Raw genomic sequence first — 144,179 nt, 5'->3', positions numbered from 1 at the left:
CTGTCTCCCGACAAGTGGGGGTGGGGGGGGGCATAAGTATAGCATGTAGCAGAGCTGTGTGTGTACAGGGTGTGTAGTATAGCATGTAGCAGAGCTGTGTGTGTACAGGGTGCATGCAGCAGTAACTAATAAACTCTCAGACAATTATCTGAGTCCCTGCAATAACTATAGCCACTACATCACAGTCTGCTCCACTGCTGTCACGACTGTGACTGATCCAGACAGGTCTGGGAGGAGAAGGTCGCAGCGACTTGCTACTCGCGATAGCTTGTGAGTTTGCTCCGTGGTTCAGGGTATGTCATCTGGGTTTTGCCTTGTGAACCTTTTTGTCCTGACTGGGAGTTTGTAGGCATCCTTCTCAGGTGAGTCCTGTCTGCCACTCCCAGCTACTATATTAGTTTCAGTTTCACTTGCAGTCATTGCCAGATATAGTCCTTACTTCCAGTGCTACTCTGACCTTGGAAGGAGATCGTTTGATGGTGTTGCTGTGGAGCTCTTGTCCGGCGTGGACTGTCGTGTTTGGGATCGCCTTCTCTGCTCGTGACTGGATAAGTCTATCTCTGCTGTTGTTTGTTTGTTGCTGTCTTCCCCTGTTGTTTTCCTAGACGTGAGTGATGGTGACTAGCGCTCCCATCTGCCTTTCCCCAGTCCAGTCTTGTTAGGGCGACTGAGGGTTTAGGCATCTTGCTCGCCGCACGGGTTCACACCCCGTCTAGGGTATCAGGGCAGACAGGTGCCAGCTTAGGGTTAGTCAGGGGTGGCCATTCTATTTCCCATCCGTAGATAAGGGTCCCCCTTCCCCCCCGTCTGGTGCGACATGACTGCTGCTGGGCTAGCGGTCGTGACAACTGCATTCACTGCAGCAGAGCTGTGTTTGCCAGGAGCCAGTCCCTCCTGACCTTCGGTTCACTTGAGAGCCTGTAGTGTACGGGAACTGTAATACCCGTCACTACCAAAGTGTCACTTGGTGTGCTGTCATCCCTCCTCAGTATGGGAAGTTGGTATATGTCAGTTTTATAAAATGTCATGTAATGCAATGCTATGTGTTTCCCTGTTACTATGACACTTGCATGTACAGGCCTGCTAGGGGTGTCATTCCAGCTTCTAGTCATTAGAGGGAGCTAGGGAGCCCTAGTTTATATAAGGCCCAGTCAGGGAAGTAGAAGGCAGACGGAGTCTAGTGTCTGTAATCTACAGTTGGAGATTAGACAATGTCTGAGACAAGTCCAGGCCTGAAGCCTGCTGTCCAGGAGAAGATTCCCTCCTGAATTCCCATATGCAGAAACAGGAATATGTTAGCTCAAGAGCCTGAGGAAGTTTCCAGAAGCTGAGAGAGACAGAGGCAAAGATCAGGAAAGCAAGAGGTACTCAGAAAGACAGAGGAGGTACTTATTAAAGCTATAGCCAAGGATATAAAGCCAGAACTAGGTTAATGGGCCTTGGTGAAGATATGCTATATTCCAGGATCAGACAGAATTAGAGTGCAAGCTCCTGTGCTGCAAGTCCTGTGTTCAACACTCTGTAATCACCTTGCTGTAACTGAATTGCCTGCATCGACCGAATTGCAAAATCGACTGTATGCCAAGGAACTGCGATTCCAATATTGTCTCTGCTTGAAAACTACTAAAGTTGGAGTTCTGTTTTAATACTACGTTTCCTCAATTTATTCCTGCATCCGCAAACGGCGTGCCACCGTTTACTTGGCACTGGCGTCACGAACTATTTCTACCTATACCTGCCCTTGCAGAGAGTCAGCTGTACCAGGTTAGTGTATATTGCACTACATCACCCAGAAACACCTATTGCACACAACTTGAGTACGCTGCACATCTCTTTTGGCATCACGAACAGGATACGCACGCTTTCTAGTGCAAGAAGCGTGAACTTTGTGCCTTATACAGTTGCCCTGTGACCAAAGTGACAAATTGCCTGTTTATTTAAAGTGGACTTTGTGGACTGAAAATCATACCCAAAGTGTACCAAAAAACTCTAAAAAGCGCTGTGCAGTGTTGCGCTACCCAGTGGAAGAAAATCGCCACATTGGAGTGTGGTTTTGTGGACTTTTTGCAATCCTGCTTGCTGTCAGTGAATGGACAGCGTTTTGCTAAAAATGGCCGCTGAGCTTGCTGAATTTACTGCTGCGTCACCTTCATCCCGAAAAGGCGGGAAAAATTGGCGCCTTTCTGAGGAAAAAGCGGGAAGAAGGTCAAGGTCAGGCGCCACTGCTTATCTGGACATTTGCATGTCTGCCAGCATGGACACCGCCTTCCATATACTGGAATACCCGGGGGGCGGCCTCCCAGTGCAGTGGGAGGAGCTGGCTACTCTAATTGACGCGACCCTATCGCTCTCCTCAGAAGGATCGAGCATGTTGGATAGTGAGCAGAGTGTTGCTGCAGCGTCCGCACCTGAAATTGCAAAGATGTCTGATGTTGGTGTAGAGCCAGAGGAGGCTCCACCGGCCTACGCTCCGGGACCGGAGCAACCCGCCTGCCGCCCAAGGGAGAAAGAACCCGAGCCCTACTATGGCTCGTGGAGGGACTTTTTCCAACCATCTTTCAAATGGTCCTCCCTGATGGCGGAGATCCGAGAGGCCGCTATAAAGCGGAATACAAAGACCAAAATCATCTATGAGGAACTAACTAAGACAATACATGAGAAGCATACGCACACCCAACCCCGCCTGGAAAGGAGAAAGGGAGTGGTGCTGTCATTTGACAAATCCCGTGGCTACGGGTTTATCCAGGACTATCTAACTGGCAGAGACCTCTATGTGAATCGAAGGTCTGTCAAAAGAGACTACCTCCCTTCGTACCAGCACAGCCTCCGCGAGGGAGAGGAAGTGGAGTACACCCCTGCCGAGAGCCTGCGAGGCCCTTATGCGACTGCTGTGACCCGTCCCAAGCGAGCACCTGAGGACTGGGAGGCAGAAGAAGGAGAAGACTACTCTGGCTGCGAGCGGGAACCTGAACGCTCTCCAGAGCCGGCCCATCACGCCTTCCAGGAGCGGAGCTCCTTCATTGGGCCCAATGTCTTCTGGCAGCCAACCGTGTTGGAGAAATGGGTGAGCCCCTATCCTTCCCCCGAGCTGCCTCGTCGGGAGAAGACCATATCAGAGCTGGAACAGTTAAAAGGACTTAGTGCTACCTTTGAAAACATCCGGAGGGGTCGGAGACCAGACGCATCGCCAGAACCTGCAGAGGCCGAGTCCGCACCATCGGTGACTGTACCTGCGCCGGCGGCGCCAGCAGATGACAGCGACTCCGACACAGAGAGCATCGGTGAGCAGATCGTCCGGCTGGAGGAGAAGTTGCGGGAGTTGCGCAAGAGATACACCGCCAGGATCCAGACACCGCCGAGGAAGGATGAGGTAAGGGTGCCTGTCACCACCCGTAGACCGCCTTCTGTTGCCACCGCTCAGTCAGTGCCCCAGACCGGACCCGCGATTGCCGTAAACTGCTGCACCCAGAGCACCGGACCGCTTGCTGCGGCGGTGCCAAGCGCATTACACCCTGCAGTGATCATGCAAGGACCGGCATGGTCCACCAGAGGGTTCACCCCTAGGCCTAATGGGCCAATACCTATTAGGGGCCCCTTTACCCTACAGCTGCCCCCTGATACAGTTATGTGGGCACACCCTCCTGTAGAAGACTACTATAGACGATACCTGCCAGCGGAGCCAAGTGGATATGATATGCCACTGTGATCAGCCTGCTAGGCCTTTGATTTGTTTCATTGCAGAAGTTTGATGTTAACCCTTCCAGGACAGGAGTCCTATGTTTCTGGTCCTTTGTTGCGGCTGCCAGTTTGTCCACGGCTCAGTGGTAGGTGTTGACCACTGAAATCACAAAGTCAGCAAGGCCACGTTTGTTTCCAGGATCTCCTGCCTGCTTTTGCTACCCCACGCCAAGTTGTGCCTGTTCCTTTAGTTGCACCTTTTACCCTTCACCCCCTTTTCAGGTTGATCAGGGGTCCTACAGCACTTGTCTTTGCTGTCCTTTTATTGTGCAACTTCATACTAAGGAACCGTGCCCGGAGACAGACTCAAAAGTACCTGAGCCTCTGAGATTCTTACTCTTTTAAAAGTATTGTGCCCAGGGATGGACTCCACCGCATGAGAGCCTCTGTGATTTAATATGAAAATGACCTGGGTACGGACTCATGTTTGTTCTTTGAGCCTCCAAGAACTTTTATACCGTTATTTTGCTGTTCTATCATGGACTTATTCATTGTCATGGACTACCCTGGTTATAATGTTACGCTGTGCCAGGTCAGCGCCCCCGTTCCATTCACTATCCTGAGAGAAGAGAACGAAGCCCCTTGTCACTACCCTTCACTTTTGCCAATTGGACCTGATGTAAATGTAAATGCAGATGAATTACATGTATGTATGCCTGCATGTCTCTATTTTCTATTTCAGGTAGAGATTCCAGTTGGGCGACCCATGATGGAGTACGAGGTCGTACTCAGCTTAAAGCAGTGGGGTATGTAGTGTACGGGAACTGTAATACCCGTCACTACCAAAGTGTCACTTGGTGTGCTGTCGTCCCTCCTCAGTATGGGAAGTTGGTATATGTCAGTTTTATAAAATGTCATGTAATGCAATGCTATGTGTTTCCCTGTTACTATGACACTTGCATGTACAGGCCTGCTAGGGGTGTCATTCCAGCTTCTAGTCATTAGAGGGAGCTAGGGAGCCCTAGTTTATATAAGGCCCAGTCAGGGAAGTAGAAGGCAGACGGAGTCTAGTGTCTGTAATCTACAGTTGGAGATTAGACAATGTCTGAGACAAGTCCAGGCCTGAAGCCTGCTGTCCAGGAGAAGATTCCCTCCTGAATTCCCATATGCAGAAACAGGAATATGTTAGCTCAAGAGCCTGAGGAAGTTTCCAGAAGCTGAGAGAGACAGAGGCAAAGATCAGGAAAGCAAGAGGTACTCAGAAAGACAGAGGAGGTACTTATTAAAGCTATAGCCAAGGATATAAAGCCAGAACTAGGTTAATGGGCCTTGGTGAAGATATGCTATATTCCAGGATCAGACAGAATTAGAGTGCAAGCTCCTGTGCTGCAAGTCCTGTGTTCAACACTCTGTAATCACCTTGCTGTAACTGAATTGCCTGCATCGACCGAATTGCAAAATCGACTGTATGCCAAGGAACTGCGATTCCAATATTGTCTCTGCTTGAAAACTACTAAAGTTGGAGTTCTGTTTTAGGCCTCATGCACACGACCGTATTTTTTTGCGGTCCGCAAAACGAGGTTCCGTTTTCCCGTGATCCGTGACCATTTTTTCGTCCGTGGGTCTTCCTTGATTTTTGGAGGATCCACGGACATGAAAAAAAAGTCGTTTTGGTGTCCGCCTGGCCGTGCGGAGCCAAACGGATCCGTCCTGAATTACAATGCAAGTCAATGGGGACGGATCCGTTTGACGTTGACACAATATGGTGCCATTTCAAACGGATCCGTCCCCATTGACTTTCAATGTAAAGTCTGGAGTCCCTTTTATACCATCAGATCGGAGTTTTCTCCAATCCGATGGTATATTTTAACTTGAAGCGTCCCCATCACCATGGGAACGCCTCTATGTTAGAATATACTGTCGGATATGAGTTAGATCGTGAAACCTCATTTCCGACAGTATATTCTAACACAGAGGCGTTCCCATGGTGATGGGGACGCTTCTAGTTAGAATATACTACAAACTGTGTACATGACTGCCCCCTGCTGCCTAGCAGCATCCGATCTCTTACAGGGGGCCGTGATCAGCACAATTAACCCCTCAGGTGCCGCACCTGAAGGGGTTAATTGTACTATCATATCCCCCTGTAAGAGATCAGGGCTGCCAGGCAGCAGGGGGCAGACCCCCCCCCCCCCCCAGTTTGAATATCATTGGTGGCCAGTGCGGCCCCCCCCCTTCCTCCCTCTATTGTAATAATTCGTTGGTGGCACAGTGTGCGCCCCCCCCCCCCCTTCCTCCCTCTATTGTAATAAATCGTTGGTGGCACAGTGTGCGCCCCCCATTGGCCCCCCCTCCCTCTATAGCATTAACAACATTGGTGGCCAGTGTGCGGCCTCCCATCTCCCCCCCCCCCCCCCCGATCATTGGTGGCAGCGGGTTACTAGCAATAGTACAATAGTAAAAGATTCATACTTACCTGGGAGCTGCGAGGTTCGTGTCCGGCCGGGAGCTCCTCCTACTAGTAAGTGACAGTTCATTTAGCAATGCGCCGCACAGACCTGAGGCTGTCACTTACCAGTAGGTGGAGCTCCCGGCCGGACACGAGCATCGCAGCAGCAGCCAGCAGCAGGTAAGTATGAATCTTCTACTATTGTACTATTGCTAAGTAACCATGGCAACCAGGACTGTAGTAGCGTCCCGGTTGCCATGGTTACCGATCGGAGCCCAGCGATTAAACTGGGACTCCGATCGGAACACCGCTGCCACCAATGATGGGGGGGGGGGGAGATGGGAGGCCGCACACTGGCCACCAATGTTGTTAATGCTATAGAGGTTGGGGGGGGGGGGGCGATGGGGGGCGCACACTGTGCCACCAACGAATTATTACAATAGAGGGAGGGGGGGGGGCCGCACTGGCCACCAATGATATTCAAACTGGGGAGGGGGGGGAGGGTCTGCCCCCTGCTGCCTGGCAGCCCTGATCTCTTACAGGGGGCCGTGATCAGCAAAATTAACCCCTTCAGGTGCCGCACCTGAAGGGGTTAATTGTGCTGATCACGGCCCCCTGTAAGAGATCGGGTGCTGCCAGGCAGCAGGGGGCAGTCTTGTACACAGTTTGTAGTGTATTCTAACTAGAAGCGTCCCCATCACCATGGGAACGCTTCTGTGTTAGAATATACTGTCGGTTCTGAGTTTTCACGAAGTGAAAACTCAGCTTTGAAAAAGCTTTTATGCAGACGGATCTTCGGATCCGTCTGTATAAAAACTAACCTACGGCCACGGATCACGGACACGGATGCCAATCTTGTGTGCATCCGTGTTCTTTCACGGACCCATTGACTTGAATGGGTCCGTGAACCGTTGGCCGTGAAAAAAATAGGACAGGTCATATTTTTTTCACGGCCAGGAAACACGGCTCACGGATGCGGCTGCCAAACGGTGCATTTTCCGTTTTTTCCACGGACCCATTGAAAGTTAATGGGTCCGCGAAAAAAAACGGAAAACGGCACAACGGCCACGGATGCACACAACGGTCGTGTGCATGAGGCCTTAATACTACGTTTCCTCAATTTATTCCTGCATCCGCAAACGGCGTGCCACCGTTTACTTGGCACTAGGGTGACCACGTGTCCCGGTTTGCCCGGGATCGTCCCGTAATTTACGTTTTTGTCCCGTGTCCCGGGAGCCTTCAAACCGGGACAATAGAGAGTCCCGGAATCAACTGCCTGCCAGTCTGCAACATTCACTGCCGCTGCTGCCGCAGTGCTGTTGTAATTAATTCATCCTAAATCACTGGTTGCTACGGCTGCCCCGCTTGGCGTGTAGCAACCAGTGACGTCACCATGTCCCGCTCTCTCTGCGGCTCCGACTCCACCCCCACCTCCCAGTGCAGCCCCTACAGATGCAGGTAGCTGTGCAGATAGGGAGTTGCAGTATAACGGGGGAATTGCCATGTGAGCCGTTCCCTCCTCACCCAGGCCGGAGAGGTATTTCAGCAGTCCACAGACTACATGAGGCGTTTACAGGCTGTCTGCTCCCGGCCCAGCGTCAGGCAGCGGTTACCAGGCCGGGCTGCTCTCACTGGCGGCCCCGGGTGATTACTTTCGAAAAGAACTTTTACTATTCGCCGCCTCTGGAGTTTGAATGGAATGCGCATGCGCAGTGCCGCCACTCTCCACACTGACGTTACAAGCAGCCCGGTTCTGTCACCCGACTCTGTCATCCACACTGCACGGCAGAAAGACGCTGCGGCCCCGAGGTAAGGACCTTGTGTTCTGATACTGAGCCCACCGAGAAGACAGTGCTGCTCCAGTGTCCTAATACTACCGGAGAGAAACTTCTATCTATAGACTCCATGTGCAGTGCCAGCAATGATACATGGACTCCAGCTGTTGTGGAACTACAACCCCCAGCAGGATGCGGGCTGTATTGGGCACACTGGCATTTGATGGCGCACAGTAGCGACAATTTATGGGCACACTGGCATTTGATGGGGCACAATAGCGACAATTCATGGGCACACTGGCAGCATCTGATGGGGGCACAGTAGCGACAATTCATGGGCACACTGGCATTTGATGGACTGTGCCCCATCAAATGCCAGTGTGCCCATGAATTGTCGCTACTGTGCCCCCATCAGATGCTGCCAGTGTGCCCATGAATTGTCGCAAACTGTGCCTCATCAGATGCTGCCAGTGTGCCTATCAATTGCCGCTACTGTGCCCATCAGATCAGATGCTGCCAGTGTGTCAATTAATTGTCACTACTGTGCCCCATCAAATGCTGCCAGTGTGCTAATGAATTGTCGCTACTGTGCCCCCATCAGATGCTGCCAGTGTTCCCATGAATTGTCGCTACTGTGCCCCATCAAATGCCAGTGTGCACGTAAATTGTCACTACTGTGCCCCATCAAATGCCAGTGTGCCCATGAATTGTCGCTACTGTGCCCCCCATCAGATGCTGCCAGTGTGCTAATGAATTGTCGCTACTGTGCCCCCATCAGATGCTGCCAGTGTTCCCATGAATTGTCGCTACTGTGCCCCATCAAATGCCAGTGTGCACGTAAATTGTCACTACTGTGCCTCATCAAATGCCAGTGTGCCCATGAATTGTTGCTACTGTGCCTAGCAACAATTTATGGGCACACTGGCATTTGATGGGGCACAGTAGCGACAATTCATGGGCACACTGGCAGCATCTGATGGGGGCACAGTAGCGACAATTCATTAGCACACTGGCAGCATTTGATGGGGCACAGTAGTGACAATTAATTGACACACTAGCAGCATCTGATCTGATGGGCACAGTAGCGGCAATTGATAGGCACACTGGCAGCATCTGATGAGGCACAGTTTGCGACAATTCATGGGCACACTGGCAGCATCTGATGGGGCACAGTAGCATCAATTGATCGGCACACTGGCAGCATCTGATGGGGCACAGTAGCATCAATTGATCGGCACACTGGCAGCATCTGATGGGGCACAGTAGCATCAATTGATCGGCACACTGGCAGCATCTGATGGGGCACAGTAGCATCAACTGATTGGCACACTGGCAGCATCTGATGGGGCACAGTAGCATCAACTGATCACTAAGTGACTTAATTTTTTTTTTAAAGTATCAAAAATCATATTTTTTGGGGAGTGGACATGGGTGCGAGGGGGCCGGGGCGGGTGTCCCTGAATGGCAGTTTGGAAATGTGGTCACCCTACTTGGCACTGGCGTCACGAACTATTTCTACCTATACCTGCCCTTGCAGAGAGTCAGCTGTACCAGGTTAGTGTATATTGCACTACATCACCCAGAAACACCTATTGCACACAACTTGAGTACGCTGCAAGCCGACTCAGCAAGTGAACCGAAGATCCGATGAGCTGAGCATGCGCATTGATCTTCAGTTCACTTGCTTCTGCCGGCTCAGGAAGTGAACCGAAGATTCGATTCATGAATCGGTTCTTTTGAGTGAACTGATTCAAATGAACTGATTCATGAAAAAGATCCGAACTTCCCATCTCTACTTCTTGCTTTGTTGAATACATAACTTTATTGATACACAAGCCTGGCTGCACTGCACAGTGATGAGTCACAGGCTGGCCACGCCCCCCACTCTGCTCTGCCTCCATCTATAACTCCTGTGTCTATCTTTCTACACCCAGACATGAATCTACTTCTCACTCAGTGTCTAAATCACATCACTGACTGTCCACAGGCTCTGCCCTCACATGTGTATCTAATCCTATCCTGTGTGATACAGCCTGCTGAGCTATGTATCTAATCCCATCACTGACCGTCTGCAGGCTCTGCCCTCACATGTGTATCTAATCCTATCCTGTGTGATACAGCCTGCTGAGCGGTGTATCTAATCCCATCACTGACCGTCTGCAGGCTCTTCCCTCACCATCTCCAGAGTGTAATAAACAGCTGGATGCAGCAAGCGTATCCAATCACATCTGTATCTAATCCTATCCTGTGTGATACAGCCTGCTGAGCGGTGTATCTAAACTCATCACTGACCGTCCGCAGACTCTTCCCTCACTATCTCCAGAGTGTAATAAACAGCTGGAAGCAGCAAACACACAAACACATCTGTATCTAATCCTATCCTGTGTGATACAGCCTGCTGAGCGGTGTATCTAAACTCATCACTGACCGTCTGCAGGCTCTTCCCTCACCATCTCCAGAGTGTAATAAACAGCTGGAAGCAGCAAGCGTATCCAATCACATCTGTATCTAATCCTATCCTGTGTGATACAGCCTGCTGAGCTGTGTATCTAAACTCATCACTGACCGTCTGCAGGCTCTGCCCTCACATGTGTATCTAATCCTATCCTGTGTGATACAGCCTGCTGAGCTGTGTATCTAATCCCATCACTGACCGTCCACAGACTCTTCCCTCACCATCTCCAGAGTGTAATAAACAGCTGGAAGCAGCAAGCGTATCCAATCATATCTGTATCTAATCCTATCCTGTGTGATACAGCCTGCTGAGCGGTGTATCTAATCCCATCACTGACCGTCCGCAGGCTCTTCCCTCACCATCTCCAGAGTGTAATAAACAGCTGGAAGCAGCAAGCACACAAACACATCTGTATCTAATCCTATCCTGTGTGATACAGCCTGCTGAGCAGTGTATCTAATCCCATCACTGACCGTCCGCAGGCTCTTCCCTCACCATCTCCAGAGTGTAATAAACAGCTGGAAGCAGCAAGCGTATCCAATCATATCTGTATCTAATCCTATCCTGTGTGATACAGCCTGCTGAGCTGTGTATCTAATCCCATCACTGACCGTCCGCAGGCTCTTCCCTCACCATCTCCAGAGTGTAATAAACAGCTGGAAGCAGCAAGCACACAAACACATCTGTATCTAATCCTATCCTGTGTGATACAGCCTGCTGAGCGGTGTATCTAATCCCATCACTGACCGTCCGCAGGCTCTTCCCTCACCATCTCCAGAGTGTAATAAACAGCTGGAAGCAGCAAGCGTATCCAATCATATCTGTATCTAATCCTATCCTGTGTGATACAGCCTGCTGAGTGGTGTATCTAATCCCATCACTGACCGTCCGCAGGCTCTTCCCTCACCATCTCCAGAGTGTAATAAACAGCTGGAAGCAGCAAGCGTATCCAATCACATCTGTATCTAATCCTATCCTGTGTGATACAGCCTGCTGAGCGGTGTATCTAATCCCATCACTGACCGTCCGCAGGCTCTTCCCTCACCATCTCCAGAGTGTGATAAACAGCTGGAAGCAGCAAGCACACAAACACATCTGTATCTAATCCTATCCTGTGTGATACAGCCTGCTGAGCGGTGTATCTAATCCCATCACTGACCGTCCGCAGGCTCTTCCCTCACCATCTCCAGAGTGTAATAAACAGCTGGAAGCAGCAAGCGTATCCAATCACATCTGTATATAATCCTATCCTAGGTGATACAGCCTGCTGAGCTGTGTATCTAATCCCATCACTGACCGTCCGCAGGCTCTTCCCTCACCATCTCCAGAGTGTAATAAACAGCTGGAAGCAGCAAGCATATCCAATCATATCTGTATCTAATCCTATCCTGTGTGATACAGCTTGCTGAGCTGTGTATCTAATCCCATCACTGACCGTCCGCAGGCTCTTCCCTCACCATCTCCAGAGTGTAATAAACAGCTGGAAGCAGCAAGCATATCCAATCATATCTGTATCTAATCCTATCCTGTGTGATACAGCTTGCTGAGCTGTGTATCTAATCCCATCACTGACCGTCTGCAGGCTCTTCCCTCACCATCTCCAGAGTGTAATAAACAGCTGGAAGCAGCAAGCGTATCCAATCACATCTGTATCTAATCCTATCCTGTGTGATACAGCCTGCTGAGCTGTGTATCTAAACTCATCACTGACCGTCTGCAGGCTCTGCCCTCACATGTGTATCTAATCCTATCCTGTGTGATACAGCCTGCTGAGCTGTGTATCTAATCCCATCACTGACCGTCCGCAGGCTCTTCCCTCACCATCTCCAGAGTGTAATAAACAGCTGGAAGCAGCAAGCACATCCAATCATATCTGTATCTAATCCTATCCTGTGTGATACAGCCTGCTGAGCGGTGTATCTAATCCCATCACTGACCGTCCGCAGGCTCTTCCCTCACCATCTCCAGAGTGTAATAAACAGCTGGAAGCAGCAAGCGTATCCAATCACATCTGTATCTAATCCTATCCTGTGTGATACAGCCTGCTGAGCGGTGTATCTAATCCCATCACTGACCGTCCGCAGGCTCTTCCCTCACCATCTCCAGAGTGTAATAAACAGCTGGAAGCAGCAAGCACACAAACACATCTGTATCTAATCCTAACATGTATGTGTGCCTGATACAGAGCCTGTTCTGTGTGGTACTGCCTGCTGAAGTGTGTATCTAATCCCATCTTCTATGACACAGCCTGCTGAGCTGCGTATCTAATTCCATTTTGTATCATACAACCTGCTGAGCTGTGTATCTAAACCTTTATGCACACAGCCGTATCCATTTTGCGATCCACATTTTTTGCAGTCCCATTGAGTTCTATGGATTTGAGGTCCTCATTTTGAGGACCAGAATAGGACATGTTCTGTCTTTACTGGAACTGACATACGGATGTAAAAAACACACTGATGACGTCCATGTGCTTTCCACATCCGTATGTCAGTTCTGTGAAAGATAGAACATGTCCTATTCTGGTCCTCATAATGCAGATCTAAAACCTATAGAACTCAATGGGACTGCAAAAAAAAAAAGTGAACTGCACACGGACAGTATTTAGTGGATCCGCAACTTACAGACCGCAAAATGGAAACGGTTCTGTGACAGTGACATCCGCAGTGCCCCCATAACAGTGACGTCTGCAGTGTTCCCATAAGTGTCATCCACACTGCCCCATAACAGTGACATTCACACTGCCCCCATAACAGTGACATCCACACTGCCCCATAACAGTGACATCCACACTGCCCCCATAACAGTGTCATCCACACTGTCCCCATAACAGTGACATCCACACTGCCCCCATAACAGTGACATCCACAGTGCGTCCATAACAGTGACATTCACAGTGCCTCCATAACAGTGCCATTCACACTGCCCCCATAACAGGTACATCCACAGAGCCCCCATAACAGTGACATCCACAGTGCGTCCATAACAGTGACATCCACAGTGCGTCCATAACAGTGACATCCACAGTGCATCCATAACAGTGACATCCACAGTGCCTCCATAACAGTGCCATTCACACTGCCCCCATAACAGGTACATCCACAGAGCCCCCATAACAGTGACATCCACAGTGCATCCATAACAGTGACATCCACAGTACCCCCATTCTGCCATCTAGTGCCCCTTGTGCTATCCAGTGCCCCCTTGTCTGCCATCCAGTGCCCCTGTTTGCCACCCAGTGCCCCTGTTTGCCATTCAGTGCACCCCTTGTGCCATCCAGTGCCCCCTTGTGACATCCACCATGCCCCCATGTGCCATACACAGTGCCACCAAAGTGCCCATGTGCCATCCATAGTGCCCCTGACATCCACAGTGCCCCCAAAGTGCCATCCACATTGCCCACAAGGGCACCCATATGCCATTCAAAGTGACCCCAGGTGCCATCCACAGTGCCCATGTGCCACCAATAGTGCCCCTAATGACATCCACAGTGCCCCATGTGCCATACACAGTGCCCCCAAAGTGCCCATGTGCCATCCATAGTGCCCCTAATGACATCCACAGTGCCCCTAATGACATCCACAGTGCCCCCAAAGTGCCCACACGGGCTCCCATGTGGACCGGAAGACTTGAAAATGCTTCAGGAGCGGTCACGTGAGAATCATAGGAAGGGGCTGCGATGTGGAGGGTAAGTATTGGTGTAATAACCTTCCCTTCACAGGTAATGAAGATGGGCAATTTTCAAGTAGGGGCCGGAGAACCCCTTTAAAGGGAGTCTGTTATCAGCATTTCACTTTTTTAACCCTTCCCACAGCTCCCTAGCATGCTTACAGTTAATAAAAACGTTACCTCTGGCATCAATCCTGGACTTATAAAACCATCAAAAACGATCTTTATAACATATGCAAATGTGGGCTCGCAAGGTGACCTGCAAGGTGCCCTGCTAGCTCAGCCTTTTCATTGCGTCCCCCCGCCCCTTCTTACCCTCCACCCGCCCATCCTTTCCCTCTGACCGCCTATCTACCAACTTGTTATTCCGCCGAGATCCCGCGTCTGCGCACTCATTCCTTTGGCCGGCGCATGCGCACTGCGATGCCCATTCCTTGTATGGCATCACAGTAATTAATGCGCATGCGCTGATGGACCGCCTCCTTTGTTGTGTTTTCGCGTCATCAGCCGGCGCATGCGCAATAGTTACTGTGATGCCATACAAGGTATGTGCATCGCAGTGCACATGCGCCGGACAAAGGAATGAGTGCGCAGACGCGGGATCTCGGCGGAATAGCAAGTTGGTAGATAGGCGGTCAGAGGGAAAGGATGGGCTGGCGGAGGGTAGGAAGGGGCGGGGGGACGCAATGAAAAGGCTGAGCTAGCAGGGCACCTACGAGTGTAACGCCGCCCCTGGGCACTTGCGACCCCTCATTTGCATATGTTATAAAGATAGTTTTTGATGGTTTTATAAGTCCAGGATTGATGCCAGAGGTAACGTTTTTATTAACTGTAAGCATGCTAGGGAGCTATGGGAAGGGTTAAAAAAGTGAAATGCTGATGACAGACCCCCTTTAAATCTTTTCTGAAACGGTGTGGAAACTATTTGGTTGTATATTTCCATTATACATAAATTGTGACCATTGTGGAACTGGAGTTCCTGGGGCCCACCAGAGGAAATTATCCTTGAGGCCCAGCCCCCAATATCATCAATAATGTTTAATGGGGTTCAAATCAAAGAAATAGACGCTAGTGGCAAGTGCTTGGCTCTAAAGGCAGTCAAATAGGTTCTTTTCTTCTGGATCTTTGGGTCCCATTATGGTATCTGAACCTGGGCCCACTAGAAGATCCTCTGGTACTCTGGTGGGCCAGTGACTGTGACATAGTGCTTGTAGGATGGCTGCTTTTTGATTGGTTGACTGCATACTTCAACCAATCAGTGCACTGCTTATAGACCCTGAGCCTAGTATGGATCTATCCAATCAGTGCTCAGAGATCCAGCTGACATGTAGAGCAAGCTTTGAAGACAACTCAGGTCTCTTCGTCAGGCTAAGTTGTCTCAAAAGCTCGCTATGTTACATCATTGCTTCTATTTTTGATGGCCATTAAAAGGTATCATACCTGCTAGACTCTTAAACCTCATTATACATCTGTGTTAGTGCTTAAATCCGTGAGCAGGTGTTCAGCGATGCCTCCGGGAAGATGTCCGCGAAGGATCCGTGTTGGGTCTGTGTGTCCGTTTTTTGCTGTCCGTGTGTCATCCGTGTTTCACTGACACTGAACAGCTGAAAAATAATTTTCAAAGCATCTTTTCCTAATGATCTGTGAAACCCTGAAGCAACACGGATGGCATGCGTGTTGCATCCGTGGTTTTCACGGATCCATAGACTATAATGGGTTTGATAGATCCGTGAACACGGACTAAATAGAGCATGCATCCGTGCTAAAAACACTGACCCACGGACCGTGCTAAAACACTGGTGTCTGAATACACACATTAAGGGCTCATGCACACAAACGTATTTTCTTTCCGTGTCCGTTCTGTTTTTCTTTGTGGACCGTATGCGGAACCATTCATTTCAATGGGTTCGCAAAAAAAAACAGAAGTTACTCTGTGTGCATTCCGTTTCCGTATGTCCGTTCCACAAAAAAATAGAACATGTCCCATTATTTTCCGCATTACAGACAAGGTTAGGACTGTTCTATTAGGGGCCAGTTGTTCTATTCCTCAAAATACAGAATGCACACGGACGTCATTCGTATTTTTTGCGGATACGTTTTTTGCGGACCGCAAAATGCATACAGTCGTGTGCATGAGCCCTAAAGTGAATGGGGACGTGTGCTGTCCGTGGAACACTCATTTTACTTAATGAAAGCAATAAGCCAGTTTTCTATCAGCTAAGAGCTCAAGCACACGAGCGTATTTTCTTTCTGTGTTGGTTCCGTTTTTTTTGTGGACTGTGTGCAGAACCATTCATTTCATTGGGTCCGCAAAAAAAACTGAAGTTACTCTGTGTGCATTCCGTTTCCATATGTCCGTTCCGCAAAAAAATAGAACGTGTCCTATTATTGTCCGCATTACGGACAAGGATAAGACTGTTCTATTAGGGGCCGGCTGTTCCGTTTCTCAAAATACAGAATGCACACGTACGTCATCTGTATTTTTTGTGGATCCGTGTTTTGCGGACCGCAAAATACATATGTTCGTGTGCATAAGCCCTACGGCTGCGTTCACATCTCTGTTTCGGAGCCTGATCTGGTGCAAATGCCGGCTGTCTGCATGCAACAGTTTTTGTCCTGACGAAATCCTGCGTTGATGCTGGAAATCGGCCGGATCACCACCAGACCACATTGCAGTCAATGGGGATCAGGCAGTGCAGTACAGGAACCGGCAACTCCTCCTGTACGAAGCTTTACACGGTACCGGACTTGCTTTCTTTAAACAACATGGCCATGACAATTCATTTTCTTCCAATGATAAATGTTTATTTTTTACTATTAGATGGTATTCCCCTTTAAGAAGAAATCCAACCAGATCACGAGCCACCGCACATGGCACCGATACAGCGAATGTCCTGGATTTCTAGTCCCCGGGTACCCGAGCGCTGTCAATAGAAGAATAGAGGAGAAGGCAGGGGGTAGAATCCGGACAATATGTGATCCTAGAACAGCCAAAAACTGAAGAAAAAGAACCAGGAGAGTGGTGTGAGGGCACAGCGAGCAAGAATGTTACAGAACAGCTTAGGGTACTTTCACACTAGCGTTTTTGTTTTCCGGTATTTGGTTCCGTCACAGGAGCTCAATACCAGAAAAAAACGGATCAGTTTTATCCTAATGCATTCTGAATGCATTCCGTTCAGTATGCATCAGTTCAGTCCCTCTTACGTTTTTTGCGCGGAGAAAATACCGCAGCATGGTGCAGTTTTCTCTCCGGCCAAAGATACTGATCACTTGCCGGAATGCAATTAATTTATATTGAAGTGTATTAGTGCCGGCATTAAGTGTTCCAGCAAAGCAGATCCGGCTTTCCGGTCTGCGAATGCGCAGACCTTTAAAAATGCAAATAAAATGAATTCCGTTTTTTCCGGATGACGCCAAAGAGACGGATCCGGTATTGCAATTCATTTGTCACACGGATCCGCATCCGGATCCGTCTCAAAAATGCATCCGTTTGCGTCCGGATTGCCGGATCCGGCAGGCAGTTCGGGGGCCCTCACACTCCGGGCCCCTGTGCAGCTGAACCGGCTGCACCGGCGATATGTCCGCCCCTGATATATATATAAACTATCTATCTAATGTAATGACTCAGCAAAGCACAGAGCACAGCAATGACACTGCTGTCTCTCTCAGAACTCCATAAAACTACAGACAATGGCTGCTGGGGAGGTTCTTATATAGTAAGGGGTAGGCAACTTTCCTATTGGTTGCTAGGGATGTTGCTAAGCTCAGACAAAGACATTGCAGCCTTCTCATTGGCCCACAACCAAGAAGCAGGGAGGGATCATGGGTTTCAGATGAACAAAAATCGAGACTATTCTCGAATACGAATATATAGCACTATATTCTAAATCTTTGAGAATTCTTGAAGTGCCGATATTCGCGATCAAAATTCGCGATTCAAATATTCGCGCCCAACACTACTCAAAAATAGGGACATTTAACCCCTTAAGGACACGGCCATATTTCACCTTAAAGGATAACTGTCACATTTAGACCCTAATTTCAATTTTCCTATATGTAGTTACTAATAATATGATATTCCAGAATCAGTTACTATTAGACTGACTTACCCCATATTTAATAAGATTCAGCCCTTAGCAACCAGTCTGCATAAAACTGCAATTTCACTATTCAGTTAAGATGGCCGCCACTGCCCTCAACCTGAGGCTAATCCCGCCTGCCCTCACTAGCCAGTAACAATAGCCCCCCAAAAGTGTCAGTAACCAGAGCTCTTCCCCTAAAGGATTAGGCCTCTTTCACACGGGCGAGTATTCTGCGCGGATGCGATGCGTAAGGTGAACGCATTGCACCCGCACTGAATCCTGACCCATTCATTTCTATGGGGCTGTGCACATGAGCGTTGTTTTTCACGCATTACTTGTGCGTTGCGTCAAAATCGCAGCATGCTCCTCTTTGTGCGTTTTCCATGCAATGCAGGCCCCATAGAAATGGGGATTTATCCAAAAAGCCATGCTAAAGACACCACGGCCAATGGATGTCGAGAGGCTGATAGTCCTTGTCCAAGAGAGGCCCTGCATCTGGGATACGCGCAGTAATGACTACCACGATCGGTATAAGAAAGATCAGGCCTGGGTGGAAATAACCAAGGAGCTTTTTGCACCCATCTGGGAAAAATCACATGGCAAAAATCGCCAGAATTTGGGTAAGTAGCCAATGTTTTACCTGTGTGATCCTTGCTGTCCTCCCTAGCATAGCACATGTCGTCTGTTATCCTCCCTAGCATAGCACATTTGATATGTTATCTTCCCTAGCATAGCACATGTCGTATGTTATCCTCCCTAGCATAGCACATGTCGTATGTTATCCTCCCTAGCATAGCACATGTCGTATGTTATCCTCCCTAGCATAGCACATGTCATATGTTATCCTCCCTAGCATAGCACATGTCGTATGTTACCTTCCCTAGCATAGCACATGTTGTATGTTATCCTCCCTAGCATAGCACATGTCGTATGTTATCCTCCCTAGCATAGCACATGTCGTATGTTATCCTCCCTAGCATAGCACATGTCGTATGTTATCCTCCCTAGCATAGCACATGTCGTATGTTATCCTCCCTAGCATAGCACATGTTGTATGTTATCCTCCCTAGCATAGCACATGTCGTATGTTATCCTCCCTAGCATAGCACATGTTGTATGTTATCCTCCCTAGCATAGCACATGTCGTATGTTATCCTCCCTAGCATAGCACACGTCGTATGTTATCCTACCTAGCATAGCACATGTCGTATGTTATCCTCCCTAGCATAGCACATGTCGTATGCTATCCTCCCTAGCATAGGACATGTATGTTATCCTCCCTAGCATAGCACATGTCGTATGTTATCCTCCCTAGCATAGCACATGTCGTATGTTATCCTCCCTAGCATAGCACATGTTGTATGTTATCCTCCCTAGCATAGCACATGTCATATGTTATCCTCCCTAGCATAGCACATGTTGTATGTTATCCTCCCTAGCATAGCACATGTCGTATGTTATCCTCCCTAGCATAGCACATGTCGGTTATCCTCCCTAGCATAGCACATGTCGTATGTTATCCTCCCTAGCATAGCACACGTCGTCTGTTATCCTCCCTAGCATAGCACATGTTGTATGTTATCCTACCTAGCATAGCACATGTTGTATGTTATCCTCCCTAGCATAGCACATGTCGTATGTTATCCTCCCTAGCATAGCACATGTCATATGTTATCCTCCCTAGCATAGCACATGTCGTATGTTATCCTCCCTAGCATAGCACATGTTTGTTATCCTCCCTAGCATAGCACATGTCGTATGTTATCCTCTCTAGCATAGCACATGTCGTATGTTATCCTCCCTAGCATAGCACATGTATGTTATCCTCCCTAGCATAGCACATGTCGTATGTTATCCTCCCTAGCATAGCACACGTCGTCTGTTATCCTCCCTAGCATAGCACATGTTGTATGTTATCCTCCCTAGCATAGCACATGTCGTATGTTATCCTCCCTAGCATAGCACATGTTGTATGTTATCCTCCCTAGCATAGCACGTCATATGTTATCCTCCCTAGCATAGCACATGTAGGTTATCCTCCCTAGCATAGCACATGTCGTATGTTATCCTCCCTAGCATAGCACATGTCGTATGTTATCCTCCCTAGCATAGCACACGTCGTCTGTTATCCTCCCTAGCATAGCACATGTTGTATGTTATCCTACCTAGCATAGCACATGTTGTATGTTATCCTCCCTAGCATAGCACATGTCGTATGTTATCCTCCCTAGCATAGCACATGTCGTATGGTATCCTCCCTAGCATAGCACATGTCGTATGTTATCCTCCCTAGCAGAGACGTGCACAGATATTTTGAAGGGCATGGGCTTAAGTTTAAAAAAAAAAAAGGGCACTTGTCATAATTTTTAAAAATGTTTGTACCACGAAGCTTACTTTTCTAGAAGTCCTACCTTGTTCTCCATGAATTTTTTGATACTGTAATTGTAAACACAATAGAATCCACAAATATTACTTTTTTGGTTTCACCGTACATATTATGGATAAAATGATGTCATTACAAGACTCTACCAACTCTAATATGCAAAGATACAAAGCACTACAACCCCCAGTATGCAAAGGGACAAAGCACAACGACTATTGTTCCTTTGCATACTTGTTTTGTTCCTGGACTTTAAATTATATACAATATATTACCAGGGCGGCCACTGAGGGCAGACAGGCAGTAAAGGAACTTAGGCAGCAGACAGAGTCACACAGGCTGGCGCTTGATCCCCTGCATTAATCCCGCTGGGGGGGGGCAATCACGTGTTGTTGCAGACGTGCGTCACGCACGTCCGCTACCCAGGCAGCCCCTGCGCTAGCCTTAAAGGACCCTTTCACCCTGACCCTGCACTAGTGAGCGGGCAGACTGGTGAATAAATTGTATCGGTGAATAAATAGTGCTGCCGCCGGCGGAATGTAGAGGGGCATTAAAGGTGCAGGGGCAGAAGGGGGCAGGGGCTCAAGCCCCCTTAGAGCCCTATGTGTGCACATCCCTGCTCCCTAGCATAGCACGTCGTCTGTTATCCTCCCTAGCATAGCACATGTTGTATGTTATCTTCCCTAGCATAGCACATGTCGTATGTTATCATTTGTAGGACTGTATATTTTGGTTAATGTTCCTTTTTTTTTTTGCAAGTCGATGATGTAAAGAATCGTTGGCGGAGCTGCAGGGACCAGTTCCGCAAGGAAATGCATCACCATGCGAGGAGTTGTTCCGGGGCCGTATATGTTCCGGAACCAACTGATGTTCCTCCATGAGGTCATAGAGCTGCGTCCGTAAGTTTATTCTACACAATGACCACTACATGTTTATCCATATACACTGTTTGTAGACTATGTTGTTAAAGGGGTATTACTAGGATATGCCACCATTGTCTGATAGCAGCTATATCAAGAACACGCCCATCTACCTGGGACTTTATAGTGTTAGGGACCCATCTTCGGAAGCCACCTTGACGCCTGGTAGATAGGCCCGACACGTATGTGCGCTAACAGCTCCCATTACTCATTTATAGTCTGTATTGTTCCACTTTTATCTAGAATGACCCCCATTTCTTAGCTCTATTGTTTGGATATATAACGGTGTGCAGCCATTTTTTTTGGTTTTTGTTTGATTCATGGATATGCACCTGTGATTCTGAATGTTTTACTCTCAATTTTCTTGCCATATCAAGAACAGAGCGGGGATTGCAGTGACTGGAGGAGGCCAGATTTCCCGGGGTACCTCCACCACCCAGCGCAAATCCCCGACTCTCCCATAGAAATGAATAGAGGGCAGCTGCACATGCGCAGTGCACTCTCCTTCAGTTTTGGCTCTCCGTTCTCGATATAGCTGCTGGTCCCATTGGTGGGACCCCCACCTTTAAGACAATGGGGGCATTTCCGAGCGATATGCCTCCATTGTCTGAGATGATAAAACCCCTTTAAAGTTATATAGTTTAAAAATATGTTCATGTTAACAAGGCATATTTGCAAATCCAAAGCAACTTTAGAAATGTCTCCTTTACATGAGGAACATTTGATTAACAACATGACAAGTGGATTTGAATTGGTGTTTAGGACCAGCGATGACACTTCTAATCTCCAAAATGTAATAAGTTGTGTAGGTCATGTAGTACTATGTGCTATAAATAATTAGAGGATTATATTAATATGTGACGTGAATAGTAATAAACGAAAATAGTGTTCATCTTATAATGTACTATTTTTGTATTCTTTTTTAAGAACGGAGGACAACCTATAGGAGGAAGAGGAGGAGTCTGCACCACAGCTGTCCAGTGCTTGTGAGGAAGACACTCCCTCTGGTCCATCACAGGTGGACACTGCACCAGGAGCAAGCTCCGCACCATCCAGGCCACCACCTGTTTTGGGAGCTGATTCCCCCCCACCACCACCCCTTTGGCTCTACCCAGCAGGGCCAGACGACGGGCAACGACTCCTGCCGAGACTCATGTAAATACACAGGTTCTGGATTATTTATCAAGAGCCCGGCAGGAGGATGAGTTTGACCTTCATGCCCGTAGCCTGGCCTCATATTTGCGCCGGCTGCCTTCAGAACGAGTTTTGCGAACCAAAGCAGCTATCAATATCGTTCTGGATGCAGCCACTCCCCCCAATGACCCAAACGTCATTGACGGGGGCCTTGAAAATTGGCGTCTCCATGGAAACTTGTATGGCCCCCAGCAAATGCCAGTTTTCCAGGCCTCACAGCCTTCACTATCGCCTCCTCCACAAATTCAACCTCCAAGGGGACATTATGGGCCACCTACTCGCCCATATGGGCAACATTATAATGTTGAGTCGGCATATGGGCAGTTTGCACCCATCACTTCTCAGCCAGGCCCATCGCAGTACTCTGGCCCCCCTTCACAACCCGCCTACCCTGGGCCACAGTTTCAGGCCCCACCATCACCATCTGGGCATTATACAAATTTATAAATGTTATATTTTTATTTATTTCATTAACAAAACTGTTTTATTTTCAACAAAGTCGATATGACTCCTAAGTTTATGTTCTAATAAACCGAGTTTTATTTAACCAAGTTATATTGTAACTTCTCTTTATTATATACATTGAATATTTATGTATCAGCAACACATACACAACATTAATAATAGTCGACTCTATAGTGTTGTATTGTTTATTAATAAAATACAATACTATAGTACTGTTAGTATACGGTATTGTAAGATATACTGTATAGTAATATACTATACAGTAATCTTAGCCAAATACAGTTAACTATATATACATAACATGGTCTCCACAATTTAATGTCCTTTTAGACACACTATAGTAAACACAATACAGATGGAGTTATGTGCCAAGACACATGTTAATGAGATTTTGGTGGGACATCAAAATGCAGCCAACTACAACTTTATTATTAATGATGGGAAAGCATGCATACATGTGTTTGGAATTTTTAAAAATGTGTAGGAATGAGGTATTAGTACATATTTCACATACTGTGTTGAAAACAATATATATGTAAGCAAAATATGTAAGCTTGCAATCCACGTCAAGGGTCCTCATTATCTCGTGAGTCCCTAAATACCAAAAACCAAAGATAACTAAAAGATATCCATCCAGGTAAAAAAAAAAAAAAAAGGCAAAAACACACGATCTACATACATAAAATAATCTGAAAATAACTCCCGCACTCTCAGTCCAGCAGATCCAGATCCTCCAAGTCGTAAAGTGTCTCTTCCTGATGGCGGACTGTAGACTTGGGCGTCCTCATCAGGTATTGACTCATAGGTACGTATGTAGTTATGCAGCACTACACACGCCTTGATCACCATATTCACATTTTGTGGGGCCAGCTGGATGGGCGACAGGAAAACAAGCCATTTATGAAAAAAAATGACAAAGGCGCACTCCACAAACCTTCTGGCTCTACTTAAGCGAAAATTTAAATTGCGCCTCTTGGCATCCAAACCTCGTCAAAGAAAGGGACGCATGAGGTGGCTTGAAAGGGCAAAACCCTCGTCCCCTACAACCACATAAGGCACTGGTGGCCCAGTAGAGCCAGGAAGGTTTGCTGGCTGTGGTACGTCCAGTTGGTTGGACTGAAGCCACTGACCCATTCTGGAAGCCCTGAAGATGCGAGCATCTGCAGAACTTCCATAGGACCCAAAATCTACAATTATAAACCTGTAGTTTGTGTCAGCCAAGGCCAACAAAACTACAGAGAAAAACTGCTTATAATTATAGTATTGGGACCCTGAATTTGGTGGCTTCTTAACCCGTATGTGCTTCCCGTCAAGGTCACCAATGCAATGTGGGAATTGAGCCCTCTCCAGGAAGCCCTGGGCTATATCAAGCCACTGCTGCCTAGTTGGAGGTGGCAGCACTGAAGCCTTCAGTGTCAACCAAATGGCGGCACATGTAGCCCGTACCACGCCAGCAATTGTGGAGGTCCCCATTCTAAAAACAAAATGTAAGGACGAATAAAAATTTCCTGTCGCAAGACATCTGAAATGAAAAAATAAATAAATAAATGAATACACTACTTAGCAAAAGTGTTAAAATCTTTTTCTTTCATTTACATGATTTAATGGCAATGTGTCTGGCAAGTTGAAATGTAAATAGCCCATAGAAAACAATACTTTATATTCATACATACTGTAAATAAAGTTCAGAGCATTTAGCAAAAACAACTTCCAGACCATTACCAGATACACACAGGTGAAGTATCCTCATCATTACAGCCAAGATTTTAATCATTAACCCCTGTGGAACTGGAATCTTGTGTGACTAATCAATTACTTGTTAGTACACCAAGTGACTTAATACAAAGCGGCAGCGCCAAAAGCACACACTGTTTAGGGTTTAAAAATCAATATATACAATACTTTGTGACTACTATTAAGTACCTATACATAGAAGAGGTAAAGTTCAGAAGACACAGGCCATAGACCAAACAGCTATGTATTGGCAAACAGTGGGTCATTCATGTATGAGTCTGATAATATATAGGTCTTATCTTAAAGTAATAATAAGACGTTCTTCAGGTGACACACTCCGCCGCATGTTGGTGTCCTGGAAAGTCAAGTCAGGCCTCAACTCCCCCAACAGCCGATCAAAGGTAGCCACCGACATGCGGCAAAAATTAAAGAACTTCGGAGGGTGCGCACGGAGCTCTGAGTACAAGCCAACAAAGAGACCTTTGCTGGCCCGCTGCGAAATTATAGGATGCACCCACATACGCTTTCTCCGCGGTTTCTTCTCAATCATTTCTGGCTGCTCTCCAAAACAGCGGAAGACCAGCCAGTGCAAGAACACATGGTCAGTTGTTGACAGGGTGAAAGTGGACATCCTGCAAAGGAAAATGCAAAACCAGACACAGAGACGCACACAACTACCACACGACAAACACTCCACCAAAAAAATGGAGAGGTTAAAAAAAAAAAGCATTCTGGGGGTACTTATATGTCTTTGCAGTCACAGGTGAATGTAGTGGATGGTTAATTTTTTTCTTCACGCGCGGGAAAAACGCAACAACGCAACTCAATTGCATACAAAACTGAAGCACTCGCAATTAAAATCGCCCGATTTCCCCTGAATGCATCCGGCCCAAAAACATGACGCCCGTGTGAAAGGGGCCTTAATCTCCTGCAGGTCCTCTTACCACATGTTGCTTTCATTTATACACTGAGCAGATGGCAGATCTCCCTTCCCTGGTGTGCGCTGGTTCAACTCTGCATTCTCCAAGTCTGCTGAGTGAGGGAGCGTTTGCCAAGCGCAGGGACAGGGAGAAGTGCACACAGCCCAGGCACTGTTATCAGCTGCTGGGGAGGACCTGGCTTTAATCATTTACTTACAGTCCCTGGCTGTCAGTAATGTGACCTTGCACGCAGCCTGCTTGTGCATGCTCCGTCCTTCAACAGATAGACGGACCATGCCTAGCAACCCTATTTTAAGCATAGGTAAAAATAGGCAGTACAGGGAACAAAAATGTGGAATTAAGGGGTAATTGAATATACAGTGAAAAGTTGAAATAGGGCCACCAAGATGATAATAATCACCACAATCCAATACTCCAAAAAAAAAATAATATACGACAGTTATACTTTAAGGACCAGGCCATTTTTTGCAAATCTGACCAGTGTCACTTTATGTGTGAATAACTTTAAAATGCTTTTACTTATCCAGACCATTCTGAGATTGTTTTTTTGCCACATATTGTACTTCATGACAGTGGTAAAATGGAGTCAAAAACATTCATTTTTATTCATAAAAAAATACCAAATTTACCAAATATTTGAAAAAATTAGCAAATTTGCTAATTTCAATTTCTCTACTTTTATAATAGATAGTAATACCTCAAAAAATAGTTATTATTTTACATTCCCTATATGTCTAATTCATGTTTGGATCATTTTGGGAATGCCATTTTATTTTATGGGGACATTACAAGGCTTAAAAGTTTAGAAGCAAATCTTGAAATTTTTCAGAAAATTTCTAAAACCCACTTTTTCAGGACCAGTTCAGGTCTGAAGTCACTTTGTGAGGCTTACATAATAGAAACCACCCAAAAATGGCCCCATTTTACAAACTACACCCCTCAAGGTATTCAAAACCGATTTTACAAACTTTGTTAACCCTTTAGGTGTTCCACAAGAATTAATAGAAAATAGAGATACAATTTCAAATTTCACTTTTTGACAGATATTTAATTTGAATCCACTTTTTCCAGTTACAAAGCAAGGGTTAACAGCCAAAGCAAACTCAATATTTATGGCCCTGATTCTGTAGTTTACAGAAACACCCCATATGTGGTCGTAAACTGCTGTACGGTCACACGGCAGGGCGCAGAAGGAAAGGAATGCCGAAGGCAGATTTTGCTGGACTGGTTTTTTGACACCATGTCCCATTTGAAGCCCACCTGAGGCACCCCTATAGTAGAAACTCCAAACCCCATTTTGGAAACTACGGGATAGGGTGGCAGTTTTGTTGGTACTATTTTAGGGTACATATGATTTTTGGTTGCTCTATATTACACTTTTTGTGAGGCAAGGTAACAAGAAATAGCTGTTTTGGCATCATTTTTATTTTTTGTTATTTACAACATTCATCTGAGTTATATCATGTGGTATTTTTATACAGCAGGTTGTCACGGACGCGACAATACCAAATATTTGTTTCAGTTTTACATAAAAAAGCATAAAAAAAAATAAAATTATTCTTTAGTGTCTCCACATTCTGAAAGCCATAGTTTATTTATTTTTTGGGCATCTGTCTTGTGTAGGGGCTCATTTTTTTGGGGATAAGATGACGGTTTGATTGGCACTATTTTGGGGTGATACCTAATATGTCTACTTTTTTTTTATTTATGTAAGTTTTACACAATGATTTCATTTTTTAAACAAAAAAAAATCATGTTTTAGTGTCTCCATAGTCTGAGAGCCATAGTTTTTTCAGTTTTAGGGCGATTATCTTGGGTAGGGTATGATTTTTGCAGGATGAGATGATGGTTTGATTGGCACTATTTTGGGGTGCGTATGACTTTTTTATCACTTGCTATTACACTTTTTGTGATGTAAGGTGACAAAAAACAGCTTTTTTTACACCGTTTATTTTTACGGTTTTCACCTGAGGGGTTAGGTCATGTGATATTTTTATAGAGCAGGTTCTTACAGACGCAGCGATACCTAATATGTCTACTTTTTTTAAAAAATGTATGTACGTTTTACACAATGATTTCATTTTTGAAACAAAAAAAATCATGTTTTAGTGTCTCAATAGTCTGAGAGCCAAGGTCAGTCTCCATGTATGTAAACAGAAGACAGAGGGATGTTACTAAGGCTCAAAATGGGCCACTTTATAGCAGTTTTTCTAATAGAAATATATACGATTTAAGTTATTAAAGTGTATTACAAAAATGGTCAGTATCACTGTCCCTATACATGTGTCCCTATAAAAAAAAAGAACGACAGTTACACTTTAAGGAGCAAAGAGGGACAAAATTAGGGACTGTCCCTCCAAAAGAGGGACACTTGGGAGGTCTGTATATATAAATATATATGTAGATAGATAGATAGACAGACAGATTTTGCTCCATAAGGTTAACTTTTTCCCCCCCAAAAGTGGAGAAAAATGGTAGTGCGTCTTATGAAGCGAATTCTAATGAGTCCTTCTATTATGGAAGCGATCATTAGTACAGTACACAGTAGGACGGGGAGCAATGAATATAGCGCTCCTGGTGCTTGCTGTTCCCAACACTCCCTGGTCTTCTGCCGGCGCCTTGCTGTGCTGTGTCTTGACTGTGAACAGTGCATTCACTATGACTGGACGTTGTGCTAGGTCAGGTCACAGTGCAGCCCTGCAGGAAGAGCGTGCTGGATCTCTCAAGTAGCGGCATCGTCCGGAGCAGGAGAGGTAGGTTCTTTTATTTATTTAATGTCTGATCTGAGGTCTGATAATGATTGAGGTCTGATTTGGGGGTCTGATCTGAGGTATGATGAGGATTGGGCGTCTGATGAAGTTTGGGGGTCTGAATTGAGGTCTGATAAAGATTAGGGGTCTGATCTGAGGTCTCATAGGGATTGGGGTTCTGATTTGGGGGTCTGATCTGAGGTATGATGAAGATTGGGGTCTGATTTGGGGGTCTGATCTGAGGTCTGATAATGATTGAGGTCTGATTTGGGGGTCTGATCTGAGGTCTGATGAGGATTGGTGTTCTGATTTAGGGTCTGATTTCAGATATGATGAGGATTGGGGGTCTGAATTGAGGTCTGATAAAGATTAGGGTTCTGATCTGAGGTCTGATGAAGATTGGGGGTCTGATCTGAGGTATGATGGGGATTGGGGGTCTAAATTGAGGTCTGATAAAGATTAGGGGTCTGATCTGAAGTCTGATGAGGATTGCTGGTCTGATGAAGCATGGGGGTATACCATATATATTCTGACCCGTCTGCCTGCTATTTTTACATTGTCAGTGTGACTAGTGCTGACAGTGTATGATCCTTTTTTTATCCCCAGCACGAGATGGGGATAAAAAAGAGATGCAGGAGTGCAGGCAGTCAGCGCTCACTATTGTCGGTGAATATAGATGCAGGGAAAGGCAATATATAGGGACAGTTATATATACTATTGGAGTCATTTATCAAATTGGTGTAAAGTAGAACTGGCTGTTGCCCATAGCAACCAATCAGATTGCACCTTTCATTTTCCAAAGGAGCTGGGCAGCCAAGCCAGTTCTATTTTACACCAGTTTGATAAATGACCCATATATTTATATTTATTCCTAAGTTTGTAGAAGGGATAACAGAGGAACAGCACAGAGCAGAGTTGTGAAGAAAGGTGACCCAGAAGTGTTAGTTCATGAAGAATACAGGTTTTTGTCCTGTGGGATTTCCTATTAAAGGTATTAAAGGCTATTGCTGGACATAATACTAAACTACTAATACAATAAGGCAACATTCACACGACCGTGAAAAAAACGACCGTTAAACCGTAAAAATGGTCAGTTTTTAAGGCAATTTTTTTCACTGATGTCTGTCTGAGAAATGGCCATTAAAAACAATCCCGTTTTTCTTTAGTTTTTGTTTTTTACTGTTGTGTCAATGTAGCCTAATAAGATTTATATTACCCAGAGCTGAAAAACAGCAAGTTACCATGTTATATTTAGAAGTCAGGGAAGCAAGCACAATCCAATCAGGTATATCCGGATCTCATTGGATTAACCATACCAGACTACAGCAGAACGTACTTCTGTTGGCTGCTGTCACCTCACCTCACCCAATGCATCTGATCAGTTTCTCACTGTAGGGGCTCATGTACACGAACGTATTTTGTTTCCGTGTCTATTCTGGTTTTTTTTGCAGATAGGATGCGGACCCATTCATTTCAATATGTCCGCAAAAAATGTGGACAACACACCATGTGCTGTCCGCATCCGCCCGTTCCATAGCCCCGCAAAAAAAGATAGAACATGTCCTATTCTTGTCCGTTTTGCGGACAAGGATAGGCATTGTTACAATGGATACGCCAAAAAAAAGGATGACATATGGACGTCATCAGTTTTTTTTTTGCAGATCCGCAATTTGTGGACCGCAAAACACATACGGTCATGTGCATGTAGCCTTATTCTAAAATATTCCTGAAAAAAGCAGCACAGCAGGGATATTCCATACCTCCCAATTTTTGGATAGTCAAAGAGGGACACTTAGGTCTCTTTCACACAAACAATGCGGATTGTGTCAGGGTGTGTTCAGTGAAACTCGCACCACTTCGCAAGCAAGTTCAGTCAGTTTTGTCTGCGATTGCGTTAAGTGTTTCAGTATTTTCCGCGTGGGTGCAATCAGTTTTGATGTGTTTTTCACACATGTGAAAAAAAAATAACAGAAGGTTTACAAACATCTCCTAGTGTAGTGTCCCACTAGGTAAAGGTGGGCACTACACAAGGGTCAATTGGGCCACGTTGTTCTCCACCTCCTGTGGAACAGTGGCAGTGTATTTCACAGTACATTTTAATGCATTTTAATATGTATTTTTATGTGTATTCTTCCCTGTGATATGTGCAGCAGGCCTATTAGGGTGTAATTCTTCATCCTAGACACTAGAGGGAGATAGGGAGCCCCTAGTATATATATTCAGGCCCAGACAGGGAGGGGTCAGAAGTCTGTAGTCAGGAGTCTGTGGAGACAGAAGTGAGAAGGCACCAGCCAGAGAGAAGCTGAGGGCCTCCTCCTGACATGCAGCTAGACAGTAAAGGCTTCTAGTTGCCACCAGGAGGCTAGTGAAGGGATAGCTACATTTCCCGAAACGCGTCTGGTAAACGCCATACACCTGTCAAAATTAGTCGCATGGCCATGCAGACATCACTATAACATCTGGAAGATTGAATATTCGAATCTTTGAATCGACATAGTAGAGACGTCATCACCGGACGAAAGAGAAAGTCACGTGAGTACGATGCCGCGAGAATTGGCAAGCGCGGCTATCGAGGAGTGTGACGTGAGACGCCGGAGTCTCTTGCATCATCCGCTCCCCGACAAACACCGCGGACACACGTGGACTATCCCTGGAAGGAGGAGGTAAGCGGCCGATAAGCCGAGTATACCATTATCCATGTTTCGATTGAATACTATACTCATCCTGAACAAAAAATGAACGGACTGAATTTGAACGGCATTGATTATCCCTATAAGGAACATCAGGACTTGACTGTTCTATACAAATAACATCACTTTACAAGCTGAGTGAGTGTACCATCTGTGGACTACAGACTAACTTTTCCAGCGCCACAAAGGCACCTATAAAACTAAAGAAATTAAATAACATCTCTGCTGAAAAAGCCAAGGACATAATATAGGGCCCTACTAGGAATCTTTAGCGCCATGAGTACCATATGGTAGAATAGCCCCTTGTGCACAGTTCTAATACTCATCAGTCCTCATTGCCGTTATTGATGTATTTTTATTCATTTTATGTATTTGTTTTACCTTGATTGACATTTTACCTGATTAAATGTGTGCTTTATGTTAGAGTGCTCGCCCAATACACTTCTTTATTTCCCAAGGATTATAGCCTGCCGGAAGTTTCCTGAGCCTATGTTAGCTCAGAAGAGTCACCCCAAGAGAAGAGTTTGCCTCCTGGGAGAAAACCTGCAGTTTCCACAGAGCCAAGCAGAGCCAGTGAACCAGCTAAAACAAGTAAGCTGAAGGGCAGAAGGATTATAAATGTAAAGCAAGGATAAATACCTGAGGAAGATTGTTTTCCAAGGAGGTACAGCCTGGTCTGAGTGTGTTGTTGTTGCCCTCTGAGTATCTTGCAAGGAACAGTATACCTGCCACCATTGTGAAAGCCTGCTTGTGAAGTAAACCTGATATATGGAACTGTATTGATAACCAACTGTACAAAGTTGAGCTGTTACTAGTAAAGAAAAGTTTGGTTCACCACAACACAGTGTTCCTCACTTATTACTACTACCAACCGGTGTGCCACCGTTACAGGCACTGGCGTCACGAACCTTAAAGGGACCTTGCCCCAGGCACATTAAATATCTGCAACATCCAGGGCACCTCACCCACCATCAGACCTGGTCCCTATATACAGAGAGTGCCCCAGAGGACTATTGTGCCAGCCTCTCCATCACTAGTGTACGCTGCCCAGGGTCATCCTACAAACTGTGAGTAACCCATAGCAACCCTCGTTTGCCAAAGTAACCGTGACCTCACATCGCTATACCCTGCAGGCCTGCGTACTGCACTAGCAACTATCATTGAAAAACGCACTGCATCCGGAAGCAATGCCTTTTTCACTGGAGCCCCATTCACTTCTATGGGGCCAGGGCTGCGTGAAAAATGCAGAATATAGAACATGCTGCGATTCTCACGCAACGCAGAACTTATGCGGGAAAAACAACGCTCATGTAAACAGACCCATTGAAATGAATGGGTCAGGATTCAGTGCGGGTGCTATGCGTTCACTTCACGCAGGGGCGTAGCTATAGGGGGTGCTGAGGTAGCAGTCGCTACCGGGCCCAGGAACCTGAGGAGGCGCAAAGACCCTTGTGCCACACAAGAAGACATCGATATTATAGAAAGTGCATGCTGGTCAAGTTACATCTCTGGCTGAAGGGAAGGGGTTAGGTCAAGAATTCGGCATGGGGGGGGGGGCGTTTACATTTTTGCCTCAGGTAGCACGTAGGCTATGTGCTTCCCTGCCCCTGCAAACAAATCACTGAGGGAAGGGGGGCCCAAGCTGAGCTGTTGCACCAGGGCCCATGAGACTTTAGCTACGCCTCTGACTTCACGCATTGCACCCGCGCGGAAAACTCGCCTGTGTGCAAGGGTCCTAATAGTTTTCTTAGCGCGCAATTTTTAAAATCCAAATTGCATCAAAGAATGAAATAAAATGCAAGGTGGGGGTCAAATATACAGATAGGAACCAGACAAAGACTTTCTGGATCAATATTGTAAATGTAACAATGCAAATCTATTCCTCAGATCAAAAAGAGGGACATTTAATAAGGAGAAAAGAGGGACTTGGGTCCAAAATAGGGACCGTCCTTCCAAAAGAGGTCTGATATTCGTCCTGTCCCACTCAGGTCTATGGAGCAGGAAGAGACCGGGGGATGCTGGAGGCAACCTGTCCAGTGCTGTCTGTGATACAGCAGCAAGTGACACTGGGTAGCGGCAGCAGAAGTGGGTGGGAGGGATCAGTGTATCTACACCCAGCCGGGAGCACACCAGTGATCCACACTCAGCTCCTGGATGAGTTGCCTGTACTTGTGGGTGACTTCTTTTACAAGAGGGTGGATTGCAGACTTCATCCAGGATCTTACAGCTCTGGCTGGGAGAAGATTTACTCTTATTATCTGTAATCCTGCGACAACAGAGAGAGCTCACCCCCACCCAAAGCTTGCACACCCTCTTCATGTCCCCAGAGCCTCATTCTTTCTTCTCTTCCTAAATGCGTCTCCGTTGGCTTAAGCTCCTGAGCCTGATGGTGGGGCTGGCAGTGTCTGCTGTCTTCTATGGGCACTACTACACTTCCTTGGTGAGGTAAGGACATGGAGGAAAGTGGGAGCATCCTTATAGCGAGATAGTATTGGGGGGAGAGACAGCAGAAGGGAGTTTGTCATTTGGTACCAGTCGTTGTAGTCCTAAACGGGACTGAAGCAGCCAAAACATGAATTTGAAAAAATTGTAGCTGGAAAGAGTTAACGCCGCTACCGTAGAGTTATGTCAGATTTGTCGTTTGCAAGTGCTCATCCATCCTGCGAGCTGTGGTCCTAAATAGGTCATTTTATTTCATGATGGCAGCATAGTTTGGAAGTGTCCAGCTTTGCGACATGTATACCCCTGTTAGGCGCTGTTCACATGTCGTTTCTACAGCACGTTTGGCATATGTGGCGCACATGATGAATGTATCCACAGGTATTAAACGTATGCCAAATGAGCCTCCTTTTGGCAAACACCAGGTTAATATGCATTATTACGCGTTTTATCTTTATCATGTGTAGAAAAGCATAGTCTACTACGCTTTTTTATGCACAGTAAAATATATGCTTATGCTGCGCGGTATAACTTCTTTTACAACCAGACCCCACTTCTTGGAATATTCCTGACATGTAACTCTGGCAGAAGCAGAAAATGAGATGTGAAACCAGCCTTAAAGGGGTCCTCTCACTTCAGCAAGTGGCATTTATCATGTACAGAAAGTGACTACAAGGCACTTACTAATGTATTGTGATTGTCCATATTGCCCCCTTTGCTGGCTGGATTCATTTTCTCATCACATTATAGTCTGCTGGTTACGACCACCTTGCAATAAAGCGCCGGTCTCCCTGGTGGTCAGGACTGTGGGAATTCTCCTGCGCAGCAGATCCCATCCCGGCCACCTCATATCTGTGCTGCAGGGATGGTCACAACCCCTGGAAACAAACAGAGTATAGTGTGGTGGAAAAATGAATCCAGCCACCAAAGGAGACAATATGGGTAATAACAATACATTAGTAAGTGCCTTGTAGTTACTTTCTCTATATAATAAGTGCCATCTGTTGCAGTCAGACAACCCCTTAAGCTGGCCATACACATTAGACTAAGGCTACATGCACACGAACGTATTTTTTTTTTCCGTGTCCGTTCCATTTTTTGGGCGGATAGGATGCAGACCCATTCTTTTCAATGGGTCTGCAAAAAATGCAGACATCACACCGCGTGCTGTCCGCATCAGTATGTCCGTTCCGCAGCTCCGCAAAAAATATATAACATGTCCTATTCTTGTCCGTTTTAGGCATTGTTATAATGGATCCGCAAAAAAACAAAAACGGATGGCATACGGATGTCATCCATTTTTTTTTTTGGGCGGATCCACAATTTGCGGACCGCAAAACACATACTGTCGTGTACATGCAGCCTAAAGACCAGGATTTTGGACCATCAATTGAGAGCTAACACAAAAGATTGTGATGGCTGACAACAGGATAACTGATCAGTTGTGTCCTGTGTATGGCCAGCTTTAAGCCTCGTTGGTGCGGACACCAAAATCACCATTTGTTGACGGGAAAGCGTTCTGTGTAAACAGCGATCTGCTGTCTAGAGACGAGCGATGGTGGTTGTGATCATTAGTCCCGAGACAGCAGAGCTGATTGCTGCCTGTAAATGGAGCTCTTACCTTCACTCTCAATCAGGACCAAGCAGTTAATTCCGGATAATTGCCTGGTCAGTCAGCCCATGTCAAAGGGTTTTTACTGATGTGACTATCTTCCCTGCTGGTTACGGTCACCTTCTGTATGGCTGGTCTGTTTTTCTATCCACTTCTTATTCTGTCTGATCTGTAACCCAGTTGCTGCTTTCCTCTCTGTGTGGACTATAAGTGATAAGGTAGCAGTTTGGGTCCATTCACACGTCAGTATTTTTACCTTTCCAGATAAACGTTCAGTTTTTTTACTAAAGTGCTTCCGAATCCGTTCCGTGTTTCCTTATTCAGGTTTTTTTTTTCATCCATTTTCCTGTCAACGGATCCGCAAAATCGGATGACATTCGGATGGTTTTTGTGCATGTCATCCTCATTTATGCGGATCCATTGACTTGAATGGACAACGGACCCGAAAAACGGACAGAAAGTAGGACAAGCTTAATTTTTTTTTCAGGATCCGCATACTCGAATATAGGAAAACGGAACGGATTCCGTGATTCGGACAGCACTATGATTGGTGTCCGCATTTTTGCAGAGGCAATTGAAATTAATGGATCCTAAAAAACCTTTCCGATTTAAATCGGAACGGAAACGGAGTGTTATAACGGATGTGTGAATGGACAACACTCCGTTTCCGTTCCGATATAAATCGGAACGTTTTTTCGGATCCATTAATTTCAATTGCCTCTGCAAAAATGCGGACACCAATCATAGTGCTGTCCGAATCACAGAATCCGTTCCGTTTTCCTATTTTCGAGTATGCGGATCCTGAAAAAATAAATTAAGCTTGTCCTACTTTCTGTCCGTTTTTCGGGTCCGTTGTCCATTCAAGTCAATGGATCCGCATAAATGCGGATGACATGCACAAAAACCTTCCAAATGTCATCCGATTTTGCGGATCCGTTGACAGGAAAATGGATGGAAAAAAAAAACTGAATAACGGAAACACGGAATGGATTCGGAAGCACTTTAGTAAAAAAAAAACGGAAGGTTGTACTGAAAAACGGATCCGCTAAAAAAAGGAACTTTTATCTGGAAAGGTAAAAATACTGACGTGTGAATGGACCCTTTATCTGAGTTGTGTAGATATTCTGGAGATGCTGCCGTCCATAGACATACAGGGCAGTTTACAAGTTGTGATCACCAAGTAGTGATACTCTCAGGCTAGTATATAGCCATACATATGATGGTTTGCATGGTTCTTTGCCCATTTTATGCCTTATCATCTAGTTTTTCGATTAACATTTTTCTTCCTCGTAGTGGTCAGGTCAGGAGGACAAATCCCAGAGGTCATAAAATTCTTTCTGAGTCTTGTGTTTTGTACGGATGTCTAGGAGAGATGTCATTGCTAGGACAGTGACTACATCAGATCGTCTCGTGAAGTGGTCTAACTGTTTGTGATGTTATTGGTATCTAAGTAGCAGAACATTTCCTTCGAGGATTTGCTGTAGTAGATAAGGGCAAATCTGTTTACATACAAGGTTCTTTTAGACTTGATACGCATCGTGTAAAAGGGCTGGTCAATCCGTCAAACATTTGATTTGCCAAGAACAATTTATCTGATGTTCATGGTACAAATCGTGTGCATTTTTCTGTTCTCAGCTGAATCGGAAAAATCTTTTCCTCTATGCATTGGCCAAAAATACATCTGTGGTCCACTTCAGATCTCATATCTATTTCCAGCTCTTACGCTCATGGAGCCCGTCTTGTAGGCACCCCATGTGCTGCCACCCTTGAGGAGAGCAATGCTTCTTAGAGGGATTACCACCAGACTTTGTAACATGACATGCAATGGAGTATGCCACAATTTCTTACTTATTTTAGGAAAGGTAAAATATTGGCTCATAAATATTAAATTCTACCAGGAAATGAACTTACAATTTACTCATGATCTGTTCCACCACCAGCCCCCATACTGTCTGACTGTCACCCTTTCTCTCACCTGAAGACCACCCTCCATCAAGTCATTCTTGTGCTAATTGCTTCTTACATCCTGTTGCCCTCATGCTTCCAGCTCCAATTTCTACGTTAGCACAGAAGCTATAGCCTACATTCGGTTGCATGTAACCTTTCATGAGATTTTCAAGCAAAAGAAACCATAAAAAATGGGCTCAAAAAGTTACGTTCCAGCCGCATAAATTTTAACTTGTCAATTTCAGCCAAATATCTAATGTGCGTGGAGCCTCCCGACATTTCCTCGGTGTCTAAATCTTTGTTAACATGGGAGATAAGTCACTGCCAGAGAAGAACCTATGCTGGAGAATAGTATATTATTTTTTTCATATCATTGTAGAAAAAAAAACTTTCAAAATTCTGTTTCCATGGCAGATTTGTCCCTATGAAACTGGCTGACCTGTTACATGTGCGCTTGGCAGCTGAAGACATCTGTGTTGGTCCCATGTTCATATGTTCCCGCATTGCTGAGAAAAATGAAGTTTTAATATATGCAAATGAGCCTCTAGGAGCAACGGGGGCGTTGCAGTTACACCTAGGCGTTGCAGTTACACCTAGAGGCTCTCTCTGCACTCTCTCTTCACTTTGATTGACAGGATCACGTTTTCACTTCTTGGCCCTGTCAATTAAAGTGAAAATATCTCAATGTGCAAATGGAAAGTTTATAAAAAGATTGCCATCTAGGGATGGTATAATTAGGGATAGACTCGTAGTCGTTACCCATAGACTCAGGTCTCATGCACGTGGCTGTATTACTTTGTATGAATTTGCAATAAGGCGCCTATAGATATGTTTGAGGATACTTCAAATTTCCTATTGTAGCATACAGAAAGTTTTTATTTGTATGAATCTGGTAGGTTTGTGAATGCACCCTACTACAGCACCCGGAGCACCTGAGGCTACGTATTACATACCTTCAGTCGACCTCAAGTGCCAACATGTAGCTTCTTGCATACAGCTCTGTTGTGTGAATCCACCTTTAGTTGTGGATACGAATGACACTGGTTTCCAACAATCCATTTAGATTTGTTTGTCATGCTCAGGTTACCTTGAAAACGTGTAAAAAGTCCTTTAAAGTCAGATTCATTCATTGGAAAATGAGTCAGCACATTCCAATTACAAGTTAAAGGGATTGTGCCATTAACTACTTTTCAGACTAAAGTTGTTTTTCATCAGTTACTCTAGCTCCTATTCCTCCTTGGATTGTTTATTTATTTATTTACCTCATTTGCAGTTTTCTCTTATCCCCCATGCTTGAATCCTTCTTCCTGGTTTGTCAGGTGTGTGCTGTCCCATCATGCCTTAGGGCAGTGAGATGTGTCCTGACATCAGCAGATCATGTGACACTAACGGTGCCTTGTTCTTACCATTGACAGTGCGTTCTACATGCGTTCTCCAATGCAGGACGTAACCTACAGCACCTAAATATCAAGTCTGATTTCCCACAAAGGTCACAATGGAGGCTAATAACTGTAGAATAAGGCCTCGTTCACATTTCGGTGTCACGTCCGTGAAAAAAAAGCTTTCGTGTTTCATCCGTGAAGAATCCTTGGTTGGTCCGTGTGTCCATTTTTACCATCCGTGTGTCATCCATAATTCCCTGACGTTGCTCAGCTGAAAATTATTAATTTCCAAAGAATCTCCTATTAGTCTTCAGGAAAAATCGGACACAACACGGATGTGTGTCAGTGATTTTCACGGACCCATAGACTTCAGGGGGCGTGCTTGGTCCGCATCACGGATCAAAGTAGTGCATGTCCCCGTGATTATTTTACTGACCCGCGGTCAGTAAAAAAATACTGAAATGTGGACAGACACATTTAAATCAATGGGTACGTGTGCTGTTCGTAGAAAATGCGGACAGCACATGTTAGTGAAAAACGTAAATGTGAACAAGGTCTAAGGAAGTTCTGATAAATGGTGCTATTTGGGGAAAGTGATATAACAGCGATAACTGTTGGGTGGGATACATTTTTACAGTGGTGTAACTAGAAATGACTGGGCCCCACAGCAAATTACAGCAGCAGCACAAAATACATCCCCAATAACATCCACTGGCCGGCCGTGAGGAGGGCCCAGGTGACCGGCCGTGAGCATCAGCCACCAGGAAGCTTCCCTGTAAGATCTATGGCTGTTAGATCCCCTGGTTGTAAATCTGGCTGTAGCAGTATATACACAAGCTGGCGGTAGGAGGTGGCACCAATACATTTCATGAATCAGTACTTCAGACTCCTGAACCAAGTAAACATTGAAGAGGCTTGCACGAGCACCGCGACCCTCTTCCAATAGCTGATTGCCGGGGGTGCCTATCCTGATGTTGATGGCCTATCCTGAGTCCCAAGTTGTCATACAATTTCCCCGGGTTGTGTATGGAGAGCAGTGGGCTCAACAGAAGTTCGCCTTAAGTCTCTTTCTATATGGTCTGCACAATCTTCCCAAATTAACCAAGAGGTGCAACTTATCTCTCCCACTCTGACTGAATTGGTATGTCTGCAGTAGTTTCAATGAATACAGTCTATCAAGAGATGGTCAACCTGTTCCTTTAGTATAATGGGGAACCTGAAGCTGATTACTCCCATCAACATGCAGTGAAGTTCAAAACAGAGACCTATGTGTTCTCTTCACTGACAGATGGTCTGTACTTTCTTCTCTATGGCTGCTCAACCTTCTGTAACTCTATCCCTTAAGGGCTGGCACATATGCTTTCACTTTACTGCTTTTCAATCCTCAGTGCTGAATCCCCTGGAAGTTTAGCTCTATGTTGCTCCTTCACTCACAGCAACTGAACTGATGACACTTCCTTTACCAGAGGAAGAGGTGGTGCCAGCCCAACCTAGCAACAGTAACATACAGAGAGAGAAATACAATGCCTAAAGTACAGTTCACAAAATCCTGCAGTGGAACAATGCATAGCCCTTTAAAGGGATGGCCCCAGCAAGACAAGCCTTGTCCTTATGCCCTATTAGGGCATATGGTTGTCATAGTCGTGTCCCTGGCTCAGTGCCAACATCTATGAGCTTCAGCTGCCAACAGAGAGTGTCTTTCATTCTTTCATGCCCAGCCTGTCCACATATTACATGATTTAAATGACTGGCTTATAATACTACATTTCACACACGCAGAAGAATCCGGACTGGAACTGCTTGTCTCACACTGCCAAGAATCGTATATACGTCAGATACTGCCACATGGACAATGAAAGGTGCTGCTTTGTGGTAAAGTTTGAAAATTTTATAATTTGCTCCTTTTAATAGATCTGAAAGAGCTGGCCTTTGACAATTTGCATAAGGATTAGGGTTATGCAAAATGACCGTAGGTCACACATTTTTTCTTCTACATGAAACAGTAGATTTCACCCACAGTGCCGAAGCTTCATAGAAACATAGAAACATAGAATGTGTCGGCAGATAAGAACCATTTGACCCATCTAGTCTGTCCAATATATCTGAATCCTATGAATAGTCCCTGGCCCTATCTTATATGAAGGATAGCCTTATGCCTATCCCATGCATGCTTAAACCCCTTCACTGTATTTGCAGCTACCACTTCTGCAGGAAGGCTATTCCATGCATCCACTACTCTCTCAGTAAAGTAATACTTCCTTATATTACTTTTAAACCTTTGCCCCTCTAATTTAAAACTGTGTCCTCTTGTGGTAGTTTTTCTTCTTTTAAATATGCTCTCCTCCTTTACCGAGTTGATTTCCTTTATGTATTTAAAAGTTTCTATCATATCCCCTCTGTCTCTTCTTTCTTCCAAGCTATACATATTAAGGTCCTTTAACCTTTCCTGGTAAGTTTTATCCTGCAATCCATGTACTAGTTTAGTAGCTCTTCTCTGAACTCTCTCTAGAGTATCTATATCCTTCTGGAGATATGGCCTCCAGTACTGCGCACAATACTCCAAGTGAGGTCTCACCAGTGTTCTGTACAGCAGCATAAGCACTTCACTCTTTCTACTGCTTATACCTCTCCCTATACATCCAAGCATTCTGCTGGCATTTCGTGCTGCTCTATTACATTGTCTTCCCACCTTTAAGTCTTCTGAAATAATTACTCCTAAATCCCTTTCCTCAGATACTGAGGTCAGGACTGTGTCAAATATTCTATATTCTGCCCTTGGGTTTTTATGCCCCAGGTGCATTATCTTGCACTTATCCACATTAAATTTCAGTTGCCAGAGTTCTGACCATTCTTCTAGTTTTCCTAAATCCTTTTCCATTTGGTGTTTCCCTCCAGGAACATCAACCCTGTTACATATCTTTGTGTCATCAGCAAAAAGACAAACCTTACCATCGAGGCCTTTTGCAATATCACTTATGAAGATATTAAACAAAATTGGTCCCAGTACAGATCCCTGTGGAACCCCACTGGTAACATGACCTTGTTTTGAATGTTCTTCATTGACTACAACCCTCTGTTGTCTGTCACTCAGCCACTGCCTAATCCACTCAACAATATGGGAGTCCATGCTCAATGACTTCCTATAGCCCAAAGATGGCTTCATCGATGGTATCTTTGGATACCCTCGGCTAGTAGAAGTGGATGGACTCAAGCCATCCTTGTGATACATTTGCTATCTCCCTCTGTAGGGGAAATGCATAGACTAGTGTTTCTCAACCTTTTACGCCAAGTACCCCCTAGTGAGAAGAAGTTCTGATCAAGTAACTCCTAAAGAAGTGATCAGTGGGAAATGTTAAGAACCTAAAGCTATTCTCACACCGCTGTCAGAAGTTCAGCTTCAAGCTCCTTCCAATTCGACAGTAAGCATGCTGCGCTAAACTTCCTGCCAAAATTAAAAGGTACCATATTCAGAACTTGGATGGTTTTTCTTGGATTTACATATTGATGGCCTATCCTCAGGCTACGGCGCTCCAGGAGCACTTAGGCATTTTCCTGGGCTATGGGAAGCCATCTTCATTGGTCACATGGTCTAGGCGCAGCTCAGCCCCATTCAAGTGAAAGGGGCTGAGCTGCAATACCAAGCACAGCCACTATACATTGTATGGCGCTGTGCTTGGAAAGCTGCAAGGAGTCTGTGGTGCTCATCAGAGTGCGGCGGCCTCCTCCAGCAGCAGATTGGTGGGTGTGCCGGGAGTCGGACCTCCACTGTCCTCGTATTGATGGCCTATCCTGAGTCCCTGAAACCTGATTGCCAGGGCTGATTTGGAAGTAGTGACGCCCCTGCGTCTAATAAAGGTGCACAGGACTGTCTAGTAATATCCTATGTTAGAGCAAACTAGGTTGGCTGAATCCGGCAATATTCGCTGGGGATGGCCATCTATGTAATGTGTAAGGGAACCTCCCAACTGTTCCCCAATAGATGATGTCAGGGGGAGAAGAACCTGACATGTTGAACTTCAACACCCAATACGCCACTGCCAGATGTCTCATGCCATCATGGCAATGCCATAGGAAACATATGCAGCCTCAGCCAAACGGATAAACATAGGACTGTGCGTAGACATATGATGATACTTTATGCTTTAAAAAAGGACCATACCAAAGGTCCACAATATTGGCCAAACAAATGGATGAAGAAGCAGCGCACCAAAAGGTTTCTATAATTATATAAATGATGTTCTTCTTGATGCAATCTATTTAAAGAGCATCTGTCAGCAGCCTCAATAATCCAGAGATACGGCCTGGTAGGGTGGATTTTGCTGATTAAAATGATACCTGTCTTGTTAAAATCGGTTAGGGGTGTCCCTGAGAAAATAGGGTTTTATTCTTTATGCAAATGAGGTCTTCAGTGCACTGAGTGGCGCGGCCTAGACCATCAGTGCACTGAAGCTTTCCAGTGATGGACCCGCCCCTTGCTGCACTGAAGCCATCATTTTTATAAAGGAACACTGAAACCCAACCCAGCAGTATCAGTTGTTTAATAGAGTTGATCCTGCTGACAAAGGCTCTTTAAATAGTTCGGGTCAGGACGAATGTGATATTTTTTTTCCCCCCAAGGCAGGTATCATTTTAATCAGCATGCCTGGTGTGATAGGGTTCATCCTGCTGAATGGTACTCTTAGCTACGCCCTCTATTCATTTAAATGGTCAATGCCATAAAGAAAAAAGACAGAAAAACAATGGTGGAATTGCTTTTTTACACATTGCCCCAAGATAAACAGGATGTAATGGGCATATAAAGATGGGAAATGTGGGTGCTTTCATTAGGCCCACCACTGCCCTGACAACACCTTGGCACCATGCCATCTAATAGGTGAAATGGCTGGGAGTGGAGTTATCTCCAATCCTAGCTATTGCAGGTGAGTGTCAGCTGTATGTTACCACTGACGTGCTTCTCTACGGTACAGCACATGAAGGAGTTAAAGGGGTCATGTCATCTCAAGCATTGGTGGCATATCACTAGGATATGCCACCAATGTCTGACAGGTGCGGGTCCAACCTTTGGGACCCTATCTCTAGAACGGAGCCTGCAACATGAAGGAGAACAGACTTCACATGCACCACCACACTCCATTTATTTCTATGGGGCTGCAGAAAATAGCAGAGCGCTGGCTCAGCTATTTCCGCAAGCCCCATCGAAGTGAATGGAGCAGTGGTCGCGCGTCTTTTCTGTTAGGACTTCCGAAAATAGCCGAGTGCACCGCTCGACTATTTATAGCACTCTCGTAGAAATGAAGGGCAGCCGCACATGCGTGGTCCACTCTCCTTCAGTTTGCGGGCTCCATTTTAGAGATAGGTGCAGGTCCCAGAAGTGGGACCCAAACCTATCAGACTTTGAGGGCATAGCCTAGCGATATGCCACCAATGCTTGGGAAGTTCACCGCTTCTTAAAAGAATAACATTGAAAAAATCTTTTAGGCATTTTTGTAATATATTATTATTGCCAGCTTAACTTATTTTTTCCTTCATGGGGGAAGATTTATCACAAGTGGAATTTTTTAAGTCAGTTTTGCAAGAGTTTTTGTTACCATAATTTGCACCAAATGTATCAAATGTTGCACAATATTTTATAAATTAGGCACATCTTTAATAGAGTAAATTTTCATGAGAGTAATATTTGAAGTCAGTTTTTGCTTGGCGTTTTGCTTGGCGTTGGCGTACTTTGCGACACATTGTTTTATAAATTTGGGACATCTTTAAAACTATCACGTTCGTCTACAAATGCTACTCTCTCTCTCTCTTTCTATATACACTGCTCAAAAAAATAAAGGGAACATTTAAACAACACAATGTAACTCCAAGTCAATCACACTTCTGTGAAATCAAACTGTCCACTTAGGAAGCAACACTGAGTGACAATCAATTTCACATGCTGTTGTGCAAATTGGATAGACAACAGGTGGAAATTATAGGCAATTAGCAAGACACCCCCAATAAAGAAGTGGTTCTGCAGGTGGTGACCACAGACCACTTCTCAGTTCCTATGCTTCCTGGCTGATGTTTTGGTCACTTTTGAATGCTGGTGGTGCTTTCACTCTAGTGGTAGCATGAGACGGAGTCTACAACCCACACAAGTGGTTCAGGATGGCACATCAATGCGAGCTGTGGCAAGAAGGTTTGCTGTGTCTGTCAGCGTAGTGTCCAGAGCATGGAGGCGCTACCAGGAGACAGGTCAGTACATCAGGAGACGTGGAGGAGGCCGTAGGAGGGCAACAACCCAGCAGCAGGACCGCTACCTCTGCCTTTGTGCAAGGAGGAACAGGAGGAGCACTGCCAGAGCCCTGCAAAATGACCTCCAGCAGGCCACAAATGTGCATGTGTCTGCTCAAACGGTCAGAAACAGACTCCATGAGGGTGATATGAGGGCCCGACGTCCACAGGTGGGGGTTGTGCTTACAGCCCAACACCGTGCAGGACGTTTGGCATTTGCCAGAGAACACCAAGATTGGCAAATTCGCCACTGGCGCCCTGTGCTCTTCACAGATGAAAGCAGGTTCACACTGAGCACATGTGACAGACGTGACAGAGTCTGGAGACGCCGTGGAGAACGTTCTGCTGCCTGCAACATCCTCCAGCATGACCGGTTTGGCATTGGGTCAGTAATGGTGTGGGGTGGCATTTCTTTGGAGGGCCGCACAGCCCTCCATGTGCTCGCCAGAGGTAGCCTGACTGCCATTAGGTACCGAGATGAGATCCTCAGACCCCTTGTGAGACCATATGCTGGTGCGGTTGGCCCTGGGTTCCTCCTAATGCAAGACAATGCTAGACCTCATGTTGCTGGAGTGTGTCAGCAGTTCCTGCAAGACGAAGGCATTGATGCTATGGACTGGCCCGCCCGTTCCCCAGACCTGAATCCAATTGAGCACATCTGGGACATCATGTCTCGCTCTATCCACCAACGTCACGTTGCACCACAGACTGTCCAGGAGTTGGCAGATGCTTTAGTCCAGGTCTGGGAGGAGATCCCTCAGGAGACCGTCCGCCACCTCATCAGGAGCATGCACAGGCGTTGTAGGGAGGTCATACAGGCATGTGGAGGCCACACACACTACTGAGCCTCATTTTGACTTGTTTAAAGGACATTACATCAAAGTTGGATCAGCCTGTGTTTTTCCACTTTAATTTTGAGTGTGACTCCAAATCCAGACCTCCATGGGTTGAAAAATAGATTTCCATTTTGTTTGTGATTTTGTTGTCAGCACATTCAACTATGTAAAGAACAAAGTATTTCAGAAGAATATTTAATTAACTCAGATCTAGGATGTGTTATTTTTGTGTTCCCTTTATTTTTTGGAGCAGTGTATATATATAATTTTTTTTTTTTATGCCAACCCCTACTGGAGTGGGCTTTACGACTTTTAAAAAAAAGTCACCGTGAAGCTAAATACCGTAGCAAACCATGCCTACTTTCCCAGCCACTGTTCAAATGTGGTAAGAAAGGTGTAAAATGTCAAAAAGGGGCAATTTTTTGCTAAAAAATAGCATGCCCCAGAATTTGTGACTTTTTTACACCCATATTCTGGCACAAATGGGATGATAAATTAACATCTAAGTATAAGGCTATATGCACACGACCGTGTCGTTTTCTGCGGTCCGCGGATCCGCAAAAAATGGAAGCCGCCCGTGTGCCTTCCGCAATTTGCGTAACGGAACGGGCGGCCCATTGTAGAAATGCCTATTCTTATCCGCAAAACGGACAAGAATAGGACAGGTTATATTTTTTTTTGCGGGACCACGGAACGGAGCAACGGATACGGATAGCACACGGAGTGCTGTCCGCATCTTTTGCAGCCCCATTGAAGTGAATGGGTCCGCATCCTAGCCGCAAAAACTGCGGCTCGGATGTGGACCAGAACTGCTGTCATGTGCATGAGGCCTAAGGGTAGGGCTAAACAGCAACAACTGCACTGCGACTACATGTGTCGTACCAATGTCGCGCAACATTTTTTGGCCATTACAGTCAATGGTGTCGCACTGCGCCATGTGACATGCTGCGACTGCAACGCAACAGTCGGACAAAAATCCAACTTGGATGGATTTTTTGCGACTGCATTGTCTCAGTCGCAGTGCGACACCATTGACTATCATTATAAAAAATGGTGTGCGACTTTTCAGCGACAAGAAGTCATATGACACATCTCGCCGTTTAACCCTAGCCTAACACTTCTAGCTTGAGATTTTCTGCCACTTTTTTTTTTAAAAAAGTCACAGTTAATAAATTTTATTCTTTCCCACCCAACTTCCAAAACTGGAGTGACTGGTGTAAGGCTGAGGCTATACAGAAATATTTTTTTAAGCCCAAAAACTTGCAAAGCCCTATTTTGCGACATTTTGAGACCAGAATTCTGGAGTGCAGGATTTCATAAATTTCACCCTGTGCATTTTAAAAAATTGCTGACACCTCCTATTATTAGGGTACTCCTAAATAGTTGTCACCCTGGATGTGGCTCCAGGAACCCCCAGAAGCCGTCTGTTATCGCCTGCAGGAAAATTTTTGAATAAATGAATGGCTGCCCATGTAATGCATGGATGGGCCAGGTCCATCAAAGCAAGAGCCACTCTTTACCAGCAGCTGGCTTTTCTGGGAAAAATAATGTGGTGCTTTCTATTAATTTAGGTGAACCAACGACACTTTAGGGTGAGACCAGACAGTACGACTGGCCACATGCGGCATTTCATATAATTTTGCCGCTAGGTCACCCTTATGGAGAGGCATTGTTTTTTAACTGCAAATGAATGGAAAGTCTTACAGAGTGCAGCACTGTGCATTTAGTTCCTATCAGGGGGGGAACTAACTCTCCTTAGGGAGAGAGCACCTCAATCAGTGTGAGGAGACTTATAGGCCATACATGCTCCTCTGGAATTCTGGGAGGGAAGGGAATGAGCTCTTAACAAGCTCTGCCTCTAACACCACCAGATGGAAGGCAGCGATCCTATAAGTCAATGTTCAGCTCTTAAAATAAGCCTTGAGACATGACTTGGATATTAAATAAGCCAGCACCTCCTCTGCAGACAGCTGTCCCCCTTTAGTTCCTATGTATGGTGTCTTGTTCCCTACCCCAATCTCATGACCCAAATCACAGTTTCGGCCATCCACCAACTACTATATAGCAGAATATCCTATTCCCAGCAAATTGCCTAATTCCTGCTTTTCTTGTCCTCTACCACACATCTGAAGGCATGCCCTGTGTCACGACTGATGCCTCCTAATGTCACCCATTCCTAATCATGTCCTCTAATCTCCAGTCCCCCGTCTGTAACACAGGATTCCTGAACACCAGCCCAGAATTCCTGTCACCTATCATGTATCTAATCTGTACATCTCAATCCTTTCCTGAGAATTAGCAATGGCATCCGCAGAGCATTTCTAAGAAGCCCAAAGAGTCTGATCCATTGAGGCAATGGGACATTTTAATAGTATTTTATTACGTAATATTAAGATATAATAAAAAAAAAATCAAAGCATTAAAAAAAAAATTGTAAAAAATATATATAAATGACACCTTCAGGGGTTACTGGTTCTTTTTGAAAAGATCAAGCTAATGTAGAGACACTTATCTCCAGGCAATGCTTCATGGGAAAAATATGCAATAAGCTCTAATCTTATGTTAGCCAAGCCAGACAGCTTAAAATATAACATTTGCTGCCCCTACTTCTGTATCTAAATTGTCATGGATAAGTGGCTTGTTGGCCCCTTCCCTGGGGCACATGCCATCCCAGCAAACCCCCTTCCCCTCCCCTTTAACCCATGCAACATGGAGCCAGATCAGCAGAGGAAATTGCTAAAAGAGGTCAACTGACTTGCTAGCCAAAATCTAAAAATGTCCACTTTATGGCAGTCTGTAGTCAGCATGTAGTGGCCTCACGGACTAAGCGTGGGCACTACACGAGGGTCAATTGGGGTGTGCGTGACTTCTCTTCACTAGGAACAAGAGTGTTATTCCCAATTGTGCATATTTTATGTAAATTTTAAAGTATTGTTTTTGTATTGTGCAATGTTTCCCTGTTATAGGCATTATCAGGCCTAGTCCCTGTAGTTAGTCATCCCAGACGCTAGAGGGAGCTAGAGTACCCCTAGTATAAGTATTCAGGCCCCAGACAGGGAAGGGAGTTGAAAGTCAGGAGTCTGCAAAGACAAGCTAGAAGGCACCAGTCAGGGCCTTCTCCTGACATGCAACTAGACAGTCCAGGCTTCTAGTTGCCACCAGGAGACTAGTAGAGGGATCCTAGTCTACCTCCTGATCCAGAGAACCATGGTTAGCTCAGAAGATCTAACCCAGGGGAAGAGGTTGCCTCCTGGGAGAAACCCTGTAGTTCCCACCAAGTCAAGCAGAGCCAACATGTCCAGCTAATACAAGTAAGCTGAAGGGCAGAGAGAATAGAGGTATGGAGCAAGAATGAGCACCTAAGGAGGATTATTTACCAAGGATAAAAGCCTACAATAAGGTATCTGGGCCTTGGGATTAAAGCCAGACAGGAGTCCAAAAGGGACAGTGTACACTAATCTCCGAGGAGTCTGTACAGCCTGATTCTGCGCATGTGGATGTTTCCCCTCTGTGTATCTTGCCTAACCACCATATACCTGCCATAATTGTGAAACCTGCTTGTGAAGTGTATTTGACATGTGGAACTGAGTTGCCATCTAACTGTACAAAGTGGAATTTACTACAGTAAAGCAAAGTTTGGTTCACCCTGCCATCTGTGTTCCTTGCTTATTAAGACCTTCCACCGGTGTGCCACCGTTACCGGCACTGGCGTCACGTACCTCAAAGGGACCTTGCCCCAGGCACATAAAACACCAGCAACACCCAGGGCACCTCAACCACCACCAGGCCTGGTCCCTAAACACAGAGTGTGCCCCAGAGGACTCTTGTGCCAGCCTCTCCTTCACTGCTGTATGCCTGCCCAGGGGTTTCCTTATACAACTGTGAGTGACCCTCGCTTGCCACTGACCGTGACCTCACAATCGCACTACCCTGCAGGTCTGGCGTACCGCAAGCAGCCATTATCACACTGCTGACTGCCATACAGTGGACCACAGGATCAGGAACAGTCATCAAGAAAGTCACGTGCCTTGTCTCAATCTCCCAGAACATGCTAGTTACGGTATGTGATTTTCATGTAATAAAAGATCGTTTACAGCTCGATGAAACAATAGCTAGACCAGCCAAACCAGATACACCACGGTGTAGACAGTACTGTTTCTGGATTCTTGACCTTCATCCGGACAAAGCAGATAAGATGTTTTAGGTACAAGCTAATTTCCATTCTTCTCATGGAACAATGCCTGAAAAACAGGTTTCCACACATCACTTTGTCTCTTCGCTCACACAAAGCGGTGTATGGAATCTTATTTTTCAGGCAATGATCCATAAGAAAAATGTACATTAGCTCATAGCTGAGGTGCATCTAAGGCACGCCATCCATCTGACCAGTAACCTGATATGTACTGATGAGTGCCAAGAAGCCCAAAACATCGCTGTCTACAGATGAAAGTCTCAGGTTTGGATAGTCTCCATACACCATTGTGTCTATTCAGTACCCTCTGGATCTGACATCTCCTAGAAATGTGTGAGGCCATCTGTTCTCACATCATTCCTAAACCACAAAGTACGGCATAAATGCACCACCCATCATTCCCTGACATCCTGCCACTAATTCAGCTATTTGAACAACTCTCAATTCCCAGCCCTGGAGTAATGATCATTACCTGGAGACTTGAGGTCATGTTTTTTTTTTCTTGTGTTGTCATCAAGGCATGGCTTCAACAAAAGCACTGATTGCCATATTCCCTGCAAACATTCACCACAAAGCAGTATGATCACAGTGTTATAGACCATGGGTGAGTTGCTCTAGCACCTTTGCTGGAGCAAATGATGATTAGATTATAAAGCTTTGTATATATTACAGTACAGAGAAGTTTATTAATGATTGGGCAATGCTGTATAAATAATGTATAACTGCATTGATACAAGGCAAGAGCACACAACAGATGGTGACCTGTGATCCCAAAAGGGACCTTCTGTAGTCTGAGAGCACTCATTGGGAAGAGAACTAAGACCAAAATTGTCCACTGACTCCAAATTGGGATGTTCATTTTGGTGTTTATGCTGTTCTTTTGGCATCGTTTTCTATTTTCAAGTCAACCGTGATCAATTAGCACTTGTTCAACTCCTAAGAACCTTAAGAAAAAGCTGGTTGTGTGTGTGTGTGTGGAGGAGGAGGGTGGGGAAGATATTATCGGCTTCTAATTTTCCTTACAACGACCACTATCGGGAAAATGGAGCATTACATACACTGACAAGCGTATGGAGCCTGAAAGTCAAAAGTTCAAAACATTGTTACCCTTTTGCTCATCACTGTATGGTTGATCAAATGAATGGCTGTCCATGTAACACATTGTTGGGTCAGGTTTGTCAAAGCGAGAGGCGTCACTTCTTATTAGGACATATTGACAGGGCTTGTCCTGCTGGAGTGAGTGTGACCACTTTAAATGTTTTATTTTTGCATATGATATATACCGTAGTCATGAGAAAAACTAAGTACACCATCTTTGAAACCTATGATTTTAACTATCAAGACATAAAAAAAATCTGGTCCTTAGAAGGTCTTAAAGACAACCTTTAGATGAAGCCAAACACACAACAGATTTCACTGTGTCATTATCTATACCACAAAAATGAAGAGAAAATGGAAAAGCCATGTGTGAAGTCCACCCCAGGAACCAGTAGCTTGTAGAACCATCTTTGGCAGAAATAACTTGAAGTAATGGTTTTCTGTATGACTTTATCAGTCTCTCACATTGTTCTGGAGGAATTGTGGGCTATTCTTCTCTATAACGTTGCTTTAGTTCATTGAGGTTTGTGGGAATTCATTTATGCACAGCTCTCACCGTAGCATTTCCATAGTTTTTTCTTTTTCAGCCATTTTGTTGTAGGTTTGCTGGTATGCTTGTGATCATTGTCCCGTTGTATGACCCAGCTTAGGCCAAACTTTAGCTGTTGGACAGATAGCCTCATATTTGACTCTAGAATACTTTGGTATACAGAAGAGTTCATGGTCGGCACAATGACTCCAAGGTGTCTAGGTGCTCTGGCAGCAAAAAAAAGCCCAAATCACCACTCCTCCACCACCGTGCCTGACAGTTGGTATGAGGTGTTTGTGGTGATGCTTTGTTTTTTGCACTGTGCATTATGGCCAAACTTCTCCACTCCACTGGTGTTGACTTTTCAAAGAACATTCAAGATCAAGATTCCACCTTTCATTTTTTACAGCTCCTTAGGAAAATGAAAGGTGGAATCTGATTGGTTGCTATGGGCAACTAAGCCAGTTCTACTTTACACCAGTTTGATAAATCTCCCCCATTATTCCAGAAGTCTTGTGGTTTGTTCAGATGCAACTTTGCAAACTTAGGCCGTGCTGCTATGTTCTTTTTGGACAGAAGAGGCTTAGTCCTGGCAACCCTTCCAAACAAGCCATACTTGATCTGTCTTTTTCCAATTGTACTGCCATGAACTTAAACATTTAACACGCTGAGGACTGTAGAGCCTTAGATGAAGCTCTTGGGTTTTTTGCGATTTCTCTGAGCAGTCCAAGCTCTGACCTTGGGGCTAATTTTTTGCGAAGACTGTCAACTATCTTGAATGTTTTTCACTTGTGCATAACCTTTCTCAATAGATTTGATGGACTTCAGATTGTTTGGAAATTGCCCTATAAACCTTTCCAGATTAATGAGTATCAGGAATTGCTTCTCTAAGGCTAGGTCTACACGACGACATGTGTCGCGTGACAATAAGTCGCTCGACAGATAGGGCACAACTACACTGCAACATTTGTCGCACCAATATCGCACGACAATTTTTATAATGATAGTCTATGGTGTCGCAATGCAACATGCGACATGCTGCGACTGCGACTGCGACAGTTGCAAAAAATCAATTTGAGATGGATTTTTCTGCGACTGTTGCGTCGCAGTGTGTGGCATGTCACATTGCGACACCATAGACTATTATAAAAATTGTTGCGCGACAAAATGTTGAGCGACAAATGTTGCAGTGTAGTTGTGCCCTATCTGTCGCGCGACACATGTCGTCATGTAGACCTAGCCTAAGATCACTGCTGGTGTCTTTCCTCCTTGGCATTGTGTTAACACACATATGAAGGTCATTTGATTAGCTGAGCCTATCTGATACTTACCTTATGAACTCCTATGGAAGCAGTAAGGGTCTACTTAATTATTCACACACAGTTTCTGCATTTTGGCAAAGTTTTTGTTAAATAAATACTAGCACAGTGTAGTTTCTCATGTGCAGTTTCTGATCTGAGGTTATATCTATCTAATTTAAAGACCTTCTAAGGACCACATTTTTTTTTTTTCTGTCCTGATACGTAAATCTATAGAAGTCAAACAGAGTATACCTTGTTTTACTCATGACCGTACATATTGTTGAACGTCCCAATATCAATCGTTTGAGCATTTATCAACAGGGGAATATGAAGAGAAGAAACAAAATGTCTTGCGGCACTCACCGAAGTAGAAACAATATTAATCTTTATTCTTCCTCTTACAGGACACTTGTGAACGGGGTACAGGGGCGGACAGCTGCTTACAGAAGATCGGCGGCTACGGCCGTTTCGCGTGCAATGTCGCGCTTCTTCTGGCAGCTCAAACGTCATAGCGCAAACTTGCGCTTTATAAAGACAACGCCCCGTAGCCGTGACTATGAGTAACAGCTGAGCGCATAAATTAGTGACGTTAAACTCACATACGTGAGAAAAGGTTATACATACATATTCATATCATATGACTATTTATGTAATAATGCTACTAAACATATTCGCGCATTACAATTCCTCATGGGAAAATAATACTGACATGTTCATGCCATGCAATTAATTATGCGATAATAGTACTAATTTGTAATCTCTACTGCCTATTTCACACCAGATATAAACCGCAAATGGGCATAACTATCCAGGAAGGGGTCTTCCTCATAAAGAGTCCACTATCTCACGATAACAGAACTCGACATAAACAAGTTTCGTCACTTTGTTGTAATCATAATTCACACCTCAGAGGAACACGGACATGTCATTCCTATCGTTCAACCCCGCTGCCCCGGTGGCTCCGGTGCATATGATCCACCTTGCCTCCCTCTGCAGGAGCAGCCGGTGTCGATCCCCTCCCCTAGGGATGGGTCGAACCTGTTCCACCCCTACAAAGGAGAGGCAACGCGGATGGCCGCCATGCGCGGCTCTAATATGTTCAATCAGGCGGGGGCATCCCTTGCCCGATCGGATGGAATTGACATGTTCCCGTATTCTCTCAAAGAGTGGACGTATTGTTTTACCAATATAGAACCTCTTACACGGACAAAAAATGACCTACACGACATAGGATGTCCGACGTGTCATGAAATCCCTAACTTGGACACTTTCTGAACGTAACCAATGGCCGCTGGCTGGTGAGGTTCTTCAAGGCAGGGTCCCCCTTAAGCAGATCCCAATTTTTATTTATTACCCGCTTGATGATATCAGCAGCGGGACTATATTTAAATGCAAAGGCAAAAACGGGGTTGTTCAGTGCTCCTATCTTTCTCAACCAGCAATGTGTCCCGATCAAGTGCTGCAGCCCTCCGCAATGCTGCCGAGACTGTTCTCAGAGGGTAACCCCGGTCCAACAATCGGTTCCTGAGTTCATTTGCTTGTCGATAAAATCCGCCATCGGTGTCGTTGATCCTCCGCAGACGGACAAACTTTACCCGGAGGCGAGGAGTCGTGTAGCGAATTCGTGGACTACCTCAACGAGCACACCCGGATGAACATGCGATTCACTCTCAATTTTGGGGGTGGATCGCTGGACTTCCTAGATGTGCACGTTACAGTAGAGGACGGTGTATTACACACCGCGGGCTTTCGCAAGCCCGCGGCGACTAACTCACTGCTCCACCAGACCAGTTTTCACCCGCCATCGGTGAAGGGGGCCGTCCCATACGGACAGTTTGTCCGTCTGCGGAGGATCAACGACACCGATGGCGGATTTTATCGACAGGCAAATGAACTCAGGAACCGATTGTTGGACCGGGGTTACAGCATTGCAGCACTCGATCGGGACACATTGCTGGTTGAGAAAGATAGGAGCACTGAACAACCCCGTTTTGCCTTTGCATTAAAATATAGTCCCGCTGCTGATATCATCAAGCGGGTAATAAATGAAAATTGGGATCTGCTTAAGGGGGACCCTGCCTTGAAGAACCTCACCAGCCAGCGGCCATTGGTTACGTTCAGAAAGTGTCCAACCCTCCTGGTTAGTTATGCCCATTTGCGGTTTATATCTGGTGTGAAATAGGCAGTAGAGATTACAAATTAGTACTATTATCGCATAATTAATTGCATGGCATGAACATGTCAGTATTATTTTCGCATGAGGAATTGTAATGCGCGAATATGTTTAGTAGCATTCTTACCTAAATAGTCATATGGTATGAATATGTATGTATAACCTTTTCTCACGTATGTGATTTTAACGTCACTAAATTATGCGCTCATCTGTTACTCATAGTCACGGCTACGGGGCGTTGTCTTTATAAAGCGCAAGTTTGCACGATGACGTTTGAGCTGCCAGAAGAAGCGTGACATTGCGCGCGAAACGGCCGTAGCCGCCGATCTTCTGTAATCAGCTGTCCGCCCCTGTACCCCGTTCACAAGTATCCTGTAAGAGGAAGAATAAAGATTGATATTGTTTCTACTTCGGTGAGACATTTTGTTTCTTATCTTCATATTGCTTTGGACTTTGTTCTTATACTGTTATTGCTTGCTGAGCACCACATACGAAGATTGATTGCTGTGTTGTGCGCATCGGTCTGAGGGGATTGTCGGGTAGGACACTCGATGAAATAGCAGTGCCACCTTATTCTACTCTCACACAAACATTTATCAACAGGGGTGCACCACCAATGAGGCCAGGTGAGGCGATCGCCTCAGGCAGCACCAGGTAGGGGCAAGAGGGGGGCAGCGGAAGGGCCATGTGCAATGAATGCTTTCATTGTGGTGAGGCCCGTCTCTTTTTGCTATGGGTCCCTATGAATTCTAGCTAGGCCCCTGTTTAGATGCAACTGCCAACTGCTGCTTTCCGTTACGATGCTGTTCACAGCAGAACTTTTTGGTATATGTATAGGACATGCGTGTGCATGGCGCTTTTCATTGTACGATGCATACATTACATACTGCATATACCAAAATTTTATTGCCAAGAGCAGATTGGAAGGGAATTCGATTTCCCTTCTGCTGCCCTGCTTTCTCAGACCAATACTCTTGTATAAATACAAAGGTGGTGATCCTATAACAAGGATAGTGGTTCCTCTGTCCACATAGTTAGGGCTCATGCACACGACCGTGGGTTTTGTCCGCATCCGATCCGTATTTTTTTGCGGGTTAGATGCAGACCCATTTACGTCAATGGAGCTGCAAAAGATGAGGACAGCACGTGTTGTCCATTCCGCAGCCCTGCAAAAAAATGTAACATGTCCTATTCTTGTCTGTTTTATGAACAAGGATAGGACTGTTCCATTATGGGCCGAACGTTCTGTTCCGCGATATCCGTGTTTTGCGGATCCACAATTTGTGGACGGCCGTGTGCATAAGCCCCTAATGCATGATATGCCCTTGTAAATCTATACACTGTGTGCAGAATTATTAGGCAAATGAGTATTTTGACCACATCATCCTCTTTATGCATGTTGTCTTACTCCAAGCTGTATAGGCTGGAAAGCCTACTACCAATTAAGCATATTAGGTGATGTGCATCTCTGTAATGAGAAGGGGTGTGGTCTAATGATATCAACACCCTATATTAGGTGTGCATAATTATTAGGCAACTTCCTTTCCTTTGGCAAAATGGGTCAAAAGAAGGACTTGACAGGCTCAGAAAAGTCAAAAATAGTGAGATATCTTGCAGAGGGATGCAGCACTCTTAAAATTGCAAAGCTTCTGAAGCGTGATCATCGAACAATCAAGCGTTTCATTCAAAATAGTCAACAGGGTCGCAAGAAGCGTGTGGAAAAACCAAGGCGCAAAATAACTGCCCATGAACTGAGAAAAGTCAAGCGTGCAGCTGCCAAGATGCCACTTGCCACCAGTTTGGCCATATTTCAGAGCTGCAACATCACTGGAGTGCCCAAAAGCACAAGGTGTGCAATACTCAGAGACATGGCCAAGGTAAGAAAGGCTGAAAGACGACCACCACTGAACAAGACACACAAGCTGAAACGTCAAGACTGGGCCAAGAAATATCTCAAGACTGATTTTTCTAAGGTTTTATGGACTGATGAAATGAGAGTGAGTCTTGATGGGCCAGATGGATGGGCCCGTGGCTGGATTGGTAAAGGGCAGAGAGCTCCAGTCCGACTCAGACGCCAGCAAGGTGGAGGTGGAGTACTGGTTTGGGCTGGTATCATCAAAGATGAGCTTGTGGGGCCTTTTCGGGTTGAGGATGGAGTCAAGCTCAACTCCCAGTCCTACTGCCAGTTTCTGGAAGACACCTTCTTCAAGCAGTGGTACAGGAAGAAGTCTGCACCCTTCAAGAAAAACATGATTTTCATGCAGGACAATGCTCCATCACACGCGTCCAAGTACTCCACAGCGTGGCTGGCAAGAAAGGGTATAAAAGAACAAAATCTAATGACATGGCCTCCTTGTTCACCTGATCTGAACCCCATTGAGAACCTGTGGTCCATCATCAAATGTGAGATTTGCAAGGAGGGAAAACAGTACACCTCTCTGAACAGTGTCTGGGAGGCTGTGGTTGCTGCTGCACGCAATGTTGATGGTGAACAGATCAAAACACTGACAGGATCCATGGATGGCAGGCTTTTGAGTGTCCTTGCAAAGAAAGGTGGCTATATTGGTCACTGATTTGTTTTTGTTTTGTTTTTGAATGTCAGAAATGTATATTTGTGAATGTTGAGATGTTATATTGGTTTCACTGGTAAAAATAAATAATTGAAATGGGTATATATTTGTTTTTTGTTAAGTTGCCTAATAATTATGCACAGTAATAGTCACCTGCACAAACAGATATCCCCCTAAAATAGCTAAAACTAAAAACAAACTAAAAACTACTTCCAAAAATATTCAGCTTTGATATTAATGAGTTTTTTGGGTTAATTGAGAACATGGTTGTTGTTCAATAATAAAATGAATCCTCAAAAATACAACTTGCCTAATAATTCTGCACTCCCTGTATGGATATAAATATATGTATTAGGGCAGGGATGGCCAACCTGAGGCTCTCCAGCTGTTGCAAAACTACAACTCCCAGCATGCCCAGGCTACCTACAGCTATCAGCCTACAGCAGGGCATGGTGGGAGTTGTAGTTTTACAACAGCTGGAGAGCCTCAGGTTGGCCATGCCTGTATTAGGGAATTGGTCTAATGTAAAAGAATATGAACCTAACCTGAAACTCGGTGATTAGCACAATAATGAGTGGATGTCAGTGACATGCACAGTACTTTGTCGGTGCAGTGATACAGTGGTACTTAAAGGGTTATTTTAATATAATTCTGTTACTTTTGTAATTTACTCTCTGTTACAAAACTGCTCCAGTTGAGAGATATTTACTTTGCTTCATTCTAACGGCGCCCCCTGGTGTTTAATCGGTATAATAATGTGCACATCCACCTACTTAGCTGGAAGAGCATGGTCCCATGTGCTCAGCTACATCCTTGTCTACTGCTAGAAGCTGTGACGGTTACAAGATGAGAGGTGCAGCAGAAAGGACATGCCCTCTGAACTGTGATGGAGGAGAGCTGCATCAGAAAGGATGCACCCCCTGAACTGTGATAGGGAGAAAGCTGCAGCAGAAGGATGTGCCTCGTAAGGTGTGATAGGGAGAAAGCTGCAGCAGAAAGGACTCGCCTACTGCCTTGTGGTAGGGAGAGAGCTGCAGCATCAGAAGGACACTCCCCCCCTGAGCTGTGACAGGGAGAGAGCTGCAGCAGAAGGACACTCCCCCCTGAGCTGTGACAGGGAGAGAGCTGCAGCAGAAGGACACTCCCCCCTGAGCTGTGACAGGGAGAGAGCTGCAGCAGAAGGCACACTTCCTCTGAGCTGCCAGCTTGAAATAAATCCAGCAGATCAATTGGAGCAGTGAATGGGGGGATCTTTGGATCCATGTGTGGTACAGGGCTGGTTCTAGCTTTGGTAGAAACAAATTGTATTGTACTATATCCGGGATGGCCAACCTGCGGCTGTCCAGCTGTTGTAAAACTATAACTCCCAACATCCCCTGCTGTAGGCTGATAGCTAAAGGCAAGTCTGAGCATGCTGGGAGTTGTAGTTTTGCAACAGCTGAAGAGCCTCAGGTTGGCCATCCCTGTACTATATGATGTCTGATTTTCATTTTCTTTACATCAGTCATGGCATAACCCTTTTAAAGGGGACCTGTCAGCTCTTTTGACATCTGTTTTATTAAATAATTGTATTTCCCATAATATAACAATTTCTTAGAACTCTGTTATGTTGTTCCTCTGTTATTCCTCCTAGAACGTTGTGAATACATTTACAGTTGGTAGTTACCAGTCGGAGGTGTGTCCCTACCCACTGTGACACTGTCCAATCAGTGCTAACAGATTGAGAATGCCATTTGACAAGCGGACTGGTAACGCCCAACGGTCAATTTATTCATAAATTTCAGGAGGAATAACAGAGGAACGGAACAATGTACAGTTATATGAAAGGATGCTCTGGAAATGTTATTTCGTCGGGAATATTTAAGTATTTACTAGCCAGGGGAGCTAACAGGCCCTCTTCAAGCTCTTCTTTATATGCCTGTATATAGTTGGGGATTTTTTTTGTACGCTCTTAACAAGCACGTTTTTATTTTGCAGACCAGCGGGTCAGGAGCAGGATTGGCTGCTGCACCAGAAAAGCAAGAATTCCCAAGACTCTATAGAAAAACCTGCCTGGGAACATGCTGGGTATGTCACTTTATCCTTCCCGCCAGGTCTGTTTTACAGATTATCCACGTCAATGGTAAAAGGCTGCAATTATCTGCTCCCATTAAATAAAGCAGGTTTTCTTTGATCAGGCGGAGTCATTTGCATATCAAAAAGGAAATATAAATGAAAACATAAAGCGGGGCCCCTGTTTTAGTTCAATAGTATTCCGCTGATTTACCTTTGGAGATCTGAAGGGAAATGCTGCTTTGAAATGTTTAAAGATTTTCATTTGCCTCAAAGCGCGTGAGACAAGCCTATTACTAACCGTTTAAATGCATATCGCTCCCTACGGCTCCGATACATTTACTGCCTGATTCTTCCATGGATGAACCTGACCCCAGCCGCCATCTCGCCGCTCTTATAAAGATGTAAAGCCTTTAGAGAGAGGAACTCCATTTACTAAATGGATAAAAACATACAAACATCTCCTTTATCTGATATCTGGAGGGGAACGTTCCAAAATGATTGATTCCCCTAGCCCCAGAAAAGGCGACCCCCAGCGATCCTGAGAACGTAGTCCTTTGCGGTAATGGAGTGCACATGTTGGTCCACCTCTATGGGACTGTCAGAGGACTGTATTGGTGAGATAAAGGCAAGCAACCCAGCAACTTGGGTAGACTGGTAAAACTCCAACTTTAAAGGAGTTATCCAAGTTCTATAATGCCCACTCCCCCTTATATGCCCGGGCCCCTCACAGAGGTTGTACTTACCTCGCTCCCCGGCATCCACGTCACTTCTTATACCGGCACGGCCGCCGCTGCATCGCCCCGTCGCGGCTGGATGAAAACATCCAGGGTGTGGGCAGTGATGGGAACGAGCCTCCCTTGCATCGCGGGTGACACTAGGGAGGTTTGTTCCTGTCGTGGCCTGCTATTGGCTAACCACCCCCCCCCCCCCCCCCAATGCCGGATGTTATAATCTGTGCGACGAGGAGATGCAGCGGCGGCTGTACCGGTATGAGAACCCCTTTAATTAAAAAGGGTTAAAGCACATCCTGTGGTGTTTACTACGCGTTTCGGTAGAGATCCTTGTTCATAGCATAAGATAAGACTGTAATATAGGGTTCGGATTGGTCATTGACCCTACAGGGAAATTTGCCAGTGGGCCAATGCCCAGGGGGCCACTTGAACCCTCTTCACAGCCACCAGCCAGGTACATAATGTCTCTGCATAAATTAATGCCAGAAGCATCAGGCACTTATGTACTTTACCACCGGCAGCAGGTGTCCTCCTGAACTGATACAGTTAAATACTGCAGCAGGGGAGGCAGTATTATGTGCTGCACTGTGGTATTTGGCTCTGCAGGGGTGGTATTTTGTGCAGTAATACAGTATTGCTCTCCCTGCCTACGTGTGTTGCCCGCCTTCTGTCAATTTGAACCTACCTACAACATTGGGGGCCACTTTTAGGTTTTTTTCCAGAGCCACTTTAAGTTCCCAGTCCGCCCCTGCTGTAATAAGAAACCATTTAAAAGTGTGAAAGGTCCCCGGATTTGTTGTATCCCCCCCCCCCCCCCACATGGTAAGGGCTCATGCACACAAACAATTTTTTTGTATGCGGAACCATTCACTTCAATGGAAACAGAAATGACTCCGTGTGCATTCTGTTTCCGTATGTCCGTTCTGCAAAAAAAGATAGAACATGTCCTATTCTTGTCCGTTTTGCAGACAAGGTTACGCATTGTTACAATGGATCTGCAATATGGATGTCGCGCGGACGTCATGCGTGTTTTACGGACCTCAAAATACATACGGTCGTGTGTATGAGTCCTAAGTGTACAGTAATGCTGGGTTTACACATCCTGATTTTCGGCCCCATTATCGGGAATGAACGCTAGTGTGATCGCTTGTTTCTGATAATCTATCTGTGTGAATTTGCCACAGATTATCCAATGAATGAGCAAAATGCAGTGCGTGGAACACTGATTTATAGGATAGCCGCCTGACATCTGGTGGCATCAGAGACGGAGCTTGCTAAGAGCTCATTTGCATCCCTTCTTCCCAGAATTCCAAAGAAGCACTAGGCAATCTCCATAAGGACATATACTACCCCCCAAATGCAGTAGCCATGTAAATGCAGCTCTTAACCTCCAGGCAATTACCAGGAAGGAATGGTCACATCCCAATAATTACCTACTCAGACGAGTTGTATGTATCCAGGATAACTCTTTAGCTACTGGGTGGAAACCTATAAGATAAGACGTATATCACTAATATTGGCAGATACAGTCAGGTCCATAAATATTGGGACATCGACACAATTCTAATGTTTGGCTCTATACACCACCACAATGGATTTGAAATGAAACAAACAAGATGTGCTTTAACTGCAGACTGTCAGCTTTAATTTGAGGGTATTTACATCCAAATCAGGTGAACGGTGCAGGAATTACAACAGTTTGCATATGTGCCTCCAACTTGTTAAGGGACCAGAAGTAATGGGACAATTGGCTTCTCAGCTGTTCCATGGCCAGGTGTGTGTTATTCCCTCATTATCCCAATTACAATGAGCAGATAAAAGGTCCAGAGTTCATTTCCAGTGTGCTATTTGCATTTGGAATCTGTTGCTGTCAACTCTCAAGATGAGATCCAAAGAGCTGTCACTATCAGTGAAGCAAGCCATCATTAGGCTGAAAAAACAAAACAAACCCATCAGAGAGATAGCAAAAACATTAGGCATGGCCAAAACAACTGTTTGGAACATTCTTAAAAAGAAGAAACGCACCGGTGAGGTCAGCAACACCAAAAGACCCGGAAGACCACGGAAAACAACTGTGGTGGATGACCGAAGAATTCTTTCCCTGGTGAAGAAAACACCCTTCACAACAGTTGGCCAGATCAAGAACACTCTCCAGGAGGAAGGTGTATGTGTGTCAAAGTCAATAATCAAGAGAAGACTTCACCACAAGATGTAAACCATTGGTAACCCTTAAAAACAGGAAGCTCAGATTAGAGTTTGCCAAATGACATCTAGAAAAGCCTTCACAGTTCTGGAACAACATCCTATGGACAGATGAGACCAAGATCAACTTGTACCAGAGTGATGGGAAGAGAAGAGTATGGAGAAGGAAAGGAACTGCTCATGATCCTAAGCATACCACCTCATCAGTGAAGCATGGTGGTGGTAGTGTCATGGCGTGGGCATGTATGGCTACCAATGGAACTGCTTCTCTTGTATTTATTGATGATGTGACTGCTGACAAAAGCAGCAGGATGAATTCTGAAGTGTTTCGGGTAATATTATCTGCTCATATTAAGCCAAATGCTTCAGAACTCATTGGACAGCGCTTCACAGTGCAGATGGACAATGACCCAAAGCATACTGCAAAAGCAACCAAAGAGTTTTTCAAAGGAAAGAAGTGGAATGTTCTGCAATGGCCAAGTCAATCCCCTGACCTGAATACGATTGAGCATGCATTTCACTTGCTGAAGACAAAACTGAAGGGAAAATGCCCCAAGAACAAGCAGGAACTGAAGACAGTTGCAGTAGAGGCCTGGCAGAGCATCACCAGGGATGAAACCCAGCATCTGGTGATGTCTATGCGTTCCAGACTTCAGGCTGTAATTGACTGCAAAGGATTTTCAACCAAGTATTAAAAAGTGAAAGTTTGATTTATCATTATTATTCTGTGCCATTACTTTTGGTCCCTTAACAAGTGGGAGGCACATATGCAAACTGTTGTAATTCCTACACCGTTCACCTGATCTGGATGTATTTGAATACCCTCAAATTAAAGCTGACAGTCTGCAGTTAAAGCACATCTTGTTCGTTTCATTTCAAATCTATTGTGGTGGTCTATAGAGCCAAAAATGTTAGAATTGTGTCAATGTCCCAATATTTATGGACCTGACTGTAACATCTTGTGTAGCATTCAAACCATTAGGGGCTCTTGTATTCAATATTACTGACTCACTTTTACAAACAATAACAAACTAAGGAGTTAAAGAAGCGGGAATTTTTTTTCTTTCACTATATAGTTCAGGCTTGGTCATTATTAAAGGGGTTATCCAACCCCTGTAATGTCCCACCTAATGCCCAGGTCCCTCATGTAGGTTATACTTACCCTGCATCGCTCCTGACGCATCTGCAGTGTAAAGGTAGCCATGACTGCTCAGTGACACAGTGCTGCTGTCCACTTACACTGCAGTGTCTCCATGTTTTCCTATGTGATGCAGCTTGGTCCTGTCTGCCCTCCCTGCCCTGTCAGCTCTTACTACTGGAGGCAGGGTGTGAAGCTACATCTCCTAGAACTACACTGGAGAGTCAGCACACACAGATAGTACAGGCTGGAAGTGTGAGTCAGGAGGTTTACATAACTGCAGTTAATCACTGTATACACTCACCTGCTATATATCTGCACTCCTGGTCCTTTAGATAGGGGAGACATTATATCTTCAACAGAGTACAGGAATATACAGCGGAACATCGAGGGAGGGCAGGTCCCCGAGAGATTGGTGGCGATGTCATCCTGTAGTTCTACACATTAGCGCAAGCTAGTCAAAGTGCAGAGGGCGCGGCAGTTGCAGAGAGAGAAGAGCCTTTAGGTGTAATGACAACGCCCCTGTTGCTCCTAGAGGCTCATTTGCATATAATAAAACATCATTTTTCTCAGCAATGCGGGCACATATAAACATGGGACCAACACAGATGTCTTCAGCTGCCGAGCGCACAAGTAACAGGTCAGCCAGTGTCATAGGTACAAATCTCCTGACAGGTGCCCTATAAACTTGGTATTTTAACATAGAAACATAGAAACATAGAATGTGTCGGCAGATAAGAACCATTTGGCCCATCTAGTCTGCCCAATATACTGAATACTATGGATAGCCCCCGGCCCTATCTTATATGAAGGATGGCCTTATGCCTATCCCATGCATGCTTAAACCCCTTCACTGTATTTGCAGATACCACTTCTGCAGGAAGGCTATTCCATGCATCCACTACTCTCTCAGTAAAGTAATACTTCCTTATATTACTTTTAAACCTTTGCCCCTCTAATTTAAAACTGTGTCCTCTTGTGGTAGTTTTTCTTCTTTTAAATATGCTCTCTTCCTTTACCGAGTTGATTCTCTTTATGTATTTAAAAGTTTCTATCATATCCCCTCTGTCTCTTCTTTCTTCCAAGCTATACATATTAAGGTCCTTTAACCTTTCCTGGTAAGTTTTATCCTGCAATCCATGTACTAGTTTAGTAGCTCTTCTCTGAACTCTCTCTAGAGTATCTATATCCTTCTGGAGATATGGCCTTCAGTACTGCACACAATACTCCAAGTGAGGTCTCACCAGTGTTCTGTACAGCGGCATAAGCACTTCACTCTTTCTACTGCTTATACCTCTCCCTATACATCCAAGCATTCTGCTGGCATTTCGTGCTGCTCTATTACATTGTCTTCCCACCTTTAAGTCTTCTGAAATAATTACTCCTAAATCCCTTTCCTCAGATACTGAGGTCAGGACTGTGTCAAATATTCTATATTCTGCCCTTCAGTTTTTACGCCCCAGGTGCATTATCTTGCACTTATCCACATTAAATTTCAGTTTCCAGAGTTCTGACCATTCTTCTAGTTTTCCTAAATCCTTTTCCATTTGGCGTTTCCCTCCAGGAACATCAACCCTGTTACATATCTTTGTGTCATCAGCAAAAAGACAAACCTTACCAGCGAGGCCTTTTGCAATATCACTTATGAAGATATTAAACAAAATCGGTCCCAGTACAGATCCCTGTGGAACCCCACTGGTAACATTACCTTGTTTTGAATGTTCTCCATTGACTACAACCCTCTGTTGTCTGTCACTCAGCCACTGCCTAATCCACTCAACAATATGGGAGTCCATGCTCAATGACTGCAGTTTATTGATAAGTCTTCTATGTCGGACAGTGTCAAAAGCCTTATTAAAATCTAGATATGCGATGTCTACTGCACCTCCACCGTCTATTATTTTATTCACCCAGTCAAAAAAATCTATAAGATTTGTTTGACATGATCTCCCTGAAGTAAACCCATGTTGTTTTTCATCTTGCAATCCATGGGATTTTAGATGTTCCACAATCCTATCCTTTAATAGGGTTTCCATTAATTTGCCTACTATTGATGTCAGACTCACTGGTCTATAGTTGCTCGATTCCTCCCTACTACCTTTCTTGTGAATGGGCACGACATTTGCCAATTTCCAATCTTCCGGGACGACTCCTGTTACTAATGATTGGTTAAATAAATCTGTTAACGGTTTTGCCAGCTCACCACTAAGCTCTTTTAATAATTTTGGGTGTATCTCATCAGGCCCCTGTGACTTATCTGTCTTCACCTTAGACAGCAAACTTAGAACATCTTCCTCTGTAAAGATACATGCATCAAACGATTTAATAGTCATTCTTTCTAGTGGAGGTCCTTCTCCTTTTTCTTTTGTAAAAACTGAACAGAAGTATTCATTAAGGCAGTCGGCTAGCCCTTTATTCTCTTCTACATACCTTCCGTCCTTTGTTTTTAATTTAGTTATTCCTTGTTTTAATTTCCTTTTTTCATTTATATATCTGAAGAATGTTTTATCCCCTTTTTTCATAGACTGAGCTAGTTTTTCTTCTGCCTGCGCTTTAGAAGTTCTTATAACTTGCTTGGCCTCTCTCTGCCTAATCTTGTAGATTTCCTTATCTTCATTGCTCTGGGTTTTTTTATAATTACAAAATGCTAGCTTTTTATTTTTAATGATTTGGGCCACTTCTGCTGAGTACCACAGTGGTCTCCTCCTTTTTTTGCTTTTACTGACAAGTCTAATGCAATTTTCTGTTGCCTTCAATAATGCACCTTTTAAGTAGTCCCATTTCTCCTGGACTCCATGTAATCCGTTCCAGTCTGATAAGGACTCATTTATGTCAGATAACAGGCGTCGTTCCACTAGAGAACAAAAAAAGGAATGGCGCACCATAGGGTAATACCGTAGAGAGTATATAAATAAAAAGGTAACTCCACTGGGGAGGCTCACCTGATAGAGTTGTGCTAGTTTAGGCACAACTCTAATGTAGACGTATAGCAAAGTGCCATGAACTCCTCACAACGGATGGTGTGCAGCCCGGGATGAATTACTTCTGTTCAGGGATGCCTGGAATCCCGCAGAAAGCCAGTAGTTCAATTGAAAGAAAAGGTATCCCACGGCGCAAAAACCACCCAGTAGTTGGAGTGATAAGGTTATTAATTTATTTCGGCAAGTGGTACAACGCGTTTCGGGGTTTAACCCCTTCTTCAGGTACAATTAGCTTGCATACATACAGATAGAATTGCATACATATAAATACAATGTAAAAAACCGCCAAAAACACACAAGGGGCGGGGTAGGGGTGGGTTTATGACTAATTTCATTTTTGAAAAGTCTGTTTTTCTAAAATCTAAAACTTTTGTTTTTGTGTGGTGGGACTCTTTCACAGTTCTTATATTAAACCACACTGACTGGTGATCACTAGATCCCAAGGTTTCGCCTACAATGACATCATATACCGAATCCCCGTTTGTGAATACCAAATCCAAAATGGCCTCCCTCCGGGTTGGCTCCTCAACCACTTGTTGTAGAGATAACCCCAGTAGGGAATTTAGAATATCTGTACTCCTGGTAGAACTTGCTATTTTGGTTTTCCAGTTTATATCTGGAAGATTGAAATCTCCCATAATGATAACTTCTCCTTTCATTGTCATTTTAGCTATTTCTTCAACTAGTAGATCATCTAGTTCTTTAACTTGACCAGGTGGTCTAAATATCACACCTACACGAGTTACTGCATGGTTAGCAAACTGCAACGTAACCCAAACTGACTCTATGTTGGCCTCACCAACTTGTATTAGGTTAGATTTAATGCTATCTTTCACATACAGGGCCACTCCTCCTCCTTTCTTGCCTTCTCTGTCTCTTCTGTATAAAGAGTACCCTGGTATGGTTATGTCCCAGTCATTTCTTTTATTAAACCATGTCTCCGTAACAGCCACTAAATCTACATTCTCAGATGCCATTATTGACCCAAGTTCATTGATTTTTTTACCTAAACTGCGAGCATTTGTAGACAGGACTCTGAGCTTATCATTTCTTAACCTCTGTGCTTCTGACCTGTTCTGGCATTGTTTCGGGGGGCAATTGGACTCTTTTATTTTCACTCTTTTGCCCCCCCCCTTCCTAGTTTAAATACTCTTTCGCAAATTCTTGGAGTTGTTCACTAAGTACATTTGTTCCTGTTGCTGAATTGCTTGCTTTTATCTATTGGATTATCTGGAGTCAGGATGTCATCTGAACACGGCATCTTGGCTGAGGACTTACTTACAGCAGACGGGCGAGCTGACGTCTTCTATTATCCACTTTTTAAGTCAGTCCCATGGACATGCTCACCACAGCTCCATTCAGGCACCCTGCATTCTCAGGACCTTTTGGGGGGAGGAGTCCCATTGGTCAGACCCCCAGCGATCCGACATTTATGGCAAGGCTTAGGAACCTCCGGCACTCCAGCTGTTGTGAAACTATATCTCTCACCATGCACACTCGCTCGACCCTCCATGGAACTCACAGAGAAGTGAATGAAGCACGATGGGAGTTTCTGCACAATTGACGTTCCGCAGCTTGCTGACCCGTGACCTATGGTGTGCACAGCTGATAGATACTTTATGTAGGGTAACCCCTTTCAGCTTTCAATTGACGGTCTGATTCATACGTGACGTAAAAGTATGCCACAAAATCTGCACTTAAATTCACCTCAAAATTTTCTGGTGTGAAGTTGCAGATTTTGTGGCGTGTTTGCTACGGATTTGTGATGTGGAATTTCAAGATGAAATTCTGCAGCCAAAATTCTCATCACATGAAAATGTCAAAACTATCTAGAGGCCATTTTCAGTGGGACCAGTCGACGCTCTAATGCAGGCATCCTCAAACTGCGACCCTCCAGCTGTTGTAAAACTACAACTCCCACAATGCCCTGCTGTAGGCTGATACCTGTAGGCTGTTCGGGTATGCTGGGAGTTGTAGTTTTGCAACAGCTGGATGGCCGCAGTTTGAGAATGCCTGCTTAATGGGTATGGGGGCGTCCCGACTCTCCTCTACGGATGATGAAGGTTCAAGAGACTAGAATTTTTTGTTCGTTTTGTTCTCCGTATTTATGGACAATATTGCAGATCCATAGTCGGCATGCGCTCAGATGACATTGTGCAGAGGTACGGGATTATTTGGGAATAATTTGTTACAATGTATCAGTGCAGGAAAATCCTGAACGAAACACATAAGCAACACAGATCTGTGTCCTGGTGTCCAGGTTGATTATTTTACCTGCACGGATACATTGTAGCAGATGAGGGCCGGACAGTTATTTAGTCTCTGAATGTGGTATGTTTCCATTCATTGGCAGCCAGGAGAGTATTAGATTGCTATAATTACATATACAGATTGCCAGATACCTACCCTGTTATGATCACATGCCCTAAAGAGATTAGTTTGCACAAATAAAAGCCATCATTCATTCCAGGAATATGTCTGAGCAAAAACCTGTTATGACCTGCACACTGACTATTATTCCGCTGTGTGCATACGGCTTCTGGCTTTCACATATCAGTAGGTACAGCAGTAATCACATGTTTGCAGTGTTAGCATGTCTCTTTGTGCTGTTGCATATAGTGTTTGTTTGGTTCTGCATTGCAGTGGTGGTAACGTGCGCCTGTACTGTGCATACTGTTTGGAGGTGCTGGTCCAGCCTTGCTTTTTGTATTATTCTGCAGTGTGAATCGCAAATTTTTGTAGCAGAGCTGCATTGGTAAGGTGCAGCACAGATTGAATCTTTTGGCACAAATCATTGCATCACCGTATTTTTCGCCCTATAAGACGCAACGGCCCATAAGACGCACCTAGGTTTTTGAGGAGGAAAATAAGAAAAAAAATATTTTTAACCAAAAGGTGTGCTTTTGGTGGGTTTGAACTAATGGCGGTCTGTGCATGACACTATTATGGGGGATCTGTGGATGATGCACTGTTATGGGGTGGGGGATTTGTGGATGGCACTGTTATGTGGGGGATCTGTGGATGGCATTATGATGAGGGGGGGTCTGTGGATGGCATTATGATGGTGGGGGGATCTGTGGATGGCATTATGATGGTGGGGGGATCTGTGGATGGCATTATGATGGTGGGGGGGATCTGTGGATGGCATTATGATGGTGGGGGGATCTGTGGATGGCATTATGATGGTGGGGGGGATCTGTGGATGGAATTATGATGGTAGGGGGATCTGTGGATGGCATTATGATGAGGGGGGGATCTGTGGATGGCATTATGATGGTGGGGGGATCTGTGGATGGCATTATGATGGTGGGGGGGATCTGTGGATGGCATTATGATGGAGGGGGGATCTGTGGATGGCATTATGATGGTGGGGGGATCTGTGGATGGCATTATGATGGTGGGGGGGATCTGTGGATGGAATTATGATGGTAGGGGGATCTGTGGATGGCATTATGATGGTGGGGGGGATCTGTGGATGGCATTATGATGGTGGGGGGATCTGTGGATGGCATTATGATGGTGGGGGGATCTGTGGATGGCATTATGATGGTGGGGGGGATCTGTGGATGGAATTATGATGGTAGGGGGATCTGTGGATGGCATTATGATGGGGGGGGGGTCTGTGGATGGCATTATGATGGGGGGGGTCTGTGGATGGCATTATGATGGGAGGGATCTGTGGATGGGACTGTTATGGGGGGATCTGTGGATGACACATATAGCAGTGTCATCCACAGATCCACCCCACCATCATAATGCCATCCACAGATCCCCCCCACCATCATAATGCCATCCAGATATCCCCCCACCATCATGCCATCCACAGACCCCCCTATCATAATGCCATCCACAGATCCCCCCATCATAATGCCATCCACAGACCCTCCCCCATCATTATCCCATCCATAGATCCCTAAGGAGGGTCTGTAGTAGGCGGGGAGAGCGTCGGGCAGTGCAGGCACTGTACTCTGGCCTGTCACTCAGTATGTACTGTATTATACCTAGTGTTAATCATAATCTCTAAACTGCGCTCCCCCTGCTCCCATCTGTACCGTACTTACCGGTACACGTAACACTCCGTCTCCTGTAGTAAGCGCTAGCAGGCAGGCCGGGCTGCAGGCGGCCGTAACTCACTGAGGTCACGTGCCTGCTCGGCCTGCTTCATTCATAAAGTAGGCAGAGCAGGCACGTGACCTCAGTGAGTTACGGCCGCCTGCAGCCCGGCCTGCCTGCTAGCGCTTACTACAGGAGACGGAGCGTGACATGTACCGGTAAGTACGGTACAGATGGGGAGCAGGGGGAGCGCAGTTTAGAGATTATGATTAACACTAGGTATAATACAGTACATACTGAGTGGCGGGCCAGAGTACAGTGCCCAGTGCTCCCGCCGCTCTCCCCGCCTCCCCGGCTATGTGCTCCCGCCACTCTCCCCGCCTACTACAGACCCTCCTCACTAATACATCGCAGTCTGCGATGCTGCAGCATCGCAGACTGCGATGTAAATTGCCAGCATTCGCTCCATAAGACGGAAAAATGGGTCTTATGGGGCGAAAAATACCGTATGTTTTTTACATTTTTACACATTGCATAGGACCAGGGCCATAGCTAAAGGTTCATGGGGCCCTGGTGCATAAGTTCAGCTTGGGCCCCCCTTCCATCAGTGCTTTGTGGCCAGGAGCAGGGGAGCACATAGCCTTCATGCTGCCTGAGGCAAAAACTAAAACAGCACCCTTCCATGCCAAATGTTTGACCTAACCCCTTCCCTCCAGCCAGATGTGTAAGTTGTACAATTGATGGCTGGCACTCTACTTGAGTATATTATTCTTCGGTGCTCAATGATGGAGATTATCTCCACAATAATACTGTAAATTAATTCACGGCACTCAAATTGATGCAAATAAAGTTGAAAATTTTTATTGAAATGCCACCAGTGGTTGTCAGTTTTGATTAGGCCAACGTTTCGGTCCTCCCGGACCTTGTTCACGGCCTGTCAATTACAATAACACTAAATAAATATGTGACAAAACATTAAATGAAACAATATTGATAAACAAAACCACATGAAGGCAAGTATACAAATAATATATACATATTTATATATTTAGTGTCACATATTTATTTAGTGTTATTGTAATTGACAGGCGGTGAACAAGGGCCGGGAGGACCGAAACGTTGGCCTAATCAAAACTGACAACCACTGGTGGCATTTCAATAAAAATTTTCAACTTTATTTGCATCAATTTGAGATGTGTAACCTAAACATTCTGGGCTCCAGTGCAAAATCTATATCACAGCCCTCCCAGCATGCACTTTCTATAATATCAGTGTCTTCTTATGTGGCACAAGGGTCTTTGGGCCCCCTCAGGCTCCAGGGCCTGATAGCGACTGCTATCTCTGCACCGCCTATAGCTACGCCCTTGCATAGGACTGCAGGAATGGCTGAACCATTTTACTTTCCAGTAGGGAGAGATTTGTGTGGCCATGGGACAAACTACCAGGATAGCAGACACAGCAGCTGCTATGGGGCCCAAGAACCAAGGGGGCCCATATCAACTCAAACATTTGGTGCACCTAGTAATGCATGAAAAAAAGTGTGACACCAGCCGAATGGCGTTTTTCCCACCATAAACCTTTTATGGCATATCTAAGGGAAATGGCTGATAGTTGGGAGTCATTGCCGCTAAGTGATATAGATGCTGGCCTGGGCATTCATGTAAAGATTTAAAGGGGTTGTGCACCCCTGGGGACCTTTTCTACAGACTCCAGAGTGGCCGGTGGCACATTGGGAATCTTACTTACCTGATTCCCCCCACTGGGTTCTGGTTCCATCACTCCCCTTCAGGCACTGCAGGCCTGGGGTCTCCCTGCATCGATATCTGGTTTCACATAGGTCACTTAGCTGCTACAGCCAATGACTGGCTGCAGCAGTGACCTGTTGCTCATGCATCACGTGAACCAGTGACATGACGCATGGGTGACATGTCAGCACTATAGCCAGTTATCAAACCAGATGTTGATGCAAGGAGACCTGACACCTGTGGTACCCGTGGGGGAGCGATGTAGCCGGAACCCAGCGACGAAGATCGGGTATGATTCCCTCCATGGGTCTGACCATGCTGAGGGGTCTGCAAAAAAGGTCCCCAGTGGTGATGAACAGCCCCTTTAATGAAGAAATAGCCTTGTATCTGCATGTAACAGTATTTGTCTGGCGAAAAGACTGCAATTATGCCGGACACCCGCCGGATCCCCTTTGGATCCTATTATATGATATATAAAGCTGAGTGTATGTGTGTGTATGTCTGCTAAAGGAATCCGCACTGTCGCATTTACAATCACGAAATTTGGCGCACAGGTACATCAGGTGTCCGGAAAGGTTTAGACTAGGTCTCAGCTCTCTAGGACGTACCGTTCCCGAGATATTCTCAAAAAATGCATTAACCAATAGAAGCCTGGTCACATGACCCTTATCATCCAATAGAAGCTCACAGGCCCTTAGTCTCCACATACAGTTTTACTCCAGGTTTCTATAACAACCCAGCTATTTTTCTTCACTGCTGTAAGTGAGCTTTAAAGGAAATCTGTCACCAGGATAATCGCTTTCGAAGTAAAGCCATGGCCTAATAGCACTTAGTACCTTATTTCCAGATGTGCCTTTGTTCCAGCAATAGATGTTTTTATCCCCTGAAAATCCAGTTTATTTGGTATGCAAATGAGCCAGTAAGGTGCCTAGAGGGGCGTCACTCTTGCAGGAAGGAAGAACAAAGAAAATGACCCAGCGTGTCCCAGGGAAGGGTAAAGGACAGTGCCCACCCAGTACAACCCCAAGGGACACACCAAGCGAATAACTCGGCACAAGCTCCCGAGTACGACAGTAGAAACACAAAGAAAAGGAGCTCATAGTACCAAAGTAATAATATAATTTATTCAAGCATGATTAAAATTACATAAAATAAAAAAGACAAATAGATATGATGCCAGAAACAAGAAAAAATGCGAGCAGAGGACAGACAAGAAAAAGCGCCACCCTGGGAAAGAGCACACAGTTCAAAAAAATATACACAATGTATCTATAAAACATGGGAAAAAATATTGGGTACAGTGCCCGACCCATGCAGTGGAATAATGGAAACAATGAATGCCAGGTGAGACAGTGGTCAACACAGACACTCCCACATGGCGATAGACGGTATGCAGAAGCGAATGCAAGCTGGAAATATACTGCAAAACAACCAGTGGGAGAACAGGCGTAATAAACCGCAAGGTCATGTAGCCAGAGGGGAGTGAGAGGGGACCAGAGCTCACCTAGGACGAATCGTGTGCAAAGAAACCCAGGGTGGCGCGTTTCGGCGTACCTTCGTCAGGGGGTGGCGTATTACGCCGGGTCTCCCACTGGTTGTTTTGCAGTATATTTCCAGCTTGCATTCGCTTCTGCATACCGTCTATCGCCATGTGGGAGTGTCTGTGTTGACCACTGTCTCACCTGGCATTCATTGTTTCCATTATTCCACTGCATGGGTCGGGCACTGTACCCAATATTTTTTCCCATGTTTTATAGATACATTGTGTATATTTTTTTGAACTGTGTGCTCTTTCCCAGGGTGGCGCTTTTTCTTGTCTGTCCTCTGCTCGCATTTTTTCTTGTTTCTGGCATCATATCTATTTGTCTTTTTTATTTTATGTAATTTTAATCATGCTTGAATAAATTATATTATTACTTTGGTACTATGAGCTCCTTTTCTTGCAGGAAGGAGCCCAGACACGCCCCCTGCCACAATGTGTCCACCCTCAAAAGACAAAACCCCGCCTCCAGGTCCCACCAAGTCACGCCCCTGATACGGTTAGGCCATGCCCCCTCCCACTCCTGAACCAACAGGAATTGAAAAAATGAAGGAAAAAATCAACTTCCGTCAGCTGCAGGGGTGGAAGGGAGGGTGACTTTCTCCCTGCAGCTTACACTCAGACAGCACAGTGCTGCTATCTTAGAGTGAGCTGCTCAAAAGGACACTCCCCCGATCTGGTTAGGCCACGCCCCCTCATACTCCTCAGCCGACAGATTGAAAAAATGAAGTTAAAAATCAACTTCTAGGTCCCGCTAAGCCACGCCCAGATCTGTTTAGGCCACGCCCTTACGCCTGAGCCGACGGGGATTGAAAAAATGAAGGTAAAAATCAACTTCTGTCAGCTGCAGGGGTGGGAGGGAGGGTGACTTTCTCCCTGCAGCTCACACTCAGACAGCATAGTGCTGCTGTCTTAGAGTGAGCTGTTTAAAAGGACACGCCGCCAATCCAGTAAAGGACACTGTTAAGGGGACGGGCCCCTGTGGAGGTCACTGTCAACGGGGTGGTATGCTGTGAAAGTCACTGTTAAAGGGGAAGGCTGCTGTAAAGGTCGAAGTTAAGGGGGTGGGCTGCTGTGGAGGTCCAATTTTAAGGGACGGGGCACTGTGAGGGGGGTCAGTGTTAAGGGGTGGGGGGCTGTGGAGGTCACTGTTTTGGGGGCGGGGTGCTGTAGATGTCACTGTTATAGTGGATAGTGTTGATATCTTTTAACGACACACAAAAACATTACCGTATTTTACGCCCTATAAGACGCACCGGCCCATAAGACGCACCTAGGTTTTTCAGGAGGAAAATAAGAAAAAATATATTTTAAACCAAAAGGTGTGCTTTTGGTGGGTTTTGAACTAATGGTGGTCTGTGCATGACACTACTATGGGGGATATGTGGATGGCACTGTTATGGGGGGATCTGTGGGTGGCACTATTATGGGGGGATTTGTGGATGGCACTGTTATGGGGGGATCTGTGGATGGCACTGTTATGGGGGGGATCTGAGGGGGGCACTGTTATGGGGGGGTGATCTGTGGATGGCACTGTTATGGGGGGTGATCTGTGGATGGCACTGTTATGGGGGAGATCTGTGGATGGCACTGTTATGGGGGGGGGTGATCTGTGGATGGCACTGTTATGGGGGGTAATCTGTGGATGGCACTGTTATGGAGGGGGATCTGTGGATGGCACTGTTATGGGGGGTGGATCTGTGGATGGCACTGCTATATATGTGTCACCCACAAATCCCCCACCCCATTACAGTGCCATCCACATATCCCCCACCCCATAATAGTGGCATCCACAGATGCCCTAATATACCGGAGCTAAACCTGTGGGAGGGGCCGATGGCATGCAAATGCGGCGGGGCCAGTGCAGTCACTGTACTCCGGCCCCGCCGCTCACTCACTGCTTTATTGCCTAAACCTTTTATAATAATAACTTTAATTGAAGTTCCGATCCCCAGCCCCATCTGTACTACTTACTAAATGTCCTGTAGCAGGCAGAGCAGGGCGGACGGCCGGCCGTAACTCACTGATGTCACGTGCCTGCGCCGCCTACTTTATGAATGAAGTAGGCGGCGCAGGCACGTGACATCAGTGAGTTACGGCCACCCGCCCTGCTCTGCCTGCTACAGGACATTTAGTAAGGCCTCATGCACACGACAGTGTTTTTTCACTGTCAGTGATTTGGCTTCAGTGGTCCGTGTCCGATTTTGCTTCAGTTGTGTTTCCTTGTGTCTTCCTTTTTTTTAGCCTGACAGGGGGAAAAAAAGGAAGGTTAATGAAAAGTGTAATTTTATTGCACCAAGGTCTTGTAGAAAAAAACTGAAACGAACGCGGACACGGATGACATACCAGTTGTGCATCCGTTTTTTTTGACGGACCCATTGACTTGAATGGGTCCGTCCTCCGTTTTCCACTGACAAGAATAGGACAGGTTATATTTTTTTGACGGACTGGAATCACGGATCACGGACGCGGAAAAAAAACTGAGGACTATCAGTTTTTTTTCACAGCTCCATAGAAATGAATGGGACCTCCGCTAAACAGTGAAAAATGATGGAACGGACGCGGATGCACACAACGGTCGTGTGCATGAGGCCTAAGTAGTACAGATGGGGCTGGGGATCGGAACTTCAATGAAAGTTATTATTATAAAAGGTTTAGGCAATAAAGCTGATACAATAAATGGCAGCATTCGCCCCATAAGACGCAGGGACATTTTTCCTCCACTTTTGGGGGGGGGGGAGTGCGTCTTATGGGGCAAAAAATACGGTAAATGAAATAGATTAAATATACCTATGCGAAGTCGGGTCCTTCAGCTAGTAAACAATAGAGATAAGGCGGTGGGTAATTCCGTTCCTCCGGAACAGAGTACTGGATTTACCTGTCAGAGATGATGTGAACGTAGCCTTAGGAAGGGTAGGTGCCTCCTAGGTAGGAATCTCTTTTGCTTTCTTAACCTTAATCCTAAAACCTGCATATATCAGATTATCTTGGTTCAGATAATTATTGGTAGTAATAATCTCTGTGCTTCATATGTCCTAGGGGATGTAACCGTGGGAAAGTCACTTGTAGAGAAGGATTAGGGTGTCCTTGTGGATGGTAAATTAAATAACAGCATACAATGTCAATCAGCTGCTTCTAAGGCCACCAGGATATTGTCATGCATTAAACGAGGCATGGACTCGCGGGGCAGGGATGTAATATTACCACTTTACAAAGCGTTGGTGTGGCCTCATCTGGAATATGCAGTTCAGTTCTGTGCCCCAGTCCATAGAAAGGACGCTCTGCAGCTGAAAAAGTACAGAGGAGAGCGACTAAACAGATAAGGGTCATGGAGGATCTTAGGCCTCATGCACACGACCGTTTTTTTTTGCGGTCCGCAAAAACGGGTTCCGTTTTTCCGTGATCCGTGACTGTTTTTTCGTCCGTGGGTCTTCCTTGATTTTTGGAGGATCCACGCCTGGCCGTGCGGAGCCAAACGGATCCGTCCTGAATTACAATGCAAGTCAATAGGGACGGATCCGTTTGACGTTGACACAATATGGTGCAATTTCAAACGGATCCGTCCCCCATTGACTTTCAATGTAAAGTCAGGAGTTAATATACCATAGGATCGGAGTTTTCTCCAATCCGATGGTATATTTTAACTTGAAGCGTCCCCATCACCATGGGAACGCCTCTATGTTAGAATATACCATCGGATTTGAGTTACATCGTGAAACTCAGATCCGACAGTATATTCTAACACAGAGGTGTTCCCATAGTGATGGGGACGCTTCTAGTTAGAATATACTACAAACTGTGTACATGACTGCCCCCTGCTGCCTGGCAGCACCCGATCTTTTACAGGGGGCTGTGATCAGCACAATTAACCCTTCAGGTGCCGCACCTGAAGGGGTTAATTGTGTGCGTATCATAGCACCCTGTAAGAGATCAGGGGCTGCCAGCCAGCAGGGGGCAGACCCCCCTCCCTCCCCAGTTTGAATATCATTGGTGGCCAGTGTGCGCCCCCCCCGGCCCCCCCTCCCTCCATTGTAATATCATTGGTGGCCAGTGTGCGGCCTCCCCCGGCCTCCCCTCTCTCCCTCTATTGTAATATCATTGGTGGCCAGTGTGCGGCCTCCCCTCCCCCCTCCCTGCCAGATCATTGGTGGCAGCGGAGAGTTCCGATCGGAGTCCCAGTTTAATCGCTGGGGCTCCGATCGGTAACCATGGCAACCAGGACGCTACTGCAGGCCTGGTTGCCATGGTTACTTAGCAATATTACAATATTAGAAGCATCATACTTACCTGCTGGGCTGTCTGTGACCGGCCGGGAGCTCCTCCTACTGGTAAGTGACAGGTCTGTGCGACGCATTGCTTAATGATCTGTCACTTACCAGTAGGAGGAGCTCCCGGCCAGTCACAGACAGCGCAGCAGGTAAGTATGATGCTTCTCCGCTGCCACCAATGATCGGGAGAGGGGAAGCCGCACACTGGCCACCAATGATATTAATACAATAGAGGGGGGGCCTCACACTGGCCACCAATGATATTACAATAGAGGGAGGGAGGGGGGCCGCACACTGGCCACCAATGATATTAATACAATAGAGGGGGGGCCAGGGGGGGGCCGCACACTGGCCACCAATGATATTACAATAGAGGGAGGAAGGGGGGCCGCACACTGGCCACCAATGATATTACAATAGAGGGGGGGGCGCACACTGGCCACCAGTGATATTACAATAGAGGGAGGGGGGGGCGGGGAGGCCGCACACTGGCCACCAATGATATTACAATAGAGGGGGGGCGGGGGGGGTGCACACTGGCCACCAATGATATTCAAACTGGGGAGGGAGGGGGGTCTGCCCCCTGCTGCCTGGCAGCCCCTGATCTCTTATAGGGGGCTATGATATGCACAATTAACCCCTCAGGTGCAGCACCTGAGGGGTTAATTGTGCGGATCACAGCCCCCTGTAAGAGATCGGGTGCTGCCAGGCAGCAGGGGGCAGTCATGTACACAGTTCGTAGTATATTCTAACTAGAAGCGTCCCCATCACTATGGGAACGCCTCTGTGTTAGAATATACTGTCGGATTTGAGTTTTCACGAAGTGAAAACTCATCTCTGAAAAAGCTTTTATGCAGACGGATCTTCGGATCCGTCTGTATGAAAGTAACCTACGGCCACGGACGCGGATGCAAATCTTGTGTGCATCCGTGTTCTTTCACGGACCCATTGACTTGAATGGGTCCGTGAACCATTGTCCGTCAAAAAAATAGGACAGGTCCTATTTTTTTGACGGACAGGAAACACGGATCACGGATGCGGCTGCAAAACGGTGCATTTTCTGATTTTTCCACTGACCCATTGAAAGTCAATGGGTCCGCGAAAAAAACGGAAAACGGCACAACGGCCACGGGTGCACACAACGGTCGTGTGCATGAGGCCTTAGTTATGAAGAAAGATTAAAAGAATTGAATTTATTTAGTCTTGAGAAGAGACGTCTAAGGGGGGACATGATTAACCTATACAAATATATAAATGGGCCATACAAAAATATGGTGAAAAACTGTTCCATGTAAAATGCCCTCAAAAGACAAGGGGCCACTGCCTCCGATTGGAGAAGAAAAAGTTCAGTCTCCAGAAGCGTCAAAGCTTCTTTACTGTAAGAACTGTGAATCTGTGGAATAGATGTCCTCAGGACGTGGTCACAGCAGGAATAGTGGACAGTTTTAAAAAGGGTTTAGATGAATACTTAAAAGTAAACAGCATTAATGCTTATGAAAACGTGTAGAAATCCGAGTCTCACTTTCTTCTGGGATTCGCGTCACCACCTATCCCTTGGTTGAACTTGATGGACGTATGTCTTTTTTCAACCGTATCAACTATGTAACAGACTGAAAGGAATAAAGGAAGGGCACCAGCATACTGTGCTGAGGAATTTAGTCTTAAAGGGGTTGTCGCAGTTCAGTAAGTGGCATTTATCATGTAGAGAAAGTTAATATAAGCCACTTACTAATGTATTGTTATTATCCATATTGCTTCCTTTGCTGTATTAATTTTTCCATCACATTATACACTGCTCGTTTCCATGGTTACAGACCACCCCGCAATCCATCAGTGGTGGTCGCGCTTGCACAATATAGGAAAAAGCACCAGCCTGTGTGAGCTCCCATGGTCCCGGCCACCAGAGAGGCTGACTCTTTTTCCTATAGTGTGCAAGCACGACCACCACTGATGGATTGCAGGGTGGTCATAACCATGGAAACGAGCAGTGTATAATGTGATGGAAAAATGAATCCAGCCAGCAAAGGGGGCAATATGGACAATCACAGTACATTAGTAAGTGCCTTGTATTAACTTTCTCTACATGATGAATGCCACTTACTGAAGTGAGACAACCCCTTTAAGACTCCCAATTACCTTCAATAGCCATTGGTCTAAACTGTGATGGCTAACCTCCGGCACTTCCGCTGTGGTAAAACTACGACTCCCAAGATGTGCACTTGCTTGGCTGTTCTCAGAACTCCATAGAAATGAATGGTGCATGCTGGGAGTTGTAGTTTCACCACAACTGGAGTGTCAGAGGTTAGCCATTACTGGACAGATATTTGTCCAACAGCCATTCCTCTCGACTACCCCATATACGTGCATGTTTTTAATGATGGAGAAGGAAGTTAGCCCCTGACAGACATATCTGGCAGCTTATCGCCCTTCAGAACGAATGGATTGGGTGTTAAAATTCAACATGCATGATCCTCCTTAAAGGGGTTTTCCAGGCTCTTGATCTGTTCCCTGTAAACTAGCACTTTAAATGGAGATGTTTTCCTGTTCCATTTAGAGTGTAGTGACTGTGCCGAGTTACCATTCACTTCAGTGATAGTAAGGCCCCTTTCACACGGGCGAGTATTCCGCGGGGATTCGATGCGTGAGTTGAACGCATTGCACCCGCACTGAATACCGACCCATTCATTTCTATGGGGCTGTTCACATGAGCGGTGATTTTCACGTATCACTTGTGCGTTGCGTGAAAATCGCAGCATGCTCTATATTCTGCGTTTTTCACGCAACACAGGCCCCATAGAAGTGAATGGGGTTGCGTTAAGCAAGCAAGTGCGGATGCGGTGCGATTTTCACGCACGGTTGCTAGGAGACGATCGGTATGGAGACCCGATCATTATTATTTTCCCTTATAACATGGTTATAAGGGAAAATAATAGCATTCTGAATACAGAATGCATAGTAAAATAGCGCTGGAGGGGTTAAAAAAAAAAGAAAAATAATTTAACTCACCTTAGTCCACTTGATCGCCATGCCGGCATCTCCTTCTGTCTCCTTTACTGAACAGGACCTGTGGTGAGCATTCATTACAGGTCAAGGACCTGTGGTGACGTCACTCCGGTCATCACATGATCCATCACATGATCTTTTACCATGGTGATGGATCATGTGATGACCGGAGTGACGTCACCACAGGTCCTTGACCTGTAATGAATGCTCACCACAGGTCCTGTTCAGTAAAGGAGACAGAAGGAGATGCCGGCATCGCGATCAAGTGGACTAAGGTGAGTTAAATTATTATTATTATTACTTTTTTAACCCCTCCAGCGCTATTTTACTATGCATTCTGTATTCAGAATGCTATTATTTTCCCTTATAACCATGTTATAAGGGAAAATAATACAATCTACAGAACACCAAACCCAAACCCAAACTTCTGTAAAGAAGTTCGGGTTTGGGTACCAAACATGCACGATTTTTCTCACGCGAGTGCAAAACGCATTACAATGTTTTGCACTCGCGCAGAAAAATCGCGGGTGTTCCCGTAACGCACCCGTACATTTTCCCGCAACGCCCGTCTGAAAGAGGCCTTAGGCTACATTCACACGAACGTTGTGTTTTGCGGATCCAAAAATTGCGGATCCGCAAAACACGGATACTGGCCCATGTGCAATCTGCAATTTGCAGACCGCACATGCCGCGGCAATCATTGAAAATGTCTATTCTTGTCCGCAATTGCGGACAAGAATAGGACATGTTCTTTTTTTTTTCGGGGCCACTACACAGAGCAACAGATGCGGACAGCACACATTGTGCTGTCCGCATCTTTTGCGTCCCCTTAGAAATGAATGGGTCCGCACCCGTACCGCTGTCGTGTGAATGTAGCCTTAAGGTGCAGCAACCAAGGACGGCCACTACATTTTCCATTTTCCTGTTCCATTTACAATGCTAGTTCCAGCGCCAGAGGCTGCAAGGAACACCTGACCTGTAGGGGAGCGGGTTGTCGGAACCTCACCAATCGGATATTAATGACCTATCCTGAGAAAATGTTAGCAATATCAAGAGCCTGGAAAACCCTTTAAGGTCCTTGGGTCGATGCGCAGACAAATTGAACCGAACATTTCCAATAATTGCCTGATCGTCATCAGAGTTAAAAGCTGCATTTACAAGCAGTGATCATTTCCTCTGTATGGGGAGGAGCGATTGCTACATACAGATTTATTGTTTGTGGGCAGCAGATCTGATTACAAAGGATGATCTGCTGCTCATAAATGATGATTTGGGTTGATCGGGTTGATTGGTGGCACTTTACACAGGGCAATTATTGGAAACGAGTGTCCTCATAAACGTCTGATCCCAATAAATGTTAAAGGGCCTTTATCCACAACATCATCTGTCGAGGGAGAGCTGGGATAGTCAGTCAGGCTTTGTGAAGAAAATCAGCCCTTGATCAGCACAGACAAGAGTGGAGAATGATTGCAGGGGTGAGAGCAATAGTTCCTTGGGCCTCTGTATATCTAAGGCTGACCATACAATGCAGCTATTTTTCCCAACTCCTCCATGCATGGTGTTTCAGATAAATATGCTTGCGTCTTAAATAGGCAGAAGGAAGAAAGCCACTGCCAGACAACTCTGGCAGCAGAATATATCCATCAAGAACAAAAGTATTGGACATGTTGAACTCCAACTGCCCAATACTTGTCTCCCCCAGTAATTGCAATCAGGGAAGAGGAGACCCAGATGCCCATTATATGGTCATCCAGTCTTACCAAAAAAAATGATGGCTTAGTTTGGCTGACATTTATCTAATGTGTATGGCTAACTTAAAGGGGTTCTCTGGGCTTAATCCAGTGTTTCTTCTGTCCTGTGGAAGATAGTTTAGTTAGTACTTACCCCTCCATTGAGCTGACAATCTCCCCATCTCTGCTGCACTCACACAGGCTTCAGGCTCTTCCACTTGGGTCCTGAACAGGAAGAGAAGGGTGCACTTTCCTTCAGGACCCAAGCAGAAGAGCCCACAGCCTGTGGAGAGCGTAGTGGAGGCGGCAGATGGGTAATTACTAGCTAAGCTATCTTTCTTCCACAGGGCAGAAGACAGGCCGGATTTCCTAAAAAGCCCGGAGAACCCCTTAAAGTAGCAAGACCAACTTTCAGAGGTCCTTCAGCTGGAAGTTGTAAGCTGAAGAACTTCTCAAAGTCAGATTGTGAGTGTATAAGCAAAACTTGGTATCAGAACTATATCTCCTACTTCTACTTGCTTAATCTCAGGATCTTTCTCAGTCTTTTACCAGTTAAATCATTATATTTCTTTCAAATAAAACACTCTATAACAGTTATATAGCGACCAGTCACAACACTGAGCAGGCACCGGCACCCTTACATCTATTTGCATGCAGTTATGAGATGTTCTCAGAAGGTTTTGGCTACCTTATCTCAAGCAGATGGCCCAGGCAATGGAAATCTCAGGGCAGGGTATGAAGGGTCATTGCCTGATCTGTCAAAAATATTGGAATACCTGCAATTCACTGTTCTGCAAATGGGACAATAATATTCAGCTTCTTATTCCATTAGTTTTAGGGTTTGTTTTGTTATTTTTATACAGTTATTTTAGCTGTTTTATAGCAATTATTACTTTTGGATGTGAGTGACGGTGATGTTTTTTGTGATGTTTGGGCAGTGCAAGCGCAGATGAAAGATAACACATCCATTGGCACTGTTTTGCACAGGCCCACACGAACTGAATGCGGGAGGAACGATTGCTATTGCAGTCGTTCCCCCCCTCCTTTCTTTCTGTTCATTATGGGCAACACATATCTGATCACACAGGGGGACGTACTGTTGATAATCGTGTATCTGTCATCCTGATGGAAGATGCCCACCAGCCAACAAACAAGCCTTTGCTTGTTCATCGGGCTGCTCAATTATACAGGCCAATTATCAGGAACAAACTTTCCTATGAACATTTGTACCCAATAATCGGCACGAAATTCATGCGGTCTAATAGGGCCTTTAGTGTGAATGTCAACAAAAACGCATGGAAGGCCTTATTTGCACCTTTAATAATTCACTTCAAGGTGTAAAACAGGGGTGTACATTAGTGCAGGACAAGGACTATGACTTCTCACGGCATTGTGCAAACAAAGCATACAGCTAAAAGATAAGGAAAGGCACTAATACCGTAAGTAATGGTGCACATTACATAGCCACTAGTATTAATGAGTATTTAGCATCTTTGCCTACCTGGAGGACTGGAATGAAAAGAGAAAGTGTCAGTGATATCAGAAATAATGTTACCGGTTTATAGAGCGGTCCGGATAAGGTTTAACAAATCTGAAAAATATTTTTCTGTTATTGCAACTTCAACCAAACTCGTCCTTCATAGTCATTAGTGTATTGTTGGTCAAATCTTCCCTTTTTGGTGCGACCGGCTGGGAATCTAATGCATATGGAGAGCTCGCAACTCTCCGCAACAGATAATGTTGAGGGAGAAGGAATCAAAGGAATTTAATTATGCTACTTTCACATCTGCAGGTGGCTGTTCCGGTATGCTGTTTTCAGCAGAGAATGCCAGGAATCGGCCAGAGAAATACTGCTACGTGCAGCAGTTTTTGTCCAACCAATTCCCCGCATATTTTTCAGGTATCGTCCGGATCTCTGCTGGACCCCATTAAAGTCCAATGGCGTCTGGCAGGCAGGCAGCAGTATCTGTCAATGCCAGATCCGGAGAACTCCGGCTAGCTGTTTCGGCAAAGCTCTGCCATAGATGTTGTTATTTTGCCCAATCCAGAGATAAGTCACTTCCAGCAGACTTCTGCTCTATACCCATTGAGAACACAAACACGAATCGATCGTGTACGTGTATGAGGGGGTTAGGAGAGGTAGCTGTGAACAGACAGCTACTGAAGGTGTTTACTATCAAGGCCAACACTAGGGAGCATTGCCCCGGGCCCCTTTTTCTTAGGACTGGACCTAAGGGTCCTTTTATATTGACAGATATTCTGTCCAGAAACGAGCGGCAATAAACGATAACAGCATGTGGATAAGTGCTCATTACCTGCATTTACATACTTAAATTAGCTCTAGTATAAGAACAAACAATCGTCGATACGATCATTCTTCCCCATGCAGTTTTCGTTTGGGCAGCACACCCCATTTACATGAAGCAATGTGCTGCCGATAAATTATCATTTTTAGCGACGCTTAAAAGATCTGATCACCCGACGTATGGGAAAAAAACAATCGCCAATACGATCATTCTTCCACATGCAGTTTGTGTATAGGCAGCACCCCCCCCTGTTTACATGGAGCAAATTGCTGTCGATAAATGATCATTTTTGGTAATGCTTAAAAGATTTGATCAACTGACGGATTAATGTTTTACTTGTTCGTCTGGTGATCGGCAGTATGTTTACATGGAGCAATAATTGGGAACAGGAAAATTTTTCATGCTGAATGATCATTTAAATTGCTCCTGGATCAGAAAAATGAGATCTGCAGTGCCTTTTTTGTCCATGGGCTGAGTTCATTAAGCCCCCTGGGGGACTTGGAATGGAAACGGTAAATCCATTCCGCCTCCTTTTGAAGGATTTTCCTATCATAGTCCCCCCTTCTAAGCGGTGGAGGAATAGTTTCCAGAACAGAGAAACGCAGCACATTCGGGTCCCCCGCTTGTATATCATTGACGTGTTGGCAATTGAGGTATCCTTCTTGTTAGGAGCATCGTTAACGTGCTCACCCACTCTTCTCCTAAACTCACGGATTGTTTTGCCAATGTAATATAGTATTGATTGACCAGCATGATCCTTTTAATGATATCAATAAAATTTAAGATTTTAGGGTTCTAAGGTTTTCTTCTATATGTTTTTCAATTTTGATGGGACTCATTCATTCAGTATCCGTTTTTGTCTTACTTCCCACAGTAATATGCTCAGCTGTGCCCCCCAGTAATATGCCCACATTGTGCTCCCAGTAATATGCCCACATTGTGCCCCTTACAGAAAGAAGAAAAAATAAACACCACATATTTACCTTCTTCCAAGCAGCAGCAGCAGGACATCCGCTGCTCTGGTCTGTGAAGGAGGCGGAGCTGAGGCTGACTGCCGGTTGGCCCCACCCCCCACACAGACCAGAGGTGTGGAGAGCCACAGGGGGAGGGGGGGAGGATGGAGCAGGGAGCTGATGCCGTCTCTCTGCTTCATCATAATACAGGCAACTGCCTCATCTTCCTATGGAAGACAGCTGCCAGAAAGCGGGACATAGCTCCCCCGTACCGGGAGAGCCACTGTAATCTGGGACTGTCCCGCCGGATCCGTGACGGTTGTGAGGTATGGACTAGCCCACCAGAGTATGGTGGGCTAGTCCCCAGGCTATCATACCATAGTGGGCCCCAAAGGTGCAGGAGAATAAAACATTTGGAGCCAATAACTTGCCACTGGGGTCTATTTCTTTGAACCAAAACCAATTAAACTTTATTGATGATATGTGGGGGTGAGCCCCGAGAATAATCTCCTCTGGGGGGCCCAAAAAATCCCAGCATGACACTAGGGTGGATTCTTCTGCATTCAGTGGTGGACTTGCATGCTCAGCAGTTTCTTTGTTCCCTTCATCCATAAGTAAAGCGGCCCAGACACCTTTCATTCATTCATCCCAGTGGTGTAACTACAGGGAAAGTAGCTGCTTCGGGGCCTGACTTGGGATGGACCCGGGGAGCAGTGTCTTTTCTAGTATAATTCAGGCCAGGCCGGGCCCCCAGTGTGACTATATCTCAAGGGGGCCCGGCCTGGCCTGAAATGTACTAGAAAAGATGTACATGCCAGTATGAAGGAACTTTGGAATGCAGTAATGACAGGCTAAAGGACCTTTGATGATGTCATCATGTCACATGATCGAATGTCATTTAGCCTACCATTACAGTCTTCAAAAGGTCCTTTAGCCTCCAACCCAAGAGACATAAGAGAACAGAGAACCTGCAGCCTGTAAGTAAATAAGTGTATGTGTATGTGTGTATGTATGTGTTTATCTGTGTCAATATATGTGTGTACGTGTTTGTGTGTGTATATACACATATAAGTGTGTATGTATGTGTTTGTGTGTGTATGTGTTTATCTGTGTCAATATATATATGTGTGTGTGTTTATCTGTGTATGTGTTTATCTGTGTCAATATATATATGTGTGTGTGTGTGTTTATCTGTGTATGTGTTTGTGTGTGTGTGTGTGTATATATATACATTTGTGTATGTATATGTGTGTGTTTATGTATGTATATATACACTGCTCAAAAAAATAAAGGGAACACTTAAACAACACAATGTAACTCCAAGTCAATCACACTTCTGTGAAATCAAACTGTCCACTTAGGAAGCAACACTGAGTGACAATCAATTTCACATGCTGTTATGAAAATGGGATAGACAACAAGTGGAAATTATAGGCAATTAGCAAGACACCCCCAATAAAGAAGTGGTTCTGCAGGTGGTGATCACAGACCACTTCTCAGGTCCTATGCTTCCTGGCTGATGTTTTGGTCACTTTTGAATGCTGGCGGTGCTTTCACTCTAGTGGTAGCATGAGACGGAGTCTACAACCCACACAAGTGGCTCAGGTAGTGCAGCTTATCCAGGATGGCACTTCAATGCGAGCTGTGGCAAGAAGGTTTGCTGTGTCTGTCAGCGTAGTGTCCAGAGCATGGAGGCGCTACCAGGAGACAGGCCAGTACATCAGGAGACGTGGAGGAGGCCGTAGGAGGGCAACAACCCAGCAGCAGGACCGCTACCTCCGCCTTTGTGCAAGGAGGAACAGGAGGAGCACTGCCAGAGCCCTGCAAAATGACCTCCAGCAGGCCACAAATGTGCATGTGTCTGCTCAAACGGTCAGAAACAGACTCCATGAGGGTGATATGAGGGCCCGACGTCCACAGGTGGGGGTTGTGCTTACAGCCCAACACCGTGCAGGACGTTTGGCATTTGCCAGAGAACACCAAGATTGGCAAATTCGCCACTGGCGCCATGTGCTCTTCACAGATGAAAGCAGGTTCACACTGAGCACATGTGACAGACGTGACAGAGTCTGGAGACGCCGTGGAAAACGTTCTGCTGCCTGCAACATCCTCCAGCATGACCGGTTTGGCATTGGGTCAGTAATAGTGTGGGGTGGCATTTCTTTGGAGGGCCGCACAGCCCTCCATGTGCTCACCAGAGGTAGCCTGACTGCCATTAGGTACCGAGATGAGATCCTCAGACCCCTTGTGAGACCATATGCTGGTGCGGTTAACCCTGTGTTCCTCTTAATGCAAGACAATGCTAGACCTCATGTGGCTGAAGTGTGTCAGCAGTTCCTGCAAGACGAAGGCATTGATGCTATGGACTGGCCCGCCCGTTCCCCATACCTGAATCCAATTGAGCACATCTGGGACATCATGTCTCGCTCTATCCACCAACGTCACGTTGCACCACAGACTGTCCAGGAGTTGGCAGATGCTTTAGTCCAGGTCTGGGAGGAGATCCCTCAGGAGACCGTCCGCCACCTCATCAGGAGCATGCACAGGCATTGTAGGGAGGTCATACAGGCACGTGGAGGCCACACACACTACTGAGCCTCATTTTGACTTGTTTTAAGGACATTACATCAAAGTTGGATCAGCCTGTAGTGTGTTTTTCCACTTTAATTTTGAGTGTGACTCCAAATCCAGACCTCCATGGGTTGAAAAATTTGATTTCCATTTTTAATTTTTGTGTGATTTTGTTGTAAGCACATTCAACTATGTAAAGAACAAAGTATTTCAGAAGAATATTTAATTAATTCAGATCTAGGATGTGTTATTTTTGTGTTCCCTTTATTTTTTTGAGCAGTGTATATATATATATATATATATACACACAGTACAGACCAAAAGTTTGGACACACCTTCTCATTCAAAGAGTTTTCTTTATTTTCATGACTATGAAGGCATCAAAACTATGAATTAACACATGTGGAATTATATACATAACAAACAAGTGTGAAACAACTGAAAATATGTCATATTCTAAGTTCTTCAAAGTAGCCACCTTTTTCTTTGATTACTGCTTTGCACACTCTTGGCATTCTCTTGATGAGCTTCAAGAGGTAGTCCCCTGAAATGGTCTTCCAACAGTCTTGAAGGAGTTCCCAGAGATGCTTAGCACTTGTTGGCCCTTTTGCCTTCACTCTGCGGTCCAGCTCACCCCAAACCATCTTGATTGGGTTCAGGTCCGGTGACTGTGGAGGCCAGGTCATCTGGTGCAGCACCCCATCACTCTCCTTCATGGTCAAATAGCCCTTACTTTCAAAGTTTTCCCAATTTTTCGGCTGACTGACTGACCTTCATTTCTTAAAGTAATGATGGCCACTCGTTTTTCTTTACTTAGCTGCTTTTTTCTTGCCATAATACAAATTCTAACAGTCTATTCAGAAGGACTATCAGCTGTGTATCCACCTGACTTCTCCTCAACGCAACTGATGGTCCCAAGCCCATTTATAAGGCAAGAAATCCCACTTATTGAACCTGACAGGGCACACCTGTCAAGTGAAAACCATTTCAGGGGACTACCTCTTGAAGCTCATCAAGAGAATGCCAAGAGTGTGCAAAGCAGTAATCAAAGCAAAAGGTGGCTACTTTGAAGAACCTAGAATATGACATATTTTCAGTTGTTTCACACTTGTTTGTTATGTATATAATTCGACATGTATTAATTTATAGTTTTGATGCCTTCATAGTCATGAAAATAAAGAAAACTCTTTGAATGAGAAGGTGTGTCCAAACTTTTGGTCTGTACTGTATATATATATATATATATATATATATATATATACAGTGGATATAAAAAGTCTACACACTCCTGTTAAAATGTCAGGTTTCTGTGCTGTAAAAAAAAAAAAAAGACAAAGATAAATCATTTCAGAACTTTTTCCACCTTTAATCTGACCTATAAACTGTACAACTCAATTGAAAAACAAACTGAAATCTTTAAGGTGGAGGGAAGAAAACAAAAAAAAATTAAATAATATGGTTGCATAGGTGTGCACACCCTCTTATAACTGGGGATGTAGCTGTGTTCAGAATTAAGCAATCACATTCAAAATTATGTTAAATAGGAGTCAGCATACACCTGCCATCATTTAACCTCTTCAGGACACAGGGCGTACAGGTACGCCCTTATGTCCTGGTACTTAAGGACACAGGGCGTACCTGTACGCCCTGTGTATTTTCGATCACCGCCGCACAGCGGGCGGTGATCGGAAGCCGGTACCTGCTCATATCATTGATCAGGCACCTCGGCTAAATGCCCAAGGGGGGTCCCGTGACCCCCCCCATGTCGGCAAAAGCTGCAAACCGCAGGTCAATTCAGACCTTCGGTTTGCAGCTTTTACCTATTGCGGCGGCGGGCGGTGCCATCGGGTCCCCATGCGGCTGTAGGGGGGACCCGATGGCATGGAAGGCAGCGCGATGTCTAAGGAAGGCATCGCGCTGCCTTCCTGTGACGTGCCTGTGAGATCCAGCCCCCTGGATCTCACAGGCCGGAAGCTGTATGAGTAATACATACAGTATTACTCATACAGCCAATGCATTGGAATGCATTGTAAAGGAATATACCCCCCAAAGTTCAAGTCCCAAAGTGGGACAAAAAATAAAGTAAAAAAAAAAGTTGAAAAAATAAAGTTTTCCCCCCAAAAATTTAAGTTTCAAGTAAAAATAAACAAAAACGTCATTTTCCCCCGAATAAAGTAAAAAAAAATTGATAAAACTTACATAAATAAAAAAAAAGTATACATATTAGGTATTGCCGCGTCCGTATCGACCGGCTCTATAAACTTATCACACAACCTAACCTCTCAGATGAACACCGTAAAAAAAAAATAAAAAAAAAACTGTGCTAAATAAACCATTTTTTTGTCACCTTACATCACAAAAAGTACAACAGCAAGCGATCAAAAAGTCATATGCACCCCAAAATAGTGCCAATCAAACCGTCATCTCATCCCACAAAAAATGAGACCCTACCTAAGATAATCGCCCAAAAACTGAAAAAACTATGGCTCTCAGAATATGGAGACACTAAAACATGATTATTTTTTTTGTTTCAAAAATTATATTATTGTGTAAAAATTACATAAATAAAAAAAAGTATACATATTCGGTATCGCCGCGTCCATATCCACCGGCTCTAAAAAATATTACATGACCTAACCCTTCAGATGAACACCGTAAACAATTTTAAATAAAAACTGTGCTAAATAAACAATTTTTTGTCACCTTACTTCACAAAAAGTGTAATAGCAAGCGATCAAAAAGTCACACGCACCCCAAAATAGGCCAATAAAACCGTCATCTCATCCCGCAAAAATCATACCCTACCCAAGGTAATCGCCCAAAAACTGAAAACATTATGGTTCTTAGACTATGGAAACACTAAAACATGATTTTTTTTGCTTCAAAAATGAAATCATTGTGTAAAACTTACATAAATAAAAAAAAAGTATACATATTAGGTATTGCCGCGTCCGTGACAACCTGGTCTATAAAAATACCACATAATCTAACCTGTCAGATAAATATTGTAAATAACAAAAAATAAAAACGGTGCCAAAACAGCTATTTCTTGTTATCTTGCCTCACAAAAAGTGTAATATAGAGCAACCAAAAATCATATGTACCCTAAACTAGTACCAACAAAACTTCCACCATATCCCGTAGTTTCTAAAATGGGGTCACTTTTTGGGAGTTTCTACTCTAGGGGTGCATCAGGGGGGGCTTCAAATGGGACATGGTGTAAAAAAAAACAGTCCAGCAAAATCTGCCTTCCAAAAACCGTATGGCATTCCTTTCCTTCTGCGCCCTGCCGTGTGCCCGTACAGCAGTTTACGACCACATATGGGGTGTTTCTGTAAACTAAAGAATCAGGGCCATAAATATTGAGTTTGGTTTGGCTGTTAACTCTTGCTTTGTAACTGAAAAAAAAAAATTAAAATGGAAAATCTGCCAAAAAAGTGAAATTTTGAAATTGTATCTCTATTTTCCATAAATTCTTGTGGAACACCTAAAGGGTTAACAAAGTTTGTAAAAATCAGTTTTGAATACATTGAGGGGTGTAGTTTCTAGAATGGGGTCATTTTTGGGTAGTTTCTATTATGTAAGCCTCGCAAAGTGACTTCAGACCTGAACTGGTCCCTAAAAATTGGATTTTTGAAAATTTCGGAAAAATTTCAAGATTTGCTTCTAAACTTCTAAGCCTTGTAACATCCCCAAAAAATAAAATATCATTCCTAAAATGATCCAAACATGAAGTAGACATATGGGGAATGTAAAGTAATTACTATTTTTGGAGGTATTACTATGTTTTATAGAAGTAGAGAAATTAAAACTTGGAAATTTGCAATTTTTTACAACTTTTTGCTAAATTTGGTATTTTTTTATAAATAAAAATGAATTTTTTTTACTTCATTTTACCAGTGTCATGAAGTACAATATGTGACGAAAAAACAGTCTCAGAATGGCCTGGATAAGTCAAAGCGTTTTAAAGTTATCACCACTTAAAGTGACACTGGTCAGATTTGCAAAAAATGGCCTGGTCCTTAAGTTGAAATAAGGCTGTGTCCTTAAGGAGTTAAAGTGCCTCTCATTAAGCCCAAATAAAGTTCAGCTGCTCTAGTTGGTCTTTCCTGAAATTTTCTTAGTCGCATCACACAACAAAAGCCATGGTCCACAGAAAGCTTCCAAAGCATCAGAGGGATCTCATTGTTAAAAGGTATCAGTCAGGAGAAGGGTCCAAAATAATTTCCAAGGCATTAGATATACCATGGAGCACATTAAAGACAGTCATCATCAAGTGGAGAAAATATGGCACAACAGTGACATTACCAAGAACTGGACATCTCTCCAAAATTGATGAAAAGACGAGAAGAAAACTGGTCTGGGAGGCTACCAAGAGGCCTACAGCAACATTAAAGGAGCTGCAGGAATATCTGGCAAGTACTGGCTGTGTAGTACATGTGACAACAATCTCCCGTATTCTTCATATGTCCGGTCTATGGGGTAAAGTGGAAAGACGAAAGCCTTTTCTTACGAAGAAAAACATCCAAGCCAGGCTACATTTTGCAAAAACACATCTGAAGTCTCCCAAAAGCATGTGGGAAAAGGTGTTATGCTCTGATGAGACCAAGGATGAACTTTTTGGCCATAATTCCAAAAGATATGTTTGGCCCGAAAACAACACTGCACATCACCAAAAGAACACCATACCCACAGTGAAGCATGGTGGTGGCAGCATCATGCCAAGGGGCTGTTTTTCTTCAGCTGGAACTGGGGCCTTAGTTAAGCTAGAGGGAATTATGAACAGTTCCAAATACCAGTCAATATTGGCACAAAACCTTCAGGCTACTGCTAGAAAGATGAACATGAAGAGGAACTTCATCTTTCAGCATGACAACGACCCAAAGTATACATCCAACTCAACAAAGGAATGGCTTCACCAGAAGAAGATTAAAGTTTTGGAATGGCCCAGCCAGAGCCCAGACCTGAATCCAATTGAAAATATGTGAGGTGATCTGAAGAGGACTGTGCACAGGAGATGCCCTCGCAATCTGACAGATTTGGAGTGTTTTTGCAAAGAAGAGTGGGCAAATTTTGCCAAGTCAAAATGTGCCATGCTGATAGACTCATTCCAAAAAGACTGAGTGCTGTAATAAAATCAAAAGGTGCTTTAACAAAGTATTAGTTTAAGGGTGTGCACACTTATGCAACCATATTATTTTATTTTTATATTTTTTCTTCCCTCCACCTAAAAGATTTCAGTTTGTTTTTCAATTGAGTTGTACAGTTTATAGGTCACATTAAAGGTGGAAAAAGTTCTGAAATGATTTATCTTTGTCTCATTTTTTTACATCACAGAAACCTGACATTTTAACAGGGGTGTGTAGACTTTTTATATCCACTGTGTATATATATATATATATATATATATATATATATATATAAATACAGTCAGGTCCATAAAAATTGGGACATCGACACAATTCTAATTTTTTTTGCTCTATACACCACCATAATGGATTTGAAATGAAACGAACAAGATGTGCTTTAACTGCAGACTGTCAGCTTTAATTTGAGGGTATTTACATCCAAATCGGGTGAACGGTGCAGGAATTACAACAGTTTGCATATGTGCCTCCCACTTGCTAAGGAACCAAAAGTAATGGGACAATTGGCTTCTTAGCTTTTCCATGGCCAGGTATCTGTTATTCCCTAATTATCCCAATTACAATGAGCAGATAAAAGGTCCAGAGTTCATTTCACGTCTGCTTTTTGCATTTGGAATCTGTTGCTGTCAACTCTCAAGATGAGATCCAAAGAGCTGTCACTATCAGTGAAGCAAGCCGTCATTAGGCTGAAAAAACACAACAAACTTATCAGAGAGATAGCAAAAACATTAGGCGTGGCCAAAACAACTGTTTGGAACATTCTTAATAAGAAGGAACGCACCGGTGAGCTCAGCAACACCAAAAGACCAGGAAGACCACGGAAAACAACTGTGGTGGATGACCGAAGAATTCTTTACCTGGTGAAGAAAACGCCCTTCACAACAGTTGGCCAGATCAAGAACACTCTCCAGGACGTAGGTGTATGTGTGTCAAAGTCAACAATCAAGAGAAGACGTCACCAGAGTGAATACAGAGGGTTCACCACAAGATATAAACAATTGGTGAGCCTCAAAAACAGGAAGGCCAGATTAGAGTTTGCCAAACGACATCTAAAAAAGCCTTCACAGTTCTGGAACAACATCCTAAGGACAGATGAGACCAAGATCAACTTGTACCAGAGTGATGGGAAGAGAAGAGTATGGAGAAGGAAAGGAACTGCTCATGATCCTAAGCATACCACCTCATCAGTGAAGCATGGTGGTGGTAGTGTCATCGCGTGGGCATGTATGGCTGCCAATGGAACTGGTTCTCTTGTATTTATTGATGATGTGACAAAAGCAGCAGGATGAGTTCTGAAGTGTTTCGGGCAATATTATCTGCTCATATTCAGCCAAATGCTTCAGAACTCATTGGAAAGAAGTGGAATGTTATGCAATGGCCAAGTCAATCACCTGACCTGAATCCGATTGAGCATGCATTTCACTTGCTGAAGACAAAACTGAAGGCAAAATGCCCCAAGAACAAGCAGGAACTGAAGACAGTTGCAGTAGAGGCCTACCAGAGCATCACCAGGGATGAAACCCAGCGTCTGGTGATGTTTATGCGTTCCAGACTTCAGGCTGTAATTGACTGCAAAGGATTTGCATCCAAGTATTAAAAAGTGAAAGTTTGATTTATGATTATTATTATGTTCCATTACTTTTGGACCCTTAACAAGTGGGAGGCACATATGCAAACTTCGTTTCATTTCAAATCCATTGTGGTGGTGTATAGAGCCAAAAATGTTAGAATTGTGTCGATGTCCCAATATTTATGTATGTGTATATGTGTAGAGAATTTGCTGTGGGGCCAGTCAGCTCTAGCTATGCCCCTGATTCATCCCTACTTCTAAGTTCATAGAAATATATCGCTATACCTCTCTCTAGACATTGGAGAAGGACATTGGATTACAGACCACAGTCCTGTTTATTAGTGGAATCACTGGAGCTGTGAGCGAGGGACTATTTTCTATGCAGAGGAGTACGACGGGAGAAGGGGATAACGAGCTGCCTACTGTGCACTTCTGTGAGATGCAGGTGCTTGATGGTCCCGTCGGACGAGCTGCTGCCCTCCCATACTAAGGGAATAGACAAGAGCTGCACAGATGCAAGTAAAAAAGCTAAAAAGGGCAAAAATGACACAGGAGAGCAGCATTTTTGCATTTATAGTTAAAATAAAGATGTAAATTACTCCAGATTTTTATTTATTTTATTTTTTATTAATTTGTAGTATAATCTACATATATAATAGTACCCACCTGCAGTGTCCCGTTACCCTTAAAGGACATCTGTCAGCAGATTTGTACCTACACTATGAAACTGGCTGACCTGTTACATGTGCACTTGGCAGCTGAAAATATCTGTGTTGGTCCCGTGTTCATATGTGCCTGCATTGCTGAAAAAAATTATGTTTTAATAAATGCAAATGAGCTCTAGGAGCAACGGGGGCGTTGCCATTACACTAAGAGGCTCAGCTCTCTCTGCAACTTCCGTGTCCTCTGCACTTTGATTGACAGGGCCTGGCAGTGTAAATGTTATTACACCTGCCCATGACTTCTCCTAAAGTCAATCAAAGTGCAGAGGGCTCTGCAGTTGCAGAGAGAGCAGAGGCTCATTTCCATATATTAAAGCTTCATTTTTCTCAACAATGCAGGCACATATGAACATGGGATCAAAACAGCTGCCAAGCACACGTCAGCCAGTTTCATAGGTACAAATCTGCCGACAGATGCCCTTTAATTTTTACATTGGAGACAATTGAGACTTTTTTTGCATAAAGATATTCTTAATTAGGTCCATCATGACCAATTTGGGTCATGGAATATAAGACTTTGTTATCTACTATAACTTGTCACCTTACTCTTTTCAATGAAGGAAAGTGTCTCAGGGTTATTTAATTTTAAGGTCAACCTTGCAAATTCTGAGACACTAGATATACAGATGCTCAGATCTTGTGTGGAACAACTGAAAATGTCTTTCAGTTTTAAGTGGGCTCCCCAGCCCTTCGGGTCATCTCTGTGCGCTGAGATAACAGAAGAGAGAGAACCTGAAGATATTTACAGGATAATTATTCCAAGGGAGTTGTCCTTTTTTGGTTTGGTAGATGCACAATTTGAAAGATGAACAATGTACCAGAAATTCTACACCTGTTTCAAGCTTCACCAGTGAAGCTCCTCACTGCATTTCTAAAATCTGTAGCACAACTGCAGAATAAAATCATCTGACCAGTGAGAATAAAATGAGCCATATTATGTAGGTCAAAGGAGCAAGGTGGTATGTCGTGTTGGAATGAGAAAGCCAAACCATCCATAGTCGTAGGTTCACTAAAATTCCTTTGAAGATGCAACTATAGATGTATGAGGTTCATTGGTCTACGTTACGGACACATCCCCTACTATAGGCCCTACAGTTAAAGGGTCACTGAGTTTTCATAACATTTTTGATACATCATAAAAACATATCGAAGGTTTTAATCTCTGTGCGCTGAGACCCCCCTTGAGTGCTAGAATAGGGAGGGAGAAGCGCTCGCATATTGTGCTCTCTCTCCTCACAGCAGGAGACAGTGAGTCTGTCTCACTTCCTTTCCTGCAGCGAGGAGAGAGAGCACGATATGCGAGCACTTCTCTATCCTCCTTCTAGCGATCGTTGAGGTTATCAGCACTCAAACCCCCTGCTGATCAAAACTGATGACATGTCTCTATAATAAAAAAAAATTGAAAATTAAGTGTCCTTTTAAATGTCCTTCAGGAGATAACGTTAAGAACTCTTTGATTACTTCGCCAGTGTTTCTTATATTGGGTAATCATTAGAGGTGGTCTTTAGAGTTGGGTTTCTGAATGGTCAGTGACATGCCATTCATTTTTGGGAGGGGAATGTTTAGCTAACTTGACATCTTTACTTGTTTGTGAGTGAGGTTTGGTGTCCATTGAGTGCTTATTATGATCGAGCTGAGACTGCTATTATAATCTGCTAGAGGTGCTTGGTCAATGATTGCACAATCAAGGTGGTGCACCCTTTATATTGGGTTCTGCAGCAGGGTATACAGTACAGACCAAAAGTTTGGACACACCTTCTCATTCAAAGGGTTCTTTATTTTCATGACTATGAAGGCATCAAAACTATGAATTAACACATGTGGAATTATATACATAACAAACAAGTGTGAAACAACTGAAAATATGTCATATTCTAGGTTCTTAAAAGTAGCCACCTTTTGCTTTGATTACTGCTTTGCACACTCTTGGCATTCTCTTGATGAGCAAAGCAGTAATCAAAGCAAAAGGTGGCTACTTTGAAGAACCTAGAACATGACATATTTTCAGTTGTTTCACACTTGTTTGTTATGTATATAATTCCACGTGTTAATTCATAGTTTTGATGCCTTCAGTGTGAATCTACAATTTTCATAGTCATGAAAATAAAGAAAACTCTTTGAATGAGAAGGTGTGTCCAAACTTTTGGTCTGTACTGTATGTTGAGGCAGGGTCACATTAATACTGGGTGGCATCTCCCCTTGCTGCAATACAGGGGGCCACTCAGGCATGGTAATGGTGAAACTAATGCTTGAGATCCTCCTGCTATATGTCATTCCAAGCTGCTTCAACTTGGACCCGTAGTTCAAAAAAATCAGAGGGGCAGAGACTTCATATAGCGGCACCAGTAGTGTTTTGTTTAGGACTCATGCACACGAACGGGCAGGCCGTGCCCCTATCATTGGTCCCCTATATATGGGCACGGGCCGTGTGCACATGGATGTGGACCTATTCAGTCGAGCAGAAGGCCCTATTTTTTTAGGGTGTGCACGGATTGCAGTTCAAGCTGAATGGGTCTGCATCTGTCAGCGCCGGCCACACGGACTGTGCCTGTGCATTGAGATTAGTAAATTGTGGTCCCAATTTTCACTTGATTATTTAATCACTTGTAGTTTATAAAGGACATGTACCCACTAATGACATGTCGGTTCTAGTAATTAATTGTATTGATTACAATTCTGGAGCATTTCTATGCCGTGCCGTTCCTCTATGATTCCTGTTTAGAAGTTTATGTATAAATTGCCCACTAAGTGTTAGGCCTCTTTCACACGACCGTATGGCGTTTTCAGTGTTTTGCAGTCCATTTTTCACGGATCCTTTGTTCCGTTTTTTGTTTTCGTTGTGCTTCTATTTCTGTTAAATTTTTCCATTCCGTTTTTCCGTATAGCATATACAGTATACAGTAATTACATAGAAAAAATTGGACTGGGCATAAAATTTTCAATAGACGGTTGCGCAAAAACGGAACGGATACGGAAGACATACGGATGCATTTCCGTATGTGTTCCATTTTTTTTTTGCGGACCCATTGACTTGAATAGAGCCACGGAACGTGATTTGCGGGCAATAATAGGACATGTTTTATCTTTCAACGGAATGGAAAAACGGAAATTACGGAAACGGAATGCATACGGAGTACATTCCGTTTTTTTTTGCGGAACCATTGGAATAAATGGTTCCGTATACGGACCATATACGGAACACAAAAAACGGCCCGTAAACGGAAAAAAACAAACGGTCGTGTGAAAGAGGCCTTACCAGTTGGGGGAGTTTCTATGCACAGTCTGACACTATCCAATCACTGCTGCAAGTGTCAGACTGTGCAGGGACATAAGGGCAGCCATACACATACATACACAGCTATCTCTCCTGACTCCCTCCCCCATGTACACATATATACGTGGATGTGATGTGTATGAGTGATGGCTTATCTCCAAGGAAAACAAAAGGGTTGGGCGAAAATATTAACTTCGACTGATCCTTCTCTCCCCTGACATCATCTGTCAGTGGAGAGTTGGAAGCTCCTCATTGACACATTAGACTGGGAGTATCAATACCTGAACGCGGTGCAAATGTTTTAACAGTTAAAAGGCATACAGGCCTTGGCTTACCTTTTTATGGCGGCTTAGTCGAAGCGCTGCACAGGTCTCCTGTGCAGCAGAGAGCTGGGTTTGGCTCTCACATGGTTTTGGCTCTCCAGACCAGCAGAATCACCAATCCGGCCTATTTAACCCCTTATATTCCGCTGTCAATAGTAACTGCGGCATCTAAGTAGTTAAGAGGGAGGGAGCTCCTTCCTTCTCCCTTGTCTCTCTGGCACAGCCTGTTGGTGACTCAGTGTAGCTCTGACAGTATGATACTCTGCACTGCATAATCAGTACAAAGTATTATAGAAGCGATTAAAGTCCCCTTGTGGGACAAGTAAATGGTTAAAAAAATGTAAAAAAAAAAGTTTTATTAAATGATAAAAGTTTACAAATACACCTTTTTCCCATTGAAAAAAGAGCTTTTCAGTGGGGAAAAAAATTGCACAAATAAAATCCCCTCCGCATATTTGGCATTGCTGCGTCCGTAACGACCCATACTATACAATTGTCATGCTAAATAAATTTTAAAAATGCCAGAATTGTCGTTTTTTGGCTTATTCACCACCCAAAAAAAAAAACGGAATAAAAAACAGTGTACCCCAAAATGATATCAATGAAAACTACAAGTCATCCTGCCATACTGTTCGAAGTTTGGTCACTAAGGCCCACAACAGGCTGGTCACTGAGGGGTTAAACCCCTAAGACCATTTTGAGAACACCTGCCCTACTTTGACCTTGCTCAGGCTACTTTCACACTTGTGGTAGCCTTTTCCGGCAGGTTGTACCGGCGGGGGAGCAGCCTGCCGGATCTGTGCTACCGCTAGTCCATCGTGCCACCAGAAGTCCGCTCCGGCCCGATTCACTATAATTGGGGGGGCGGAGGTCCGGCCGCACCACAGCAAACATGGCGAGTGGTAGCCGAAATAAAACTACAGCACGCTGCGTTTTTTGTCCGGCCGCCTCTCGGCTTGTTTCGGTGCTGCAGCCGGACCTCAAGCCCACCCCCATTATAGTGAATGGGGCTGGAGCGGACTTATGGCGGCACGGTGGACTAGCAGTAGCACGAATCCGGCAGGCTGTTCCCCCACTGGAACAGCCTGCCGGAAAAGGCTACCGCAAGTGTGAAAGCAGCATTAGTCTTCAGACACATCTGGCATTGAGAGTCCCATAGAGTCTCTATAGGAGACTGCACAAATGTTCTCTTTATTTGTCCTCAAGTTCTTGCATCTCGTCCTTCCCTCTTACTTTATTCCCTCAGTTTGCTAAGCCCAGACCCCCTCCCGTTCCTCACAGACACATACTAGAACAGAATCCCACACACATGGGTGTCATGGCATCCAGCTTATTTCCGCCGGGATCCAAATGTCACAGATCTAAGCCCTGCTGTTCCCTCTTAAGTTTCCCCCAGACACAAATCTACCAATGTTCCTGCCAGCTCTCTGTGCCAGGCCAAGTCCTCCGCCTTTTATCCTTTCACAGGGCACAGATATAGTCACTTTGCCTGATGCCAAAAAATAAAAATAAAAAACATATGCGGCCAATAATGTCAGAAATAAAGGAAATGTTTCTAGGTAGCTGATAATCATTAGTAGCTGGACTAATAAATATCATTAATATGAAGGTTTTATTCTTGTCACATGTAATGGGGAGGGGATAACCCCAGATAACACACAGAAGGAATAAACCGGAGTCTAGGCCTTAAAGCTAAGGGAGAGGGATGGTGACCTCCTAGGAAACCCTAGACCTCTCCCTGACTCCTGCCAGTATGAATAGACCCTGAAGGTGGAAATACTCATACACCGGAAACCTTAGCCCTGGAGACCCTGGAAGGCCCTAGGAGTGGTGGCAGGGAATGAGACTACTGGTTCCTCCCCAGATGAAGGAACCAGCGTCTCCCTGAGGCTTAGACAACAACACACACCAGCTCAACCAACTCCAGCAGGAAATATCAACCGCATGGTAAGCAGTGTGAGTCAGAACTAAATAGAGCCTCAGTAATGACCACAAGCTGCTCCTCACAAGAGGTGTGGTCATTACCAAACAACAACACTGCAAGATGAAAACAGAGAGAATGTCAGATACAATTCTCTTCCATGGTGGTACAGGTGGCTAACGGTTTCCAATACGTTTTGCACAAAAGAAATCATAGAATTTTACATTTTATATTATGTGACTATTCTCCACCTAAAGAAATATGATTAGGGTGTGTGCTTAGCCCGCTGACTTGGTGCAGTAAAGGTCTCTAACCCTCCTCTGTTCTGCTAAGGACAGGTCACCAATAAAAAGTTCCAGAAGACCCCTTTAAAGGGAATCTGTGACATGAATCTGTTAAATTTCATTCTGAAGAAAAAGTACCTTTAATCCATATGCAAATGAGAAGTTAAGTGCACAGAGGGCGGATCCAAGCAACTCTGTGCACCCTTGATCCTCTTGCTTCCTCTGCAAGCTCCTCCCTCTCTTTCTTGATTGACAGGGCCCGATTCCTGCATAGTCATCTCTCCTGGCCCCGTCAATCAAGAAAAGGAGAAAGGGGCTGGCAGAAGAGCCAAGGTGCAGCAGGACCTCAGAGAGTCTCATGATCAGACTCCTTGTAAATCAGAAGACCACAGATTGAACATCTTATAAAATAAATGTATTTTGTTTGAAAAAACTGATAGTTTACCCAGAACATTTTGGGATATTTCTTTAACGTATCCCAAAAGACATATCAAGGGGCACCCGGTACGACTTTTATACCGACATACTAATAGGAAATAATGGTGCCCGTTACCGTTTCTTCTTGTCTTCTCAGCCGAGCGTGCATGTGTTTTTAGTGGACAGAGGAGAAAGTCAAAAGGATTGGGCATTGAAATTCAACATGTCTGATCCTTCTTTTCCCTGACATCTGCCAGGGGAGAATCAGCACCCCACCCCCCCATATGTCACGGCCTATGGTGTACGCTGTGACACTGTTGCCACACTTGCGGTTGCTCGCGGCAACGTGTTGCTGTGAGAGCATGCGGTGGCAGTGTCTCGGCCTTCTGGGTGATTGCCGTGACATGGATGCCATGCATGCTGTTGCCGGTTGTAACGTGTTTGGTTCGCTTGTGTGTGCACTTCCCCTTTAAGTTGTAGCCTCCCTCTGTCTGGTGCTGTAAGGGTTAACTCCCTGACTGGGTGTGGTGGCTTGTGCTTCTTATACCTGTGGCTTTAGGTCAGGAGTCAGTGGTACTCCAGCCTTGGTGTGTGCTGGAGTTATGCTCTGTCTGGTTGTTCCATCTGTCCAGTGAGGGCCACCCTTGTGGTCATAGATGTTCTTATGGTGTCTCACGTTTATTGCAGCTATGGAAAATTAGCAGCACTGAAATTAGCAGATTCCGCCTACTTTTCTCTTATGTATATGGGCACCTTAAGATCTCAACATGGGAATATGGTTAGTCCTGTCCTCGCAGTTAGACTCCATTCACACGTCCGCAAGTGTTGTCCGCACCCGTTCCGCAATTGTGCGGAACGGGTGCGGACCCATTCATTCTCTATGGGGACTGAATGGATGCGGAGAGCACACTATGTGCTCTCCGCATCCACATTTCCGGAGTGCAGCCCGATCTTCCGGTCCGCAGCTCCGGAAAAAAAAGGGGCATGTCCTATTCTTGTCCGCAATTGTATACAAGAATAGGCATTTCTATGGGGTGCCGGCCGGGTGTATTGCGGATCCGCAATGCACTGCGGATGTGTGAATGGACCCTTATAAGAGCTTACTTACAAAATACATACATGTGTATGAGCACCTATATTGCCTAATGATATCAGTATATCGTATTTAGGAAGCAACGCTGCAAGGAAATGTCATTTTAAAGTCACCTACAGCAATAGATCCAGTATTGGGGCAGTAACAGCGTATTTATTCTATGGTAAATTCAAAGTGACCATTAGGTTCCTGCATTTCCCTGCAGCAATATATGTGACCTTCTGTTAAATTTCCCACCCGTATCAGTTGGGGCTTTGAGGAGACAATCCCTTACATTTTCAGTGCAGTTACGCTTGACATCATTCATCTAGTTTTTCTCAGTCAGACTCCCGCTGAGAGTTGCGTTGCCTGCTATAACATGGTGACGTGTGCAGTCCTCCACTGGCTGCAACATACCGCTGCCCTACTGCTTACACTGCACTGTGTACTGCAAAGCAGGTCTTGTGGTGGTCCTCCACAAGTGACACTATGACATCCCCTGAACATGGTGTAATAGAAGTTGTGTTTAACACTGGTGAGGACTAGGTAGGGGCAGATTTGGCATTTCTGGGACCCCAAGCAAAGTTATGTCTGGGAGCCCCTGTTGCACCGCTAAGCTTTGTCCTGTAGGGCCACTACACTGTTCCCCATTACATTGCTAATATGGTAATAGCTGATATACCCCCCCACCACACCGTATATTGCCCCCTTATGTGCTCCTCACGTGCCCCTCAGACAGTATGACGCCTCCTTATGTTCCCCCAACACAATATGATTGCCCTTATATGTTCCCAACACAATATGGTGTTCCCTTATTTGCCCTCTAACACAATATGGTGACCCTTATGTGTCCCAACACACTATGGTGCCCCTTTCTGTGCCTCTAACACCATATGGTGTTCCCTCATGTGTCCCCTAAAATCATATAGTGCACCTTATGTGTCCTCCAACACAATATGGTGCTCCCTTATTTGACCCTAGCACAATATGGTGCCCCTTGTGTGCCTCAACACAATAGGATGCCCCCTTATATGCCCCCAGCATACTATGATGCCCCTTATTTGTCCCCTAACACAAAATTGTTCTGCTTTAGCATATCCAAAATATTATACTCACCAAGCCCAAATTCACACAATGAACGGAGCGGATCCATCTCTGCAGATCTGCTCCAGTCTGTTTAGCGGCTAAGCGCAGCAAGCACGATGATGTCACTTCATTATGCCTGCCAGCATCACACCACTGGCCGAAGGGTGAATGGTGGCGCTGGGAACTGACAGCTCCCTGCTTCATTGTTGCATTTAACTGTATTGCCATCCTGAGGGCATGGATGTAGCTGAAAAAGGTGCCATCTCTTAGGGGAAACTTGACTAGCAAGGGGCAGCAGGGGGCCCTGGTACAATTGCATTTTTTGCATGGTGAACAAATCCGCACCAGGGTCTAGGAGTAAGCCGGTGGAAAATTTGACAACAATTCTGTGAATTTGTATTGGGTTATGCATACCAAAATGCATTGAATGCATAAGTAAACCATATTAGGATTTTAAGTCACTTTTGAAATTTTTTTTGCAGAAGTCTTCAGCTCGGAGCTGATTCTAAGCCTTCTTTCAAGTGGTTAAACGAGAGCCGACACAGAACTAAAGCAAATGAAGAAAGGTGAGACTTAGGAAAAAAAACACTTTCCAATACATCAATGGCTCTGTAAACAGCAAAGATTACATAAATCAATACATTTTACTGTTTCCATGTAGGAAAAATGACAAGAAGGCGGCAGTGACGTCAGCAAAGTCTAATGTCAAGGTAAACAGGGTTCTTGAGATGTATTAGAACTGACTCCAAGGTGGAGGTTCACTTTTAGAATAATGAATAAGAAACTTATCCCAAAGCCTTTTTATTCTTAGACTAACATCTGTTCTCCTTTCCTCCTAGCTGCACACTGACCCTGTCTGCCCCACTTCTCTACGCTTCCATGTGCAGAATGACTCTTATTTCAGAAATCTGTTCAAGTTTGACGTCCCTGTGCTTATGTGGGACAGTCATCTCACGGAGGACACCAAGAAAAACCTCAACCAGAGACCTGTGCCATATGGCTGGGAGGATCTCCCTCCAGAAGGTAGCCATTGCCATAATATTACTGTACATACACGTGGTGTCACACACAGACTTGTGTGGAGGTTTTTGATGCAGTTTTTTGAGCCAAAGCCTGAAGGGGATCCAACAATTGTTCCTATATAGCAGGGGTACTCAAGTACTTTTTGTAAAGGTCCACATACCTGAGTCTGCTGTAGGATGAGGGTCCGAGCTGCAATTATTTATACCTTTTTCACAATAATCCACACCTCCAAGTTCACCTATTCTCCCTTCTGCCGACTAAACAGTAAGTGCCCCCTAACAATAATGATGCCCCTTTAATGCCCCTCAGACAGTATCATATCCCTCCACAGAGTATGATACCCCTAAGTGCACCCTCACAGCAGGGTGATCCCTTGGTGCTCCCACACATTATGATGCTCCTTAGTGCCTCTGACACATTGCGATGCCTCCTTAGTTCCTCCCCACAGAGTATGAATACCGTAAGTGCCCCCTCACAGTAGGATGATCCCTTAGCTGCCCCTCACACAGAATGAGCCCCACTTAAAAGCCCCCAGAACAAAGTGATGTTCTCTACATGCCCCCTCACACAGTATGATGTACCCTTAAATGCTCCCCTCACAAATTGATGTCCCTTAATTGCCCCCCACACAGTATGATGTCCCCCACACAGTATGATGTGCACTGATGCCCTGTTAAGTGGCCCCCACACAGTGCTGCGCCATTAAGTTCTCCCCACATAGTATGATGCCCCTTTAAGTAGCCCCACACACAGTGATGCCCCCCTCATAGACTATGCCCCTTTAGATGGCCCCAACATTGATGCCCCCCTAATATTTACGCACCCTTTAGTGGTCCTCCCCACACACAGTTAGTGGACCCCCACAGAGTTATACACCTTTAGATGCCTTCCCACAAAGTTATGTCCCTACAGTGCTGCCCTCTCCAGTGCCTCCACACATAGTGATGCCCCTTTAGGTGGCTCCCCAAACACAGTGATGCCCCCCTCATAAATTATGACCCCTTAGATGGCCCCCAAACAAAGTTATGCCCCTTTTAGTGCCCCATCACAGCTATGTACCTTAGATGGCCCCTCACTCAGCTATGCCTGGTTAGATGTCCCCCCCTACACACAGTTAAGTGCCCCCCCCAAGTTATGTCCTCTTTAGTGGCCCCCTCACAGTTTTGCCACTTAGATGTCCTCCTTCAAAGTATTATGCCACCTTATATGGCCCCACACACACGCACAGTTATGCCCCCTTTACTTCCGCCCCCCCCCCCCCCCCCCAGGGTTATGTAGCTCCCCCTCACAGAGTAGTGCCTCCGGTATAAAAACTCACCTATCATGTATTCCCCTGACCAACAGAGCCACTCCGTTCTGTGTTCTGCTGTTTGTGGCAGAGCGCAGTAGGCATGCCTAGGTTGTTTGGCACCCTGGGCGGGTCCTTTCTCTGGCACCCCCCCTTCCCCTCCCAATACTTAAAAAAAATTGGAACCCCTCACAGTAGTATTGCCCTAATTGTACAACCTTCACAGTAATTTTGTACAGATATGTGCCCCCTAACAGTAGTTATGCCCACATTGTTCCCCCTTAAAGTACTTAGCCCTTCATTGTGCCCCTTCACAGTAATTATGCCCTCATTGTGCCCCCTCACAGTAGTTATGCCGTCTCTGTGCCCCTTTCACAGTAGTAATGCCCTATCTGTGCCCCTTCACAGTTGTAATGCCCTCTCTGTGCCCCCTTCACAGTAATAATCCCCATTGTGCCCTTTACAGTAATAATCCCCATTGTGCCCCCTTACATAGTTACATAGTATATAAGGCCGAAAAAAGACATTTGTCCATCCAGTTTGGCCTGTTATCCTGCAAGTGCAAGTTTTATCCTTCATAGTAATAATCCCCATTGTGCCCCCTTAATAGTAATAATCCTCATTGTGCCCCCTTCATAGTAATAATCCTCATTGTGCCTCTTTCACAGTAATAATGCCCATTGTGCCCCTTCACAGTAGTGATGCCTATTGTGCCCCTTCACAGTAATAATGCCCATTGTGACCCTTCATAGTAGTAATGCCCTCTGTACACTGTGCCCCCTCCATAGTAGAAATCTCTATTGTGCCCCCTTAATAGTAGTAATGCCCTCTGTGATAGTAATGCCCATTGTGCCTCCTTTACAGTAATAATGCCCTCTGTGCCCCCTTCATAGTAGTAATGCCCTCTGTACACTGTGCCCCCTCCATAGTAGAAATGCCCATTGTGCCCCCTCCATAGTAGAAATTACCATTGTGCATATTTCTTATTTCTTACCTATCTACTTCTGGTTTAATCTGTTATTTACAAGACCAGCGGGTTGTCATTAAATATTCTGCTGTTTAGAAATGAACATAGGCAATTAAGAAATTATCCACAAGGGTAGAGATCCTTCAGTAAGATATATAACCCGATGCATCACTAACTTTTCACAAAACTTTGGATATATCATAGAGACATACATTGGCTTAGGCAGGGTGCTGGAATTCTTTAAAGAGACCAGTCCTGTATGGAAATTTACAGGAAGTACTCCATGGTATGGAGATTTATTGGCAATGCTCTATGGGAAAAGAATATGCAAAGAGGTAACTCGCAAGGAAGACCCAGCCAACCACAATCCCATCCTGTACTGACGAGGGGCAAGCATCCCGAAACAGCTGTCTACGGATGGATATCTGGCTTAGATATATTCCCTTGTCAAAGGCTTGTAAGATTTTGATTCATAAGAGATAGCCCTTTGCATAGAGACATATCAAAAGTTGTGAACCGTTGGGGGCCTAAGTGCTGAGACTTCCATTGATGCCTAGAACCAATTCGCCCTCTCCCTCTTCACTGCTGAGGACGGAATCGAGATGGGCCCATATACTTCAATGGAGCCCTTTTCATGCAGTGAGAAGAGAGAGCACGATATGTCCTTTATATTTTCTCCTTTTATGATTTGCTCTTGATTTTGGCTTCCAAACCTGCATCCAGGAACCTGAACGTTTGGCAGTAACCCTTATTGTTAAAAAGATATATTTTCCCTGCATAGCTGTAGATGTTATCATCTATGACTAGATTTAGGCTAGGGTCACATCTGCGTCGCTGTCGCAGCTCTGGATCCGATGTATGCCAGATACCAATGGTGCTCGTCGGATCCCATTGACTATAATGGGATCTGATGGGTTTGAGTTATGGATTCTGGTTTTCTGCCTAACAAAATACTGCTGTATGCAACAGTTTTTTTGTCAGTATTTTTTGCCAGAGTCTGCAACAGAGGCCCCTGCCAGAACCTCCAAAACAGATGTGAACCTAGCCTTGAAGGTCAAAGACCAACAGAATAAATGGTCCTTATAGTGTGTTCACACTGTACAGTTTTGGTGCAGTGGTTTCATGCTCTTTTTTGCTGTTTGCTTTGTTTATACATATGGGGTGTTTCTGTAAACTACAGAATCAGGGTAATAAATATTGAGTTTTGTTTGGCTGTTAACCCTTGCTTTGTTACTGGAAAAAATTTATTCAAATGGAAAATCTGGCAAAAAAGTGAAATTTCATCTACATTTTCCTTTAATTCTTTTGGAACACCTAAAGGGTTACCAAAGTTTGTTAAATCAGTTTTGAATACCTTGAGGGGTGTATTTTTCAAACTGGGGTAACTTTTTTGGAGTTTCTACTCTAGGGGTGCATCAGGGGGTCTTCAAATGTGACATGGCAACTTAAAATTATCCCAGTGAAATCTGCTTTCCAAAAACCATATGGCATTCCTTTCCTTCTGCGCCCTGCTGTGTGCCCATACAGCAGTTTACAACCACATATGGGGTGTTTCTGTAAACTACAGAATCAGGGTAATAAATATTGAGTTGTGTTTGGCTGTTAACCCTTGCTTTGTTAGCGTAAAAAATGGATTAAAATGGAAAATCTGGCAAAAAAGTGAAATTCAGAAATTTCATCTACATTTTCCTTTAACTCTTGTGGAACACCTAAAGGGTTACCAAAGTTTGTAAAATCAGTTTTGAATACCTTGAGGGGTGTATATTCCGAAATTGGGTTACTTTTTTGGAGTTTCTACTCTAGGGCTACATCAGGGGGTCTTCTAATGTGACATGGCAACTTAAAATTATCCCAGTGAAATTTGCCATCCAAAAACCATATGGCATTTCTTTCCTTACGCGCCTTGCCGTGTGCCCGTACAGAAGTTTACGATCACATATGGGGTGTTTCTGTAAACTACAAAAATCAGGGTAATAAATATTGAGTTTTGTTTGGCTGTTAACCCTTGCTTTGTTACTGGAAAAAATGGATTAAAATGAAAAATCTGCCAAAAAAGTGAAATTCTGAAATGTCATCTACATTTTCCTTTAATTCTTGTGGAAGGGTTAAGAAAGTTTGTAAAATCAGTTTTTAATTCCTTGAGGGGTGTAGTTTCTAAAATGTGGCCATTTATGGGCGGTTTCTATTATGTAAGCTTCACAAAGTGACTTCAGACCTGAACTGGTCCTTAAAAAGTGGGTTTTGGAAATTTTCAGAAAAGATTTGCTTCTTAACTTTTAAGCCTTCTAACGTCCCAGAAAAAGAAAATGTCATTTACAAAATGATCCAAACATGAAGTAGACATATGGGAAATGTAAAGTAATAACTATTTTACAAGGTATCACAATTTATTTTAAAAGCAGAGAAATTGCACATTTTTCCAAATTTTTGGTAAATTTGGTATTTTTTATAAATTGTCATGAAGTACAATATGTGACGAAAAAACAGTCTGAAAATGGCTTAGACACATGTCAGATTTGCAAAAAATGGCCTGGTCCTTAAGGTGAAAAATGGCAGGGTCCTGAAGGAGTTAATCATGTAGGGTCCTTGTCTTGAATCTGTAATGTGGACTCCATCTGAAATAAGGGTTGCATTGCATTGTCTGAGTAGGAAGAAGCAATGGGAGAGAATGCAGAGTAGAGCGCTATACACACTTCATTTTGGTACTTTTCCATTTTCAATCCTTTGTTTTGCACTGAATAAACAAATGCTATTTTAGTGGTTATGTCAAAGAAATCTAGGTGGAGACGGATTTTTTAAAAACAAGAGGGACAAGGAAACCGAACAAAAGTTTTTTCTCAATGTATCTCCCTATTAGCACTCACGGGATCAGTAAGCCTACGACCTTTCACACAGTCTTCACTATGATGCTGGTCCATACAATACTTTGCTCACTCGTCACATTAACTCTGAAAGAATTTTGTATTATTCAGCTATGGCATACACAATGAGCTCACAGCAACGTGTTCACAGATTTCTGAGGTGGAAAAAACTGTGACATTTCAATCACTCTCCATATTGAATCTCTCAAACAATGAGATTTGTTATTTTTTTGTCTCACTTCAGTAAGTTGCATTTATCCACCACTGATGGATTGCAGGGTGGTCTCTAACCATGGAAACGAGCAGTGTATAATGTGATAGAAAAATTAATCCAGACAGCAAAGGAAGCAATATGGATAATAACAATACATTAGTAAGTGGCTCTTATTAACTTCCTCTACATGATAAATTCCACTTACTGAAGTGAGACAACCCCTTTAAGTGCCCCACACCCAAGGGACTTATGTCCTAAACCATCCCAGATAGGGTTGCCAGAAGCTGAGCTGTGGGTGTATCATCCCTTTCAGTAGAAGCAAACTAAAATTAAATCTGCGTATCTGTGTTCTACAGGACTAGATAACAGAGTACGCTCATAATTCAGAGTTCCCGTTTCTCAGTTACATGTACTATATTTCCCATATCCTTTATACATTGCAATTCTGGAGAAAAAATACCCGATGTCACATTAGAAGTGGAAGTAGGAAGCATTAGCACATCCAGGCACAGTGATGAGAAAACGTGGGTAGGCCACCTTAAAAACCAACAAAAAAACAAAGCAGCTACCTATGAAGAGGTCTTCCGTACTCCAATGAACGATGAGACAGGTTTCCATCATCACATCATCAGACTCCTAGAGGTCTGTGGCTCCTCAGAGGTCACTACCCTGGTCTTTGACAAATGGTGAACAGTAGTAGAGGACATAAACCAATCAAAACCTAAAGTGGCTACCCATGAAGATGGCTTGCGTACTCCAGTGATTGATGAGAAAGCTTTCCATCATCAGACTCCTAATGGTCTTCTGGCTTCTCAGAGGTCCACTTCCCTGGTCTGTGATAAATGATGAAGGGTAGTAGAGGACACAAACCAATCAAAAGCAGCTACCCATGAAGATGTCTTGTGTACACCAGTGATTGAATAGACAACTTTTCAACATCAGACACTAAAGAGTAGTTAACCTCAAAGAGAGTCATACATACTTAGGATTGATAGTCATATGGTCAAGTGTCACCTCAATCTGAAAAAATCAGATAACATATGGTCAACCTGAGGGCTCCTTCACACAAGCAATTTTTTCAGCATTTTTGAACCTTTGTAAAAAAAAAAAAAAAAAATTTCAGACCTTTTTCACAGCAGTGTTTTTTTGCCTTTTCATATTTTCACAGATGCATTTCTGTGATACTTTTTCAAGTCCTATAGAGAAGCCTATAGGAAAAAAATAAAAATAAATGATGTGCATGGTGCATTTGAAAAACAATGACAAACACCATAAAACCAAAAAATTTCAAAAACGCATATGTAGACTTCTCAGTAATATGTCATATTCAGTAAAGTAATATTAGTCGCAGCCTTTTTCACCTGAAAAAAATCAGTTAAAGGGTAATTGTCATATATTTTTATTTGCTAGTTTATTAGAGTTAGTCGGTCAATGATTGTCAAAAGATCTGTAATTACCTTATAATAACAGCTGTTAATGTTCTCTGTCCCTTTCCACTGCTCCCTTAAAAGACCGTTGCTAGGGCTTGTCTGTCTTCCTTTTAGTATAAACAGAAGACAGAGGGGCGGTCCTTCACACTGCATTAGGCTTCAGAGTGAGGAGGCGTGTCTCTCAGTAATCCAATCTGTTTGGCTGGCAGGGAGCTGCTGGCTACAGCAAGTGTGTATGGGAAGTGAGGGAAAGCAGTTTTGGCCTCAGAGAACTGGCAGAGGAGCCATCTTGAGAAGGTCAATGTTTAAACAGCCGTAACTAAGGGAAAAACTCAAGGAACACAGTGGTATGTGAAGAAACTAAAGATTGCTTTATGCATAATGCTGCTGCAGTAGTAACATATGCTAAAATAGATTTTTTAATAAAAACATGACAGTTACCCTTTAAGAATGCAAAAAATATGTCCTATTTTTTGATGGCTGCTATTAAACTGGCTGTTAAAAAAATGGCCATGTGAATAGCCCCATATAGACTGCAATGGTTCTGAACACTGGCTTGGTTGCCAATAGAAACCAATCCGATTCCACCTTTCATTTGTCAGAGCTCCTTGGAAAATAAAAGGATCAATCTAATTGGTTGCTATGGACAACTAAGCCGTTTTTCCTTTGCACCAGTTTTGATAAATCTCCCCCTTCTTTTTTCATTCAGATCACTCAGTAGTGCAGCCTCAGGCTTTGGCCCAGTATCTTATAGCATTCTCTGCTATAGGAAGGTGACTGAGCAATAAGGTTCCTAGCTTAAAGCTTAGCTTGTGAAGGTGTGTTTAGTGTCATCTGATCTTTCTTGTCTGACCTCTGCATGTTGACCATGTTTGACCTGTTCTGCTGGCCCTGCCCTCTGATCTTGTACTTCCTGCCCCTTACCCTTGGACTGGTTACCGGATTGAATAAATTCTGCTAACCCTGACCTCGTCTTGTCCACTGACTAAGATTATGTCTGTCAGCTGCCACAGTGTTTCCCCTGCAGCAAAAATCAGAGGGGACCACAGCCATAACGCCCCTAGGAGTAGCCCAAAGCCAAATCTGTTCAGTGACACAGCGGATCTACATCCACTGCATTACACATCTGTTCACTTAAATATCATATGTATGGCAGCATGTAGTGCTACATTACCCATCAGAAGGGGTGGCCATGGAGAGAAAACCCTTTAATTTTCTTCTAGCAGAAATCTGTTGCTAAATCTCATCATACAATTATGGAGAGGCACAGACCAATACACTAGATAATAGGGTGTACCAATGAGATTAATGAGATGGGTTCTCGGGGCTTTTTTTTTAATATCCAGCCTTTCTTCTGCCCTGTGGTAGAAAGATAGTTTGTCATGTTTGTCAGGCTAGTTTGACGTTCCATGCACAAGCCTGATGGAGCAGAAGAAGTAGCTCTGCCTCTCTACTTGTACTGCTGATCTTCTGGCCACGCCCCCTGCACTGCAATCTGCTGGCCACGCCCCCTGCACTGCTGATCTGCTGGCTAAGCTTTCTGCCCTCTGTCTCCCTCCCACTGGATTCTTCAGCACAGTTTAACCCCTTCTACCATCAGCAGCACAGACTCAGGTACTGAGCAGCTGCAGGGTTTCCTCTTCTCCAGGCAGTGATGAGATAAATACTGTGCACAGGATCTTCTCTCCCTCCTTACCCTGCAGACACAGAGCTGACAAAGACGGAGGAGTCCTCTCCTCTGTACTCTTCTGCTGATTCAGAGGAAGTGTCTGCAGAGCATTGCACAAGAACAGGTAGGGGGAAGATCCTGTGTGTATCAGCAATGTCACTGTACTGTACAGCTGGGAGTTGTAGTCCCACACATACAACATGAGTATCCCAGCAGTCAGACTGCAGACAGGGCAGCAATTTTATTCTATTTATTTTATTTTATTCTCCTTTGTGTCTTTGTTGACACCCACAAATATTCATGAGGAAAGCCTCAGAGATAGTTTTTACGCGCCCCCACAGCTCTGCAACTGCATGTCAACAATCGGCCAGAACAGAATTAGAGAAATGAGTAAATATACTGGAAAGCACAATACATTAGGGCCCATTCAGACGGCCGTATGAGCAATTTTGCAAAACGGGTGCAGACCCATTAATTTCAATGGGGCCGCAAAAGATGTGGACAGCACACCGTGTGCTGTCCATAGTCGTGGTTCCGTGGCTCCGCGGAAAGGATAGAGCATGTCCTATTCTTGTCCACAATCACGGACAAGAATAGGCATTTTCTATTATGGTTGCGGTCATGTGCGGTCCGCAAGTTGAGGAACGCACACTGCTGGTATCCGTGTTTTGCGGACCCCGCAAGACACTACGGTCGTCTGAATGAGGCCTAAGAACATTAAATACCATTTAAATAAGAAGAAACAAATACCAGTACCCAATTCTGGGGTACTACACAAAGCTTGAGGTGCATATACTCTGCCAGTTCTTCTTTGCCTTCCTTTGGTCATGTTGCTGCCCTTTTTTTTAAGGCTGTTATTTTTAAATAATATATGATTCTGCCTTTTCCATGCCTCTTAGGTGCCTTTCATTTTTCATCCATCATCAACAGACAAAACAAACATATGCCACGGCCGAAACAACAAAAGCCTTTGCTATATATGACCTCACTGATGCAAAGCAGTGCGGCGAAGTTTCAGATTACTAGCGACAAACATTGCACAGCAGGAGGCCTGGTGCATAGGATGCCATGCTATTCATTGCCTGTAGTTGTTACTAGTGAGCCTGCTGCTGTCATGACCCCATAGTCTACTGGGGTGAAAATAAAATTATTTTTATTAGAAAAATACTGAAGTCTCATGTTTCTGTTCATTCATCACAATGAAAGGATCTGGTGAACTCCCATCTTTATTTTTTTTCCTTTAGATGTCACCTCTACATTGCAACTGCTGAACGATTCTGCAAACCAGATACTATTTGATTGGCAGCCCCCGAAGGGATGCGTTCGATGTGCAGTGGTGGGAAATGGGGGGATCCTGAATGGTTCCCATAAGGGCAAAGAGATCGATGAGCATGACTATGTTTTCAGGTAAGAGGGTGAATGGATATGGAATGTAAATGCGTAACACGCATACGGTGAGCTTTTACTATTGATCACCTATCCTGAGAATAGGTCATCAGTATCGATCGTCGGGGGTCCGACAACCGGCCCGGCACCCATGCCAATCAGTTGTATGAGGAGAAAGCGCGCGCAGTGCGCACGTGCCGTCTCCCGTCTCTCTTCCTGTTCACCGCTGCTGTCTCTGGCAAAGACAGTACAGTCATACAGCTGATTGGTGGGGTGTCGGGTGTCGGACCCCCGCCGATCTGAAATTGAAGACCTAGTAAAAGCCCCAAAAAACCCTTTAAAGGATTTGTTCTGTATAATTTTCCAATATTCCAGTGCTATGTGTGTTTCAGGAGCCATGTGTGCAGAAATCAAGGTACTTCTCAGGGCGGCATTTAAAACCTGTACAACCCCTTTAACAAGTACCTTGGAGCTCCCCTGATATGTTTTAGATCTCTATGTTGAGCTATTCCTCTGTTATTTCTCCTGTAAAATCACAAGTGGGTGTTACCATTCAATTTAAAGGGGTTGTCCCATTTTGGATGACTCTTCAAGGCCGCTCGGCTACTTTTGGTAGTCCTGTAGTAATAAATGGAGGGCGGCTGCACATGCTCGATGCACCGCCTTAACTTTGCGGGTTCTATTTTGAGGATAGGTGCGGGTTCCAGAGGTCCCTAGCAATATTCCCCCAATTTCCAAGATGGGACATCTCCTTAAACTATGAAACCAGGCCCTTAAATGGGTTGTGTCATAAACTACTTTTCACTCTAAAGTGTATTTTCATTGATTAGTCTAGCTCCCATTCCTCCTTGGATATTATTATTATTTTTTTATTATTTTATTTACCTTATTTGACATTTTCTCTTATCCCCCATGCTTGAATCCTACTTCCTGGTTTGTCAGATGTCTGATGTCCCACCATGCCTTATGGCAGTGCAATATAGCCACGTCCTTTGTTCCTACCAATGACTCTTGAACATTATACATTACAAGTCTTCAATGTAGGACATAACCTACAGCAACAGAATATCAAAACAGATTTGCCACAGGTCGCAATGATAGGCTAATAACTTTGGAATAACCCAGTTTTGATAAATGGTGACACTAACCACAAACCGTGGATCTGCAAAATACAGATACCGGCTGTGTGCATGCCACATTTATCATGGGCCAAATGGTATAAATGCCTATTTTTGGATACAAAATGGACAAGAATAGAACATGTTCTATAATTTGCCGTACGGATACTCGGATGCGAACAGCAAGCAGAGGACACCCAGATGCTGTCTGCATTTTTTGGGGCCCCATATGAATGGGTCCTCATACAGTCATGAGGCGTTATGTGTATGCGTAGTCTAAAATTAAATCCCCTGTCCACTAAAGGAGAGAGTCCTATGTCCCCCAGTCAGCCTAGGCACAAGACCATGGTCAGGAGGAGTTGAATGGAGTGGTGGTTTAACATATGCTTTGCCGCTCCATTGGGACACCAATGTGCATGCTCTACCATCTTCCTATGTAACTCCTGCTGGCCATGGTCTTGTGCCTGGGGGGAATGGGGGACACAGGATGGTGGAGGTTTGACCACTGGAACCACCACTGATCAAGCAGTTATGCCCTAGCCAAATGGATGGGCGATAACTTGTTATTACCAGAATCCCCCTTTAAGAGTTTTGAAATTTTTCCAGACAACATGTACTAACTTTTGCTGAAACATTTATGTTGCTGGAGTTCATAGCAGTGCCCTTAATAAAGCCTGAAATCTAGGAATTGTGACAGGCAGTCGATAAAGGTCCTAGTACTAGCAACCCTAGGGGGGTCCTGGGGTCTTGGACAAAAGTGAGATTTATGAACTCAAATAGGCTGTATAGAATATATATAAATATATATATATATATATATATATATATATATATATATATAGTGGGGGATTAGCTCTTATTCCGGGGTCATTCTCACAATTAGCTTCACCACAGCCGGATTTCAGGTCCAAACGTGAGATTTATTTTCATAGCAACAATAAAACAGTACAAAATAAAAGCCTGCCCGTCTGGGCTCTTATCCCAGACGGATTGTGGCACCTGGTGCTGGCTCAGAACTGATGACTGACGGGGAAGACATGGAAACTACTGCCATGAATCTCCCCTAGCCGCCATGAGGCCCGTCACTGCCTCACAATATTTACAGTATAGATAGCAATTTATGTCAGAAGGTGGTTCTGGCGGGGGACCGGCCAACTATCTAAAGTATATGGGAGCTTCCCAGCAGATGTCAGAGGAGAGAATTATTGGCTAGTTGGATTTCAACACGACTCATCCAGAGCAGAATTCCCCATACAGAGCACATGCATGCTCGGCTGAGTAAGCATGTGTATGGAAGAGGGGGAGGGAGAATACTATTGGCTAAATAAGCATATGGACAGCCTTGGCATTTGAGAAACTCTTTGGCATTTCTCCCAGGTTGCACTGACTTTGCTGGTGAATGAAGCATGGAAAAATGACAAAGAACTGTGAAAGGTTCTACCAGCAAAAGTATTTAAACTTTATAAATCAGGAAAAAAATAGAAAAAGCACAAAACAGCCAATTGATAGATATATAGTAGGATTAATTAAACATAATTAAATCTTGGATACACTGTACCTAGGTTGCAATATTTGGTATAAAAGCTAGATGGCTATAGGGGACGTCAGGTATCTAGACAAAGGACTTCCTCTGTTTTAGCTTTCCCGCTTTGGAGTATACTAATTGCGTACAGTCTATACTATGAGGATATATACATCCAGCCTTTGTTTAAACACATCACAATCCTATTGGCTCATTTGTATTTTTAGGCTGTAAGGGTGACACCTAGGTTTTTGCTAATAAAATGAATCTTCAGCAGTTTGGGGTCAGAGGAAGACTCAAATACCACCATAAGTCATATCTTCTCATTCTTTTACCACTAGACTGAATTTTAAGATTTGAGCACTGCAGACAACATGGTTAGATCCCTTGTTTAGGGATCATACAAAAATTCTACCATGACACAATACCCCAAAATTGCAGCTAGAGAAGCCTCTAATCTTGTGGAACAAAATAATTTAGATTAATGAGTAAACAAAAAGGACTTTATGGTGACAACTATCATTCTGTATTTGGGAGTCAAAATGTGCTATAATGAGAAGAACACCATCCCTACCATGGAAGTGGTTCTCTGTAGTTTTGGCAGGATGTCAGGGACAGTTACAGGGGATTTAGAAAAACGGATGGTAGGATGATGCAGCATTGTATATAAAAAAATGGGGTTAAACTTACGAGCACAACTATAAGTCAACATGTATCTCAACCACATACTGTATGTATGGAGTGCCTGGCCAATTTTACCACCATGAACAACTTTGAACTGGCAACAGTATTAGTTAAAGACCTTTAAACTATCCTCTGGATAGGTCACCCACATCTGATTGACGAGGGTCTGACACTTCGCACCCCAGCCGACCAGATATTGATGGTCAATCCTGAGGATAGACCATCCATATAAAACATGAAGAAACTTCTTTAATGTGATAATCATCCTTACAACACTTGTCTTTTCCATTAGTTTTCCTCTTGTACTTTCAGGTTGAATGGTGCAGTGATTAAAGGATTCGAGGAGGATGTTGGTACAAAAACTTCATTCTATGGTTTCACAGTCAACACCATGAAGAATTCTCTGATTGCTTATTATGAATACGGCTACACTGAAACACCCAAAGGGCAGGTAAAAGATATAAATAACTACAAAGGATCTAAACAACAAAGTCAGTGTTAAAGGAGATTGAAAAATCCACCAATCAGCTATAACATTTAAACCACCTAATATTGTGAAGGTCCTCCTCATGCCACCAAAACATCTTTGACCCATCAAGGTGCCCAGCTCCACAAGATCTCTGATGGTGTCAGATTTTAGCTGGTAATACGGATTTAGCAGTATAACTTTAATCCTTTAATCCTGATTTCTGTAGTACCATGCAGATGAGAGGAAATTTGGCACAAGCACCATGAGTTGATGAACCCTTCTTGTCAGGTGTCAACAGTTCAGGCTGGTGGAGAAGTTATGGTGCTGGCAATGTTTTGTCGGCACATCTGTGGATGAACGTTTCTACAGTAGGGCCAGCTGATGGCAGAAGGGCACTTATCGTGTCACAAGGGTAGTATAGTTAGGTTCCAATAACATCAGCGACTTTTCCTTGTATCCTTGGCCCTCACAGTCCCCACTTCCTAATCCAGCAGAACATCTCTGGGACAAGGTAAAACGGGCTGTTTGGAACATTTCTACCTCTGTGGAATTTGTGGCAACTTCAAGAAGCAATCCTGTCTGCATGGGCTAGTATTTCTGCAGAATAAATTCAACACCTAGTGGAATCTATCCAAAATGAATTGCTATGATTCTGAAGACCAAAGGTGGTCCAACGCGCTACTAGACCTACTAGACAGGTGTTTCTATTAAAGCGGCCATTCAGTGTACATGGTGGTATAATGTGGGCTCCTTAAAGGGTTGTCCACTCATTTCCAGCCACTCAGACTGGAGGGTCCCAAGTTGGTGATCATACTTACCTGAACCCTGATGCTGGGTTGCAGCTTCTTCGCTTTCCAGCCTTCTCTGCTTTTCTTAGGTCCCACCAACTGTTGTCGATCACTGGCCACAGAGGTGACCTGCTCTGTTGCGTTTTGTGACCATTTGTCATGATGTAAGGGGAACAGGTCATCTCTGCAGACAGCGATTGGTTGCAGTGGCTTTAAAAAGAAAGTTTACATGGAGAGAGCCAAGACAAGCAGTGGAGGCTGGTAAGTAAAAGAGTCGGGACCCAGTTCCGGGTATGATCACCAATGCAGGACCAGCCAGTCTGAGAGGTCTAGAAATTAGTGGACAACCCCTTTGAGGAAATATTAATTGAGCATTATATGGTGGTATTATAGGGGCTCTCTATAGCAGAAGTATCTTGAAACTATATTATGGTATTACATGTGCTGAAGAAACAGGAAATAACCCATTTTGCTTGTTGCCAGGGTCCTATTTGTAGAAAACCAATCCCGTATATACAGTTTTGTTCAAAATAATAGCAGTCAGACATCACCAACCTGATAAATCACAGTTTTTGGTAGAAATTATATTTCTACATGGCAAATAATTTACTAGCAGACTCAACAGTCATGACATGCATGCTGCTGATTTTCTTTAATTCAATCACTTATTGAAAGGGGCATGTTCAAAATAATAGCAGTTCAATGAGTGAGGTCATTCATTCTTTGAAAAACAGGTTGCAATTATTGCCCTTATTTAAGGAATGAAGGCAGCAAATGTTGTACATGCTGGTTACAGTGCATTTCTCTCTGAAATTCTGAGGAAAATGGGTAGTTCCAGACATTGTTCAGAAGAACAGCGTACCTTGATTAAAAAGTTGATTGGAGAGGGGAAAACATATAAAGAAGTGCAGAAAATGATAGGCTGCTCAGCTAAAATGATCGCAAATGCTTTAAAATGTCAACCCGAACCTGAAAGACATGGAAGAAGGAAAAACTACCATTTGAATGGATAGAAGAATAGCCAAAATGGCAAGGACTCAGCCAACAATCAGCTCCAGGAAGGTCAATGAAGGTCTGAAGTTACCATTGAGTACTGTTACAATTAGAAGACGCCTATGTGAAGCCAAGCTATCTGCAAGAAGCCCCCGCAAAGTCCCACTGTTGAAAAAAAGAAATGTGCACATTGACTGGTCTAAAGAGACATTTTGTGGACTGATTAAGGTAAGATTTTTCTTTTTGGGTCTAGTGGCCGGAGACAGTTTGTCAGATGACCTCCAAACACTGAATTCAAGCCACATTACACTGTGAAGACGGTGAAGCATGGTAGCGCAAGCATCATGATATGGAGATGTTTCTCATACTACAGCATTGGGCCTATTTATCGCATACCAGGGATCATGGACCAGTTTGAATACATCAGAATACTTGAAGAGGTCATGCTGCCTTATGCTGAAGAGGAAATGCCCTTGAAATGGGTGTTCCAACAAGACAACGACCCCAAACATACCAGTAAACGTGCAACATCTTGGTTCCAGACCAACAAGATTGACGTTATGGAGTGGTCAACCCAATCCCCGGATCTTAATCAGTTTCTGAGGCAAAACCAAGAAATAGAGAAGAACTGTGGAATGTAGTCCAATCATCCTGGGCTGGAATACCTGTCCACAGGGGCCAGAAGTTGGTTGACTCCATGCAACACAGATGTACACCAGGTCTCAGAAACAGCGGTTATACAACTAAATATTAGTTCAGTGATTCAAAGGAAAGCAAAATCTTCAAACATTTTTCAGTTTATATAGTGAATGTTTGAGTTTGTAAAGAAGAATAAAAACACTGCCATTTTTTTGAACAGTCTAATATTCACTTTTCTTCAATTTTTTGGAGGAACAACACAAATTTGATATATTTTTCTTCATGTTTTGATTTGGAATAGAATGTGTACTGTTCCCAATGCATTTGTGTGTATGGAAATAAAAGCTATTAGAAGGATTTTTAGCTTTATTCATTTTTTAAACACACTGCTATTATTTTGAACACAACTGTATCTCCTGACAGATGGTGTGAGTGGTTAAATATATGTCTCCTTCTATATGTCATTGCAGGGACTTCGATATATCTTTATACCATCAAATCTACGGGACTATGTTATGCTACGTTCCGGCATTTTAGGAGTTCCAGTCCCAAGTGGTTCTGACCAAGGAGATAAGTAAGTGGGATTTGCTCTATTTCATCAACATGGTGGCAATATAGAAATGACCAAAGAAATCCAGCCAGTCCTTTTTATTCCTTTCTTAGGCCTTCTGCATATTATGGACCTGAAGCGACTCCAAAGAAATTTAAACTTCTGCATCCTGAATTTCTGATGTACCTTAGAGACAGGTCACTAGAGATACGCATTTATATTTGGGGATCAGTCATCAAAGGTTTAAATTAATTGATTAAACCAGTAACTGGAAGTGAGGGTGCTGCTATAACCTTAGCTAATCAGCTTCAATGGTATTCTCATTTTACAGATTCTTAAAGTCGGACATATTAAAAACAGAATATGCAAATCTGTATATGCCCAGTACTGGTGGGCTGATGCTGCTGACTGCATTACACACCTGCGATCAGGTAAGAGGGGGCCTTTTTGTGTCTTACCCTAAGCTCAAACAATGCTAGACTAGCCAAGATGAAAGAAGGGTTTTTCTGGAAGAGGAAGGGTGCTGACATGGACCTTTCTCCCTTATGTATTATTAGGTGTTCATAACCTGCTCCAATGGTGCATGTCCAATTCATGTGGGGAAATTAAAGTTAAATGCACTATAAAAATGCCTATTGCCCAATTACTTAATTACTATGTGTAATGTAAGATTAACAAAAAGAAAGAAAGGGAGAAAGAAAAAAGGCTCCCGCTATATGGCATGAATAAAAGCACTTCAGCGCTATTTCTTGGCATCTAGAAAGCACTACTAAGTACTAATATGACTAATGGCGGCATCCTCAGTATCAATTATATACCACATTTGTTTGAAAGATATGGAGTACTATCTCAGACTGACCACACATGGGATATACTAGAGCCCTAGAATAGTTACAGCCATAAAATTTTAATTTTAAATGAGGTTGGCAAACACCCTGTGGATATTCTGAGTTATTCATTTGTGTGGCAACAACCTACACTGATCAACATGGATCAAAGGCAACATTACCTTATTGAGTCAGGCTGTAAGAACTTTAACAGTGTCGGACTGGTCCACCAGAGTACAGAGGAATGGGAGGATCTTCCAATGGGCCAAGGGTCTGATACCATAGTAGGCCTCAAAGGTCCATGAGAAAATTTTATTTGGTGTTGCCTTTGGAGCCAATAATTTGTAACTAGGGTCTATTTCTTTAAATTAAAACCTGTTAGACATTATTGATGATATAGGGGTTGAGCCCCAAGAATAAGTTCTCCTGGTCAGCCCAAGGAATCCCTGTCCGACCCTGAACTTTAGCCAAATGTTTTGTACCACTGTTCGACAATGATATAGGGCATTGTGAGCCAGAATCATAGCTGTCCTCACCAGAATAATCAATGCTTATTCCATTTATGCTGTAGCTAAGCTCCAACTACTACATCTCATTATATTTTTTGAAAATTTAAATTAAGAGGCCATCTGGAGTAGATTATTTTTGCTTAGCGATCTTCCCCCAATTCCATCAGTTGAAATAGAAAGGTCCAACATCTCTCTCTGGCTCTATAGAAATAGAAATTTCTCCAAAATATCTGGTCAGAGAATTTTACTCTTCTGTGGTGGAATATGAAGATGAGGGTCTTTATATTTCACCCCAGAAGAAAATTATTCTTGGCTGAATTTTGTAAAGACCCTCAAAATGTTATCTATCCCACTTCTTTCCTGATTAAAGAAAGCCTATCTTCATCCCTGATAAAAATAAAAACATTTCTTTACAGGTCAACGCCTATGGATTCATCACTAATAATTTCGACCAATTCTCTGACCATTACTTTGAAAGAAAGAAGAAAGAACTAGAGTTCTATGCCAATCATGACATGATTATGGAAATGAAGTTGTGGCGCAAACTTCATCAGAAAAAGATTATGACTTTGTACCAGCGATGAAGGCATGGAGGTTTCTGCCAAATGGACTTTGTATGGAGGCAGTAGTCCTCTGTAGCTCCAAAAGCTATGGTAAATGTATAATAAGGGTGGCCTTTTCTTTGTAGATGAGAGGATCCCACAGGACTTAATGAGGAGTGTGATACACTTTAAAGGAGTTTAGAATATTGATGACCTATTCTCAGCATGGCAAATGAAGAGAGGTAGCGGCAGCATCTCCAGTGAATCCTTTATTGGACGGACTTTACAGAAAGTGTGCCATAAAATTAAGAAGCAACGTTTCGGCTGTGTCCCCGCCTTTGTCAAGCCAAGGCTTGACAAAGGCCGGGATACAGCCGAAACGTTGCTGATTGATTTTATGGCACACTTTCTGTAAAGTCCGTCCATTAAAGGATTTACTGGAGATGCTGCCGCTACCTCTCTTCATTTGCTATACGGTCGACTGCTGAGGATCTGCGGTCGTGGCTCGGCTGTTACATTACCGTCCGTGGGTGCTGCTCTACAAACACTTTTGTCTACTATTCTCAGCATGGGTCATCAGTATCAGATTTGTGGGGGTATGACTCTCAGTAGAGTCACCAATCAGCTGTTTAATGAGGCACCGGCGCTCTGATAAGTGATGCAGAGTTTTCCTAGGCTGGTGACGTCACGTTCATCGGTCACATGGCCCTTTTGCAGATCAGTCCCATTCAAGTGAATGGGCCTGGGCTGCAATACCAAGCTCAGCCACTATACTGTGTACGGCGCTGTGCTTGGTAAGCTGTGAGGAGACTGCAGCGCTTACCGGAGTGTAGAGACCTCAGTGGTGCTGACTCCATAGATCAGATATTGATGACCTATCCTTAGCTCCAGGAAAAACCCTTTAACTACTGCACTTCCAGCCTTGTCATTTATGTTACAATATTAGTACAGGAAAATTGTTGGTTCCTACAAAGAGACCTTGCCATATAACTTCCCACCATTTGGATTACTCTTTAGCCACCTTAATATAATGTGATATCAAAAGACCTTTTCCATGAGGTCTGTTACATTCTTAGATTGAAAAGAAAGGGTCACTAGGCTGCCAAGCAGGTCTTTGTTCATTCCACTAAATAGCAGGGTGTGAGTTTTTTTTTAACAAAGCAATCTTAGTCCTTAATCTACTAGACCTGGTTTCCAGGCCCAAGCACTAACTTCAGATATTTGCAAATGGATTAATCAATAACATTTACAGTTATGGAGAACAGGTAAGAGCTCTGGATCAGACTTTGGCTAGGAAGGTGTCATGCCATATGGCCAGTATACCGTAATACTGCAGATTTATGTGGGGTTGTGCCTTATTTTTACTTCTTCCTACTGTCATGAGCAAATGTGAAATTAAATACCTCTTAGCCGAAGTTGCAATGAAGGTTTTTATTTTTTAGGAGACTAAAAGGGAAGTATATTTTAAATGATTAAATGATTATTTTTAAATATTTTTTTAATGACAATTTTAAAATAAAATATAGTGATTTGTGTCTTTGTTGTATTTCTCATTGGGTTCCTGTTTCTATATTTACATTTGTAAAACCAAATTAAATCTATAATCTATCTACTGTGAGTGCTCTAGGTACCAAAGGACATTGTACCTTCAATGGAGGCAGACAATGACACTGCTATGGGAACCCAGTGGGGACCTCCTTCTCTTTCCGATGTGAAAATACTGCATTTTCAGGCAGCTACCACTAAGGGGAGCTCAGTGCAAATAGACTATTACAGCTTCTAATACAGTCAAATGTAACTGCATAAATTGCTTTAAGCTCCCCCTAGTGGAGGCTGCAGGCCTCCAGCTTTGTAGTAGGAGGGAAGCAGGAGAGGTTATCAATGTACGGTATTATGACACAGAAATTGGATAAAGTGGGTGAGGCCAGGTGTGACCTAGACACCAGGCTCCATTCCGTCTGTCTCCGCAGGTCAATTGCATATTGTTGATGAAAGTCCAATTGACCGAAACATCCAACATATTACGTCCTATGATGTATTGATTTTTACGTAACTATTAACTGAGCCTGGATTCAATAAACTGTAAAAAAAATAGCATTACACTAAGGGAGTGCTGTGGATTACTGCTTTAAAGCTCATGTCATAGTATATTCATGAGCAGCCGAATGTTGGACCGAAGAGGTAAGACAGATGCGGTGTGTATAAAGATTAAAAAGTAGAATAAAGGCAAAAGAATAATAAAAGTAGAATAAAGGCAGCAGTGTTGCTGCTACCTCTGCTCATCCTCTTGATCATGTGACTGGTCATATGATTGCTGGGATGCCTATTCTAGGAGGCTGCTGCTGGGTCTTACTAGAACCAGCATACCCCTAGCAGTGACAACTGTGCAGCTCCAGTTACAGCAAAAAAGTATAGTGTAAATATATATTTATTACCTAACCTTTGAGGGGCAGACCATAAAAACAAAATAAAAAAAAGTAAGGACAAAATCCTACCCCGAAAAATCTGTTCCCCGTCCAAATGTTTGTACCACTAGCCTCAATCCAGTTACCTGAAAGTGCACATGTAATAACTTCAAATTTACTGTAGACAATGTCAAAAACAAATAATCGTGGAATTCTATTGTAAATCTGTTTTCCCTTAGTCCTAACAACAGCATAATGGGTATTTCTGTGGGATACACCTGTGTACTACTAGGACAGAAGACATTTTTAATTTAATCAAATTAATCACTAATTAATTAGAGATCCATGAGCCTATATAAGGATACCTAGCCCCTCCTACCATGTGTTTATTATAAAGAAGTAATGTAATTAGGGAGGGAAGTTTGTGTTGCTGTTAGGACCAAGGGAAAACAGATTTACTTTAGAAATCAATGATTCCCTTATGTCCTAACCAGCAGCACAATAACAGGGAATTAATAAGAAATATCGCCCATAGGGTGGGCCCTCTTGTGTGGTGGAACTCAAATAGACTGCCACAGAGCAGCCTCTTCTGAGAACCGTAAATTCAACATACAGTGCTAGTTCCATGCTACATAGAAAAATAGCACATTCTCAACCTTCTTGATCTCTTTAATCCAGGCTACATAGATCTCAGGACATCCTGTAATAACTTCAAATTTACTGTAGACAATGTCAAAAACAAATAATCGTGGAATTCTATTGAAAATCTGTTTTCCCTTAGTCCTAACAACAGCATAATGGGTATTTCTGTGGGATACACCTGTGTACTACTAGGACAGAAGACATTTTTAATTTAATCAAATTAATCACAAATTAATTTGAGATCCCTGAGACTATATAAGGATACCTAGCCCCTCCTACCATGTGTTTATTATAAAGAAGTAATGTAATTAGGGAGGGAAGCGTGCGTTGCTGTTAGGACCAAGGGAAAACAGATTTACTTTAGAAATCAATGATTCCCTTATGTCCTAACCAGCAGCACAATAACAGGGAATTAATAAGAAATATCGCCCATAGGGTGGGCCCTCTTGTGTGGTGGAACTCAAATAGACTGCCACAGAGCAGCCTCTTCTGAGAACCGTAAATTCAACATACAGTGCTAGTTCCATGCTACACAGAAAAATAACACATTCTCAACCTTCTTGATCTCTTTAATCCAGGCTACATAGATCTCAGGACATCCTGAAAGATTTAGGGTATGTAGATTATATTCCTCATTGGAGGAAAGCTCCTAACAGACACTGGAAGGAGAAAACCTGATTACAGATACCAAAGAACAATCCTTTGGCGTAAAGTCCGATAATATCATTAGCAAAAACCTTGTCAGGGAGGAATCTGAAGTACAGATCCACTGATGACAAGACTAGGACCTCCCTCTTCTCACAGCATGGTCACATGGAAATAAAGGGGGATATTTACTAAGACTGGCGATTGAAATGCCAGTCTTAGTCCATCTCCGCTGCCACTTGATGTTCCTAAGTTATGAAGAGGCGCTTTATCGGCAGCCATACGACTTGCTTAGATCTCCATCAGCTCCCTTGCTGGCGTAAATTAAAGTAATTTTCTACGCTAAAAACAAGCATAAAAAATTATGAATCAGATGTGTCTCCCGGCCCACGCCATGCCCCTTTTTCCACCACCCTGGAAAAGTGTTGTGAGCAGGGAAAAGCCGGAGAGTTGGTCGCAAATCCCTTTTGCAACCAAATCTGCGACAAAAGTATGCCAAAAAGTGGCATACTTCCCATAATAAATGACCCTCAAACAGATAGGTATGTATGTGGGACCTCATCCAGAAGTTCAAAGGGAGATGTGCTTAAAACTTTTAGGACTAAGGCCAAATCCTGTTTTGACACAGATCTGAGTATGGAAGCCTAAGAGATTGATAATCTAGCTACTCCTTGAGTAGAATTCAAGCTGAATAGATTCACTTGATCCTTGTGTAAGCCTTTTAAGTGGATTGAAACCTGGCTGTGACCAGGTCTTCATGACTATGTCCGAGAGGCCACTTAGGTTGTAATAGTAGCATTCCGGTTGAGTCTCCCCAGGTCCTGGCAGAGTTGAGTGTGCTAGATGCACACGATTTGCACTGGGTGAATGAATGAGTTGGGAACAAAAAGGCCTTTTAATGGACTGAGAACTAGAATGTGGCAAGGTCTTCATAACTAACTCAGAGAGGCCTCTAGATAGAAATAAAGGCTGATCAACCTTCAGGCTATGAGACTGAACCTCGTCAGGTCTTAGCAGAGTTCAGTATCCTAAATGCACATGATCTGCAGTTAGGGAGGTCTCCAGTTACACCCTCCAGGATGTTCTCAGATGGAAGTGGCCACTGAGCTTAGAGTGTCACAGAGTGTCATCAGCAGGTTGCAACAGAGATACCGAGAGACTGGAAGAGTCACTGAAAGGCATAGAAGTGGACATCTTTTGGTCACATCCCATACTTCCATGGATACGCTGGACGAGGGACCAGTGAGCCTCAGTGCTGTTCACTGATGAAAGTTGATTCATGCTGAGCAGAAATGATGGCCGCAAATGTTGGAGACGTCAAGGAGAGCGATATGCATCAGCCACTGTTGTCAGCAGACGAGCCTTTGGTGGTGGTGTTACAGTGTGGGCAGGTGTGTTTAGTCAATACAGAACTGCCCTACACTTTGTGAATGGTACAGTGACAAGCCCATACTACTTGAATAACATCATTAATCCAGTCATTTTGCCTCTGCATGAACAACACAGATCTAATTTCATCTTCATGGACGACAATGCGCCAGCTCATCGAGGTCGCATTATTAGGGAACGGCTGCTGGAGACTGGGGGACCTCAAATCGAGTGGCCTGCACTTTCACCAGACCTGAACCCTATTGAAAACCTATAGGATCAGCTGAGTCGCCGTGTAGAGGCTCGTAACTCTGTACCTCAGAACTTCAATGGCCTGAGGGCCGTCCTTCAAGAAAAGTGTGATGCCATGCCTCAGCAGGCAATAAGTTGGCTTATGAACAGCATGAGAGATCATTGTCAAGCGGTAATTGATGCTCAAGGCCACATGACAAGTTATTGAGACATTGACATTTTTTGTGGGGGTATACCCACCATAGTTGTTGGCGTTTGTTTCAGTAGATTGTTTGAGATGAGGAAATCACCATTGCATGCTTCTACTTAAATGCCCTACTTTTATAATATACAGTGGGATGCGAAAGTTTGGGCAACCTTGTTAATCGTCATGATTTTCCTGTATAAATCGTTGGTTGTTACGATAAAAAATGTCAGTTAAATATATCATATAGGAGACACACACAGTGATATTTGAGAAGTGAAATGAAGTTTATTGGATTTACAGAACGTGTGCTATAATTGTTTAAACAAAATTAGGCAGGTGCATAAATTTGGGCACTGTTGTCATTTTATTGATTCCAAAACCTTTAGAACTAATTATTGGAACTCAAATTGGCTTGGTAAGCTCAGTGACCCCTGACCTACATACACAGGTGAATCCAATTATGAGAAAGAGTATTTAAGGGGGTCAATTGTAAGTTTCCCTCCTCTTTTAATTTTCTCTGAAGAGTAGCAACATGGGGGTCTCAAAAAAACTCTCAAATGACCTGAAGACAAAGACCATCATGGTTTAGGGGAAGGATACAGAAAGCTGTCTCAGAGATTTCAGCTGTCTGTTTCCACAGTTGGGAACATATTGAGGAAATGGAAGACCACAGGCTCAGTTCAAGTTATGGCTCGAAGTGGCAGACCAAGAAAAATCTCGGATAGGCAGAAGCTACGAATGGTGAGAACAGTCAGAGTCAACCCACAGACCAGCACCAAAGACCTACAACATCATCTTGCTGCAGATGGAGTCACTGTGCATCGTTCAACCATTCGGGGCACTTTACACAAGGAGATGCTGTATGCGAGAGTGATGCAGAGGAAGCCTTTTGTCCGCCCACAGCACAAAAAGTGCCGCTTGAGGTAGGCTAAAGCACATTTGGACAAGCCAGCTTCATTTTGGAATAAGGTGCTGTGGACTGATGAAACTAAAATTGAGTTATTTGGCCTCTACTGCAACTGTCAGGCCTCTACTGCAACTGTCTTCAGTTCCTGCTTGTTCTTGGGGCATTTTCCTTTCAGTTTTGTCTTCAGCAAGTGAAATGCATGCTCAATCGGATTCATGTCAGGTGATTGACTTGGCCATTGCATAACATTCCACTTATTTCCCTTAAAAAACTCTTTGGTTGCTTTTGCAGTATGCTTTGGGTCATTGTCCATCTGCACTGTGAAGCGCCGTCCAATGAGTTCTGAAGCATTTGGCTGAATATGAGCAGATAATATTGCCCGAAACACTTCAGAATTCATCCTGCTGCTTTTGTTAGCAGTCACATCATCAATAAATACAAGAAAACCAGTTCCATTGGCAGCCATTCATGCCCACGCCATGACACTACCACCACCATGCTTCACTGATGAGGTGGTATGCTTAGGATCATGAGCAGTTCCTTTCCTTCTCCATACTCTTCTCTTCCCATTACTCTGGTACAAGTTGATCTTGGTCTCATCTGTCCATAGGATATTGTTCCAGAACTGTGAAGGCTTTTTTAGATGTCGTTTGGCAAACTCGAATCTGGCCTTCCTGTTTTTGAGGCTCACCAATGGTTTACATCTTGTGGTGAACCCTCTGTATTCACTCTGGTGAAGTCTTCTCTTGATTGTTGACTTTGACACACATACACCTACCTCCTAGAGAGTGTTCTTGATCTGGCCAACTGTTGTGAAGGGTGTTTTCTTCACCAGGGAAAGAATTCTTCGGTCATCCACCACAGTTGTTTTCCATGGTCTTCCGGGTCTTTTGGTGTTGCTGAGCTCACCGATGTGTTCCTTCTTTTTAAGAATGTTCCAAACAGTTGTTTTGGCCACGCCTAATGTTTTTGCTATCTCTTTGATGGGTTTGTTTTGTTTTTTCAGCCTAATGATGGCTTGCTTCACTGATAGTGACAGCTCTTTGGATCTCATCTTGAGAGTTGACAGCAACAGATTCCAAATGCAAATAGCACACTTGAAATTAACTCTGGACCTTTTATCTGCTCATTGTAATTGGGATAATGAAGGAATAACGCACACCTGGCCATGGAACAACGGAGAAGCCAATTGTCCCATTACTTTTGGTTCCTTAACAAGTGGGAGGCACATATGCAAACTGTTGTAATTCCTACACCGTTCACCTGATTTGGATGTAAATACCCTCAAATTAAATCTGACAGTCTGCAGTTAAAGCACATCTTGTTCGTTTAATTTCAAATCCATTGTGGAGGTGTATAGAGCCCAAAAAAATTGAATTCTGTCGATGTCCCAATATTTATGGACCTGACTGTAAATCTGGCTTCCCGGAGGGGAGGAAACGTAAATGCTTTAATCTAAACAAAGGGGCTGCTCGCATCTCGTTTTTGCTGTATGTCAAGTGGATACGTTTGTAAACAGAAAAAAACGTATAGAAATGTATGGCTTGACGTACCCATAGGCTATAATTGGGCAAACATAGTTCAAAAGTGCATATTGACTCCACTTGTCACTGTTTATGTTTCTGTAGTTTTTTTTGCAGGATAGATAACCACAAAATCGCATACATTTGTACATTTTTTTTTACTGTATCTCTAAACGTATCTGCCTGACGCACAGCAAAAACACTCAATAGCAGAAGCAGCAGCAGCTTCCAAGGTTCAGAAACCAGTACGAGTTTAATGTGACATCTTATACACCTCCCAGAACAATGTAGGAAGCCCAGCATAAGGCCTCTTGCACACCACAGTTTTTTTTTGCGGTCCGCAAAAACGGGTTCCGTTTTTCCGTGATCCGTGACCGTTTTTTCGTCCGTGGGTCTTCCTTGATTTTTGGAGGATCCTGGCCATGCGGAGCCAAACGGATCCGTTCTGACTTACAATGCAAGTCAATGGGGATGGATCCGTTTGACGTTGACACAATATGGTGCAATTGCAAACGGATCCGTCCCCCATTGACTTTCAATGTAAAGTCAGGAGTTAATATACCATAGGATCGGAGTTTTCTCTAATCCGATGGTATATTTTAACTTTAAGCGTCCCCATCACCATGGGAACGCCTCTATGTTAGAATATACCATCGGATTTGAGTTACATCGTGAAACTCATATCCGACAGTATATTCTAACACAGAGGCGTTCCCATGGTGATGGGGATGCTTCAAGTTAGAATATACTACGAACTGTGTACATGACTGCCCCCTGCTGCCTGGCAGCACCCGATCTCTTACAGGGGGCTGTGATCAGCACAATTAACCCCTCAGGTGCCGCACCTGAAGGGGTTAATTGTGCGTATCATAGCCCCCTGTAAGAGATCAGGGGCTGCCAGGCAGCAGGGGGCAGACCCCCCTCCCTCCCCAGTTTGAATATCATTGGTGGCTAGTGTGTGGCCCCCCCTCCCTCTATTGTATTATCATTGGTGGCCAGTGTGCGGCCTCCCCCGGCCCCCCCTCCCTCTATTGTATTATCATTGGTGGCTAGTGTGCGGCCTCCCCCGGCCCCCCCTCCCTCCCTCTATTGTATTATCATTGGTGGCCAGTGTGCGCCCCCTCCGGCCCCCCCTCTATTGTATTAATATCATTGGTGGCCAGTGTGCGGCCCCCCCGGACCCCCCTCTATTGTGTTAATATCATTGGTGGCCAGTGTGCGGCCTCCTTCCCCCCCCCCGATCATTGGTGGCAGCGGAGAGTTCCGATCGGAGTCCCAGTTTAATCGCTGGGGCTCCGATCGGTAACCATGGCAACCAGGACGCTGCTGCAGGCCTGGTTGCCATGGTTACTTAGCAATATTACAATATTAGAAGCATCATACTTACCTGCTGCGCTGTCTGTGTCCGGCCGGGAGCTCCTCCTACTGGTAAGTGTCAGGTCTGTGCGGCGCATTGCTTAATGATCTGTCACTTACCAGTAGGAGGAGCTCCCGGCCGGTCACAGACAGCGCAGCAGGTAAGTATGATGCTTCTAATATTGTAATATTGCTAAGTAACCATGGCAACCAGGCCTGCAGTAGCGTCACCAATGATCGGGGGGGAGAGGGGAGGCCGCACACTGGCCACCAATGATATTAACACAATAGAGGGGGGGCCGCACACTGGCGACCAATGATAATACAATAGAGGGAGGGAGGGGAGGCCGGGGGAGGCCGCACACTGGCCACCACTGATATTACAATAGAGGGAGGGGCCGCACACTGGCCACCAATGATAATACAATAAAGGGAGGGAGGGGAGGCCGCACACTGGCCACCAATGATAATACAATAAAGGGAGGAAGGGGGGGCCGGGGGGGCCGCACTGGCCACCAATGAAATTAAAACTGGGGAGGGAGGGGGGTCTGCCCCCTGCTGTCTGGCAGCCCCTGATATCTTATAGGGGGCTATGATATGCACAATTAACCCCTCAGGTGCAGCACCTGAGGGGTTAATTGTGCGGATCACAGCCCCCTGTAAGAGATCGGGTGCTGCCAGGCAGCAGTAGGCAGTCATGTACACAGTTCGTAGTATATTCTAACTAGAAGCGTCCCCATCACTATGGGAACGCCTCTGTGTTAGAATATACTGTCGGATTTGAGTTTTCACGAAGTGAAAACTCATCTCTGAAAAAGCTTTTATGCAGACGGATCTTCGGATCCGTCTGTATGAAAGTAACCTACGGCCACGGATCACGGACGCGGATGCCAATCTTGTGTGCATCCATGTTCTTTCACAGATCCATTGACTTGAATGGGTCTGTGAACCGTTGTCCGTCAAAAAAATAGGACAGGTCCTATTTTTTTGACGGACAGCAAACACGGATCACGGATGCGGCTGCAAAACGGTGCATTTTCCGATTTTTCCACGGACCATTGAAAGTCAATGGGTCCGCGAAAAAAAAAGGAAAACGGCACAACGGCCACGGGTGCACACAACGGTCGTGTGCAGGAGGCCTAAAGAAGTAAAAACAGAAACACAATAAGAACTCCACAAGCAAAGCAAACCATCTATCCAAGTCCACACAGGACACAAAAATCACATGGCAGGAGGGGCTAGGTATCCTTATATAGGATTAGAGGTCTCTGATTAATTAGGCTGAGTTCACACTTCAGTTATTTGGTCAGTTATTTCCATCAGTTATTGTGAGCCAAAACCAGGTGCGGGTCAAAAACACAGAACAGGTGCAAATCTTTCCATTACACCTGATCTCTAAGTAGGCTTCGCTGCTGGTTTTGGCTTACAATAAGGGCTCACGGACACGACTATATATATTTTGTGTTCCGCAAAACACGGATCCGCAAAAAAAAACAGATGACATCCGTGTTGAATACGTTTTTTTTGCAGATCCATTGCAACAATGCCTGTCCTTTTCCGCAAAATGGACAAGAATAGGACATATTCTATTATTTTTTTGCTTTTGCAGAACTGACATGCGGAAATACAGACACAGAATGCAGATGGAGTAATTTCCGTGTCTTTTCAACCCCCATTGAAATGAATGGTTCCACATACAGACCTGTAAAAAAACGGAACGGAAACGGAATATGACTGACGCGTGAACTGTTAGGTGTTTTGCGGAACAGAACAGCTGGCCCTTAATAGAACAGTCCTATCCTTGTCCGTAATGTGGACAATAAGAGGTTCTATTTTTTTGCGGAACAGGCATGCGGACATAGAATGCACACTGAGTAATTGATGTTTTTTTTGTGGACCCATTGAAGTGAATTGTTCCATGTACAGGCCGCAAAAAATATTGGAACGGACACAGAAAAAAACACCTTTGTGTGCATGAGCCCTTAGTGATTAATTTGATTACATTTTTAATTCTATCTGTCCTACCAGTACACAGGGACAAAAATACCCCATTACTGTGCTGCTGGTTAGGACATAAGGGGAAATTCAATTTTAGGATAATATTACAAAAAAAAAAAAATTGTTACAATATGAAAATGTTTTTCCACTTTATAAACCTAAAAAAGGTCTAAAAAAAAGCAAGCATAAATTATGGTATGTCTATGAAAATGATATGAAAAGAAACTTGAATTATTTCTCCCCAAAAAACACTAAATAAATCAAGTGGCTAGCCCAACAAATAAAAATTGTTGAACTATCGTATGTGAAAAACGGCTAAATTGTGCCTGGACCTGAAGACAGAAACTACCCTTGTCCTGAATCGGTTAAAATACCAACTCTACAACTTAACTAGGCCAAGTTCTCATTAGACAAGTGTTCCCATTGTACAGAAGATTTTGCCCTATGTGGTCATTAAATATGTGCAGCGGGCCTTCTTCATTGTAGATCTCCGATATAGATTGGTAACGAAGCCTAGGATTTACCTTCTTCTTCACTAAGTAGTATAAACACCAGTTATGAGCCTGTGGATGCTCAAATGAAACTCCCTACAATAATCAATTATGGAAACGACTTTCCCAGGAGGGGAAAGGTGAGGGAGATAAAACTTAACTTGTACTATTAACTGATAAAAATAATAGAAGTGCACTACACCAAAATTACCATAAATTGCAAACAGTCAGAGCAACATACTCAGCCAATCCCTGAATTAGGATGTAATAGATCCGATAGTCCAGTAGATGATCAGTCACCAGGAGACAGGTATGTGAAAATGACAATAATTGGAAAGTTCTTACCAATCTTGAAGTGACTCATGCGGATACAGTTCAAATGTATATAATTCAGCTGCAAACACTGTTCAGCTACATGTAGTTCAGCTTCAAATTCAGGTGGCCAAAGACATCATGTATTGTGAGGCAGCAGGAACATCTGACCCTAAATAACCCTAAGTTATGGGAAGGGACTACAGACCCCGTCCGGATACCTGACCCTAGGCCGGGCAGTATCCCTGTTAACCCCTATAAGCACTTCCGACGTGCCACGTTTCGTTTAATAACTCATAAGGGGAAATTTCACTTTGGGTATCCTCCAAATGTAATAAATACAGGGCATAAAAAATGTACAAGGATCAAGACAGTTAGGCCAAGATCCAATAGTGTATGCAAGATCAAAAGGGACCTCCCTAAAGGTCAAAGGACCAGGAATATGGGGAGAAAAAAGAATTATGCGTCCCTTATCCAGAATACACTTGGCAGTGGGTAGGGCCAACGCGACCCACGTGACGCGTCACATGAGACGCGGCGCCAGACACGCAGGACGCAGCCCAGCGTCGCATGGAAAGCATCGCAGAGTCACATGGGGTGGAACCAGGATTATGGAGATGAGCGAGCCCAGTGCCTAGCAACCAGGACGCCTCAATTTACATGAGGCGTCACGGTTGCTACGAGTAGGTGTATAATTATAATACACCCTATGGTATCGATACTAATCTTCAACTGAAGAAATAAGAGAAGCTTCTCAGACAGTACACTAACTAAGGTGACTTGCTGATGAGGCTAAAGAATAGGCAATTTGTATAATAAATATGGATATGTCCAGAATTACTGACAGCACCAACCAATGAAAGACACCAGGAAAAAAAAAACATAAAAGATAAAAAATATAATAAAAATATAATAAAAAAGTAGAAAAAGAAAACAGACAAATGGGGGGGGGGGGGTAGAAGAAGGGAGACAGCCTCCCTGGCCATTACAATTGGGAGCACCAATAAAAAATTTTTTACAATAGTGGGCGAAGGACAGCATTAAGCAATAAGAATGGTGAAATATGTCCTACAAAAAGACTAGGGGAAACAGGTGTCAGGGGTCCCAAATTATCCTCATCAAATGAAGCAGCTAAAATTAAGCTGCTCATTAGGACCCAGAGGGGCCGTGGTTTTAAGTTAATAAATCCAACAAGCCTCTCTCTGGAGGATAACTCTGTTCCAGTTGCCCCCCCTCCGGGGTAGTTGGACTTTGTCAATGCCTATGAAAGAAACAAGAGCTCTACCATTGTGAAGGCCATGTATATGTTTGGCTATAGGTGTATCCTTCATGTTAATGATATCATTAAGGTGTTCACCCACTCGTTTTAAAAACGGTGGCTCACTCTGGACGAAATTGCGGATTAGGTGCTGCAAACCCAAAATGAGGGACACCCACCCTCCAATTGTGGATTATAGGAAATAGCAAGATATTGGGTGAGCACTCAGCATTTGGTGAATTAATAAAAGTTTAATTAAACACAGTTAAAATACTAATATATAAAATTCACATGTATGTGACATAAAGCACAATATAATGACCCATGCACTGTGAGAAAATATAAAATTCACACAAAATCACATCCCTTATGTCCACAATGGTTTGGCTGAAAGTTCTCTATTATTGCACAATAGTGAGATACTCTGTAGTCATCCAGACTCTAATCTGTATGCGTGTATTCGTGTGGTTATACACGCACCTGCAGTGTAGTCTCTGGTTTGTAGACAGTATTAGATGGTATTAGATGATGCTCTCTGTTCGCACATTATTGCACATATGGTCAAGTTCCTTTTTGTAACTGACATAAATGGCGTTTGGTACAGTCTTATACAGGTTTTTGTGGTAGAGATATGCAGGTTGTGTTGCCGGTTTTTACACAGGATTTTATCTGTAAATTTTCCTTACCTTCCTTGTTGTTATTTCATGCCTTTATCTGGTTTGGCGAGGGCAACTCGGGACACAGTCGGTGTCTCACTGCGTGCTCCTCCATCCAACTCACCCAGATTCACGCAGGAATTGAGGCAATGTTCCGGCTGTACCTGACTCACGTGACTTCTATCCAGCGCACCAAAGGAAGAAGAAAGTCTATCTCGATTCCAGGTGTTAGATTGTAATTATTAGAATCTTCGCATGGCCATGCTAATTATTACGGAGGTACTTCTTCTCCAGTGTGTGCGATCCAGCCCAGACGCGTTTCGGGAACTCTCCTTCCCTTCATCAGTGGCATCGCACTCCTGCTTGCCTCCGCCTTTTATACCCACAATCAGTACCAAGCTGTGGATTCCTGGATTTCATTAACCCATGAATATTCATGTGCATTTTCTGTGCGTTTCTTTTTTTTTTTTTTTTTTGTGTATGTGCGTTTTTTGTAATATACACTCCTTTAGTCTTTCTATGCCTCTTGTATAAAGGAAACTCATATCTAAAATTGCATATGTGAATTATTCATATTTCATATCAAGATGGTGATATATAGTATCCACAGTGACCTCAGGTACCGCAGATCACCCACTCGTCTGTGGAATTCGCAGATAGTTTTACCAATATATTCCTTCGCATGTGAAACGATAGATCATTCCCTGTGTTTTGCAGTTAATATAGTATAGTAATGAATAACATATTGTCTTCCAGTTACATTACTAGTGAAAGTTTTACCAACCTGGATATGTTTACATGCTATACAACCGCCGCATCTATAGCAGCCCCTTGTTCCCGTCTGGAGCCAAGAGCTGCCTGAAAGCGTGGGTGGTGCAAATTTACTGTGTACCAGTCTATCTTGTAGACTCCTGTCACGGCGATAGGTAATATGAGGATAATCTCCCACTACCTTTTTCAGATCCGAATCCATAGTGTCCCGGCCCGGCAAGGCAGTGCGCAGGTGCGAGATCTCGGCCGGACCTGTTGTGCCTTTTCATAGGTAAATACATTCATATACAATTCATTATTGTCAAGATGGATGTTCATTGCCTTTAAGAGCCATGCTCGACTATAGTTGCAATTTTGTATGTCTTGAGTAGGCCAAATTAAGGTCACACAAAGGTTTATACTCTTCAGTGTTATTCTTCTCATGAATGTACCAGTCTGAGAAGAGGCCTCCTTGTTTACTTTAAAATTTATGACGGTAGATAAAGTTAAGCTCTATGCAGCTGGTGATAATTACCTATACAATTAGGCATTTATTAATGAAGCAAAATATATAATATTCATGGATTCATTTAATGAGCCTTAGTATGTATCCAGTATATATATATTTCTCATTAGGAGAATCTTTGTCTCTAAAAGAGTGTCTGTGAAGATGTGTGTTTTGTAACAATTATTCACATCTTTGGTATGACAGGAGGTACTGATATCTCTGTGAGAAAACAAGGCCATTCAAGTTATTTATGATCAATAAATCAACAGTGTGAGAAACATTCAGAGAGACACCTAGAGGTCTGTCTCTAATTGCTACAAGTGTCAGAATTAATCCCTATGGCTTTGAATTAAAGCTTTTAAGGTCAAATGTATATTCAGACTTACATAAGTTAACCCTTTATACTATGATGCAAATAGCTTACACAGCAGTGTCACCTATGTATCAGTAGGTGAGAATGCAACAGTATCAAAAGTGCATTCTGGGTAAGGTTATGATGTCACATTTTTATCAATGGTCACGCCCATCCGGCAATGATTGGAAAGTTCCAAACTAGGAAGGTGGGTCTAACTGATAAGTTTGTGATCATAAACCATACACAGGGGGAAAAGGAGAAAAAAGGAGAAAAAGAGAGAGAAGGGAAGTTGAGCTCTCTAGAGGGGTCCATCAAGATGAAAGCCATGATATTTCATTTTATTAAGACTAATTTGATAGTTTGGGTGAAATTATACCATCTAGATTGGCGAATAAATAAATAATTAAATTAATTGATCATCTCCATATTGAGATGTAGTCTTAGGATATTGTGAGGCTTCATTCTACCTGCAGAAGAATCTAGACTCATAATCTAGCAAAGCATTAAGTAATTGCTTTTTTATATATATGCTGCTTGAGGAAGGCTCCTGTGTAAGAGCCGAAACGTCGCTACAGCCTTATGGGTAAATAAAGTTTGTTTTATTTTTATCCAGTGGAGTGCTGCCCTTTTTCATCTTATACAATTCGTTGGATTGGCTTTTATCCACATTGGGCCTGTGCACCCTTTCTTCTATATTTCATTGTGACGGTGCTGCCATCCCTTTTTTTCTTTTTTTATATATATATATTGATAGAACATTCTTCGCCAAGCTAAGTGATGAATTCCCACGGGAAAGACTTGTTTCAAGTCCTTCCCATTTAAGATCCTAGATCCCTGTTATTTGTCTTAATAGTCTTACCAAAGTTATATATGTGAAAATAGTCCAGGATGGGGTGGAAGGATACAGTTATCTCTTCTAAGTTATATCCTTGAATTGATTTGCCCATCTTGAAGTCATGTGATGTGTAGTTGGTTAGAGGGGGGTGGAATGTATTTAGCATTCTATATTGATGTCTAGGATTAGACATGCCCATCCTGATATCATGAGGTTTTCTCTGAACAGAAGTAATGTATATAACTTATGTTCATATTTTGATATCCTAACCTAATAGCTTGGTTATAATGTGACAAGTTTTTTCCACTCACATGTATTGTTAAGCTTGTATTTAGAGTTGAGCGAACACCTGGATGTTCGGGTTCGAGAAGTTCGGCCGAACTTCCCGGAAATGTTCGGGTTCGGGATCCGAACCCGAACCGAACTTCGTCCCGAACCCGAACCCCATTGAAGTCAATGGGGACCCGAACTTTTCGGCACTAAAAAGGCTGTAAAACAGCCCAGGAAAGGGATAGAGGGCTGCAAAAGGCAGCAAAATGTAGTTAAATCCCCTGCAAACAAATGTGGATAGGGAAATGAATTAAAATAAAAATAAAATAAATATAAATTAACCAATATCAATTGGAGAGAGGTCCCATAGCAGAGAATCAGGCTTCATGTCACCCACCACTGGAACAGGCCACTGTCAGATATTTAGACCCCACCACCCAGACAGAGGAGAGAGGTCCCATTGCAGAGAATCAGGCTTCATGTCATAGCAGAGAATCAGGCTTCATGTCATAGCAGAGAATCAGGCTTCATGTCATCAAAAACTGGAACAGGCCATTGTCAGATATTTTCTAGGCCCCGGCACCCAGACAGAGGAGAGAGGTCCCATAGCAGAGAATCAGGCTTCATGTCATAGCAGAGAATCATGCTTCATGTCACCCACCACTGGAACAGGCCATTGTCAGATATTTTTAGGCCCCGGCACCCAGACAGAGGAGAGAGGTCCCATAGCAGATAATCAGGCTTCATGTCATAGCAGAGAATCATGCTTTATGTCACCCACCACTGGAACAGGCCATTGTCAGATATTTTTAGGCCCCGGCACCCAGACAGAGGAGAGAGGTCCCATAGCAGAGAATCAGGCTTCATGTCATAGCAGAGAATCATGCTTCATGTCACCCAACACTGGAACAGGCCACTGTCAGATATTTTTAGGCCCCGGCACCCAGACAGAGGAGAGGTTCATTCAACTTTGGGTTGCCCCGCAATATAATGGTAAAATGAAAATAAAAAAAGGATTGAATGAGGAAGTGCCCTGGAGTACAATAATATATGGTTAAGGGGAGGTAGTTATAAATGTCTAATCTGCACAAGGGATGGACAGGTTCTGTGGGATCCATGCTTGGTTCATTTTTATGAACGTCAGCTTGTCCATATTGGCTGTAGACAGGCGGCTGCGTTTGTCTGTAATGACGCCCCCTGCCGTGCTGAATACACGTTCAGACAAAACACTGGCCGCCGGGCAGGCCAGCACCTCCAAGGCATAAAAGGCTAGCTCTGGCCACGTGGACAATTTGGAGACCCAGAAGTTGAATGGGGCCGAACCATCAGTCAGTACGTGGAGGGGTGTGCACACGTACTGTTCCACCATGTTAGTGAAATGTTGCCTCCTGCTAACACGTTCTGTATCAGGTGGTGGTGCAGTTAGCTGTGGCGTGTTGACAAAACTTTTCCATATCTCTGCCATGCTAACCCTGCCCTCAGAGGAGCTGGCCGTGACACAGCTGCGTTGGCGACCTCTTGCTCCTCCTCTGCCTTCGCCTTGAGCTTCCACTTGTTCCCCTGTGACATTTGGGAATGCTCTCAGTAGCGTGTCTACCAATGTGCGCTTGTACTCACGCATCTTCCTATCGCGCTCCTGTGTAGGAAGTAAGGTGGGCACATTGTCTTTGTACCGGGGATCCAGCAGGGTGGCAACCCAGTAGTCTGCACACGTTAAAATGTCGGCAACTCTGCTGTCGTTGCGCAGGCACTGCAGCATGTAGTCGCTCATGTGTGCCAGGCTGCCCAGAGGTAAGGACAAGCTGTCCTCTGTGGGAGGCGTATCGTCATCGTCCTGCGTTTCCCCCCAGCCACGCACCAGTGATGGGCCCGAGCTGCGTTGGGTGCCACCCTGCTGTGAACATGCTTCATCCTCATCCTCCTCCACCTCCTCCTCATCCTCGTCCTCCTCGTCCTCCAGTAGTGGGCCCTGGCTGGCCACATTTGTACCTGGCCTCTGCTGTTGCAAAAAACCTCCCTCTGAGTCACTTCGAAGAGACTGGCCTGAAAGTGCTAAAAATTACCCCTCTTCCTCCTCCTCCTCCTCCTGGGCCACCTCCTCTTCCATCATCGCCCTAAGTGTTTTCTCAAGGAGACATAGAAGTGGTATTATAACGCTGATAACGGCGTCATCGCCACTGGCCATGTTGGTGGAGTACTCGAAACAGCGCAACAGGGCACACAGGTCTCGCATGGAGGCACAGTCATTGGTGGTGAAGTGGTGCTGTTCCGCAGTGCGACTGACCCGTGCGTGCTGCAGCTGAAACTCCACTATGGCCTGCTGCTGCTCGCACAGTCTGTCCAGCATGTGCAAGGTGGAGTTCCACCTGGTGGGCATGTCGCATATGAGGCGGTGAGCGGGAAGGCCGAAGTTACGCTGTAGCGCCGACAGGCGAGCAGCGGCAGGATGTAAATGCCGGAAGCGCGCACAGACGGCCCGCACTTTATGCAGCAGCTCTGACATGTCGGGGTAGTTGTGAATGAACTTCTGCACCACCAAATTCAGCACATGCGTCAGGCAAGGGATGTGCGTCAAACCGGCTAGTCCCAGAGCTGCAACGAGATTTCGCCCATTATCGCTCACCACCAGGCCAGGCTTGAGGCTCACCGGCAGCAACCACTCGTCGGTCTGTTGTTCTATACCCCGCCACAACTCCTGTGCGGTGTGGGGCCTTTCCCCCAAACATATGAGTTTCAGAATGGCCTGCTGACGTTTACCCTGGGCTGTGCTGAAGTTGGTGGTGAAGGTGTGTGGCTGACTGGATGAGCAGGTGGAAGAAGAGGAGGAGGAAGCCAAGTAGGAGGAGGAGGCAACAGGAGGCAAAGAATGTTGCCCTGCGATCCTTGGTGGCGGAAGGACGTGCGCCAAACAGCTCTTCGCCTGGGGCCCAGCCGCCACTACATTTACCCAGTGTGCAGTTAGGGAGATATAGCGTCCCTGGCCTTGCTTACTGGTCCACGTATCTGTGGTTAGGTGGACCTTGCCACAGATGGCGTTGCGCAGTGCACACTTGATTTTATCGGATACTTGGTTGTGCAGGGAAGGCACGGCTCTCTTGGAGAAGTAGTGGCGGCTGGGAACAACATACTGTGGGACAGCAAGCGACATGAGCTGTTTGAAGCTGTCTGTGTCCACCAGCCTGAATGACAGCATTTCATAGGCCAGCAGTTTAGAAATGCTGGCATTCAGGGCCAGAGATCGAGGGTGGCTAGGTGGGAATTTACGCTTTCTCTCAAATGTTTGTGAGATGGAGAGCTGAACGCTGCCGTGTGACATGGTTGAGATGCTTGGTGACGGAGGTGGTGGTGGTGTTGGTGGT

General features: G+C 44.4%; 1 protein-coding gene across 2 annotated transcripts; it reads left to right on the top strand.

Moving 5' to 3' along the window:
- The first annotated feature begins 33,319 nt into the window (after positions 1-33,319).
- ST6GALNAC2 (ST6 N-acetylgalactosaminide alpha-2,6-sialyltransferase 2) lies at positions 33,320-124,397 on the top strand. Of its 2 annotated transcripts, none has more exons than XM_040435872.1 (11): positions 33,320-33,627; positions 59,509-59,598; positions 105,109-105,189; positions 105,285-105,333; positions 105,463-105,646; positions 115,320-115,482; positions 119,098-119,236; positions 122,145-122,248; positions 122,338-122,421; positions 122,556-122,655; positions 123,977-124,397. In XM_040435872.1, exons 1-11 carry the CDS (start codon positions 33,536-33,538, stop codon positions 124,142-124,144), a joined length of 1,254 nt encoding a protein of 417 aa, XP_040291806.1. In that variant the 5' UTR covers positions 33,320-33,535; the 3' UTR covers positions 124,145-124,397. The 2 variants fall into 2 exon arrangements, with proteins under 2 accessions (XP_040291806.1, XP_040291805.1); XM_040435871.1 differs by having other exon boundaries at positions 105,106-105,189.
- Positions 124,398-144,179: the final 19,782 nt, after the last annotated feature.

Source organism: Bufo bufo, chromosome 6 (genome assembly GCF_905171765.1).
Source record: "Bufo bufo chromosome 6, aBufBuf1.1, whole genome shotgun sequence".
Classification (NCBI taxonomy): domain Eukaryota; kingdom Metazoa; phylum Chordata; class Amphibia; order Anura; family Bufonidae; genus Bufo; species Bufo bufo.
The sequence above is the reverse complement of the archived record's forward strand: the minus strand, read 5'-3'. Positions and strand labels throughout refer to the sequence as shown.

Coding starts and splice junctions, on each gene's coding strand:
- ST6GALNAC2 (XM_040435871.1), top strand. CDS start 33,536: ATGCGTCTCCGTTGGCTTAAGCTCCTGAGCCTGATGGTGGGGCTGGCA. Junction 59,599..105,105: donor CCTGCCTGGGAACATGCTGG/GTATGTCACTTT, acceptor TTTTTTTTGCAG/AAGTCTTCAGCTCGGAGCTG. Junction 122,249..122,337: donor GGTTCTGACCAAGGAGATAA/GTAAGTGGGATT, acceptor TTCCTTTCTTAG/GCCTTCTGCATATTATGGAC.